The sequence below is a fragment of the Haliotis rufescens genome, unplaced genomic scaffold, assembly GCF_023055435.1.
Source record: "Haliotis rufescens isolate VD_foot unplaced genomic scaffold, xgHalRufe1.0.p SCAF_13, whole genome shotgun sequence".
In the NCBI taxonomy this organism is placed as follows: Eukaryota; Metazoa; Mollusca; class Gastropoda; order Lepetellida; family Haliotidae; genus Haliotis; species Haliotis rufescens.
In genome coordinates this window covers 31,900,747-32,036,807 of record NW_025963813.1, presented here as the reverse complement: position 1 = coordinate 32,036,807, position 136,061 = coordinate 31,900,747, and the positions used below count along the sequence as shown (strand labels likewise).

Genomic DNA, 136,061 nt, shown 5'->3' with positions numbered 1-136,061 from the left:
CGCCTCGCGTCAATCACTGGATTGTGTGGTCCAGACTCGATTCATTTGCAGTCCGCCGTCATATAGCTGGAATATTGCTGAGTGTGGCGTTAAACGACAAACAAACAAACACATGTGTGAAACCCATCCTTGGTTTTCCCGTCGTAATGCGGCGGAAATGTAATTATAATTGTGTCGTTGGTTAAGTTGAAAACACCAACGACATAGGTGTAAGAACATAAATGACCCTTTTAACCATAATGACCAGCTCCGCTATGACAGGTGTAATAACATCAATACATGTTTTCTTTGTGAAACCTGCAAATTGTTGGTTTACTGTCAATAAAACTTTAGTATTAATTGCAATAAAAACTAGTTTTAGCTACGCCGATTCTCCCTTAACTCAGATAAAACAACAGGAGTAGTATTCAAACATAAAAACATGAAACCTGCCTACCCAAACTTCAGCTAAACAACCAAACAATCAAATTCCAAAAACAAACCAAATTCTTAGGACTTATTTTCGATCAACACCTCACCTGGGTGGCTCACGTCCAAAACCTAAAAACTAGATGCAGCAAAGACCTTAACACATTAAGATGTCTCACCGGCTCTAACTTGGGAGCCTCCAAAGATACCCTCCTCTCACTATATACAACACTAATTAGATCAAAACTAGACTACGGCTGCGCCATATACAATACCCTAAACAACTCTCTATCTAAAAAACTTGACTCAATACAATACCAAGCCCTTAAACTAATTACACGCACCCAACATGGCACCTCCTACACCTCACTTCAGCCCCTTACGGGAGAAATGCCACTAAATCTACGCAGGGATCATCTAAGCCGCGTCCCAAACAAACCCTCTCATCCAAAACCAATTAACCAAAACATTAGCCCAAGAAACCAAGATCTAGCTCGCAAACACCCCTTACTCACCCCAATATCCCAAAGAATAACTAACTACCTCAATGAACACCAAACTCAAAATCTCAAAAACTCAAATATCTTCACCCCTTAACTCAAAATACCCCAAATAGACACAACGCTAGCTAACCAAATAAATAAACAAACCGACCCAAACATAGCTAAAACCTCAGCCCTGCATAACCAACAATCTAAAAACAAAAACAAAATCCTAATTCTCACCGACTCCCTTAGTGGACTACAAGCCCTCCAAAACAAAAATACCAAAAAACGACATGAACTAATAAACCAAATACTTAAAATCTCCAACGACCTAACAAAAGCAGGCAAACAAATTACCTTCTTGTGGATCCCCGCCCACGTAGGAATTTATGGCAACGAAAGCGCCGATAAAGCAGCTAAATTATCTCTCAAAATACCAGAAATAAGCCTAAACCTACCGATCTCAAAATCAAAAATTAAAATTGTAAACAAACAAAAAATAACCAAAAAATGGCATATTCAATATCAAAACTCAAATAGCCAAATCAAAAAAGTGCTCAGAAAACCACTAGCCAAACCTAAAATCCTACACCCCTCTAAAAAAATTGACAGATTAATTACAAAACTCCAAACAGGACACACGAACCTAAATAACCACTTAAAACAACTTAAAAGACACACCACAGGCAACTGCCCCCACTGCAAACAACCCGAAACCACAGAACACGCACTCATCCACTGCACCCACTACCAAACACAGAGAACCACACTACAAACCAACCTCAATCTAAATAAGGTTCCTACTCTAGATGAAATACTAAACCCTCAAAATAAACTAGAAAACTTCAAAGCCCTAGGCGTATTCCTAATCAAAACAGACCTAATTAAGCGCATCTAAAAACTAATTAATCTACCAATCCAAAATCCAATAAACATACAAACACCCACCTCACCCGGCTCCCTTAGTTCCCTCCTCCACCCACCTGGGCATTTATTCCAAATTTAAAAATTTCAAAAAATCAATATAAGCAGCCCCTAAAAAAACCCTCTTGGGTTGCACACACCACTTTCACCCTTCTCGGAATACACTAAATGGTCCGACCAGGCCTGTGTGCGAAATATGCTGCAGTCGGAAAGCGCACGTTAAATCTTCTATATCAGTCAGTCAGACGCCGATTCAGCAGTCTTATTCCGAGGGGGGTAGTCGTTTGGTCCGCCGTAAGCAGCCGCAAATTTTGTACCAGTGTCAAAATAGGTTAGGTGTCACGTTTTCCATCGGCATTATATTTTTTATATAGGTGAGACTTTGCTAAACCCTTTCAACCATTGGCCGACATCTAGATACATACAAGGATTTTAGAAACCGAATTTAGATTCAATATAATGATATAATTTTATATATTTATGTTTTGATATAATAATATGATTTTGAGTTTGGTCTTTTGACGCCCCCTCCCTCCTCTGAGCTACAAAAATGTATGTTTTTGGTGAGCACCATACCCGTCCTCGGTAGGTTTCGCCAAAGTGATGCAAGTCTGATACTGCATCGCTTCGGGCTTTCCTCCCACATTAAGCAGACTGGAATACTGTGTATGTTAACCCATTTGCTCGCTCACTCACTCACTCAACAATGCCTACTTAAAGTCATACACTCATCAGGGCTCCAGATAACCTTTTAAGCCATTGAGTATTTTCTCACGTGTTATAATTCATATTGGGTATTGAACGTTTTCCAATAGTTTAACTCCCTTGGACCCAGTCTTTTGGGTATTTTCAAACGAATGAGTAGGCTTACTTGGCAAAATAATTCTGCTTGAAATGGTGTTTCAGGTAACGTCTGTGTTTGGTCTGCTCATGTGCAGCCCCGCGTGTCACTTAAAATCTCAACAGCGATTCATGAATGGAAACAGGATTTTCCTTCAGCTACAGATGCAAAAGCAGCTATTTTAGGACAATTTAAAACTTTGAGGTTAAATTATCTTTTAAATTGTTGTGGCAGACAATTTCTTTTGTTCAACAGCCTTAAGACTAATTACATTTTTCAAGTCATTTCTGGGTCAAATTTGTTTTCGATAAAGTTAGGTTTAGAGACCAGCGCCGGTTGTAGCCATGTTTAGATGTGGGTCCCTCCCCATTGCAGAATAACACGGACGTTATATCAGACCACCAATTCTTTCAAATGATATACACTGGACAAAATATCATCCATTCCAAACAATCCAAAACTTGGAGATACCACCATTCCAAATGGAAATATGACCATTCCAAAATTTGTCAAGGTCATATTTCCAAGCTTGGATTTGTTTGGATTTTTTTGGATTTGTTTGGATATGATTGGATATGTTTGGATATGTTTGGCTACAACATGTCATAATCATATCTGTTAAACGTTGTACAACGTTTGACCTTATGTGAGATTAGTAATGACATGAAAGTAAATAATTTAGAGTATTTTGGCACTATTTACCACGAAAAGACCAAATCATGAGCAAATTTAACTAAATGAATTTCTGTCATTTAAAGTGGCTACTCTTAATATTTAATTTCTTATCTTCCTTGTCTATAATCATATGACATTGACTATGAACTTTGAACAATTAAACAAATATTTTGTTTTCCCATACCGACTTACGGTTGTCGTAGAACAAAGACCGTTTCGAGAATAAAGGTGAGTGAGTGAGTGAGTTGGGTTTAACGCCGCTTTTAACAGTATTCCAGTTATATCGCGGCGTGTCAGCTTAATGTGGGAGGAAATCCCGAAGTGATGCAGGTCTCAGACGTTAACCACTTCGGTGAAACCCACGAGCACTGGTATGGTGCTGACAAACCTAGAAACATAATCGGAGCGAACCGGGATTCGAACGCACAATCATAGGTTTCTGGCGTGCCCAAGGGACGCAACTCTGCACAGCGAATCGCGGCGCCCTAGACGACCCGTGCCCCCTCGAGAATAAAGGGCCTCATTATTATAATTTGAACTAATATAATATTTACATAATAGTACTAGGTATAAATGAATTTTGATAAGTGTTCGTACAAGAATATGAACTTCGAATTATCTCGGAATTATGCGCAACACATAGGGCGGGAAATTGTATAATTGGTCTGGAACTATCTGACGGTAATTCAAAACAGGGAACAAGATTTCGTCAAATGAATCATTGAGCCAGGAATGCAAAGATTTAAATGCTGACAAAATGAATAAATATATCTGGAACAGAGTAGACTGTTTATGCGGACAATTATATGCTACGTCTATTGCCAATGAAGTTTATCATCCCATGTTATAGCATTTGTTTCATATAAAAGATAGAAGCCAAATAAATGGGACAATTAGTTTTTATGAATTAGCTTTACCTCTGTGACGTATTACGCAACTAAGGTGAATATGTTTATCAAATAATCAATTACAGTAATTAACCTAGTGTCCTTATTTATACACAATTTAATTACGTATTGGGGTACAATAAATAATACACATATACACAGAATAATTTCTTATTTTGTCAATTTAATCATAACCCAAATCATACAAATCGAACATGTGAAAATAAAAGTAGTGACTAACTTCATGATCAAGGGTATAAATACTCAATTGTATCTTTTAATCCTAATAGTATAACAATAAATCCTGTGTATTTACTGAGCATAGTTAGATACATCCGGATCTACGACCGCAGTCATATAATCAATCAAGGAAAGTATATTAGATTGAATTAAAAATGTGCTATCACTAAAACAAAATTCACCGTTATCCACGTAAGCCTTAACCTGGGAGAAATAAAGTTCTGTTCTGTTCTGAAGATGCCGTCATGATTAGTTGGCGCCAGTCTAGATTGTCCAATCAACGTGAATATACAAACCGTGATGTTACTTGACCAGTTGATGACACCTGTCAACTCAAAGTGCCCCTGGTCCTCCACCCACCATGTGTAATACTTTAGCGCACCAGATTGTTTTATTTGCAGTTATATCACTGTTAGGCAATACAAACGTTCCTACCCAAACAGAAAACCTAGAACCAAAATTCAACTATAACCAAGCTAACTGGGACAAATTTCAGGATATCTGCAACCAAGCCAACCTAACCAAACTAGAAAATAAGGACCCAGAAATCTACTGCAAAAACCTAACAGACTACATAATTAACGCAGCCAAAGCATCAATACCTTATAAAACAAATAACGTAGGCAAACCCTCGGTACCATGGTGGAACGAGGAAATAGAACAAACTAGACGCAAACGTAAAACAGCCTTCAATAGAGCCAAACGCGACCATAACCATATAACGGTAGCTCACGAACTAAACCACAAGGTCCAAAAACTAGTCAAAATAGCTAAAACCAAAGATTGGAAATTATTTTGTGAAGGAGTAAATAATCGCACAGATGCCAGAACAGTCTGGCGAAAAATCCACGCCATTAGAGGCTTAAAACGTCACAAAAAAACACCCAACATAAACAATTCAACCAACCCTACCGAAAAGGCAAATAACCTAGCAAACCACTTCTCGGCCATAAGCAGCAACAATAACTTCAGCGAAAAATTCCAACAAAAACTTAAAGCAGAAGCCAAACCTACTAAAGAACCAAATAATGATAACCTCGAAATAAACCAACCTTACTCAATGGAAGAACTCCAGTACGTACTCCAAAATAGGAAAAAGGGAACTGCCCCAGGACTAGACCTAACATCCTACCAAATATTCCTACCCCCCCCCCCCCCCCAACCTACTCCAGGCACTACTTAAACTATATAACCTACTCTATCAAAACGGACAGGTACCAACTCCCTGGAAACAGGCACTAGTCATCCCTATCCCTAAACCCGATAAACCATCCAACCAGGCAAATTCTTATAGACCAATATCCCTAACCTCAAACCTATGTAAAGTAATGGAATCTATGGCCAAAAATAGACTACAACACTACTTAACTCAAAATAACATCATAAACACAGATCAAAGCGGTTTCACTCCTGGCCGCTCAACCTTAGATAATCTCGCCCGACTAGAACAGGACATCAAGACAGGACAACTCAACAAACAATACACACAGGCATCTTTCTGGATTTCTCAAAAGCATTCGACATGGTTTGGCACAACGGGCTAATACAAAAACTTAAAAAAATAGGACTAAAAGGACAAATAATAAACTACATTCAGGACTTTCTAAACGAACGTAAAATAACAGTGGGGATAGACCATACTCTATCGGACCAGTGTCCCCTAGAAAATGGCACTCCCCAGGGCAGTATCCTCAGCCCCACACTCTTTAATATAATGATAAACGATCTCTTCGAGGGCCTATCCCCTAAAATAAACACATCCAAATTCGCGGATGATGGAGCCCTCTGGATCCGCACAAAAAGCATTAATATGGCCCAAAATTTACTCCAAAAATCTCTTAATAAAATACAACAATGGGCTGACAAATGGGGCTTCTCCCTTAACTCAGAAAAAACAACAGGAATAGTATTCAAACTTAAAAACATGAACATGAAACCCGCCTCCCCAATCCTCCAGCTAAACAACCAAACAATCAAATTTCAAAAACAAACCAAATTCTTAGGACTTATTTTCGATGAACATCTCACCTGGGATGCTCACATCCAAAACCTAACAACTAAATGCAGTAAAGACCTAAACACCCTAAGATGCCTCACTGGCTCAAAATGGGGAGCCTCCAAAGATACCCTCCTCTCACTCTACATATCACTAATTAGATCAAAACTAGACTACGGCTGCGCCATATACAACACCCTAAACAACTCTTTATCTAAAAAACTTGACTCAATACAATATCAGGCTCTCAAACTAATTACACGCACCCAACATGGCACCTCCTACACTTCACTTCAGGCCTTAACAGGAGAAATGCCACTAAGTCTACGCAGGGAACAGCTAAGCTTAAATTTCTGGGCCGCATCCCAATCAAACCCTCTAATCCAAAACTTAATAAACCAAAATATCAGCCCCAAAAACCAAGCTCTAGCTCGTAAACACCCCTTACTTACCCCAATATCCCAAAGAATAACAAACTACCTAAATGAACACCAAATTAAAAATCTTAAACAAAACTGCAAACAATCAAATATCTTCACCCCTAAACTTAAAATACCCAAAATAGACACAACACTAGCTAGCCAAATAAATAAATAAACCGACCCAAACATAGCTAAAACCACCACACTAGCATACATACACGAAAATTGGCCAAATTGGTGTCACATTTACACGGACGGATCTTCAGATCCGACCTCCAAACACACAGGTTTCGGAGTCCATACCACACAACCAACTAAAACTACACAATCCTTCCGACTCCCAAACAATCAATCAATATTCACGGCAGAACTAATGGGCATGGCCTCAGCCCTCCATAGTCAAGAATCCAAAAACCACAATAACATCCTAATACTTACCGACTCCCTAAGTGGACTGCAAGCCCTCCAAAACAAAAATACCAAAAACCGACCTAAATTAATAAATCTAATACTTAAAAGCTCCAACGACCTAACTAACGCAGGCAAACAAATAACCTATTTGTGGATACCCGCCCACGTAGGAATATACGGTAATGAAAACGCCGATAAGGCAGCTAAACTATCCCTCAAAATCCCAGAAATAAGCTTAAACTTACCCATCTCAAAATCAGAAATTAAAAGTGTAAATAAGCAAAAAATCACCAAAAAATGGCATAACCTATATCTAAACTCAAATAGCCAAATCAAAAAAGTACTCAGCAAACCACTAACCAAACCAAAAATTCACCATCCGTCAAAAAAAATCGACAGAGTAATCACTAAACTCCAAACAGGACACACCAACCTAAATAACCACCTAAAAAAAATTAAAAAAACATACTACAGGTAACTGCCCACACTGCAAACAACTAGAAACCCCAGAACACGCACTCATCTACTGCACACACTACCTAACACATCGAACCGCATTACAAACCACCCTCAATCTAAACAAGGCTCTCACTCTAGAAGCAATACTAAACCCGCAAAATAAACTAGAAAACTTCAAGGCCTTAGGCGTATTCTTAATCAAAACGGAACTAATAAAACGCAAAATAAAAACACTATAATCCACCAAATCAAAATTACACACACAACATCCACCATACCGAGCTCCCTTAGTTCTCCTCCCCTACCCCATTGGCATCTATTCCAAATCTCAAAATTCCCAAATTCTATATAAGCAACCCCTAAAGCCCCCTCTTGGGTTGCACACACCACTTTCGCCCCTTTCGGAAACACATTAAATGGCCTGGCCGGGCCCGTGTGCGAAATACGTATCAGTCGGAAAGCGCACGTTAAATCTCCAAAGTAAGTAAGTAAGTGTTAGGCTGAGTGATGAGAGAATACATTTTGTTGTTTTTGTTAACGATCGTTTCCATTTTCAACGTGGTAACCTTATAAGTGACTAACTTTTTTATCATGATGAAATGAAACATATTAAAATAATCAGAGGGACTGACGATCGCATTTTTCGCATAAATGTCATGCTTGCATTAATTTCATGATTTACTGAAGATAGATTTGAACATTTCTGAGCAACGATCATGTTTGGGTAAGGGAAGTAATCTTGTCTCCGCTTGTAATTGGATTCAATCGGGCGAGCAGTACCGAGATCGCAGTTTGACTGTTCGATACGGCCGAAAGGCGGCATCCATGTTGCTCACGCTCCGCTGATCACGGGGCCTCTGTCTGTATTGTGCTTATGAGCCGGGATGCGCATGAAACACGGGTGTCAAAACCAATATAGTTAGCAATTATATGTACGGTCAATTAGCCAGTTGAAGAGACAATACCCTGGTTCTACCACCTTTAGGTGTAATTACGTCGCATGCCCCTGGTTCACGGTTCGTCTGATCTCCCGTCATAAAACCACGATGTTTATTTACCTCGGACAGCGCCGACTTCCTGTGTACATGTACGTACATGGCAATAAATGGTTTGACAGTTGTTTGACGATATCAGTCAATAATTATTGACACAGTGATGTAATTAAAATCACTATTCACAACTCCTATTTTGATTTTTCTATTGTTCAGCTGTATTTTCGATCAGTTTCGATCAGTTTTATATGTATAACAAATCTTCCCTAGTATTTATAAACCAAACCTAAAAACATTATATAAGAACAATTGTGTTTTTAAAACGTAAGTTTTCTATTAAAACAACCATGCAAGTAAGATTTCAGCCGTACTATTACTTTAGTTACTCCACAGATTACACATCTTATATGCTGCAAACGCAGCGAATGTAATGCTACTACGTCACAGCTGCCTCGGTAATTAAGGGCTGGAATGTTTTTGTGAATGCAGTTAGAGCAGACGAATCTCCCCCCGCACCCCCCCCCCCCCCCCCCCCCCCTCGCTGTATAATGACGGTCGCTAACCATATATATGTATTTTTCGTGTTTTTGGCTTGATTTGATTGTCCTGGTAAATATTTATTAAATGCATGTCCTGATTTGTATATATGTATATATTATGATGTTAATATGAACAATGGTAAACACTACAGACAAGTAGTGAATGTTTGAGATAAGTTTGTTATTTATTATGTATAGTTTAAACTCAATAGATAATTCATAGTCTTTTTATTGTTCAAATTACTAATAAAACATATTTTAACTTGTTACTTCTAAACATACTTCCAAACAATTCCAAACAATTCCAAACCATTCCAAGTCATTCCAAACATTTCCTGCGTTGGAAATGTATTTGGAAATGTTGCCAATCCAATTTTGGATTTTCTGTCAAGATCGATCCTTCCAAGCTTTGGAAATGTTGGAATGAGCGATCTTTCCAAAGCAATCCAACGTTCATTCCAAATTGGAATGGACGCTCCTTGGTCTTGTGATAATTTGCACAAATGGTTTTAGTACATTTAATGTTCGCACTGTTGAAGATGAGATGCACTTTTTTTCTATTTCATTTCCTTTTTGTTCTGACTTAAGAGATAAACTTTTATCACATGCAAGTAGTATGGCACCGAAGTTGCCATAACGAACGAGCGTGAAAAGTTAATGTACATTATACAGAATGATAATTTAGTAAACAATTTATCAAGATCATTGCTCTTCATGCAGTCTGTATGAACATTATAAAATCATGACACGAAGCTATTAATAATGTTTTTCTGTATACAGTGATTGTACGGTTGTATTTATATAAAACCGTGGCACTATTTTATACATCACTATGAATTTATACCATGAATTTGTGCATATTATCTTATATAGGCGTGTATATATATCAATATATATATATATATATCTGTCTCCTTCAAAAGCAAAACAAAGTAAACAGACTAATACGAGCAGTACAAACAATGTGAAACATTAGTACTACGAATTATAGAATAGAGAGAGAGAGAGAGTATAAGATAAACTGTATCAGATAAGCTGGTATTAATATAATAGACCTATAAATAAAGAAAAAGTAGGTAAAACATTGTTGCTGTTGCAAAAAAACCACACGTTCGGCTGGGAGGCGGGGTAAGGCGGCTGGTGATTGTAGTGTTGTGGTTGTGTGGGCGTGGTGACCTACATAAGTTGGTTGTATAATCGATTTGGATAGATTCACAGATAGGTGAGGTAAATGGTGTTAAAACGTCGCGCGCGCGCGCTCGCGTGTACATGTGTGTGTGTGTGTGTGTGTGTGTGTGTGTGTGTGTGTGTGTCTACCTGCGTGTGTATACTTGTACCAATCCGGACTCATACCGATTTTATAGTGCTAGTCCATTGAAATACCATGTCGCAGTTTCACATGAATACCCTAATGTAATGCGCCAGGCAGGGTAAATTTGATAAATTAAGTACCATCTTTTAACGTCTTTTGGTATGATGCGGCCGGTGATCGAACCCCAGACCTTCCGTCCTACGGGCAAACGCTCTACCACTAGACCACGGGGGTCTGTCGATTCAAAGATAGAAGATATTCTTTATTTCTTCCATATGAACGAATATTACAACGTGTATTGATAATTTTGATCCCGATCCGAAAGGGAGAAATGTGGTTTGTTTGAAGTTTTCTTGAAGTCAAAGATTTATCTAAAATGTTTGCTGTTTATTTTGCTGAAATTTGAAATTGCCGAGAATACTGCCGATGCATTAAATGGTCTGAAGAGTAAACCTTGATTGTTTTTATATTTTGATGTAGAGCTCGAACAGAAGTTTGTTGGTGATCATGATATATAGATCAGTTGTAAAAGTCGTCGGATGTTTTGCAGTTTGTACATTGATCATTGTGTTGTTATGTTGCAGTGTTTAGATCTGAAATGGCTCTGTGAATTCCTGAACTTATCTTTTGTCTAAGTGGATCGGGTTGGAGAAATTGTGCCATTTAGCAAAACTGTTTGTGTAAAGGGATTTATGTCCATGTAGATTTACAGTTTGGAATAGAAATTTTGAAATGTTGAAATTTTAGGCTATTGGATAATAATCTCTGCGTGGCTGCATGGCCGCTTGGGGGATGTTCCCGTGTTTTTTCAGGTCAACAATTAACTTATTTGCCTTTACATCTGTTTGTGACGGGAGCTACTGGTGGTGAAGTATACGCCCACCTTTTCGCGAACACCTGGTATCGTTACCATTCTAGAGTGATTCATAAACACATATTCATATATAGTCGGAATCGCACCATCGACTCTGCTAAAATCTCTATTGCATATGGTAAGGGTATTGTCGCTTTTATTTGTTTGAAGAAGAATGGGAATATATTATAAATAGTAATTGCAGACAATATGTTGGTCTCTAATGTTTCAGCTCCAGTTGTGTTGCGCCACTTCATGAATGAGTTGGTCTCTAATGTTTCAGCTCCAGTTGTGATGCGTCACTTCATGCAATGAGTTGGTCTCTAATGTTTCAGCTCCACTGGTGACGCGCCACTTTATACAATATTGGTCTCTTATGTTTCAGCTCATGTTGTGACGCATCACTTCATACAATGTGTTGGTCTCTAATGTTTCAGCTCCACTTGTGACGCGCCACTTCATGCAATGAGTTGGTCTTTCATGTTTCAGCTCCAGTTGTGCTGCACTCACTTCATGGAATGATTTGGCTTTAATGTTTCAGATCCAGTTTAGATGCGCCAAATCCTATTTTTATGATGTTTTGGTCGTTTAATGTTTCAGCTCCAGTTGTGTTGCGCCACTTCATGAATGAGTTGGTCTCTAATGTTTCAGCTCCAGTTGTGATGCGTCACTTCATGCAATGAGTTGGTCTCTAATGTTTCAGCTCCACTGGTGACGCGCCACTTTATACAATATTGGTCTCTTATGTTTCAGCTCATGTTGTGACGCATCACTTCATACAATGTGTTGGTCTCTAATGTTTCAGCTCCACTTGTGATGCGCCACTTCATGCAATAAGTTGGTCTTTCATGTTTCAGCTCCAGTTGTGCTGCACCACTTCATGGAATGATTTGGCTTTAATGTTTCAGATCCAGTTTAGATGCGCCAAATCCTATTTTTATGATGTTTTGATCGTTTAATGTTTGAGGTCCAGTTGAGACGCGCAACTTCCTACTACATGATTCATATCCAGCTTGAGACGCATCATTCAGACGAAGCAGATTATTTTCCCTAACAGAATCATTTTTTTCAATATTATAGTTTAATCTCGGCGCTACTTTAATTCCGTATAGTTTCTATAGTCACGGTGACTGAATGTGAACATGTCCTTCTACAATTGTAGATTATACCCAGACGACCAAGGTGCCTGGACATGGGTTACACATTGCAACTGTCCGTGGTCACGTGGGCTCCATTCTGAGAAAGCCATGCTATGCTGGACTTTCTCTGTGAAGAATGTGGTCAGTAGATATAGGGGTGTATTTTGCTGGTCCGAATGTTCCGAGTAGTGGGGAAAGTATAACCTTCCGCATTCATGGTGAAGTGTAAGAATGAGTTGCGGGTGCTGTCCACACCCAATGATACCCCAGTTACCGTAGAAAGGCAGTTGTAGTGTCAGCTGAGGTCGTCTGGAAGTCTGATTACTTTGGCACTTATATTGATAGTTATTAAAAAGCTCTTATCTTTAGGTTTTAATGAAGATATACACTGCTCCACTTCATGCAATGCGTTGGTATTTAATGTTTCAGCTCCAGTTGTGATGCACCACTTTATGCAATAAGTTGGTCTCTTATGTTTCAGCTCCAGTTGTGATGCGCCACTTTATTCCATGAGTTGGTCTTTAATGTTTCAGCTCCAGTTGGGATGCGCCACTTCATGCAATGCGTTGGATTCTAATGTTTCAGCTCCACTTGTGACTTGTCACTTCATACAATGCGTCGGATTCTAATGTCTCAGCTCCAGTTGTGATGCGCCATTTTATGCAATAAGTTGGTCTCTTATGTTTCAGCTCCAGTTGTGACGCGCCACTTCAATGCAATGAGTTGGTCTCTGATGTTTCAGCTCCACTGGTGACGCGCCACTTCATGAATGAGTTGGTCTCTAATGTTTCAGCTCCAGTTGTGATCCATCACTTCATGCAATGAGTTGGTCTCTAATGTTTCAGCTCCACTGGTGACGCGCCACTTCATGCAATAAGTTGGTCTTTCATGTTTCAGCTCCAGTTGTGCTGCACCACTTCATGGATTGATTTGGCTTTAATGTTTCAGATCCAGTTTAGATGCGCCAAATCCTATTTTTATGATGTTTTGGTCGTTTAATGTTTGAGGTCCAGTTGAGACGCGCAACTTCCTACTACATGATTCATATCCAGCTTAAGACGCATCATTCAGACGAAACAGATTATTTTCCCTAACAGAATCATTTTTTTCAATATTATAGTTTAATCTCGGCGCTACTTTAATTCCGTATAGTTTCTATAGTCACGGTGACTGAATGTGAACATGTCCTTCTACAATTGTAGATTATACCCAGACGACCAAGGTGCCTGGACATGGGTTACACATTGCAACTGTCCGTGGTCACGTGGGCTCCATTCTGAGAAAGCCATGCTATGCTGGACTTTCTCTGTGAAGAATGTGGTCAGTAGATATAGGGGTGTATTTTGCTGGTCCGAATGTTCCGAGTAGTGGGGAAAGTATAACCTTCCGCATTCATGGTGAAGTGTAAGAATGAGTTGCGGGTGCTGTCCACACCCAATGATACCCCAGTTACCGTAGAAAGGCAGTTGTAGTGTCAGCTGAGGTCGTCTGGAAGTCTGATTACTTTGGCACTTATATTGATAGTGATTAAAAAGCTCTTATCTTTAGGTTATCATGAAGAGATACACTGCGCCACTTCATGCAATGCGTTGGTATTTAATGTTTCAGGTCCAGTTGTGATGCGTCACTTCATGCAATGAGTTGGTCTCTAATGTTTCAGCTCCATTGGTGACGCGCCACTTTATACAATATTGGTCTCTTATGTTTCAGCTCATGTTGTGACACATCACTTCATACAATGTGTTGGTCTCTAATGTTTCAGCTCCACTTGTGACGTGCCACTTCATGCAATAAGTTGGTCTTTCATGTTTCAGCTCCAGTTGTGCTGCACCACTTCATGGAATGATTTGGCTTTAATGTTTCAGATCCAGTTTAGATGCGCCAAATCCTATTTTTATGATGTTTTGGTCGTTTAATGTTTGAGGTCCAGTTGAGACGCGCGACTTCCTACTACATGATTCATATCCAGCTTAAGACGCATCATTCAGACGAAACAGATTATTTTCCCTAACAGAATCATTTTTTTCAATATTATAGTTTAATCTCGGCGCTACTTTAATTCCGTATAGTTTCTATAGTCACGGTGACTGAATGTGAACATGTCCTTCTACAATTGTAGATTATACCCAGACGACCAAGGTGCCTGGACATGGGTTACACATTGCAACTGTCCGTGGTCACGTGGGCTCCATTCTGAGAAAGCCATGCTATGCTGGACTTTCTCTGTGAAGAATGTGGTCAGTAGATATAGGGGTGTATTTTGCTGGTCCGAATGTTCCGAGTAGTGGGGAAAGTATAACCTTCCGCATTCATGGTGAAGTGTAAGAATGAGTTGCGGGTGCTGTCCACACCCAATGATACCCCAGTTACCGTAGAAAGGCAGTTGTAGTGTCAGCTGAGGTCGTCTGGAAGTCTGATTACTTTGGCACTTATATTGATAGTTATTAAAAAGCTCTTATCTTTAGGTTTTAATGAAGAGATACACTGCGCCACTCCATGCAATGCGTTGGTATTTAATGTTTCAGCTCCAGTTGTGATGCGCCACTTTATTCAATGAGTTGGTCTTTAATGTTTCAGCTCCAGTTGGGATGCGCCACTTCATGCAATGCGTTGGATTCTAATGTTTCAGCTCCAGTTGTGACTTGTCACTTCATACAATGCGTTGGATTCTAATGTCTCAGCTCCAGTTGTGATGCGCTATTTTATGCAATAAGTTGGTCTCTTATGTTTCAGCTCCAGTTGTGACGCGCCACTTCAATGCAATGAGTTGGTCTCTGATGTTTCAGCTCCAGTTGTGATGCGTCACTTCATGCAATGAGTTGGTCTCTGATGTTTCAGCTCCAGTTGTGTTGCGCCACTTCATGAATGAGTTGGTCTCTAATGTTTCAGCTCCAGTTGTGATGCGTCACTTCATGCAATGAGTTGGTCTCTAATGTTTCAGCTCCACTGGTGACGCGCCACTTTATACAATATTGGTCTCTTATGTTTCAGCTCATGTTGTGACGCATCACTTCATACAATGTGTTGGTCTCTAATGTTTCAGCTCCACTTGTGACGCGCCACTTCATGCAATGAGTTGGTCTTTCATGTTTCAGCTCCAGTTGTGCTGCACTCACTTCATGAAATGATTTGGCTTTAATGTTTCAGATCCAGTTTAGATGCGCCAAATCCTATTTTTATGATGTTTTGGTCGTTTAATGTTTCAGCTCTGGTTGTGTTGCGCCACTTCATGAATGAGTTGGTCTCTAATGTTTCAGCTCCAGTTGTGATGCGTCACTTCAAGCAATGAGTTGGTCCCTAATGTTTCAGCTCCACTGGTGACGCGCCACTTTATACAATATTGGTCTCTTATGATTCAGCTCATGTTGTGACGCATCACTTCATACAATGTGTTGGTCTCTAATGTTTCAGCTCCACTTGTGACGCGCCACTTCAATGCAATGATTTGGTCTCTGATGTTTCAGCTCCAGTAATGTTGCGCCACTTCATGAATGAGTTGGTCTCTAATGTTTCAGCTCCAGTTGTGATGCGTCACTTCATGCAATGAGTTGGTCTCTAATGTTTCAGCTCCACTGGCGACGCGCCGCTTTATACAATATTGGTCTCTAATGTTTCAGCTCCAGTTGTTTTGCGCCACTTCATGAATGAGTTGGTCTCTAATGTTTCAGCTCCACTTGTGACGCGCCACTTCATGCAATAAGTTGGTCTTTCATGTTTCAGCTCATGTTGTGCTGCACCACTTCATGGAATGATTTGGCTTTAATGTTTGAGGTCCAGTTTAGATGCGCCAAATCCTATTTTTATGATGTTTTGGTCGTTTAATGTTTGTGGTCCAGTTGAGACGCGCAACTTCCTACTACATGATTCATATCCAGCTTAAGACGCATCATTCAGAGGAAACAGATTATTTTCCCTAACAGAATCATTTTTTTCAATATTATAGTTTAATCTCGGCGCTACTTTAATTCCGTATAGTTTCTATAGTCACGGTGACTGAATGTGAACATGTCCTTCTACAATTGTAGATTATACCCAGACGACCAAGGTGCCTGGACATGGGTTACACATTGCAACTGTCCGTGGTCACGTGGGCTCCATTCTGAGAAAGCCATGCTATGCTGGACTTTCTCTGTGAAGAATGTGGTCAGTAGATATAGGGGTGTATTTTGCTGGTCCGAATGTTCCGAGTAGTGGGGAAAGTATAACCTTCCGCATTCATGGTGAAGTGTAAGAATGAGTTGCGGGTGCTGTCCACACCCAATGATACCCCAGTTACCGTAGAAAGGCAGTTGTAGTGTCAGCTGAGGTCGTCTGGAAGTCTGATTACTTTGGCACTTATATTGATAGTTATTAAAAAGCTCTTATCTTTAGGTTTTAATGAAGAGATACACTGCGCCACTCCATGCAATGCGTTGGTATTTAATGTTTCAGCTCCAGTTGTGATGCGCCACTTTATTCAATGAGTTGGTCTTTAATGTTTCAGCTCCAGTTGGGATGCGCCACTTCATGCAATGCGTTGGATTCTAATGTTTCAGCTCCAGTTGTGACTTGTCACTTCATACAATGCGTCGGATTCTAATGTCTCAGCTCCAGTTGTGATGCGCTATTTTATGCAATAAGTTGGTCTCTTATGTTTCAGCTCCAGTTGTGACGCGCCACTTCAATGCAATGAGTTGGTCTCTGATGTTTCAGCTCCAGTTGTGATGCGTCACTTCATGCAATGAGTTGGTCTCTAATGTTTCAGCTCCACTGGTGACGCGCCACTTTATACAATATTGGTCTCTTATGTTTCAGCTCATGTTGTGACGCATCACTTCATACAATGTGTTGGTCTCTAATGTTTCAGCTCCACTTGTGACGCGCCACTTCATGCAATAAGTTGGTCTCTTATGTTTCAGCTCCAGTTGTGATGCGCCACTTCATGCAATGAGTTGGTCTTTCATGTTTCAGCTCCAGTTGTACTGCACCACTTCATGGAATGATTTGGCTTTAATGTTTCAGATTCAGTTTAGATGCGCCAAATCCTATTTTTATGATGTTTTGGTCGTTTAATGTTTGAGGTCCAGTTGAGACGCGCAACTTCCTACTACATGATTCATATCCAGCTTGAGACGCATCATTCAGACGAAACAGATTATTTTCCCTAACAGAATCTTTTTTTCAATATTATAGTTTAATCTCGGCGCTACTTTAATTCCGTATAGTTTCTATAGTCACGATGACTGAATGTGAACATGTCCTTCTACAATTGTAGATTATACCCAGACGACCAAGGTGCCTGGACATGGGTTACACATTGTAACTGTCCGTGGTCACGTGGGCTCCATTCTGAGAAAGCCATGCTATGCTGGACTTTCTCTGTGAAGAATGTGGTCAGTAGATATAGGGGTGTATTTTGCTGGTCCGAATGTTCCGAGTAGTGGGGAAAGTATAACCTTCCGCATTCATGGTGAAGTGTAAGAATGAGTTGCGGGTGCTGTCCACACCCAATGATACCCCAGTTACCTTAGAAAGGCAGTTGTAGTGTCAGCTGAGGTCGTCTGGAAGTCTGATTACTTTGGCACTTATATTGATAGTGATTAAAAAGCTCTTATCTTTAGGTTATCATGAAGAGATACACTGCGCCACTTCATGCAATGCGTTGGTATTTAATGTTTCAGGTCCAGTTGTGATGCGCCACTTCATGCAATGAGTTGGTCTTTAATGTTTCAGCTCCAGTTGTGATGCGCCACTTCATGCAATGGAGTGCCACCTTCTATAATGATGATTTAGTATTGTTATGTTTCAGATCCAGTTCAGACGTTGAAAATCCTATTTTCATGAATTAGTCTTTCAAAGTTTCAGATCCATTTGAGACGCGCCACTTCCTATTTGGTTGCTCTGTTATAGTGTGGCTCCAGTTGAGACAAACCATCTCCTATTGTTATCAGTTGGTCTTTTAATGTTTCAGATCTCGTTGCGACGCGCCACGTCCTGTTATCAATGGCTCCCTTTTGTTACAGCTCAGCTGAGACGTACCACTTCCTATTGTAATGATCTATTTGGTGTATAGTGCTTTAGCTCCAATTGAGTCCAGCCAACTTTCATAAAGAGGTCGTCTTTTAGTGTCAGTTGAGACGCGCCATTTCCTACTCTGATAAGTTGATCTTTTAGCTCCAGTTGAGCCACGCCACTTTCTTTTCAGATGAATTGGTCTCTCTTATTAGCTCCAATTATATAGTCTCTTAATGTTTCAGTTCCAGTTGAGACGCGCCACTTCTCATCGTTATGGTCTTACCTCCAGTATTCATGGTCAAGTCAAAGAATGATATGCAGGTGTTCCAAATGATAGAGGGTGTTAACTCACCAGATCTAGATATCCTGTATTTGCCTTGGCATCCAATTCAAGAACTCTTGAACGTTATCAATATACACAGCTGGTACTAGTATTTGGTTGGTTGGTTTGTTGTTTAACGCCGCACTCAGCAATATTCATGCAGTATGACGGCGGTATGTAAATAATCGAGTCTGGACCAGACAATCCAGTGATTAATATCATGAGCATCGATCCACACAATTGAGATCGATGACATGCATCAACCAAGTCATCGAGCCTGACCTTCCGAACCCGTTAGTCGCCTCTTACGACAAGCATAGTCGTCTTTTACGGCAAGCATGGGTTGAAGACCCATGTGTTGAAGACCTATTCTACCCCGGATCTTCACGGGTGCTGGTACTTGTAAATCCGATTTTCATATACAATGCATTACCAAGCTAAGCTAAGGGCTATACATATTTATATATTTTGCTCACTCTTTGCATTAATAGCAATATTACGAAAATTAAATCTCAACATGGGCATACTGGCATCCGCGTACCAGGTAAACATTTCGTGGTATCCAGCTGACTGCACTGCGACATCAAGTGTTCCAAAAGGGGGGTTGGTACCCTCATGACACCCCAGTTACTGTACAAAGGCAGGTGTGGTGTCCGCTGCTGTCATCAGGAAGCATGATGTCGATCGTTTGTCGATCGAGTGGGTGAGTATGGTTTTACGCCGCTTTTAGTTATTTTCCCGCAATATCACGGCAGGGCACACCAGAAATGGGCTTCACACTTTGTACCCATGTCGGGAATCGAACCCGGGTCTTCGGCGTGACGAGCGAACGCTTTAACCACTAGGCTACCAGACCGCCCCTCGTGTGTTTAAAACAATTTTGGTACACCTACTAGAAGATTGCAATCAAACATTTTAAGAAATATGTCTTAGTAAATTTACAAAATTGTTTACCACAAGTATGCACGGGACGTGAATGTTCAGAATTTAGATCCAATATGTACCTTTATTTTATTGGGGGCGATTGGGTCTATAAACAATGGAATCAGGCAAACAAGTGATTGATATAATGAACAAGTTTAGAGCCCCGTTCCATGCCCTTAGTGTATGGCGACACGAAATCACCTGAGTCCACCATATTCGTTTGCTGCAATGTCGTATCGATGAAATGCGAAATAGATATAAATCCGAAAGGGACAATTCATCTTAAACTGTTTCAAAATTATTTCCTTGTCCTTACCAACTCGTCACCATAATTTCAGACATTGTGAGGGTAGAAAAGTTGTTTAACAAACTCTCATTGTTTGGTTTTAAGGCCTGTTGTTACAAGAGGCGGTCGGGTAGCCTAGTGGTTAAAGCGTTCGCTCGTCACGCAGAAGACCCGGGTTCGATTCCCTCGTCCCTCGTCGTGATATTGCTGGAATATTGCTAAAAGCGGCGTAAAACCATACTCACTCACTCACAATAAAGCATGTGACATTGATCTAATTTACAAAATTATCTCCCCTGTTTAGTAAAATGCGTATATATTTCTGTACCCTTTCAGCCCATAAATTATTGGTGAGAAATACTCTTTTAAGCTGGTATTGCCAAACACTGCCTAATTGTGAATAAAAATAACCTTTGTGTCGAGATAACCCATAAATGTCCCATTAATATAGAATTTTTACTTTGTCTCTTTCAAACTGGCAAATATTTGAAATTGGCATGTTTCGCCACCTAAAAACATTAAACAGAAAGTGTTTTAGATTTCCTGGGTGTATTTCAAAGTCTTAAGTAAATGAATCATTAAACTTAAGTGTAATTTTCTTTCATGTTGTGGTATTAAAGTGTTTTCGTCTATTTAAGGGGCTACTTCCCTTTATCGGCTGTGATAGACGGTATGGTTCACTGGTCAGTGTTTGAGATTGCTGGCCACTATCCACTTTCTGGTAAAGTTCATTACCTAGCCTCATATGTATGAGAAGGTTAAAGCTGCTTAATGTGTCCCTGGCCAATTTCTGGCCTGAATTCCATGCTTTCTGTCCAAATTTGAATAATGTTTCTGATTTCTTACCATGTGTACTTATGTCACCAGGTTATATCAGAGGTGCTTCTACTTTTGATTTTGGGAGTAAAAGAAAGCACAAACATTTGTGTTAGCCCTGTGTTGCTAGATGATTTACCAAATGTGGACAGTCATAGGGTGTTTGATAGTATAAACAATGCAGGGATGTAAATTCGAACAATCCCAATCACATCATGTTTTTACGGTCAAAACCATATTCCATGAATGTTGAAGACTCTGCTATGATCTGATGATATAAACACAGGAAGGCAAACAACTGACCATTAATGAATTTGAAGTTTCTATTTTTATTTATGTTGAGGTTTTAAGATTTGTTCATTTTTACCAGAATTTGGACTTAGTCTCAAAAGGGTGGGGGTAGGTGTCGTTTCTGTAGCACAACTTGAAAACTGTGAGAAAATTTTCATCCAAACTTGGTACATGTATTAACCAAGTGGTGCCTTTTGCTATTTAGGAATTTTAACAAAAGATAATTTTTCGTCTCCATGGCAACAAGTTTGACTTTGACTCCTCTGTTTATAGTTGTGTGTTTGTCTGGACTATATATCTAAAACTAATAGGTATTCTTTCTTGAAACTGTGCACACACAAAGACCAGGTTATCGACGGCGTGGGTCGTTGCTCATTATATCAATCACAGGATTTTCCGGTCCAGACTCCATTGTGTACCATTTATGTCCGAGCTACAACACAAAAAATCACCTGGAAACAAACACTCACAATAGACAATAATCCCTCTCCATAATAAGGCGGGGCTTCTAAAAGATATACAATGTACATTGATGTTTTTCGGCTTTTCAACTATGCCTAGAGTGAGTCGCAGTGAATACTAGAAAGACTGGATTATCAGTGTTGAAGGTATGTAATAACTCGGGTTCCTGAAACCAATGATTGAGAGTGTGAGCACCGCTTCAGGGTATGACGATACACATTCAGCCAGGTTATCCGTTTTCATTGATCCTCCGTGGTTCTTATTTCTAGGTTGTGGTATATGTTTTCTTTTTAGGTTTTCATTTTCAAAATATTCCAAACTGAACAATATCATATATTTCGGATAGTTTTTGATCATGTTGGTACACTATCTATTTTGACGACTTGTATTTGTAGATCTAATCCAGTCCAAACATAATGAACTGTCAAGGCAAGTCTTTTATTCGTATGAGTGAGTGAGTGAGTATGGTTTTACGCCGCTTTTAGCAATATTCCAGCAATATCACGGCGGGGGACACCAGAAATGAGCTTCACACATTGTACCCATATTCGTATGAAGGCCACTGGCCCCTATACAGATAAAGTGCATATATACATATTACAATGGTACATGAAATCATAGGTAACTAACATCAGAGTATTCTTGTGTTTGCAAAACTTTGCCTCGTTTCATAACTTTGACATAGATATTTACCTTTGCTGGAGAGGTGAAAAACACACTTTTCTCAAATATCAAACGATGTAAGTGCATTGCTCGTTGAAAAGCTCTCCAAATTCTCAGACGTGTGATACCAAATCCTCGTTAGGGAAATACAACCATTTGAAGGTGTTCAAATTGATGTAAAAGGCCTCTGTTAGGGTGCTACTGCACGCGCATGCGCGACACCATGGTGGTTATTTTAACATAGTTGCATAGCAAATGTAACCCTTTCAATGTTTCAAAAGATTTCAAAAGATTCGGTCACTGCACAGTGCTTCAAAAAAATACATGCACATTTACGCCAAAAACGAAAATTGGCACGTTTCTCAAACACAGACAGTCAGATTTATTTGTATAAGGCCATTTGACCCATTGTACAAAATACATTTACATTTGTGCAGCCCATACATCCCCCAAACCATTATGACTTAGCAAAAGTCTGATATGCGATGCCCAGTTAGGACGTTTTCTATCAGCAATGGATAATAACATTTTATAACACTGGTATGGGTATCTGTTTGGACTCATTTGCAAAATCTTAAACCAATATTTAATGCATTTTACATAATAAATAGTATGAAGTGGATACCTACCACATTCACCATAGGCTACTGCATTTGCAGTCCTGTAGCCCGTGTGAAGTAAAAATTTACAACATTTGCGGTGAACAATTTCAATCGTATTCCATTTTTGGTATCCCCAAATCTCGGCACCATACATTAATATCGGAACAATTCTTTTATCAAATATAAAGAATGCTTCCGTAACCGAAATGTCATACCGTCTTATTAACGATTTAACTGACCAAAGTGCTTTATTTACTTGCTCACATAAAGTTTTACAGGCCTTAGTCCAAATTAATTTGGGAGTGAAAACAAGTCCCAAATATTTATAGGCACTAACCGTATTCATACGTTCACCGTTATAATACCATTTCTCATTTCTTGACAAGGGTCCTCCCATTTTAAACACAATAATTTTACTCTTTTAAGTATTAATATCCATACCCCATTTATCAGAGTATAAATATAATTCATCAAGACGTTTATGTAATTTTAATACACTGTCTGCAACAAGTATTAAATCAAACAGCAGGTCAATTATATTTAACATTTCCTCTGAGATAAAAACACCATCCTGGAATTTACTTTCCAAACATATAACTAATTCGTTGATAAACAAAGAAAACAGTACTGGACTAAGAGTACAACCTTGTCTTACCCCACATAAACTATCAATATACTCAGTAATTTTCTTGCCATAATCGTATGTTACAGTTGCTTTAACATGATTATACATACTCTGGATAATACATAAAAACTTGCCATGAATCTCAAACACACAAGATATACCAATGTCTTTGCTGACTTGGATGTATTTTTGCTGGAGAAGTGAAAAAAACAACACTTTTCTCAAATATCAAGCGATTACAGTGCACGTTGGGTCGTTGGAAAGCTCTCCAAATTCTAACAATCCGACACACCTGTAACGGGTCGTTAGGGAAATACAACCGTTTGAAGGTGTACAAATTGAAATCAGAGGCCTCTGTGAGCCCGACACAATGGTGGTTATTTTAACATAGCTGTATAGCCAATGTACATGTAACTCTACATTGTATATATATCCAACAAAGCGACGGCAACAGATGGAAGGGAAATTAGAGTTATGTCCCTTAGTGTGTCGTCTGCTCGAATTGTAACATAATTTTACTCCTACTCTTATGCTATAGTTTTATAAATGAAGGAAGTCTATATTTAATTTAAATGTAGCTGCTTGTTTCGGTTCTCTTATTCGATAAAAATCATATATTTTCAGAGATTAGACGTTTGTATACCCAATAAACAGTAACATCAATTTATTTTCACTCTACGACTCTCAACACCGTGTGACGAGATATTTTATCCGAAATCAAAATATGTTTTAATAATGTATTTGATCCGCAATATTCTCCGGATACAAGAGCGAATATTTATGTGTATGTCTATATCTGTCACTGGGTTTTTCCATTTGGCAAAGCGCCAAGATCTTATTTTTACTTTCGTTTTAGTCAGATAACAGGGCCCGACAAGGAAGCTCTTGTCGGTTGTATTTCACGTTAATAATACAGTAATCCGTTAAGGGTTTCCCGATCACAACATCAAGATATTGATTGGAACCTTCAAGGTAAGCTAGAACGAATCTACAGTAGTGTTACCCCCCGGTGTTAGAATTGGTTCCAGCAGCTTATGTGTGTGTGTGAAGATGCGACTTTGAGTGGGTGGTCAAGCTCCGGGACATTGTTTCATTGCGTGACATCGTTCCCCGACAGAGCGTTGCGTTGCTCATAATGTAAGACTCTGATATGATCGTTATTAAACGTCTCCCTTGTGTACAGCGAAAATTGTAATAAACACAATATATTGAAATGAAAAAGAAAGCGTATACAATTAATCGATTAGCTACAATGTTTGTTGGCTACAGCTGACGTGCATGGGTATCTTTCTGCAGGCATGAATATGAGTTCTGGGCAGGCCACATTGCTATTAATAAAACAGCCATTTGTGAATGACCTTAACCTTGTTATCATTGCTTCGTTAAGTATGCAGTACCCACATTCATATGTTTCTTGTCATAACAGTTTTGTGATTTGTGTGACTAACGGCCCAGCCGACCGTGACCCGCCTTCGCAGTGTCAAACATGCTGAACAATATGCGTGACAATGTTGTCTAGCTAGCTGTACATTGCACTTAGCTGGAGCTCCTGTCAAAAGTAAGGTCATCTCAGTGTACAACGCGGGCGTCAAGTGACGCGCGTGTGTGTGTGTGTTTGTGCTAGCGTGTTTGTGTGCGTGTGTGTTAGTGTGCGCGTGTGTGTGTGTGTTTGTGTGCGTTAATATTTTCGTATGTATGTATGTATGTGCGTGTGTATGAGTGTGTGCATGTCTGTGTGTATGTATATATGCGCGTGTGTGTGCGTGCATGTGTGAGTGCGTGCGTGCGCATGTGTTCTTGTGTATGTGAGTGCGTGTGTGTGCGTACTTGTGTATGTGAGTGTGTGTGCGTGCCTGTGTGTGTGCTTGTGTATGTGAGTGTTTGTGTAATTCGTGCGTGGGTGTATGTATCTGTGCGTGTGATTTTGTGTGTATGTATGTCAGCGTGCGTGTGTTTGTATGTGTGTGCATGTATGTGTTCGTATGTGTCTGTGTACGTGTGTGTGCGTTAATGTGAATGTGCGTGCGTGTGTGTATATGTGCGCGCGTGTGCGTACGCGTGTGTGCGTGCGTATTTGCGTTTGTGTGCTTTTGTACGTACGTGTGTGTGCTTGTGCGTACGTGTGTGTATGTGTGTGCGTGTGTTTGTGTGCGCGTACGTGAGAGAGAGAGAGAGAGAGAGAGAGAGTCCGCATGGGAGATTGTACGTGAGAGAGAGAGAGAGAGAGAGAGAGAGAGAGTATGTGTGTGTGTGTGTGCGTGTTTGCGCGCGTGATATCATGTAGTCCCATTAAACAATAATGTTTTTATTGACACAATATACCGTTAAATCAATGGGCGAAAGGACTATCACGTTACAAATGAACGATACATATGAGCTCAGTTACTACTCAGCTCCTAAAGGGCACGCTGTTATAGTTTGTCCAGTAATCTAAACATATTACTTCTTGTAAAATATTTTTATGGAATGTTGATATTTTTTACAATGTTTCGTTACTCAAGATTTGAAAAGATATTGAGTACCTTCTTCATATATCTGTCGGCGCTATTAAAGGGGATTTGAGAGGGGTATCGGGGTATCAGATTAAGCCAGTTGATGCCTTTTTTCTTCAGTATTGTTTTCGTACACCGAACAGTACACATGTCAAGAAAAGTTTGGTAATTAAATTTCTTTACAAAAGATTCAAGGAGAAACATGCCTTTGTCGCCCAGTAAGTCATTCACATAACGGATGCCTTTTCTTTACCAATTTTCATAGAACACTCCTATTCCATTAATCTGAATGTTTTCGTTTAACCAAATATTTTCCGTAAGAAGGTCCATTTCTGACAGTTCTGTGGAATAAATAGATCAAATGCGAATCAACCAAGAAGTCAGGAGATCTCTGTTGAGGTCATCGTTTTGACGCTGCAAACAAGTACTTAAATATAAGCAAGATAGGAAAATTTAAAATTCTATTTCTGCCAAGGGGAGTTAGGTGTTGAAACTCGTGTTTCTCAATTTCTAAAACATCTATAATAATTCAAATCAATTATTATTTCTAACTAAAGACAATATGATATTCTAAGGAGGTCAAAAGGACATTGGTTCCAGTTTAGCTTCCACTGTGGACATCGCCTCATTCTTGATTTTTTTTTCTTTCTATCCAACTTAGACGTGTCTTATCAATGTTTACTTTCAATCAAGAGAAGAGTGCAAAACAACTTAACGTGAATAGACAGCGCTCAGACACATTTAATATACAGGCTGTCTGCAAACTGTTGTATGAGGAACTCGACATTCCCCAATTTTTTTTACTTTTATATCTGCATTATTTCTGATCATTATTCAAAGTATTTGGGCACACAAAATGAATACATAACAGCAATGATACGTAATGCAATATTTCCGTGGTAACTTCTGAAATATGCCCTCCGCATTGATCGGGGCGGTCATCTTGTCCTCGTCCACTTACGGTACAAGCATGGGAAGTACTGTTTGGGCTTAGTCACACATTCAGGACTTTTACTGCCGTCCTTAATAGGACAATTCCCGATTTTAAATTTGTGAAAAGTCTGATGAAGATCCGGTGATTCGTGGCGGGAAATTCACAAATTTGTAAAAAGTTTTATTTAATCGCGACAACAATCAGATATTGTTCAGGAAGCGTCCCGATTCAGCCGTTTCCAGCCGAATTCGTCCCGATTCTCCCGTTCTTAATCCGAATCTGATCCGATTTGTATCTTCCGCATGGTAAAAGACGACCGAATCTGTCCCGTCAGCGTCTCCCGAATGCGGTCCGACAGAGATCAGACAGTGACCAGACAGTGAACCGACAAGATCTGGACGCAATCTTGACAATTTCTCCAAATCGTGCCCGTTCATCACGACAGCGTCCCGATCCACAGGACACCGTCGAGACAACACAGGACATTGTAACGATTTTGATCCGATGCAGCAGTCACGACATAGTCACGATTGTAATCCGACTAGACAAAATCGGCTGAGTTTCCCGAATGTTACCGGACGCGCCGTACTGTCGGGAGTGCTTGGTAGACCTCTCTGGACCTTCCCGATCCGTATCCGACTTTTTCTCTTTTCGCGTCGTAGCGCTGTCTGATCTCAAACGGGAGCAATAATCGCACTGTGTGAACGTAGCCTTACTGCGACTGTCTCTCTGGGATAGTTGTAACAACCACTGCACCTCTACTGATCCTATTTTCTCTTATAACCTAACAACAAGGGATACTATCTACTTAAGGACATGGGCGTACGTACGCTCATGTCATCGCTTGTTTTGAGATCTGAACCATTATTTCTTGCGTTATACTTCCGACCGGTTTTTTGGCCTTTTTCCAGCGCTTCCAGCTAATGCTGATTTGTAACTCATTGTCTGTCATAGCCTTCATAGTGTCCACACACGATGCCCTCTACTTACCCATGTCCGGGCATCAGAGTGGTCAGAGGTCCTGATTGGGCGGGGAGAGACCAAGATGGCGGAGAAGGTCACGTGGGAACGGTTGTCAAGATAGAGACTTCTGATTGGGCAAAAGGAAAAGTGTCCGTTATCTGGGACAGTGGCCGTGAGTTCCAGTACCGGGCAGGGTTTGATGGCAAGTTCGAGCTGCTGGTGTTTGACTCAGGGCCTACAGGTAAGACATATTATTAGTTATGGTGTCTTTAGTTGCCGTATACGGTGTCGTATTAGGTTAGCAGAAAAATATTGGGCTAGGCGTCCTAACAAATTTATTATGCACTATTTGGTATCTTTGTCGCAGTTGTCATGTCAAAACTTAAAACTCAAAACTTAACACTTACAATCTAAGACGTTAAGGGTCAAAGGGAGACTACTCTTCAAACCTCAGATAATCAAACCTTGTTGATAATTTTAACTGTATATGATCTTATTAAAGTCACGAACGTGATCCAAAAAAACACATAAAAATTAATGATTTTAAAACAACAAACAGTGTCGAATAACGAATTTCTGTACCAGAATTTTCATGGGAAATATGTGAGGTGGGTGTTGAAAAATCCAAGATGGCTGTTACTGACGGAACACGGTCTCACATTAGGTCAGTAGTTCTGCTCTCTGATTGGTCAATCTCACTTTGAGGCGTGAGTATAATTTATGTGTATGGTCATGCAAAAAATAACTCAATTCCAAATAAGCAGAATGTCATTGTTCAAGTTAATTCGTTTTGAACAACAAGCAGCACTTGAAATAAATAAATCCATTTTCTTTGAATTTTAGAGCTAAAATATTGATCAGAACATCCAGCTCGCCAAGTGGAAGACATTCTCCTTTGTTATAAGTTATCAACACACACACCGCCGGCACTACGCCCCCCCCCCCCCCCCAACCACCACCTCCACCACAACAATAATAACAACATCAACAACAACAACAACAACAACAACATCCACACTCCACAATATCCAATTATCGCCCCAAGATGCTGCAGCACAATCTATTTTTTTGTTAAACAGGTGTAAAACAAAAAGGAATAATTTGTGACGGGTGCAGAGATGACGATTTTACAGGACTCCGATGGAAGTGCATGGAGTGCCGAGACTTCGACCTGTGTTCGGCATGCTACAACACTGACGTACATAACAAGGGCCACGCCTTCCTCCGATCTCTCACGAACAACTCACCACAGTGAGTAATCAATTAACCAAACTATTTGCGATGCAAAGCAAATAATACGATATCATACCACTAATAACGTTACTGAAGTAGGTATTGAAAGTGCATGATGGATCGACTCTATCCAGAGAACGGATCCAAGTTGCATTTGACCATACCTGATAGCTTTTATGGCCTTTGATGGCATTTGATGGCCTTTCTACATGCCAAACTGAAATACTGTGAAAGCGGCGATAAACACTTTCACTCACTCACTCACTCTATGAGGTATGCGTAGCCATCAGGCAGTTTCGATGATGCAGTTGAAACGATAAGGTATTTTTGAAATATTCTGTGAATACTAGTCCTATGTATAAAGGATGTAAAAAGCAGAAACACAATATGTAACATTTTCGAAACATTCTAAATTTTAAATTCTAATCCAGTAAGTCCTATTACAAAAACAAGCCGTTGGTCGATGTGGGTCTATTGCGATAGACGCGAGCACATTGTATTTTCAAAGAACGTAATTATAAGGAAAGTTTACAGTAATGATTCCTAGGAAGTCACGAACATTGAAAACTTCGAATTCTGTGCAAACACGTATCACTGATTTTGTTTGTAAAACCTTTAACTATATTTCCATATCTAACGATGTGTAAGCCTCGGATATGACGGAGATTCATATGATTATGGAAAACGGTTTTGTCGCTTTAATGTGATGGTTTGACGTTGTGTACATTATGCGTTGCTGGATTGCTGATCATAGTCTATAATAATAATAATAATAATAATAATAATAATAATAAAAATAAAAAAATAAAATAAAAATAATAACAACAACAGTAATAATAATAATAATAATAATAATAATAATAATAATTTTTATGTTTGCCGAATGTGGGATTAGGGTAATATTTGTGACATACATTAATAGATTAATAAAATATATGAGTCAAACAAATGTTATATCCACCATAATATCACAAACGATGTACTTGGCGTTTTTAGCTGATAGTACAGTAAACTACGTTTATAACGAACACGCTTTTAACGAACTGACGGATATAACGAACTTATATTTTAGTCCCGGCCTTTTGTTCTATATATGCTGTATAGCCTGCAACCTCGGGGTATCGCGGTACTTGTCATGTACGCTAAACGGAACAAAATGCACTCACTAACCTTTATGTTTATTCGTGTTCTCTGTATCAGATATCATTCATGTTATCAAACAATGCATATTTTACTGATAAAAGTTCATTATTTACATTAGTAGCTCCGAGTAAAAGCCGGGCCACGCGCTCTGTTTGACAAGGGAGAGAACTCCATCGTATCGCGGTACAGAGAAAAGTTGTGTATGGAGGTCCGAATTGGACAAAAAGAGGACATAATTCTACCAACCACTTGGTATGATCATGCCAGACATCAGTGATTTGTCCAGACAAGTGCAAAGACAGCACAAGTAAAATTCTAAATGTGTTATCAGCAAGAGGTATTCAATGCATATTTACCGAAAAGTAAGAGAAAAATATTTTTATAAGTCAACATCAAAATATCAGAAATGATATTTTTATAAAGATTGTTTAAAAAAAATTGGATGACAATAATTTGTCAAAAAATGGAAAAATGTTAAAAGTCAACAATAAATATATAAAAAGCACTCCTAGTATGCCCAAAGTATGTATTTATCTTTTGGTTACTAGTGAAGAACGTATTTCTAAGTTTGGCATTATGGCCCTTATGATCTCCCAATAGATTCTGGGCACAGAGCGGGAAAAAATGTGCGGACTACGAAACTTCCGTTACCTCATTAGTCGCCATGAATATGCAAGTGATCTAGTTCAGGTCGATAGAGAAAGTTTACTTGGGGAACTGCGGGTTATATCGTTGGCCATTGATAGATGGGGGTAAGGCAATATTACAACAGATGCCAGAAATATGTATCAACGGATTAATAACTCCTTACTTACAGCAGACGGAATATTCCGAGGAAATTGAAATTGTTTACGAAGTGAGCACTTCCTGGTTACTGATTTGCATTAATAGACAGCCGCTAAGAGGCTTGTCCCCGCGTGAACTACCGGAAATCACAAATGCCGCGATACGATGAATGCCGCGGTACCATGGGGTCTGAGTATACATACTTATAACGAACTACGGTTATTACGAACTAAAATTAGTGGTCCCTTTGACTTCGTTATATCCGTAGTTTACTGTATACGTATTCACGTTTCAGTGAGCGGGTTTCTCCTCGTTCTTCCACCCAAAGAATTCAGTCTATTGGCCTGTTCAAGGAGGCAAAGGTCAGGCGTGGACCTCACTGGACTCAACGAGTAGATGGAAATTCAGATGGTCAGTTTTCAGCTCAACCTGACATTGTCATTGAACGCCACAACCCATAGGCCATACGCCCGTATACTCGTTAAACGTCACATTCCTCGTACCTTTAAAGGGGCGGTCGGGTAGTCAAGTGGTTAAAGCGTTCGCTCGTCACGCCGAAGACCCAGGTTAGATTCCCGACATGGGTACAATGTGTGAAGCCCATTTCTGGTGTCCCCCGCCTTGATATTGCTGGATTATTGCTAAAGGCGGCGTAAAACCATACTCACTCACTCACTCACTCATACTTTCAAAAACGAAACAAAGGGCTTGATCTGAGAATGCTCTTTCCTTGAAATAAATCTAGCACCATACAAACAAATGTCTGGTGTCAAATTGTGATATCATTACATTTTTAAAGAATCACCTTCAACACGAACCATACATTATTGTCAGTGCTCGGGGCATTTTAATTTTTTTCGATAATGGTTACAAGGTGTGTGTACTATTAGACTAATAATCGAACAACACAGAGACACAAAGTAAATCAAACACCTGAACACTGTATAATTTAGATTTAATAAGTTTTAAATGGCATTTGGAAGCTGCAGTATCAATGATAAAGACGCAGCGCAGCGTTTCGGTACAGACGCTTGTCTTAAAGTCTTCATTAATTATTAATTAGAGTATGTTTGAAAGTACTCAAGTGATTTTCAGTGGTGCGTTTTAGAATGGAGTTGCATTTCATCAACGTGTCCAATACCCGTTTGTTTCAGTTTGTTACAATGCCATCAAACATGTCAGAATTGGTATGCGTCTGGGACTCCATCAGTCGTTCGAGGACCCTCTGGTCGTAGATGTGAGTGATTGAGTGAGTGAGTATGGTTTTAAAACCATTTCAGCAATATTCCAGCAACATCACGGCGGGGGACACCAGAAATGGGCTTCACACATTATACCCATGTCGGGAATCGAACCCGGGTCTTCGGCGTGACGAGCGAACGCTTTAACCACTAGGCTACCCGACCGCCCCTCGTAGAATCACAAATTCAAAGCCTGTCAACACTGTACCCGTACTTTTTCGGCTGTCATCTACGACCCGCGTCATGTTGAAAAACCCCGGGCTCTCATACCGAAACAAAAACTCAAGAAATGTTCAACGTTGCGTTAAATCCAAATTTTCAGGCACGTGATGTCTCATCTTTCCTCACAGGGGGAGAAGGGAACATTGGTGAAGTCGTCAAAGTGGGCACGTTGACGGGAGGTTATACTCGAGGCGCTGTCAGTGTGAGATGGTTCGCAGACCAGAGCAGTCTGAAGGGATACCGTGCTGGCGCTAATGGAAAGGTCGAGGTCATCACGGTGAAGGGGTCACAAGGCTGGAGGTACTACAAGGAGCACCTGCCTGTCCTCGGTGAGTTGTTATGGCAGACATCGAAGTCGAAGTCTTGATAATTGAAATTCAAGCACATTGCTGTGATGGTTAGCGAGCCGATAGGCGCTAACTTTATTTATTACTTGCCCGTGAAGAGATCACCCGTTTAATAAACATACAGCTTTACTACACATTGTGTAATACCAAAACGCGTGCTTATGTACTCTCGGAACACGTTTCACGAACAAATATTGAAAGCTCTCAACATCCCTTGGCGTATTCAGCGACATTGAGTGTGGAGATGATAGATCACTGGGAGGAGCTTATGCACACTCGATGACCCCAGCAACCTTGTTGCTAGGCTGACGTCACATGGCATTGTTTCGCCGATGGATCTTGCAACAAAATTCAACAAATTACTTCATCGGGTATTGTGACGTCATTGTAAACTTTGAGCTGCAAGGCCCCGTTCCACAAGGTGATCGTACTCTAGCGCAACGAGAGTCTTTAGTCTAAGTTAAATTATGTGAGTTGTGATAGCCTTAGCACTACGATAATTTTGTGGGACGAACGCCTGAATTCTAAACGTGGACCATTGTATGATATTAAATTCATACGTTTCAACTTTTGACGTGTTTGAAGTATCATTCTGTTAAACTCAATTGGATTATACCATGGATCGTGTATGTGTCAGCCTATTTACACTCAACAGTATAATTCTAAAAACATTATAAATGACAAGTAATAAATAAAATACTAAACTCGCTCTCGTGTTAAACCAATTTTATGAAACTCGTGAATAGTTGTGGTATCTGACTCACTTTCGCTCGTCAGATACCAGAACTATTCACTCGTTTCATAAAATTGGTATTACACCGGAGCTCGTTTAGTATTCTATATATATATTTGTACGTGGATGCACGTCGATATATAGTCGGTTGAACAGAGGGAGGCAATACTTCGGCCATGCTCTTTATTTTCTGATCCAAGGGAGGTAACTCCTTCACACATAATCACAATGTTAAAGTGCAATGTAAAACACAACCATTGCGTCATATTGTGATATCACATTCCGTGTTAAGACCGCCTCCGTGGTCCAGTGGTAGAGCGTCCACCAGGAGAGCCGATGGTCTGACGTTCGATCCCCGGTCGCGTCATACCAAAAGATGTTAAAATATGGTACTTGTTGTTACCCTGTCTGGCGCTCGGCATTAAGGGCTAAAACAAGGACTGGTCGGCTCGGAGTCAGTATACTGTGTCTGAGTGGGGTATTCCTGTTAAACTGCGGCATGGTATCTCAGTGTGCTAGCACTATAAATCGATATAAGTCCGGACTAGTACAAGCAGCCACACACAAACACGTGCATGCACGTCGCTATATAAGTGCAATAATCTTGGACGCGACGTTAACCCCATTTCACCTCACCTGTGTTACAATGTATGACAATTGACACTTCGAATTGTTGTTATATATATAACAAGTCATGAAGCTGCTTATGAACCAGTTAAAGTTTTCCTTCTGCAATAGGGGGGCACGGGTGGCCCAGTCGTTTAAGGCGCAGTGTACCTTGGACACGCCAGAAACCTATGATTGTGGGTTCGAATCCCGGTTTGCCCCGATTATGTTTCTAGGTTTGTCAGCACCATGCCCGTGGTAAACGTCTGAGACCTGCATCACTTCGGGCTTTCCTCCCACATTAAGCTGACACGCCGTGATATAACTGGAATACTTTTAAAAGCGGCGTTTAACACAACTCACTCACTCCTTCTACAATAGACTACATGGCCTTACTTGACAAACCCGCCCCCGTGGTCCAGTGGATAGAGCATCTACCCGGAGAGCGGAAGATCGGTGGTTGAATCCACTGGACGCGTCGGACCAGCATACTTTTAAAGATCGTCCTGTTGTTTTGGAGATTAATGAACAGATTAATGGAATAGCCATTGGGATATCAATGCGGGATGCACTCCTAAATGATATGGGACTTCACTAACATGTACCTCAACCAGGGCTCCTGTTGAAGGCTGTAATCTGTATTGGGGGAGAGCGTTGGAACATTGAGGACCCTCGGTTCTTTCTTCATTAATCGACCTAGCTGATGAACGCATACAGAAAGGGTGTGGACGCTTTGGTTTTTTCCACTCGGTATAAAAGGGATAAGCCAAGGACTGGTCGGCTCGGAGTCAGTATACTGTGTCTAATACTGTCTCAGTGGGCTAGCACTATATGGACATGATATCTCAGTGGCACTCTTGCACTATAAAACGGCATAAGCCTGGACGAGTACAAGCAGCCACGCACACAAGTGCATGCATGTATATAAGTGAAATAATATTGAAATTGGTCAAACCTCTTATCATCTCATCTCACTAGCTTGCATGAAGGCAGCTAATCGTTGTCACGTGTATACTATTATTTTCAAAGTCTGTGGTAAGAACTATAGTCATACCACTATTGTACTTGTTGATCTTGTCATGGATGTTAATAAATTATTGACAATGTAGAAACGTGGACATAGTATTGGATTCTAAGACTATCCATGGAAAAATATCCTCTATATGTTTGTTCTTTATGTCTGCAATTCCAGATGTTCTTCAGCCAAATGACGTTCGGTTTAAAGTTGGGGACAAACTGAAAGTAGAGGACGAGAAAATATTTAGACGCGTGCATTCAGATCATAAGTTCTTACACGAAGACGGCATGACACAGGTATCTGTATAATGGCGAGTTAAGGTTGTTTGTTCAAGGTTACAACATTCAAGGCCACAACGAATCTTTCAAAAAATGTATAATATACTTGTGGAAGACATTTCCAAATTTGACGTATCAGTGACGAAATGATGTCCAATGCAATTACCTATATTAACTTGTACCATATGTTCCCATGTTATTTGAGATGAGTGAGTGAGTGAGTGAGTGAGGTTTTACGCCGCTTTTAGCAATATTCCAGCAATATCACGGCGGGGGACACCAGAAATGGGCTTCACACATTGTACCCATGTCGGGAATCGAACCCGGGTCTTCGGCGTGACGAGCTAACGCTTTAACCACTAGGCTACCCGACCGCCCTATTTGAGATGAACAATTGACTTGTATTTGCATGTGTTTGTGACGGGTGCCACCAGTGAGGCGAAGACCTGGTATGATCACTGTTTGACAGCGATTCATACACACATGCCCATGATACTGTCGGAATCGTAAATCGGCCCCGCTTTTGACAGATATTTATTTTATGAATACGGAAAGGGTTTTGTCGCTTTATCTAGCATAATGCATGATACTAGACACACGCTAAGGTTTCGTGTCCACATGATATACCGTATTCGACGTAATAAGCGCCCACGGCGATATTTTCCAATATATTGGCTAGTGAACAATCCTAATTAGCACCCCTTCTTATTGATCCATGTACACGTGTGTATAATACGTGTGTTATATATGCATCCTTAATTATGGGCAATTAAATTCTGGAAAATATATCTGTCGTGTATCATTACAGGCTGTCTACATCAACCATGAAATTTACGATTTTTCAACTCTGTTTTTTTTCACATTTTATGCTAAACAGAGCCCCCTATTTCTAATTTTGAGAGCGCCCGGGGCGCTTATTACGTCGAATACGGTACGTGAAGCCGTGAAAGATGTGTGTCTCTTTTGCACTCACATGATAATTTTCAACCTGCTCGGTATCTGTTTCCGTTTCGATGTAAGTAGCAGGGTAGGGACATGTACGTCAAGTCTCAAATCAACAAGTGAGCGCGGATGGCCCAGTCGTCATAGGCGCCGAGAGTTGCGTTCTTTGGGCGTGAAAGAAACCCTTTAATTATGGATTCGAATCCCGGTACGACCAGATTACGTTTTAAGGTTTGTCAGCACTATACCCGCGCCCGTTTGTTCACCAAAGTGGTAAAAGTCTAAGAACCTGAATCACTTCGGGCTTTCCTTCTACATTAAGATGGCACACTATGAAATGACCGAATACGTATCAAAGCGGCGTTATGCCCAACACACTTACTCACAAATTAACGAACGAACGATGAATTGACCATGTTTCAGTGCCTGCAGGAGATTGGTACAGTGGTGATAGTAAGGCGAGATGAAGAGCGCATCATTCAAGCACAGTATCAGGATGCAGAAAAATACACCCTCATCAAGTCCACTTTAACGAGGGTAGGTCCACAAACAGCGAGCGGAATCTACTTCATATAGTGTAAAATATATTGTGTTTCCATCATTGGTCAACAGGCACAGTGACTATTTAAAGACATTTCCAATACACATATTATCGATACATTTTTCAGAAGAACACACTAGAGACAATTATATAATACCAAGAAGGTTATAAATAGTACAATATATTTACTATGGGAGTGAACCGATTTAAAACGATTGTTTGGTTAAAATATGAACACTGCAATAAATAATGACGACGCAGTAAACGCCACCGCCACAAGTTGAAATATCATCAATGAAACGATCCAATTTGTGTCCTAAGTAAGGATATGATTTGAGGATGAACAACTTCTTTAATACGATTAGGAGCGACGCTTCAGTGTAGGTTCTAACACCCTATCAAGCAAGTTTTTAAGCACTTGCTTGATAACGGTGTCAGAACCTTCACCGAAACGTCGCTCCTAATTGTAATAAAAAAGTTGTTCATCCATATATCATATCCTTATTTGTCCATTCATCCTGCTAAGACCAAATCGAAGTTCCACAGGAATAATCTAGATTCACTCTGCAGAGTTCCAAGATGTTTGTGAGAGAACAATGAGAATAATTCAATCTTAATATCGATCACAAATAGTTCTGGCATTATACTTGCTGTTCTCTTTCTAGAAAAAGAAACTGTTCAGTCTTATTAGGATCAGAATGAACACGTTTTTGCCGATCTTGCTGTCAATTCAAAATCAGTATTTAAAGATTTATTGATGAACTAGGGTCATGAGTAACGTCTGTGACCATGCCCTGTAGGCCTTGAACCTGATTCACAAGGCTGGTCGTAAATCCAGCGTCACACTGACTTTCACCGTGGTACATTTGCACACTCCATTACAGATGGTCTGCGTTATTCTGTAACAGGTGCAATTGCCTTGTGACACTATCTGGGCCCACTTGCTCAAAGCGATCTTAGCGTTAAGATGATCTTAACTCCCATACTCTAACATAGGCTTACAATAGTGACCCGTGAAGATCCGGGGTAGAATTGGTCTTCAGCAACCCATGCTTGCCGTAAAAGGCGACTATGCTTGTCGTGAAAGGCGAATAACGGGATCGGGTGGTCAGGCTCGCTGACTTGGTTGATGCATGTCATCGATCCCAATTGCATGGATCGATGTTCATGATGTCAATCACTGGATTGTCTGGTCCAGACTCGATTATTTACAGACCGCCGTCATATAGCTGGAATATTGCTGGGTGCGGCGTTAAACAACAAACAAACAAACAAACAAAAAGCTTACAATAGTCTTAGCGCTTTGATCGTTTTGTGCAAGTGGTCCCTGGTTGTTGTAGCTACACACGTTTGCTGTTGGAGACACTGTGAGGATCATTAGCAACTACAACGCTGCCGTGGAGCTCCAGAATGGACACGGCGGGTGGAACGATAAAATGGAAGACGTAAGTGTTGAATTATCTCCCGGTCAAATTTGTGTATCAGATTTTGTGTGACACAAACTTTGAGATACGTCCACGAATCTAAATTGATAAAACTAATAAATTCAGGATAAACATCTGTATTTCACCAGGATCCTGTTTCATTAGGTTATCTACGCCTGCCGTGACTCCGTCAGTTTAACATGGACTTACGACAGTCGTAGCACCAGTCGCTTTGTGAAACTGGCCCCAGGGCAACTAAGGTACAATTGAGCTTATGGTACAAAGCGTTGTCTGCCGTTGGGTGAAAGGGCAGAAGTCAAACAGATTATTTAACAAGTTATCTTACCTTGCATTACGAAACTCGTTTCTGACTGGTGACGGAATGGCATTGTTTCCCCGCTGACATGTGCCCCGCTGATAAATAAGGTACATATAGTATATACCTCGCCGGGAAATGCCGAACTTCTCACAAATGCGACTACCATGACATGATGACATTATCTCGAAACTGAACACCTTGAAATGCAGCTCAGCCAACGTAACAGTAAATATCCATACTGATGAAGACACCTAAAAAAAAACGGGCGAACGTTATGCCAGTAAGATAAATTCGTAGTCAACAATCTTTATTTCTACAATCTGTCATGTCGATTTCCATACAATGGTCGAGGAAACAGTGCAAGATTGCAAAATGCTGCGATGACATTGTGTGTGTGTGTGTGTGTGTGTGTGTGTGTGTGTGTGAGTGTGTGTGTGTGTATATGAAAAGTTATATCAGCAATTAATTTGAGTAACATGTGGCCCACCATTTAAAAGGGACCTTATGGGTGCTACGATACAACTGCCATAAAAGTCATGAAGTCGTTTGACATAAACTTACTTCAGTGAAGATCGAATTATGTATTGTTTTGTTTCTCTGGAGCTTTAACAAATAATGTCAAGTCAATATGTAATTTTTCACCCATTAGGTCACATGGTCGCCATGGTAGAATGGGCACATACAGCCTGTGTTTTGAAATTTGAGGTAAAAAATTCAAATTGTGAAAGAACACAAGCTTAAACTTCCCATGGATGCTCCCATGGATGTGGTTTCCCAAAGGAAGTGAGAATGAATTTTAACTCTCACTCATCCATTAACAGATTTTTTGAAATGTAGGAGGGTATGAATGTGTGTTGTGCTGAGTTGACACTTAGATATAGCCAGTCGCAGTAAAATAATAAAATTGTGAAAATATTTTACAAATACTTGGTACCAAATGTAATCTGTAACTTCCACTGCGATTGGTTATCTCTATTTTCAGTATCTTGGAATGACAGGCCAGGTGGTTGAGATCGACAAGGACGGGGACTTGAGGGTCGCCTTTGGCCAAGTCAAGTGGTTTTTCAGCCCCGTCAGCTGTGATCCTCAGGACAGAGAAACCTTGTCTGGGTCCGGCCTCTCCGTCGGGTCTAACAGAAGCACCAGTTCAGATTCATCTGACGTCGACAGTGAGTAGGCCTCGGGACAAAATATGTATTTATCATTCATTAATAATAAAGTGAGTTTAAATACTAGTACTCGCCCCGAGAGCGGATGGTCCGGGGTTCGATCCCGGCCACGTCATACCAAAAGACGTTAAAAGATGGTACTTGTTGTTACCCTGTCTGGCAATCGGCATAAAGGGGCTAAAACAAGGACTGGTCGGCTCGGAGTCAGTATACTGTGTCTGAGTGGGGTATTCATGTTAAACTGCGTCATAGTATCTCAGTGGGCTAGCACTATAAATCGGCATCAGACCGGACTAGTACAAGCAGCCCCCCCCCCCCCCCCCCCCACACACACACACACACACGTGCATGCACGTCGCTATATAAGTGCAATAATCTTGGACGCGACGTTAAACCCCATTTCACAACACCTAAATACTATAACTTAGTCCAACGAAGTTATGTAAGCTGAAGTGAATGAATGACTGACAACTACCACCTGCGAGCTTCAGGTCGTGCCAGACTAATATGCGCCCTGATTATGTTACTGAATTTGTTAACTCCATTCCCTTGTGTTTTACCAAAGTTGTGAAAAGTCAAGGATCTTCACGTTGATAGTTCGTCCCCCATCAAGCTGACCTGCCTGGGATTTAACTGAAATGCCCTGTGTGGCGTCTTTGGAACAACTTATTTACGAACATTCACATTTACAATGTGACACGGTATGGTGGCTTTAGTTGTGAGGAGGAGTCGCCTCCCTTGTTTCTTTATATTTTACAGCAGCTTAGTCCAGTGGCTTGTTCTCATTCACCGGGATCGGTGGTTGGTTGTTTAGTTGGTTTGTTTGTTTATTGTCAGCAATATTCCAGCTATATGACGGCGGTCTGTAAATAATCGATTCTGGACCAAACAATCCAGTGATATACGTCATGAGCATCGATCCACGCACTTGAGATCAATGACATGTATCAACCAAGTCAGCGAGCCTGACCACCCGATCCCGTTAGTCGCCTCTTACGACAAGCATAGTCGCCTCTTACGACAAGCATAGTCACCTTTTACGGCAAGCATGGGCCATTGGCTATTTGGTACGTTAACGAAAAGGAAAACCGTCAACATATTACCTTTTATTGCTGCATATGTATTGAATTTTCTTTTCTGTAAGACAACTCCATCCCATGCATTGTGATGCAAAATATCAATTTGCTTTTATTTATTCCAAAATATGTTGTTGTTTTCATTTTATTCTATTAATATATATTGAACATCATGATATGTTTTTTTCTCAGACATTGCAGAGGGTGTGGCCCAGGTCCTTTTCGGTCTCCTGAAACCAGGCGAGAGTGCTATGTATAAGCCAACGACGTCTGTCACAGCCAGGGACCTCGTCATCGCCGTCAGCAACGGGGACACAGAAGCAGTACCAGGCATTATCAAGTCTATTGGTGACAAGGCAAGTTTACAATCTTAATTAGGAGATAACGTTATGCGTTTTTGGATTTAGTTAGTATCTAAAGGCCGGAAATCTCATTTGGAACAGAAGGCGTAAGCTGTGATACATACATTGTAGATGACGTCGTCCGGTAATACTCTGATGTCATGAGACAATAGATGACGTTATATGTTGCTATGACAACTGAATAAGTCTTGTTGCACGACGATAAATACACTGTATAGTGGATTTTGTATTCTAGTGGCCATGCTTAGTACCATGTTCACAAAGTATTTATCCTGTTATTATCGTTGATGTTGTTGTTGTTATTATATTTATTTAGAGATTGAAATAAGAAAAATGCAGCAAGGGTTTGGGTGATCGTGGCACAGTCAGGCTGGTCATTCCCATCATCGGCTCAGGGCCATTGCCCCCCCCCCCCCCTACACGCAGCCTAGACACCGAATGGGACTTCTCCCAGGAAGCGATGCCTAGTCAAACCCACCCAGATCTTTTCGGAGAATGTGAAGACTCCCCAACACTGCAGCCTTCTGCATTACCCAGATTGTCAGATGGGCTCTATTCCTGGTAGCAAACCCGGGTACTCTCCCAATGTCAGTCACCAGATTGGGAGGTACCAAACCTGAGGCACCGAGAACAATGGGGGGTCGGACAACTTGGTACTTAGGATGCAAGCGTGACATTTCGAAAGCGCTGTCCGCATATTTGCCATTTTCTTCCTGAATCTTGTCATTCACATTAGTGTCAAAAGGGGCAGAAAAGTCAATGATATAAATGATTTCATCGGATGTTTGAAAAAAGACAAGAACGGATTTGTTGGCCTGGATAGGTCAGAGGCTGTATACGGACCTATTCCAATGGATTTTGTGATTATCATCATACCATGACGCCCACTACATATTCTCGGTCGTACCATGGATGGACCTTTGTGTCAAACCCACAAGCATGGCAAAGAGACGGTAATAAAATGATCGAGCCCCTCCACTATGCCACTTAAGATTGTCATTGTTATTATTGTTGTCATCATTACCGAATACAATTCATGTACCTGTTAAACTTTTTCAGTTGACCTTTTTCCTCGTCAATGGTTCTTTGTCTGACAAGGTATCAAATGTTTGTGCAAAACATATTGTATATATTGTGTGAAGTTTTGCTGCAATGTTTTAGTAAAGGTCTTGTGCCTGTTTTTATGCCCACTGTGTTCACATACTTAACGTGTACGAGGGGATATCAAAAAGGTTTGAGCCTCACACAGAAAAAGAAAAAGAATTGGATTGTTACTACTTTATTTTTCAACATAGTCCCCTCCCAACTCCACACACTTGTTCGACCTAGTTTGCCAGTCACTGATGCCCGATCGGTAGAAGTCAACATTCTGGTCCCCTAACCAACCTTCCACAGCAGCAGTTAGCTCATCGTCATCTTCAAATCCCCGGCCCCGGAGGTATTTTTTTCAGCCTTGGAAAGAGGTGGAAGTCACTAGGGGCTAGGTCTGGAGAATAGGGTGGGTGAGGGAGGAGTTCGTAGCCACATTCTTGCAAAGCTGTCATTGCAACATGGCTCGTGTGGACTGGTGCGTTGTCCTGGTGAAGCAGAATCCCACGACGGATTTTTCCACGGCGTTTCACCTTGATGGATTGGCGCACCTGCTTCAATAATTTGGCGTAAAACTCCCCATTCATCGTGGTGCCATGGGGCAGGTAGTTGATGTGAATCACTCCTTTGCTGTCCCAGTAGATGGTCATCATAACCTTCTTGGTGGATCTGGTGGCTTTGAACTTCTTTGTCTTTGGAGAAGTGGCGTGTTTCCATTCCATCGACTCCTGTTTGCTCTCCGGATCATAATGATTAACCCAGGTTTCATCACTGGTTACAATCCTAAAATGAAAATCATCTGGGTTGGCGTTGTACCGAGTTAGCAAGGCTCCACTGATGGTGACATGTCATCTGTAAGCATTCTCGGGGCCCATCTGGCACACACTTTGGACATGTGGAGTTTGCCATGAATTATATTATGTATGGATCCATATGATAGGCCTGTTGTTTCTTCTATCTTATGGAGAGTAATACGGCGGTTTTCCATCACTAGTTTGTGTACAGTGTCAATGATTTCAGGGCTGGTACTGGCTGATGGCCGCCCGGACCGGGCATCATCTTCTCAGCTCTCTCTGAAATTCCTTCACCAACCGTTTGATAGTTGCAGACGATGGGGAAGACTCTGCATAAACTGCAGTCAATCGCTCTTCCACCTGTTTGGCAGATTGACCCTCTAGGACAAGGAACTTTATCACCGCTCTGTACTCAGATTTGTCCATTTTGCCAATTCACTAGGGGTAGGTCTCTTCCGCGAAGTGTTGTGACAAAATAATTGCAGCCAGCAATATGTTTCTACATAGCATCAGAAGCTAAGACATTCATGTACATCAGGTGTAGCGCATTGTACCATTCGACCAGGAATACTGTGTGAGGCTCAAAACTTTTTGATATCCCCTCGTACATGCCTTTACGTCTGCCTTCACCTCCTTCAGGTAAACGAATCAGTGGATGGCCTCACGGCACTGCAGACAGCGTGTTACAAAGGTCATGCTGACATTGCCAAGCTTCTGATCAGCGCTAAGGCTGATCTAAACAAGGCAGACAACGAAGGCGACACACCTCTACACTATGCCGTATCAGGGTCAGTATACACTTTTAAAACAAGGCAAAGCTGTTATAATTCAGATAGAAGCATAAGAAACACAATTCTCAATTATGTTTTTATCCAAAGACCGTAACATGTGTCCATAACAGCAGAAGTGACGGAGTAGGACATATCTGGACATACTAAGTATATACGAAGTACGGAACACAACACAAATCACGTCTACTAAATTTCCAATTCTTAAAGACCAGGGTGCCGTTGTACAAAACAACCTCGGCGCTAAGGTTACCTTATATCCTTAAGTTTTAACCTTAGGCAGGGTATGAAACTCCCCAAAATTTCAGCCAGACCACAGGACTAGCTGAAATACTTGCCAGCCCTGACCAAAACATGCCTGCCCACTATAATCATATGTTTCTCAGGATAAGCTAACGGGGTTTCTTTTTGGTTACATTTTATCATTCATCTTTACATGTGAATTAATGCTTATCATCGGGAAATATTTAGAATATTTTCACATATGAAATATAACCCGACCGTCGGGCAGGGGGATTTGAAAATCTGGCAGCCCGAGTTGAAATCAACCCGTCTCGGACGGTCGGGCAGGCAGGTATTTCGAACACTGCCTTAGGCCTTAACTGAGGTTGACCCCCTGTTGCATGAAACTGCTTTACGCTAAGGTAGCCTTAGTTTGAAAATTTAAGGTTGGTCAGACCCAACCTTAGCGTGGCTTAGGTTGATACTTCATTGAGTTTCAACATGGCTACCTTCTTGTTGATGTGTGAGGAAATTGAGAGAAATTTGAGGATGAACAAACGTTGTTGGTCGGCTGATTGCGGATTTCACACAAGATCGTCATTACGATCAGTCCATCCTTCCGATACATTTATGTTGCTATAAAATTAAAAAGCTTACCCTTTTCGCGAACACCTGGTGTCATCACTGTTTTGAGTTATCAATTCATATAAATTTCCCTGCTATTTTGCATTTTTACATGTACAACTTATGCAATTCGGCATATAATCGAGACAGAATATTTTCTGTCGTTCTCGTTTCATAATTGAGTGATGGTGATAAATCAAACAGTTAAAATAATTTGGTTGTTGTTTAACGCCGCTCACGTCAATATTCCAGCTAAATATTACCGCGGCGTTTGTAAATAATCAAGTCTGGGTCAGACAAACCAGTGGTTGATACAATGAGCAGCACCTCACGCCTTCGAGTTACGATGTCAAGCAACCTACCAAGTCACCAAATCTGACCTCAGATTCATTGGATAGAAAAGGATGCTGGGGACACATTCTATCCTGGAACAGGAACAAGAACTAACAAAAGTAATACCAGAACGTGGAAATGTTGAAAGACTCTTCATATGCTTGACCTCATGTTTTGCCATGTTTACAGAGAGCAGCCCACCCTAGTAGGGATACTGCTGGACGCCACGGCACGGGGCGACACGAAGAACAACAAGGGACTGACACCAATACATCTGGCAGTGGCCAAGAAGAACCCCAGTGTCGAGTGCTTGAAGAGACTCATACGGTCCAAGTGTGACCCGAACACACAGGTGAGCGTAGTGTCCTATCTTGAACCCACAATCCTTTACCCTAACCTTTCACAAATAAACATCCACTCCATTTAGTAATTAATATTGTACTTGTTTAACGTTTCATCAGACGGATCATATTGTCCGCATTGTCCTTATTTTCGTTGAGATTTCAACCCTTTTCACTTTGCTTAAACCGCCAAGGACGAGGACGGAGATACGCCCCTTCACGATGCCATCAGAACCCAGAACCAGCATCTTCTTGACCCCTTCCTGGCGTGTGACCTGCTCAACCTCAGACTCGCCAACTCTGATGGTTGCAACCCTTTCCATGAAGCATGTACGTCCCTCGCTGGGGCAACAGAGTAAGTTTACCGCCTTAAGCTGTCTGTACCAATGCAACCCTTAACACAAAGTACGTCCCTCGCTGGGGCATCAGGGTAAGTTTACCGCCTGGAGGTGTCTGTACCAATGCAACCCTTAACACAAAGAACGTCCCCACGCTGGGACATCAGAGTGAATTCCCCAACTGAAGCAGTCTACTGACATGTCATCGATCCCATTAGCGAAGATCGATGCTCATGATGTCAATCACTGGATTGTCTGGTCCAGACTTGATTATTTACAGACCGCCGTCATATGGCTGGAATATTGCTGAGTGCGGCATTAAACAACCAACAAGCAAACAAAACTTCAGGAGATAAAGTTCAGGAGATACATCACATGACGAATCGTAAGCTTCCGCACATGCTGTGAATGTCTTCATCATACTATTCAGGTTTCCACAAGCACTGATAAAGAAAGACCCGAAGATCGTCAACGTTCCCATGAACAACGCCCTCACCCCAATACACATAGCAGCTTTCAGGAGCTTTGTGGCACTGGCAGGTGTCCTGGTTAAGGTAAATTTTATTACAGGATGAGGTAAAATGGGGTTTAAAGTCGCGTTAAGATTGTTGCACTGTTATGGCGAGTGCGTCTGTCTGTCTGCCTGTCTCTCATCTGCCTGCTTGTACTAGTCCGGACTTATGCCACTTGTATGGTGCTAGCCCAGTGAGGTATGTAGTCGCTTAACGTGGATACCCCACTGAGACATGGTATACTCCCAGCCGAGAAGTCCTTGTTTTAGCCCCTCAATGCTTGCTTAGCGCCAGGCAGGTTACGACAAGTACATTACCATCTCTTAACGTCCGTTGGTGTGACGCGGCCAGGGACAGATCCTCTATTAACTACAAACGTCAAAGGAAGTCCCTATGTATGTGTACTACTCACAAAATAGTTAACGAATACCCGATTCTTTCATATTACTTTAGTCAATCTGTCATGCCACGACAATTTAACTGTAGAAGTTTAATTTATTTATTATAATGCCTTGACAGATAAATGAAAGAATGGCTTCTTTTGAGTAGCATATTTAGGTGAACACTCCGTCTCGTATTCCCCGTGGAACATTGTTCATAATATCGATCACTGGTTTATCTGGTTCAGGCAATCATACAGCTGGACAATTGTAACGGGTTTTAACGTGGTCACAAACCTTTCTAGGATGACATTATAAAGGTTGTCACGACGTGAGTGAACCATGGAGTAAGTGCCTGTTTGTTAAAGCGTTCGTCCTGTAACACCGAAGACCCGGGTTTAATGAGAAATGGGTCCATCCCGCCGTATTGCTGGAACATTGTTAAATACATTGGCGTAAACATTCGTCACCACTCGCCCCTTTCCGTAACCTGCAAGAAGACTCGTCACCCTATCGATAATTGTTCATTCGTGACCAACTCGTGTTATTCCGGGACAAGCCGAATAGCGACTCGTGCCCTTCTCATTACAATCTTTGCGACCGGGTTCCGTCTTAGCGCAAACGGGCATACCTAAAACAATTGTCAACTCGTTGCGTAATGGTTCACATATATTTCCCCATATATTATATATATACTTCAGATGCAATTTAAGGCACCTCGGGACGTGCGGAATTATACAGTATGATTGAACACGTTTAACTGTATCTTGGGTATATACGCGCATTTTCATTGGTTTGTCGTATTTTCGCGCATAACATAACGGAAAGAGGCGAGTGGTGACGAATGGATGAACGTAATGTGCGAAAATACGACAAACCAATCAGAATGCGCGTAGGAAAGGTCAAACAATCCCTCAGGATTAATGTTTGACTTTACATATGTCTTGCATTTAAAAATATACCCAAGATATATATAATGTGTCAAATCATAGTGTATAATACTGTAAGTCCCGATTTGTCCCCAATAGCATTTGGAACGTATATTTTGTATGAGGCAAATAAACGGGAATCATGAGGCAACGAGTTGACAATTCTTTAAGTTATGCCCGTGTGCGCTTAGACGGAACCCAGTCGCAAAAATGGCCACGAGTCGCTATTCGGCTTGTCCCGGAATAACACGAGTTGGTCACGAATGGTCTTATTCTTTCACTAGCTCCTGAGGCCACACTAATTATAAGTATAGTCATCCGATCAATGTATGAGAGTTCTCTCAGCGCACACACGAATCAACCTGAATAGGGAATCTCACCAGCTCTAGGAATTGTAACGTTAACTGTGTACTGAACTTGTCTACATAATCCTATAATTTTGTTATATCTAAGGTTGTATGCCGTGGGTTATTAGACCAAATAGAAATGGTTTTGCATTAACTGAAAATTTGTTTTCCTAAAAGTTTTTATACATATGATTGAATAACTCTTTTATGACAATTTCAATCGGATGATTCGTGAATAGGCTGGGTGTAACGTCAATGCACGAGACGACAATGGCAAGACAGCTCTTCATCTGGCTGTGCAAGGATGTAACCTACAGATGGTCCAACTGCTCCTCGAGTCTGGTGAGTAGAGAATGATGGGATCTGCATGTGATTCATCTCCCCGAGCCTGGTCACTGGCCGACCATTTGATATTCGGTGGAGGAAGGAGAGGGGCGTCGGGATCTGTGACAAAAAAATGCATGAAAACAATATCAATGCTCCAGAATGTTAAAAAAAGAAGAAATTGTCTGCTACAAAAATTGTTTCAAGGTGGTCTTTTTTCAAAAACAGGCTTATAGTTTTAATATACAAAAAATAACTGGTTTTAACTGAAAAATATCTAATCTAAAAAAAACAGTTCCAGATCCCCCATATCAAATAGATCCCTTAGTACAGATAGGCTAACTGCTCCTTCGGTCTAGTGAGTTGTGAATGATATGCCCTGCAGATGATTCATCACCCCCAGGAGGATAGAACGGTGTAGCTTACGGAAGATCCCCGAAGGTAGCATGCACACAGTGCACCGGCCAAATATGTTCATGCAGATTGTCTGCTCGTCGAGTATGACACACTCAGTAGATGACCTATGCTCTACCCACTGTACAGTAAACTATACAGTTGACAGAGTCTTCTATAACTATGACACATTTTACCTAATATGATCTACAGGAGCGGAAATTAACGTACAAGACCAAGATGGCAATTCTCCTCTCCACGCCGCCCACATGGACAGCACCCTGCCAGGAGCTGTGAGTACTACCGTCATACTATTCACGTGGTCCCACTTACAGCCCCCTGTCAGGAGCTGTGAGTACTACCGTCATACTGTTAACGTGGTCCCAATTACAGCACCCTGCCAGGAGCTTTGACCACTACTGTCATACTTTTAACGTGGTCCCAATGTGGTTTGATTGTGTTTGCAATGCTGCAGCAGGTAAGGAGGCATTGAGCTTTGCCAGGTGCGTGTTATATCGCGCATTTGCCAGTGTGAAGTGTGTTTCATGCTTGTCCAAATTAAGGCACACTGTATGTTGGAGGAGTGAAGCTGTGATTGTTTATGACAATGTTTTCACTATCTGCAGGAGGGTTCCAAGGACGAAGACATGGCACTGGAGATCCGCTGCCATCTCGCTGAACGTGGAGGAGACATCGGGCTGAAAAACAAGGCCGGGAAGACGCCCCTTGAGTTCGTGAAAAACAAAGAAGTCCGAGCAATGCTGGTTAGGTAGGACTGATGACGTCACGAATTAGAAATAACCAGAAAAACACATGTTTATGATCGAGTAGTCTGTGTGCCTATTTAAGTGCTTTTCTACTGTTAACGCTATACTCAGCAATATTATATCTATATGGTGGCTGACTGTAACTAATAAAGCCTGGGCCAGACAATCCAGTGTTTGATATTATGAGTATTGATCGGGTTACGATGAAATAATACCCAGACAACTGTATCACTCGGAGGGTCATGTAAGAGAGGTAGGACTGGTTTGATAACAAGTAGCAAAGAGACAATTGCAATCAGATGGTTTGAACTATAATAAGATTATGACTTTGAATAAATAATAAATCAATAATAACAGGCAATTGCAACCGAAAGAAAGGCATGATAGACTAAGTGCAATGCGGTTAATTTGAAAAGAAGTAACAAACAGACTATTGCAAATAGATGGAACTTTCAGCTGATTATGATAGATCGTCAGGAATGAATAGATAATAAATAATATCAGTCGATTGCGCTAGGATGTTTGAGTCATTGGGGGTTAATATAGAACCGTATTGATAGCCAAATAGGTGCCCTTTGTACAGAGGGAGTTGATTTCTCGACACTCAGTGTTGAAGTAAGACAGCCCAAAGTGATGTGTGGGTAAGGTGTTTGCCACTTTCACAAAGAAATAAGGAACAAATGAGATGCAGGCCGAGTGCGGATCAGGGTGAAACAATAACCAGGGTGATTCTGGGATTTGAACCAAAGATCAGCTGTTCCTGGTACTACTAGGGGAGGCAACTTGCTTCACTTTCTGCCTTCCGTTAATATGATTGACTGAGAATGGTTTGCCCCGCTTTTAGCAACATTCCAATCATATGACATTGTAATCGAAGCCGGGTCTTCTTGGGACCAGCCTTCTCTTTAACCCCAATACCGCCCCACTGCCCCATCTGATGACATTATATTTGTTTGTTTATTTGTTGTTGGTTGTTTAATGCCGCACTCACCAATATTCCAGCTATATGCTGGCGGTCTGTAAATAATCGAGTCTGGACCAGACAATCCAGTGATTTACATCATGAGCACCAATCCACGTAATTGGGATACGATGACCTGCATGAACCAAGTCAGCGAACCTCACCACCCGATCCCGTTAGTCGCCTCAGCGACAAGCATAGTCGCCTTTTACGGCAAGAATGGGTTGCTGAAGACCTATTCTACCCCGGATCTTCACGGGTTTGATGACATCATACCATTATGATGTATAAAACAATGATGGTACTGATAATTTAAAACCTGTTCATTGGTGGTAATTCTTTCGGAATTTACATGATACGAAAATATATCTTGATTTTCAGAATTGCAAAGCGGCCTTTGTCCTCGACAATGAGCCAGTCAAAGCGTCTTCCGGCACACTGGGAAAGCATGGGACGAGACGGCTTTATGAAGGTGGAGTTGAGTGAGTCCAACCCGTTGACGGCCTTTGAGTACCGGCACGTCGAGTCCAGGGTGGAGGAAACGCTGTCCAATAAGAGCATCCAGTCCATCTACCGCATCCAGAACGTGGCATTGTGGGAACAGTATAGCGTGTAAGTGTAGAGAATGTAACATCTGCCGAATCTGACACATGTTAGGCTTTGTCGACAGATTACAAACAATCAACTTTAGTCAATACTTTTACAAACACATTAGGGCCATTTTATATAAATACAGGGATGATATTTGGCTTCTCATGTCATGTACTTGTATCTCATCGTGTGCCCTGAAAAGGTTTGAGATGTTCATTGGAGAGAATTTGTTAACGTTTTCAAGTAAAACATGTTATTGGGCAAGAAAATATAAAACTTCAACGCCAGAGAATAACCAGTCTCGATTATCCAACGAAACAAATTTCATTGGGTGTAAAAGGCAAATAGCGGTGAAATTATGGATCATTTAAAATCAGTTTTGACACCAGACAACTAATTTATTTATTATATTTCTTTCAAAATCATACGTTTGTCATTGATCTTACTTTGGATTGAAATGACGATTTAATATTTAAAATACAAATATAATATTTAATTTCTTAATAGATGATAAATCAAGATAACTGAAAAATGTACACGTGCTCAGTTAAATACAATAGGACGGCTGTCACTCATATGACGACAGAGTTCTATTACTTTTGCAAGCCTATTGTAGGCTTCAACCAGGGAACAGTCATTTTGTTATAATTTGTTAATTTGTTGATACAATAAAAACGACCAAAAACCTTTTGATATTCATAAGAAAGCTCTGCCAAAAACAGAGTCGATTGTTCGATTCCGACCATATCATGAGTATGAATCACTATCAAATAGCGATGATACCAGGTGTTCGCGAAAAGGTGAGCGTATCCTGCCCCAACGGTGGCCCCTGTCACAAACACATGCAAACACAAAGGCAAGTCAATTGTTCTCCTGAAAAGAGCACAACAACAATAGTTCACAAAAGTACAACAACAAACAGTTCACCAGCAACAGCACATTGCTAGACACTGTTCTTATCACTTATGTCTTGCGGTTGCTATATACATGTATATGTACATATTAAAGTGCTTTCTAAAATCACAGTGCCACTCACTTAAAAACTATTCTCTTCTGCGTCTTGTCCGTGTAGCCTCACACATATATTTCTGTTACTTCAAGGGCCAAGGGCAACATGGAACGTGAGTACGGCCGTGGTCTTGCCAATGAAAAGCAACTCTTTCACGGAACCACACCAGACTCGGCCGATATCATCCCGCACCAAAACATCGACTTCCGGTTAGCTGGAAGTAGAGTGGGCGCCATCTATGGCCAAGGGGCGTACTTTGCTGTGGACGCCAAGTATTCGGATGGCTACGCTAAAGAAGATGCCCGTCGTCACAGGTTCATGTTCTTGGCTAAAGTTCTTGTGGGGAAGTCGAAGCAAGGAAACCGAGAGTTGAAACGTCCCCCAGTGTTGGATTCCAGCAACAAAACTAAACTCGCTGACTCAGCATGTGATAACGAAACAAGCCCGAGAATCTACGTGATTTTCAGCGAAAGTCAAATATACCCAGAGTATCTGATTGAATATAACTGATTGTCATTATGTCCGCCCTGTGTTTGTATTGGCTCTAGAATAGTTTTCTTATTATTATGTTTACAAATTTGATAGTGATTTATAAACAAAATGCTCCTGATATAGTCGGAATCGTACCACCGATTCTGCTTTCAGCAGATATCTTATGGATGTGAAAAGGGCTCTGTCGCTTCTATTTAACTGAAGGGATCTTAGAGAAAGAAATTCATTCACTTATATGACAACTGACCGGGATCAAAGTATTCAAATGTAACTCATGCGAGTCAAGAAAGGTGTAGTGCAATCTGTCCCAGATTTAACCAAATTTCAAATGTCTACGAAACTCTTTGACAGAAAATACCTGTATTTTGAAGATTTTGAGGCACATTTACTCTGTAACAACTCTTTATGATAGAGTTTCTGTAATGATCACGAAGTTTGTAATTTACATTCATACTGAATAAATATCAAATTGATATGTACAATATGATCCATTAATGCATATGCGTAAGGTCGACTAACGAGATCGGGTGGTCAGGCTCGCTGACTTGGTTGATGCAGGTCATCGTATCCCAATTGCGCAGATCGATGCTCATTATGTCAATCACTGGATTGTCCGGTCTAGTCTCGATTATTTACAGACCGCCGTCATATTATAGTTGGAATATTGGATAGCGGCGTTAAACAACAAACAAAGCATATGGGCAAGGAGTTTTACAATACTGCCGAAGACAGAATAACTTATGTTATGGTCAACCATATTTTGACATGGCTGTTGGGCGGAGAGGTATGTGTGGCTAGTCGATCAATGCATTACACCGCTAGGGTGTGTAGTGTCCATTGTTTCGGCATGTGCTTTTCGTTATAACTATTTGTATGTATTTACAAGTGTCGAGGTTGAACGAAATGATGTGGACGAGAGGGGCGTAAATCCTGGGTCAGGGTTTTACATTATTGTGTAAAGTGCATCGTGTTCGTCGTTTACGTGGTGTAGATAGGTTCCCCCTCCCCCCATCCCTCTGAGGATGATATGGATTCAACGTTCGAGGAAGACATATCGCCCTCAATGCCCTGGGTCGCTAACGTATACATTGTTGATTATTCTCAATACCTGTACTCGGTTACAATGATGCGTGCCACGTGTAACTCCCTGTTGTTTGTCTTCCATAATTCAATCATTTGTATGATAATATATTTACTGCATGCTATAATACAATACATGTAATTGTGCCTATTTAACTCTCAACACTTTTTCTTCGGTCAGGAGCTTTTCAAACTTGTCCATTGTTGGAAGTTCATAAAAAAGGGTTTAATATAGTTCTTACGAAGAACATAAATGTTTGTCCTCAATTGCAGTAGTATTTCCCTCAGGCAGAATACACTTAGTCTTTATAATTATTATTGACCAGTTTCAATTAGCAGATTAAAATTGTTGCGTCGGAATTTCGCTATTAAAGTCCGAAATATGAAGTGGTAAGTCCAGTGTTAGATATAGTTCGACATCAAGAAGAGATTTGATGCATTATATGTACATGCATATGAACATTTTCGGTTCGAATAAAGTGATGATTGGCAGTCCTGAACAAGATTATCTTTAAGTCTTTGTTTGAATTCTGATAAGAAGTCGGTGTTCCCCAATGTTTCAATACTGTTCCAAAATCAGGTTTAAGCAAAATATTTTGTATCTTTGTTGCCGAGTTTTGTCGTCAAGCATCTCGGGTAAATTTCAACATTCTGTAAGGTTGATGTGGTAGTTTAGATGTATCCATGTGAGTGATTGTGCACCAATAATTGTTCTCTTTTTTTGTACATACAAGTCGCAGACATATGCATTCTCCTGACACCATTGCAAATCATATACTATAATTATGGTTATATTACTTTCAGACTTCAATTTGAAAGCATTATAATAAATATAGAAAAACTCATATGTGTTTGTTTGTTTATCAATCCTTTTTTTTCATTTATGTTGACATAAACCATGTTGATGTATTTTAGTGATTTGTTGCAGAGACTGCTTTGTTGAAATGGTGGAAACAAACATCTGTTGTATTTATTATTGGGTAGAGAACTTAAGTTTTGATTTTTTTTATCAAGATGATTAACATAATGGTAACAATGATAATAGGACAAATTTGACCAAAGGAATAAAGAAAGACAACTGAAATAATTGACGATAAAAATTGTAATAAAGGTACAAAATAAGTTGTTAGGAGATACAATTTACAATACGTAAAAAGATAAACAAATAGATAAATGAATACATAAATAAATAAATAAACATGTTTCCACTTTAATGGTATATGTATTTTTTCATGCTTCATTATCTTTTCTTGGTTCGAAAGTATTTATCAAACGTTCACATTTAAACGAAATATTCAATGGAGTAAGATTTCATAAGTGTATTTAACGCTTCTTTTTACAGTATTTCAGTTAAATCAGTTAAACTTAAGATGAAACAAGTCAACATACAGTGCATTGTGCTGACAAATCAGGTGCCATTACCGGGCTGAATCGGGGATTCGAACCAACAATCAGGGGATTCTGGAAGCAAAGGGACGCAACTGCGAACAGGAACATCGGTCTTCGTATTCTGTGATCTATACCAGATAAGCATGCCCATATTGACGAATCCAGCCTTTCACCTGCAACTGAGCGACCAGATAGGTCAGAAACAGGTATACGATTATATCTGAGCTTTTAATTTACTATTTTATATAAACACGACCGCCTCCGTGGTCCAGTGGATAGGGTGGCTGTTCGGAGAGCGAAAGATCAGTGGTTAAATCCCCTAACCGCGTCATACCGACAGACGATAAAAGATAGTATTTGTTGTTACCGCGCCTGGCACTCGGCATCAAGGTGGAACAACAAGGATTGTTTAGTGTGTGTCTGAGTGGGATATGCATGTTCACAAATGCTGCTTGGTTTCTTGGTGGACTAGAACTAAAAAAAGCGGTATAAGTTGGGTATATTTCAAGCAACCACACACACACACGCGCATGCATGTTCGTTGCTAGTTAAGGGCAATGAACTTTAAAGTTGATATATATTGTAGCAACTCTATTTCTATCAATGCATTTATCACACGGGTCGACACTTACTAGCACCTACACAGGTTGGTCTCCAAAGACCGCCACCTCCCTCCCCGGATCTCCTCATCCCCCTCCCGCCCAGGATGCCTCTCCCCAAATAGACGCCAACCGGAACCGAATCTGAATTTCAAATCCTCCCAAGACTCCCGCCGTATTTAATTCGATGCAGACTCCTTTCGTCCAATCACGCGATAACATTGTTCAGATTTACAAAGCAATCGAGGAGACCCATTTATAGCAACACCTTTTGAGCAACCGCCACATGTATAACCCATTGAGCAACCGCACACAGGTGGCATTTAAACCCACTAGACTGTGCCGACGTCAGTAACGATATCTAAAACCCATCAATATGCGCTGTGTGCTTAAACGGCCTCTGAGTGTTTGTCCCGAGACAGATATGCCTGTCTCGCATTTATAGTTATTTCTGTCGCTGGGTTTTCCAGCTGGCATAAAGCCAAGTTTGTGTTTCTACTTTCGGTTTAGTTGGATCGTACTGTTCACAAGGAAGTCCGTCTCTTTCCTGTTGAGTTTGTGTGTATCACATTTGTGATATCTAGGTAAGTCTGATTTTCATAATAACACTATCATAATCATAATAAGCCTCTAGGTTATACATTAGACACTCAGAATACGTTGTGTTATTGTGGGAATATGGGAACTGAGCGTGTTCGATCTTGTCATGTCGACATCGTCTACAGCACAACATGTCACGGCAGTGCTATCTATTAGCCCAAACGGAATGCGTGTTCCTCAACTGAAACATATACGTTAAAAATGATATGATATTATTTGTATTAAGTGTGGATGTTTAATTGGGCTGACTTGGAAATATAAATAGATGACCTGATTATTGACGTGTCCTCGGCCTGGTGGGTTAGACTGGAGTCAGTCGCTGTTTAACTTTAAACAGTTAAAGTATGTCTTTTCCCTGGTGTTGTTTCCCTGTAGTCAGTTGATTGATTCATCGTTTCGGGTCATGTTGTCAGTTGACTGATTTACTGTTGCAGGTCAAGGTGTCAGTTGATTGATTTACTGTTTGGGGCCATGTTGTCAGTTGACTGATTTACTGTTGCAGGTCATGTTGGCAGTTGATTGATTCACTGTATGGGGCTATATTGACAGTTGATTGATTCACTGTTTCGTGCCATGTTGTCAGTTGATTGATTCACTGTCTCAGGTCATGTTTTCAGTTGACTGATTCACTGTTTGGGGCCATGTTGTCAGTTGATTGATTCACTGTTTGGGGCCATGTTGTCAGTTGATTGATTCACTGTCTCAGGTCATGTTTTCAGTTGATTGATTCACTGTTTGGGGCCATGTTGTCAGTTGATTGATTCACTGTTTCGTGCCATGTTGCCGATGGTTTTATTCACTGTTTCAGGACATGTTGTCGAATGATAGATTCACTTTTTCAGGTCCTGTTGTCAGTTGAATGATTCACTGTTTCATGCCATGTTTTCAGTTTATTGATTCACTGTTTGGGGCCATGTTGTTAGTTGATTCATTCACTGTTTCGTGCCATGTTGTCAGTTGATTGATTCACTGTTTCGTGCCATGTTGTCAGTTGATTGATTTACTGTTGTAAGCCATGTTGTCGATTGATTGATTCACTGTTGCAGGCCATGGTGTCAGTTGATTGATTCACTGTTTCAGGTCATGTTGGCAGTTGATTGATTCACTGTTTCAGGTCATGTTGGCAGTTGATTGATTCACTGTTTCGTGACATGTTGTCAGTTGATTGATTCACTGTTTCAGGCCATGTTGTCGATTGATAGATTCAGTGTTGCAGGCCATGGTGTCAGTTGATTGATTCACTGTTTCAGGTCATGTTGGCAGTTGATTGATTCACTGTTTCGTGTCATGTTGTCAGGTGATTGATTCACTGTTTCAGGTTATGTTGTCAGTTGATTGATTCTTTGTTTTGGGCCATGTTGTCAGTTGATTAATACACAGTTTCGGCCATGTTGTCAGTTGATTGATTCACTGTTTCAGGCCATGTTGTCAGTTGACTGATTCCGCGTTTCGTGCCATGTTGTCAGTTGATTGATTCACTGTTTCATGTCATGTTTTCAGTTGATTGATTCACTGTTTCATGCCTGTTGTCAGTTGATTGATTCACTGTTTGGGGCCATGTTGTCAGTTGATTGATTTACTGTTTGGGGCCATGTTTTCAGTTCATTGATTCACTGTTTGGGGCCATGTTGTCAGTTGATTGATTCACTGTTTCGTGCCATGTTGCCGATTGATTGATTCACTGTTTCAGGTCATGTTGGCAGTTGATTGATTCACTGTTTCAGGTCATGTTGGCAGTTGATTGATTCACTGTTTCGTGACATGTTGTCAGTTGATTGATTCACCGTTTCAGGCCATGTTGTCGATTGATAGATTCAGTGTTGCAGGCCATGGTGTCAGTTGATTGATTCACTGTTTCAGGTCATGTTGGCAGTTGATTGATTCACTGTTTCGTGAGATGTTGTCAGTTGATTGATTCACCGTTTCGTGACATGTTGTCGATTGATAGATTCACTGTTGCAGGCCATGGTGTCAGTTGATTGATTCACTGTTTCAGGTCATGTTGGCAGTTGATTGATTCACTGTTTCGTGTCATGTTGTCAGTTGATTGATTCACTGTTTCAGGTTATGTTGTCAGTTGATTGATTCATTGTTTTGGGCCATGTTGTCAGTTGATTAATACACTGTTTCGGCCATGTTGTCAGTTGATTGATTCACCGTTCCAGGTCATGTTGTCAGTTGATTGATTCACTGTTTCAGGTCATGTTGTCAGTTGATTGATTCACTGTTTCAGGCCATGTTGTCAGTTGACTGATTCCGCGTTTCGTGCCATGTTGTAAGTTGATTGATTCACTGTTTCAGGTCATGTTTTCAGTTGATTGATTCACTGTTTCATGCCATGTTGTCAGTTGATTGATTCACTGTTTGGGGCCATGTTGTCAGTTGATTGATTTACTGTTTGGGGCCATGTTTTCAGTTCATTGATTCACTGTTTGGGGCCATGTTGTCAGTTGATTGATTCACTGTTTCGTGCCATGTTGCCGATTGATTGATTCACTGTTTCAGGTCATGTTGGCAGTTGATTGATTCACTGTTTCAGGTCATGTTGGCAGTTGATTGATTCACTGTTTCGTGACATGTTGTCAGTTGATTGATTCACTGTTTCAGGCCATGTTGTCGATTGATAGATTCAGTGTTGCAGGCCATGGTGTCAGTTGATTGATTCACTGTTTCAGGTCATGTTGGCAGTTGATTGATTCACTGTTTCGTGTCATGTTGTCAGGTGATTGATTCACTGTTTCGTGCCATGTTGTCAGTTGATTGATTCACCGTTTCAGGCCATGTTGTCGGTTGATTGATTTACTGATGCAGGCCATGTTGTCGATTGATTGATTCACTGTTTCAGGTCAAGGTGTCAGTTGATTGATATTCTATTGTAGGCCATGTTGTCAGTTGACTGATTTACTGTTGCAGGTCATGTTGTCAGTTGATTGATTGACTGTTTGGGGCCATAATGTCAGATGATTGATTCAATGTTTCTGGTCATGTTGTCAGTTGATTAATCCACTGTTTCAGGTCATGTTGTCGATTGATTTATTCACTTTTTCAGGTCCTGTTGTCAGTTGATTGATTCACTGTTTCAGGTCATGTTGTCAGTTGATTAATTCACTGTTTGGGGCCATGTAGTCATTTGATTGATTCACTGTTTCATGCCATGTTGTCAGTTGATTGATTCACTGTTTGGGGCCATGTTGTTAGTTGATTTATTCAATGTTTCGTCCCATGTTGTCAGTTGATTGATTTACTGTTGCAGGCCATGTTGTGGATTGATTGATTCACTGTTGCAGGTCATGGTGTCAGTTGATTGATTTACTGTTGCAGGTAATGTTGTCGATTGATTGATTTACTGTTGCAGGTCAAGGTGTCAGTTGATTGATTTAATGTTGCAGGCCATGTTGTCAGTTGACTGATTCACTATTGCAGGTCATGTTGGTAGTTGATTGATCACTGTTTGGGGCCATGTTGTCAGTTGATTGATTCACTGTTTCATGCCATGTTGCCGATTGATTGATTCACTGTTTCAGCTCATGTTATCAGTTGATTGATTCACTGTTTTATGCCATGTTGTCAGTTGACTGATTTACTGTTGCAGGTCATGTTGGCAGTTGATTGATTCACTGTATGGGGCCATGTTTACAGTTGATTGATTCACTGCTTCAGGTCATGTTGTCAGTTGATTGATTCACTGTTTCAGGTCATGTTGTCAGTTGATTGATGCAATGTTTCGTGTCATGTTGTCAGTTGATTGATTCACTGTTTCAGGTTATGTTGTCAGTTGATTGATTCATTGTTTTGGGCCATGTTGTCAGTTGATTAATACACTGTTTCGGCCATGTTGTCAGTTGATTGATTCACCGTTCCAGGTCATGTTGTCAGTTGATTGATTCACTGTTTCAGGTCATGTTGTCAGTTGATTGATTCACTGTTTCAGGCCATGTTGTCAGTTGACTGATTCCGCGTTTCGTGCCATGTTGTAAGTTGATTGATTCACTGTTTCAGGTCATGTTTTCAGTTGATTGATTCACTGTTTCATGCCATGTTGTCAGTTGATTGATTCACTGTTTGGGGCCATGTTGTCAGTTGATTGATTTACTGTTTGGGGCCATGTTTTCAGTTCATTGATTCACTGTTTGGGGCCATGTTGTCAGTTGATTGATTCACTGTTTCGTGCCATGTTGCCGATTGATTGATTCACTGTTTCAGGTCATGTTGGCAGTTGATTGATTCACTGTTTCAGGTCATGTTGGCAGTTGATTGATTCACTGTTTCGTGACATGTTGTCAGTTGATTGATTCACTGTTTCAGGCCATGTTGTCGATTGATAGATTCAGTGTTGCAGGCCATGGTGTCAGTTGATTGATTCACTGTTTCAGGTCATGTTGGCAGTTGATTGATTCATTGTTTTGGGCCATGTTGTCAGTTGATTAATACACTGTTTCGGCCATGTTGTCAGTTGATTGATTCACCGTTCCAGGTCATGTTGTCAGTTGATTGATTCACTGTTTCAGGTCATGTTGTCAGTTGATTGATTCACTGTTTCAGGCCATGTTGTCAGTTGACTGATTCCGCGTTTCGTGCCATGTTGTAAGTTGATTGATTCACTGTTTCAGGTCATGTTTTCAGTTGATTGATTCACTGTTTCATGCCATGTTGTCAGTTGATTGATTCACTGTTTGGGGCCATGTTGTCAGTTGATTGATTTACTGTTTGGGGCCATGTTTTCAGTTCATTGATTCACTGTTTGGGGCCATGTTGTCAGTTGATTGATTCACTGTTTCGTGCCATGTTGCCGATTGATTGATTCACTGTTTCAGGTCATGTTGGCAGTTGATTGATTCACTGTTTCAGGTCATGTTGGCAGTTGATTGATTCACTGTTTCGTGACATGTTGTCAGTTGATTGATTCACTGTTTCAGGCCATGTTGTCGATTGATAGATTCAGTGTTGCAGGCCATGGTGTCAGTTGATTGATTCACTGTTTCAGGTCATGTTGGCAGTTGATTGATTCACTGTTTCGTGTCATGTTGTCAGGTGATTGATTCACTGTTTCGTGCCATGTTGTCAGTTGATTGATTCACCGTTTCAGGCCATGTTGTCGGTTGATTGATTTACTGATGCAGGCCATGTTGTCGATTGATTGATTCACTGTTTCAGGTCAAGGTGTCAGTTGATTGATATTCTATTGTAGGCCATGTTGTCAGTTGACTGATTTACTGTTGCAGGTCATGTTGTCAGTTGATTGATTGACTGTTTGGGGCCATAATGTCAGATGATTGATTCAATGTTTCTGGTCATGTTGTCAGTTGATTAATCCACTGTTTCAGGTCATGTTGTCGATTGATTTATTCACTTTTTCAGGTCCTGTTGTCAGTTGATTGATTCACTGTTTCAGGTCATGTTGTCAGTTGATTAATTCACTGTTTGGGGCCATGTAGTCATTTGATTGATTCACTGTTTCATGCCATGTTGTCAGTTGATTGATTCACTGTTTGGGGCCATGTTGTTAGTTGATTTATTCAATGTTTCGTCCCATGTTGTCAGTTGATTGATTTACTGTTGCAGGCCATGTTGTGGATTGATTGATTCACTGTTGCAGGTCATGGTGTCAGTTGATTGATTTACTGTTGCAGGTAATGTTGTCGATTGATTGATTTACTGTTGCAGGTCAAGGTGTCAGTTGATTGATTTAATGTTGCAGGCCATGTTGTCAGTTGACTGATTCACTATTGCAGGTCATGTTGGTAGTTGATTGATCACTGTTTGGGGCCATGTTGTCAGTTGATTGATTCACTGTTTCATGCCATGTTGCCGATTGATTGATTCACTGTTTCAGCTCATGTTATCAGTTGATTGATTCACTGTTTTATGCCATGTTGTCAGTTGACTGATTTACTGTTGCAGGTCATGTTGGCAGTTGATTGATTCACTGTATGGGGCCATGTTTACAGTTGATTGATTCACTGCTTCAGGTCATGTTGTCAGTTGATTGATTCACTGTTTCGGGCCATGTTGTCAGTTGATTGATGCAATGTTTGGGGCCATGTTGTCAGTTGATTGATTGACTATTTCAGGTCATGTTGTCAGTTGATTGACTCACCGTTTCGCGCCATTTTGTCAGTTGATTGATTCACTGTTTCAGGCCATGTTGTCAGTTGATTAATTCAGTGTTTGGTGTAAAGTTGTCATTTGATCGTTGTTTTTCTGGTTTTGTTGTTACATGTTTTCTTTCTGTTTTTGGTCTTGTCAGCTGATTGTTTTGCTGTCACAGGTCTTGTCCTTATTTGTGTCAAGTCTTGTTTCTTGGTAAGCATTTCACAGTTTGTGATCACGTCATCGTATTGTTTTGTTGTCATATTCATTGTTTATTAACTACTTTTGAGACGCCCAAGAGAACGGTTATGGCACCGACAAACCTCGACACTTCATCATGGTGAATCTGGGATTCGAACCCGGGATGATAGGCTTCTCGGTTTCAGGCAACTTAGAATTAGATGACTTGATCAGTTGTGCTCCCGATTACCACCTGGTGGCCTAGCCTCCAACTAGTAGCAACAACACTCATTTTTCTGATATGACCGACATGGCAAAGGAAATGTAAATAGGGAGATTGCAACTGTGATTTACAAAACATCGGTCTATTATAAGCTGTGATTGCGGCTTTGTTTTCAATAAATTGAGTTTCATTTCTATTTGCTATGAGTTCTATTTCCGTTTATTATGATGACTTGCAGATGCCAGAGCCGGTTTCGCGGCGTAGCCATCACCAATTGCACGATGTTCAAATGCATAAACCATGGTTTACTTTCATTTGTTTTTTCAATAGCACGTGTCTACATATGACTCCACTGCCCAAAACGATGACAGCTACTTATCCCTGTCCGACCAGTGAAGATCGGGGTAGAATAGGTCTTCAGCAACCCATACTTGCTGTGAAAGGCGACTATGCTTGTCGTAAGTGGCGGCTAACGGGATCGGGTGGTCAGGCTCTCTGACTTGGTTCAAGAATGTCATCGTATCCCAATTGCGTGGATCGATGCTCATGATGTCAATAACTGGATTATCTGGTCCAGATTCGATTTACAGACCGCCGTCAGACAGCTGGAATATTGCTGAGTGCGGCGTTAAACAACAAACAAACGTACCCCTGCCCAGGCGTCAGGCGTTCAGTTGCTGAACTTTTACCAGCGTATCCAGCTATTTTTGATTTTGTAACTCATTGTCTGTCATAGCCTCCATAGTGTCCACACACGATGACCGCTACTTACCCATGTCCGGGCATCAGGGTGGTCAGAGGTCCTGATTGGGCGGGGAGAGACCAAGATGGCGGTGAAGGTCACGTGGGAACGGTTGTCAAGATAGAGGCTTCTGATTGGGCAAAAGGAAAAGTGTCCGTTATCTGGGACAGTGGCCGTGAGTTCCAGTACCGGGCAGGGTTTGATGGCAAGTTCGAGCTGCTGGTGTTTGACTCAGGGCCTACAGGTAAACATTCATATATGAAGGTTATCTGACGTCTTGTATAAGAAAAGAAAACTTTACGGCTCCATTCAGAGAAAATATGCATATCATCAGTGACTGAAAAAAAATATCATGTCTCTTAATAAAATACTTTCTTTACAGTGTGTAAATTATTAATAATTATTGTTGTGATATTAATAATGAAGTAAAGTTATATTTCTCATTTGAACAGTACTTATATAGTACAACCGACACGATTTTTTATTGAAATGGTTTTGTCACGTTTGTTCAATTGTATAGTGTTGTGTCAGATTCAAAGTAGTCATCAAATTCCATCACAAATGACATACATGGCTTAAATGGAAGATTGAGTTCAATAAAAGCACGGATCAATGTGAACTCACTGAATTAATTGTTTTGTGAGATACAAAATAGCGAGTTTCATTTTGAATTGTTTAGACCAGGTGTCATTTTAGCTCTTCAAGCCTTAGGTGTGACTTGATGAGCTTCCTTACATTTAGCAGAAACACGGTATTTCAAGTTTCCATTTTCGATCAGTCTGTTCTGTTTACCCTTCAAAAATAATTTTGTGTAAAAGATGGTAACTTACAGAATATGCTCCCATCTCTGTAATGGGCCTTTGTTTATTGTAAAGGAGTTCAACAAAAAGGCTTCACATGTGACGGGTGTGGGGAGGATAACATCGCAGGAATGAGATGGAAGTGTTCGCAATGTACGGACTTCGACTTGTGTACCCTGTGCTACAACACAGAACGCCATGCGACGGACCACGCCTTCCTCCGGTGTCTCACCAATAACTCACCACTGTGAGTATGCGGCTCAGTATCACACCTGTTCATCGTCACAGGGTCGAAGTAAACAAATTAGAAACCATCTATGAAATGCAAATCAAATTCGGGATTGTCAGTAAAATATTCGTTGGGTGTAGGTGGGTAGATGGGGTGTTGGGGGTTCTTAGATAGAATAGTGTCACTGTTTCCAGACATTCTTTATCGTCTGGGTGGAGAAACGTTTTCTTTTTCCCATAAATTACTCTCGGGCCGCCAAACCTGAGGCAAACTTATTTTGTGAGTCTGTTCTACATCAATTATTTAGATCCCTTGGAGATCTAGTTAGGAACCATTTGGTGGTTTGGTTTGTGTTGGAATTCTGGGCAGTTTGATAGGCACTAAATGGTTGATCGGGAACAGAGAGCATGTTGTGATGGGGACACCGGGTATCCGTGTTTCTCCGAAGGACATATCAACCAATTAAATGGTATCCTCGATGTCTAACACAGTGAGTGAGTGAGTTGGGTTTAACGCCGCTTTTAACAGTATTCCAGTTATATCACGGCGTGTCAGCTTAATGTGGGAGGAAAGCCCGAAGTAATGCAGGTCTCAGACGTTTACCACTTCGGTGAAACCCAGGAGCACGGGTATGGTACTGACAAACCTAGAAACATAATTGGGGCGAACCGGGATTCGAACCCACAATCATAGGTTTCTGGCGTGCCCAAGGGACGCAACTCTGCACAGCGAACAGCGGCGCCTTAGACGACTGGGCCACCCGTGCCCCCTTTAACACAGAAGATATTGTACATTTTATGCTTGGGTCCAACTAAATTATGCTTGTAATACACTGGAATTCGCATTTTGCTGTCAGGATCCCGGAAGTGACTCGAATAGTGCATTTCGAGATGCGTATTTCCGAAATAGATTGTTTTATCATAATCTCGGCGGCATATGTATACAAGGTGATAGTATATTCAATAACAGAATTGATGAATCGTAATTCAACTGCATAACATGAAACGCGTGCCTGTATTTTGCTAATTTTGCTCAGTCAACGCGTGGCTTGGCGATCTCGAGATCGTCATGTTTATTTCACGAGTTGTAGTGGTGTTTGCAGCACCACGCACTGTCGTCTTGCCATGTCCAGTAGTCATAATGCACTCTTTCTGTTATACGTTTCATCCAGACATATTACGATGTGAATAAAAAAAGTTTACAAAGTAACTCGTGTGTCAGGGGCGAAAACTCTATTCAGTTTGTACAGTGACAGATAAAATCTTACATTTCCTTCAAACATCCCCTAATTAACTGAATAAAATAGAATATAGGTAAGAATATGTGGAATATTAAAGATAAGTTAAAATTAAAAAATATAATTATTTTTCCAAAACCTGACAATATATTCAATGAATAACTATAATTGTAATTTGGACTGCTTATAAACCCAATAATAAAATTCTATTCCTGTAACCCAATCAGGTAAATAAAAGTTTTGTAGGTTCAAATTAAATGATTCTGATCAAACTTAATGTTGGATATTAGTGCGTGTCTGTTAGCAGCTCTCTAAAATCATTCGGATTTCCCATACAGTAAACTACGGTTATTACGAACACGCTTATAACCAACTGACTTTTTTGGTCCCGACTACTTGCTATAGTTATGATGCACATATGCTTATAACGAACTACGGTTATAACGAACTAAAATAAGAAGTCCCTTTGCGTTCGTTATAACCGTTGTTTACTGTATTTAACAATCCGGATTTCGCATATTTTTGACAAAGCAAAACAAAACAAGATTGTCATGTCTTTGTGTCTCACAATATGAGCATGTTCATCAACTTCAGTTATTTAGACTTTTTAAAACTGAACATGGCATGACCGTGGCCAAGGCGTCTTTAACAGTCAAAACTACCTAAAATAATTCCCGGAGAAAAGAATTTTCTTGCTTGTAAGCAAATGTTAACATGTCTTTTTTAAGAATAGTTTCAATCATAAATCATAAGTCGGATAAGTGAGAGAATATGATTTTTCACTTCTAGTCCTATGTCAGTGAAATACGACAGGAGACACAGAGTTCCCAGGGTGTCACTACCAGCAGAATGCTCCTCCAGAACTCAACCACGTGGGGTGTTTTCAGTTTTCACAGCATATATCTTCTCCATGAAGAAGGGGGCACGGGTGGCCCAGTCGTCTAAGGCGCCGCGATTCGCTGTACAGAGTTGCGTCCCTTGGGCACGCCAGAACCCTATGATTGTGGGTTCGAATCCCGGTTCGTTCCGATTATGTTTCTAGGTTTGTCAGCACTATACCCGTGCTCGTGGGTTTCACGTGGGTTTCACGAGCACGAACGTCTGAAACCTGCATCATTTCGGACTTTCCTCCCACACTAAGCTGACACGCCGCGATATAACTTGATTACTGTTAAAAGCGGCGTTAAACCAAACTCACTCACTCTCCAGGAAGAAAGGGAATCAACAGAGGGAACACTGTAGGCTGTGTAGATGTTCACTGTGTTGTGTTGTCTCTCTGGACTCAAAGTCTGAAATATATATTTCAATATTGTAAAAATAGTTCTACTTCTATGATATTTTTATATACAATGCATATTCATCTTTTCTCAAAATATTTCTTATTCAGCAAAATATTTTCACTATTTTTTCTGAACAGAGAAGTTTTGGGAAAATTAATCAAAGTGAATAACATAACATGCTACTTTAGAACAATCTTGAATCAATTCATTTGATATGTCTAAAACCCAAACAGTATAGAGTTCGTAAACACAACAGATGCATCACTCTAATGACACAGAGTGTACTACAGTTCTTAATACAATGTCACATGCAAAGCCACTCTTGTTTATGTGATCAGGGCGCCGTTGTACAAAACAACCTTAGCGCTACGAGTGTCGTAAGTCTATGTTCAGGTATGGGAGTTACGATCACCTCAGCGCTAAGATCGCTTTGTACAACGGCACACGGGTTTTTTTTGTTGACATGTGTTGATATTTGCTTTGTGTATGTTATCATGAAATACCTTGTTCAGTATGAACATGCTGAAAACATAATTCCGCTGGCGTGATATAACGTCAGTGTGCCACATTGACACAATGGTTTTCAGGGTAGGGTCACAAAGAAAATATAATATGAATAAAACTTGTATTTTTAGTCAAATAAAATGTTTATCTCATCTTGTGGTTTACTTAAAGTGAAAATATCAACTCTCACAAGATGAGATAAATACATAGTATTATGATTATTTGACAAAGAAAACACATTTCCTCAATGTAATTTTTTTATTTCTTGTCCTGATTGAATTTTCAAATTATCATAATGATCACATTACTTGACATGATTTAAAAAAAAGTTATAAAGATTGTTTACCTTTACAAATAAATATTACATCATAATAATATAATTATTGCACACTGACACTGTAAGCACAACTATCACCTAACATATCCATGATTAATAATCAGTAATGTTTTATTTTCTTCTAAAGGTACATAAAACCAGATAGATTTCATAGTTAATAATGGAATAAATGAGTTATGATTGTCATAGCCATGGGAATTACACAACACTCATAATTTTTTACTGTTTACAGTAAACTCCGTCTTTGTTTCAAAATTTGAAATATCTCTGTTCAAGACGTATCTGTTTCCGTACATTACATAACGATAACATGGATTCACATGTAGATTGAACATGTACTGCCCATTAATTAGTTGGGTGATTGTTCATTTAATGACATGATTATATTTGTACAGAGAAGTAAATATAATTTTAATTTAAAACTGTTTTATATTTTATATACGTCAACACCCCCTTTGTAATATTTCAGTAGAAATAATACACCTCATACCAACTAATAATTGACAATTAAGATAACTACTGTTCACGGTCAGAGCAGCACCAGTAGATCTAGAGGTCAAATATTTTATTAGAATGTATTTGAGTGCATTACATTTTACATCAAATCAAAACTGATGCAAATTCTGTTTTGGTACGATCGTAAATTCTTAATAGGTTACGATAAGATAAACAAAATAAACATATCAATTTAGTTAATTTCTGACATCTATCTGGACATGGTCAAAGGTCAATATTTTCTATTCGCCAAAGACCCAGCTGACTTCAAGTACAACTCGCAACGTTGTTCAAACTCACACGTTGGCTAAAACAAATGAATCTATAACTTCTAGTGAATGGTGCGTAAAAAGTGAAATATTCATTACACAATTCCAGTAGGATTTGTATTAAGTCGTTGTTCAGCTATTGTGTACGGCACTCGGTGTTGGTTACCAGGTGGTCATGGATATATGAAATTGAAATCACAGCAGAAAGTCTAGACTCACTTACTTCAGTGAGGAGACCAGATGACAATACAATTCTTTGTCAGTGATAAGAATGTGAGCTGTTCAATACTTACCATAACTGTTGCCGTGGTCAAATTGTCACAGTTTGTCCCGGTTGTTTTGTTGGCATCGCCATATGTATCATGTGCTATCCAGGAGTCACCCTTTGCTCCCCAAGCCTTGCTTTCAAACCGGAAGTAGCGAAGTGTGAAAAAGGTCATTAGCTATAGAAACTATGAAAATTATTATAATGCTTTTAAGCATGAAATCTCATTTCCTAAAGCTATTAAAGAGTGAGTGAGTATGGTTTTACGCCGCTTTTGGCAATCAATCATCAAGCGATGTCGCGGCGGGGTACACCAGACGGGCTTCACACATTGTACCCTAGAGGGGAGTCGAACCCGGATCTTTGACCTGACGAGCGAACGCTTTAACCACTAGGCTACCCCACCGTCCGCTATTAAAGAAGTGTGTAGGGTTTCCATTTAGCAATCATTTCGTGACACTCTTTACAACTACTTTCTTGATGGCGATTATCTTCTTTACCGCATGGTCGATATCACGTGACACTGACGATAAGGTTTTACCACAAAAGAAAATTTGATTAATTTTAATTGAATGAAATAAAGGATTGAGTTGATATAAATATAACAACCTGTCTAACCTCATCGTTTCAGTGTACGAGTGTCGCCTCGTTCCGGCACACAAAGAATCCGTGCCATCGGTCTGTTCAAGGACTCAAAGGTGATGCGTGGTCCTCACTGGAAATATGGAAGTCAAGACGGTCAGTTGTCAAATATGATTCTGTCTGCTATTCCATGAATAAGAGGGATCTACTTTCAGAATCTGTAAACTAACACTAATCACCTTCATTTTTCGATCCCTGTCCACGTCATACCAAAAAGACGTTAACAGATGGTACTTGTTGTTACCCAGTCTGGCGCTCGGCATTAAGGGGCTAAAACAAGGACTGGTCGGCTCGGAGTCAGTTTTCTGTGTCTGAGTGGGGTATTCATATTAAACTGCGACATGGTATCTCAGTGAGCTAGCACTATAAATCGGCATCAGTCCGGTCTAGTACAAGCAGCCACACACACACACACACATACACACGTGCATGCACGTCGCTATATAAGTGCAATAATCTTGAACGCGACGTAAAACCCGATTTCACCTCACCTCATTTTTGTCAATTAAGTATGAAGAAACATACATAAAATATTTATTTGATAAATTTCACTGTTATTTGGTTCCTCGTGAATATCAATATTGGTATTAATATCCGTTGGTTGTTTTGTCAGTCTCATAAGCCAAGGGCCTGTATCAATACCATTATTATGCCTCCAAGTGAGATTGACCAATCAGAGAGCAGAACTACTGACCCCACATGTATACCGTCAGTAAAAATCCAAGATGGTTGATACTCTGCCGAAACAGATTCCACTTGGCGTAAAGGGTAAATAGCTGTGACAAATTATATGAAGTGACCACTGAAGAGGGTAAGCATGTCCTGTCGTACCGGTAGCACCCACCATTCATACATGTGCATAAAAAAGAACGCCATATACTCAAGCATTACATCTTTGACCACTGCGTCTGTAGGTGGAGAAGGCAACACCGGGGACGTCGTGAAGCTCGGGTCATGGACGGGAGGGTACAGTCGGGGAGCTGTCAATGTGAGGTGGGAGGGGGGGCAGGACAGTCTGAAGGGCTACCGCTTGGGTGCTCAGGGCAAGGTGGAACTCGTCACGGTGGACGAGAAACAAGGCTGGAGGTATTACAAGGCTCATCTCCCGGTCCTCGGTGAGTTGATAGTAACGCCATTCCGGACATTGAGGCGAAATTGTATAATTACTTCGTCCAGTATTTTTTCTGGAGAATTTTTGTATTATTTTCTCCATCGTTGTGTGTATCAAATTGTTAATATTTTTCAATAAATTTCAAAAAATACTCTTTTGACGCAATCATGCTGTTTGATTACAACAGGTGTCTGTAGTTTAATTAAGACGAGATAAGGTACTATCCTAGCAACTAGTTGTACAAATAACTACCACAATATCCACATGGCTACGAGGGTTACGTTATATTGGACAGCGTGGGTTATGAATTTGTACCCCTAAGGAAAGGGACAACTATTTTCACTGAAAAGTGTTAGGCTAAATCGTATTGATTATTTGATTTAAATTGTTGCCTTTAGCTTTTCTGAGTCTCATTATTAATTTTGTGTAGTTTCTTTTGTTGTTTGTGGTTATGGTAGTGTAATCACAGCTAGGTGCTAATTATCTACTTAGGCGTGGATATGCGTCAGAGATATATATTTCTTTAATTACTCCTAGCTAAATTTAGACCAGTCTCATCTACACGTTTGATATCAATATTTCAAACGATGTAGGAATATATCTTTAAGCTTGGATAAATGTTTGAAAGCTTTATTTTAGCAATATCATTTACATCATAACATTGACATTAATCAGGTGAGGACACGTCCCAAATTTGGAAGCAGACGAATATTTTGAAAATGTGTTCACAATTGCAGTTTGGTTGTTGTAGATGTTTTGAATCCAAATGACGTTCGCCTGAAAGTTGGGGACAAAGTGAAAGTGGAGGTTGACAAGGATATATTTGAACGCATGCATAAGGACATAACAGGTCTTCGTGAAGGCATGTCACAGGTACGGAGCAGTCGTCTCTCCCATGTTGATTGTTCCATTGTTATAAGCGTCACTGCGTGGTTATCCGTTGTTGGTGAAGTCACAGATGATGTATGCGACGTCATAATCGCATCTGTGGTCAATGACATTGGTGACGAATTCCTCTATCTTTTCAAAATTGTTTTATATATATATACATATTTATTTCGACATCTGACCTAAATTCTGAAGGAAAACGTGTTTATAAGGAATTAAGAACGAGGTCTTTTTATTTCCAGTGTTTGGGAGAGGTTGGTACCGTCGTTACTCTTCCCCCAAAAGACGAGCGCGTCATTATCGCACAGTACCAGGATGCAGAGAAGTATGGTCTGGTTAAGTCCACTTTAACAAGGGTAGGTCGTGCTTTGGCAATATCAAGTAGTCGAGATATCGCATTAACATAACGGTATTATGTCAGGTCTGGTCCTCTAAATCTATTCGAGTTTTTTATCTAACAAAACTGCACTGATCTGGTTCAGTTTGAGATCCAGAGAGAACGCATTACCTTTACGTCTATATAGACCTGTCTTCGCCCATAAGAGTGAGTGAGTGAGTGAGTTGGGTTTAACGCCGCTTTTAACAGTATTCCAATTATATCACGGCGTGTCAGCTTAATGTGGGAGGAAAGCCCGAAGTTATGCAGGTCTCAGACGTTTACCACTTCGGTGAAACCCACCAGCACGGGTATGGTGCTGACAAACCTAGAAACATAATCGGGGCGAACCGGGATTCGAATCCACAATCATAGGGTTCTGGAGTGCCCAAGGGACACAACTCCGCACAGCGAATCGCGGTTCCTTAGTCGACTGGGCCACCCGTGCCCCCTCGCCAATAAGAGCGTCCACTGACCTTAACCTTGAATGTCCGACAAAATGTACAAAAGTACATTCAAACTTACGACGTCACTGTACTTTTGAACAGCATTCACTCACTCGCCAACTCTTCTTTATTAAAGTAGAAGTTTGAAGATGTCGCGTTCATCTCGTTGTTGTAGCTGCACACCTTTGCCGTCGGAGACACGGTGAAGCTCATCACCAACTACAACGCTGCCGTGGAGCTCCAGAACGGACATGGCGGATGGAATGACAAAATGGAAGATGTAAGTGAGTGAGTGTGTGAGTGAGTTTGGTTTTACGCCGCTTTTAGCAATATTCCAGCAATATCACGGCGGGGGGACACTAGAAATGGGCTTCACACATTGTACCCATGTCGGGAATCGAACCCGGGTCTTCGACGTGACGAGCGAACGCTTTAACCACTAGGCTACCCGACCGCCCCTGGAAGATGTAAGTAGTTTGGTGTGACACTAAATCCTGTAAATAAAGGACTGTACCCTACACAGTAACACTGTTCAGCTAATCAAATGCCGGACTGACGAATTGTGAGAATCGTGTGACTTTGCTAGAACAGTGTGATTGTCGGTGTTATTGGTATCTGTATAGCACATCATAAACGCCCACACGCTGTTTTCATAATAATATTCTTACCCATCCATTGCTGGAGGGACCTGAGACGATTTCGAGTGTTCGACACATCCGTGAACAAATTCACACCACGAGAATAATAGTTATTATAAGCTGTAACGTGTTTTTGATATTGACAAAAGAATAATAAAAGAAAGAAATTGGACTAATTTAATTAATTATGAATTGAATAACATAGCTGTCCCTTTACAACAAACAACTTGTCTGCACGTACATACGTTCAGTTTTAACTTTTCGCTTTACAAGAGTTTATTTTGTTTGTTTGTTGTTTAACGCCGCACTCAGCAATATTCCAGCTATATGACGGCGGTTTGTAAGCAATCAAGTCTGGACCAGACAATCCAGTGATTGACATCATGAGCATCGATCACGCAATTGGGATCGATGTCATGCATCAACCAAGTCAGCGAGCCTTACCACCCGACCCCGTCAGTCCCCTCTTACGACAAGCATAGTCACCTTGGATTGCCGAAGGCCTATTCTACCCTGGATCTTCACGGGCTGCTATTTTTGTACTTGCATGTTGTAATTTAAAAATACCGAAAAAATTTGGAACACAAGAAACTTTGACACTCAACATTCGGCCAATCTGTTCGACATTTAAGAATTCGACAAGTAAGAGTTCGACACAAGGGTGTTCGACTGTATCATTACCATTCCTGCTACATTTGAACTGGCCTTTCTTTAGTCGTTTGTCACTGGCATTGGGATTCCCTCCTCGTTGTATTTGTAATAGTAGACGGACGATGGGGTAGCTAGCCCAGTGGTTATAACGTCGCCTCGCCTTAACCCTTGTTCAGATCCCCACATGGGTACAACGCCCATTGTGTAAAGCCTATTCCTAGAGTGCTGAACCCTGAATGAGGAAATAGTCACAAACCCGGCGTCACAATACGCCACTCACTGTATATAGCCTCCAGCATTTTATACAAGTAAATTATTTCAATGTCATTGCCACCATTATTGCAATCCTTCTTCGTCCACAGTGTCTAGGAATGACAGGCCAGGTGGTTGAGATCGACAAGGACGGGGATCTGAGGGTCGCCTTTGGGCCAGTAAAATGGTTCTTCAGCCCCGTCAGCTGTGATCCTCAGGACAGGGAAACCTTGTCTGGCTCCGGCCTCTCCGTCGGATCCAATAAAAGCACCAGCTCAGAATCTTCTACATCCGATGTGGATGGTAATTATACATCACCTAGACGATACAATATTTTAGCAATAAACCTAACGTATAAGCATTGGTTCATGGATCAAACCACTTGGCCAGAATAGATAACATGGATCGGAATCAGTACCAGCCGCAGTATTATAACGTCCCCTTTGGTGCTATACCTGGATACTGTCCAAAGTGGCTGACATATAAAAGTATTTACCCTTATCTTAGATAAAGAAACTTTAATATTATTTTAACCTGTGCGATATATTTTACAACAGTCCAGTTCAGAGTGTCGACACGGAAGTTGAAACCCTAGTACCTATAGGAATTACAGCCATGCCTCAGTGGCTCATCTGTATTCAGATTTTCTCGATCAACATGATCAGCATTTCGGGGGCACAGATTGTCCAGGGGTCTAAGGCGGTGCAACCAGATAAGCAATGGAACGTTCCTTGTAATCAGGATCAGCTGGGGGAGGGTCGATTATTGGCCTGTCAGCACCGCGCCTGTAGTGGTGGGTTAATCAAAATGGTAAACGTTTAGGACCCTTGAAACTTCATACATGATGAAGACAGACATGATGGCTTTAACGTATTTACACCTCAAAGCGACTTAAAATACCTTTCTCATTCACTGTATCCTTGTTTCCCAGACATAGCCGAAGGTGTGGCTAAGGTCCTGTTCGGCCTTCTGAAACCAGGAGACAGTGTTCTGTATAAGCCGAATACGTCATCTGCCCGAGACCTCGTCATCGCCGTCAGCAACGGCGACACAGAAACAGTGAAAAACATTGTCAAGTCTATTGGTGACAAGGTACATGTTTCGGCTTAATGAGATTAACATCTATGCGTTTCTTTTCTTCCGATACTGAAATAGGTGACTGCACTTATCGTGACAGGATTCGCTGATCGTGGGTTCGAATCCCGGATTCGCCCCGATTAAGATTCTAGGATCTTGGAACGTCTACGCCCTGCGTCATAAGATGGCGCTCAGTGTAATAACTGAATAGGGTCATGGCGGCGTTAGGCTCAAGTCACACACTGACACTTACACTTGTCAGTAGGGTGTAGTTGCATCAAAATAACACAGTTAAAGTTTAACCGGGTATCAATCCCGTTTAATTTCATAACTGGATACCCGGGTATATCCTAGTATCCTAGTTCTGTTTTGTCCCTTACTCTGGGGGAAAACATCACCATTTCAAAATTTACACGATTATTAATGTGCGTAAATGTAATGTACATATAGAAATAATTTATGTTAATGCATGTTTAAGCTCACACAATTGTTTCGCCTTGTAAAGGTGATCATTTAGAAGCATCTACATGTCATCTTCCCAAGGCAAGGGAGTTAACTGACTATAAAAGTCCAATTTAGTTGGTGCCACTAAGAAAATTCTAGCGTAGTTCGGCAAGGGTGGAAACTGGACTTTTGAAGTCAGTTAACACCCTGGCTTCGGGAAGATGATACGAGTAAGTAAAAGCATACATTTCTTCGAGTGTTAGCAGGGGGTACGGGAGGCCCAGTCTAAGGGGCAGCGATTCGCTGCGCAGAGTTGCGTCCCTTGGGCACACCAGAAACCTATGGTTGTGGGTTCGAATCCCGGTTCGCCCCGATTATGTTTCTAGGTTTGTCAGCACCCATGCTCAAGGGTTCCACCGAAGTGGTAAACATCTGAGACCTGCATCACTTCGGGCTTTCCTCCCACATAAAACTGGCACGCCGTGATATAACTGGAATATTGTTCAAAGCTCACTCACTCACTCACACGAGTGTTAGCTTTATGAAAACAGGTGAGGTGATGTGAAATGGGGTTTAACGTCGCGTTCAATATTTTTGCGCTTATATACCGACGTGCATGCACGTGTGTTTGTGGCTGCTTGTACTAGTCCGGACTGATGCCGATTTATAGTGCTAGCACACTGAGATAGTCAGACACAGTATACTGACTCCGAGCCGACCAGTCCTTGTTTTAGCCCCTTAATGCCGAGCGCCAGACAGGGTAACAACAAGTACCATCTGTTAACATCTTTTGGTATGACGTGGCCTTATTACTTTGAAGGCGACGTTTCGGTATAGATCCTTTTTGGATAATGAGACAATGATAATGTCTCATTGGCTTCCATCAATGTGTTCTCTGTCCATCATGTTGTGACAGCATTGTCCTTCTGTTATCATCACCTGCTCATGTTATCCCACTCATGTATGCAATTGTTGTTACTGTTTGGGTGAGTGAGTGAGTGAGTTGGGTTTAACGCCGCTTTTAATAGTATTCCAGTTATATCACGGCGTGTCAGCTTAATGTGGGGAAAACCCGAAGTGATGCAGGTCTTCGACGTTTACCACTTCGGTGAAACCCACGAGCATGGGTATGGTGCTGACAAACCTAGAAACATAATCGGGGCGAACCGGGATTCGAACCGACAATCATAGGTTTCTGGCGTGCCCAAGGGGCGCAACTCTGCACAGCGAATCGCGGCGCCTTAGACGACTGGGCCACCCGTGCCCCCTCGTTACTGTTAATCCTCCACCTACTATATATATTCTGTACAATGCCCCTCATTCAGTCTTGCTTGACAACGGTATCAGTATCTATACCGAAACGTCGCCTTTACACTGTATTAAAGAAGTTGTTATCCATACATTGTATCTACTTTGTCATCCGTCAACTTCTAAGTAATGCCTATCAACCAATGTATCAAACTGATATGCTCTGCGGAATAAAATGCATTCACTTTAGTCTGGAATCGGATCCTTTCAGACTACTTATAGGAACGTCCACGTGATTTAATAAGCATTACCCAATACAAATAATTTGTTAATCAAAACAAATAGTGTTAATCCGGACAACACCGTCACCAGGAAAATTGTCCGGATTAGCAAGTGTCCGTATTAACAAATCATTGGTACATTTATATGTCTATAAATCTATGTTATCTACATATCTATGGGTTTTACTATATCTAACGATCTTTGAATGTAGTCTTTGCAGTCATTTACCGCCATATTGTCTAACATTAATCCTTCACCAAGATGTGAGGGGGTTGAAATGAGGTTCAACGACTCGTTCTAGATTTGTGCACTTATATAGCGACGTCACTGCAATCTTCAGAAACGTTTACTGACGTAATTCGTTGCAGATATGACTATCTCTATGTTCTTACAGTGTGATCATCATAACCTAAAAAGTATTTCTTTATATATTTTTGTTATGAATTTATTCATCAGGTAAACGAATCAGTGGATGGCCTCACGGCACTGCAGGCGGCGTGTTACAAAGGTCATGCTGACATTGCCACGCTTCTGATCAGCGCTAAGGCGGATCTAAACAAACCTGATGACGATGGTGATACCCCTCTACACTATGCTGTGTCAGGGTGAGCTGCAACTGTGCTTAACTCTGGCACTCTCAAATTGCCACAATGCAACTCTTGGCTACCCAGAGTGAGTGGGTGAGTTTGGTTTAACGCCGCTTTTAACAGTATTCCAGTTATATCACGGCGTGTCAGCTTAATGTGGGAGGAAAGCCCGAAGTGATGCAGGTCTCAGACGTTTACCACTTCGGTGAAACCCACCAGCACGGGTATGGTGCTGACAAACCTAGAAACATAATCGGGGCGAACCGGGATTCGAACCCACAATCATAGGTTTCTGGCGTGCCCAAGGGACGCAACTTTGCACAGCGAACAGCGGCGCCTTAGACAACTGGGCCACCCGTGCCCCTAGTCTACCCAGAACCCTGAGCTATCAATTACTACGGTTATAACGAACTCATAATGACCAATAATTTTAGTTCGTAATAACCGTAGTTCGTTATAAGCATATATACAGTACATATACCACAAATGGTCGGGTGTTAAAACACGTTCGTTATATCGGTCCGTTCGTCATAAGCGTTTTCGTTATAAACGTAGTTTACTGTATACTACAGCTGTTCGCAATGAAAGCGACACAACCCTTTCCGTAATCGTTAGAAATCTTTGCTCAACAAAGAGTCCATTGCAAGTATGTGGCTACGAGTCACTCTCATATAGGGATGATAATAGGGGTTCACGCAGAGATGAGTGTATCCTTCTCCAGCACCAGTTACAAACACATGCAAAGACAAGTCAATCATGAGTGACATAGGATTGAAATATGAATTTGACAGGGTAATATTTTCATGGTTACCAAAATACAAATTAATATCTTCAAACAACAATTTCAGTTTATTTACAATTTATAAATTATAAACACAGGTAAATACTAAATATATTAAAAAAAGAATATGTAAATTGTTCCATAATAATTGACACCCATGTGGGACAATAGAACATGGCAGAGGTATGACAATATATCGTTACATTACTTATGTTTAAATAAGCACATTCTAGCCCAGTCATGTGAGGCTGTTCGCTGTTGCGTCCAATGAGCAAGCCATATTGTGGGTTCAAATCCCTGTTCGCCCGGATTATGTATCTAGGTTTGTCAGCACCATACCCATGCTCGTGGATTTCACCAAAGTGGTAAACGTCTGAGATCTGCATAGCTTCGGGTTTCCCTCTCATGTCAAGCTGACACGCCGTGATATAACTGGAATATTGTTCAAAGCGGCGTTAAACCAACCTCATTCAATCCTGTCTTAGGTGTAGAAGTAAAGGATCCGGATGCACTGATAAATGTGGTGTAAATACACCATTGCTGTGCTCAGCGTCAACATCTATGTGGCTTTATGTATATAACACAATCTTTATCTTCGACCTATTTTAAAATGAGCCTCTTTAGTTAAGATCGTACACAATTGCGTTCTATTGATGACTGCATTTGTTGTTTAAATCATTAGTAATTATGGACTATGCTTTCCACCTGCACCAACATTCACCCGTATGTACCAACCTGGCTTATCAGTATCAACGCTCGAAGTTTGGATATCCACATCCTTTTGATGTCATGAGTGAGTGAGTTTGACATTACGCCGTTTTTAGCAATATTCCAGCACTGTCACGGCGGTGGTGCTATGAAGGAATGTAGAGACCAGAGGGCTTAAACAATATGCCAGGTTCACATTTAGACCAAGTATCTCTGGCCATATTTTACAGAGAGCAGCCCACCCTAGTAGGGATACTGCTGGACGCCAAGGCACGGGGCGACACGAAGAACAACAAGGGACTGACACCAATACATCTGGCAGTGGCCAAGAAGAACCCCAGTGTCGAGTGTTTGAAAAGACTCATACGGTCCAAGTGTGACCCGAACACACAGGTAGACGCAGCACAATGGTTTAGTCAGTCAGTAGGAATATGCAAGTTACCAAGACAAAATATGAGACTAAATAACTTAATTACAATATATATATATTTATCTTTATATATATATATATATCTTTAAACCATCAGCATATTGTAAAATTCCAATCGATGAGGATTATGTACTTCTATTTGTTTCATTTTCAGAAAACTAACAATTTTCTGAATCCTTAAATTCTAAACCACTTTCTTTGAAATTTATTTAAGGATGAGGACGGAGATACGCCCCTCCACGATGCCATCAGAACCCAGAACCAGCATCTTCTTGACCCCTTCCTGGAATGTGCTCAGCTCAGCATGAGACTCGCTAACTCATCAGGCTGCAACCCTTTCCATGAAGCGTGTACGTCACTGTCTGGGGCCACAGAGTGAGTTCAACTGAAGATCCCTGAATATTGAAGCATGCTTTGTTATCGTATATTCATTGATCATTGAATTTTTGAGAATGTGCTGAAGCATACTTTACTGGTATCGTATTGATACATAATTGAATCACTGAAAAGTGTGTTGAAGTGATTTGGGGACGCAACTCTGGACCCCTAGAGCACGTGTACTTGATTGTTGAGAACAGCCATCATGCTTTTGTTGTTCAGTAGTTTGTTTAACAGGTAAAGAGTCTACATGACAGGAGATCCATGCCAGGGAATTCCACCAACTCCAATTACTGTGATCTTCGTTTATGATGCCCCTTCTTTTTTTAAAAGGTTTCCACAAGCTCTAATACAAAGAGACCCGAAGATTGTCAACGTTCCAATGAACAACGCCCTCACCCCAATACACATAGCAGCTTTCAGGAGCTTTGTGGCACTAGCAGGTGTCCTGGTTAAGGTAAGCCTCTTGTGAATCTAAAGGTTTAAAAGACTAATTAGCTCCTGCGCTTTTCCAAAATTTGCCGATACTGAGAAGTACCAGCATTTATCGGTAATAGTTAAAACATGCCATCAGCTGTGTCAATGTCAATTTTGTTATATCACAACTAGGCTGGCTGCAACGTCAATGCACGAGACGACAACGGCAAAACAGCGCTTCATCTGGCTGTGCAAGGATGTAATCTGCAGATTGTCCAACTGCTCCTGGAATCTGGTGAGTATAGCTTACATGCAGTGTGCTATACAAATCTGTAACCTGCAGAATGTCCAACTGGTCGGCGTGTCTGGCGAGTATAGTTTACATGCAGTGTACCATACAAATCTGTAATCTGCTGAATGTCCAACTGTTTCGCGTGTCTGGCGAGTATAGCTTACATGCAGTATGCCATTCAAATCTGTAACCTGCAGAATGTCCAACTTGTCGGCGTGACTGGCGAGTATAGTTTACATGCAGTGTGCCATACAAATCTGTACTCTGCTGAATGTCCAACTTGTCGGCGTGTGTGGCGAGTATGGTTTACATGCAGTGTGCCATTCAAATCTGTAATCTGCTGAATGTCCAACTGGTCGGCGTGTCTGGCGAGTATAGTTTACATGTAGTGTGCCATACAAATCTGTAATCTGCTGAATATCCAACTGGTCGGCGTGTCTGGCGAGTATAGGTTACATGCAGTGTGTCATACAAATCTGTAATCTGCTGAATGTCCAACAGGCTGGCGTGTCTGCCGAGTATGGACAGTCAAGCAATTAAGACTGAATGCTTTTAAGACAGTTGTATTTCGTCGCGTACATATACCTGATATATTTTTGTAGCATATGGACCTCATTTTTGCGTCCTGGCGTGACAGTGTAATACACTCTACACACTGTCCGGCAAATAAATAATATATACCTTCCTTATGTATATGCCAGTTATGAGATCCGTCTCTTCCTATATCATCATTTACTGATCTGCAGGGGCGGAGATCAACGTACAGGACAAAGACGGCAATTCCCCTCTACACGCCGCTCACATGGACAGCACCCTGCCAGGAGCTGTGAGTACAAGGATTAGTGGATTAATGAACTGTCTGCAATATCTATAGGAGGAGTTGCGTTATGTTAAATGTTGATTTTTGTGAAATGTTGATGATGGAACAGTCTTTTCTGTATATAAAGGAGGTAAACTGTGTTGGATGTTGATGATAGCACTGTCTACACTGTCTGCAGAATGAGTTAATGCATGTTGAATGTTGATGATGGAACAGTCTTTCCTGTATTTAGAGGAGGTATACTGTGTTGAATGTTGATGATGGAACTGTCTACACTGTCTGCAGAATGAGTTAATGCATGTTGAATGTTGATGATGGAACAGTCTTTCCTGTATTTAGAGGAGGTAAACTGTGTTGAATGTTGATGATAGCACTGTCTACACTGTCTGCAGAATGAGTTAATGCATGTTGAATGTTGATGATGGAACAGTCTTTCCTGTATTTAGAGGAGGTAAACTGTGTTGAATATTGATGATGGAACTGTCTACACTGTCTGCAGAAGGAGTTGATGTATGTTAAATATTGATGACAGAACTGTCTACACTGTCTGCAGAAGGAGTTATTTTATGTTGAATATTGATGATGGAACTGTCTACACTGTCTGCAGAGGGAGTTAATGTATGATGAATGTTGATTATGGAACAGTCTACACTGTCTGCAGAGGGAGTTAATGCATGATGAATCTTGATGATGGAACTGTCTACACTGTCTGCAGAGGGAGTTAATGTATGATGAATGTTGATGATGAAACTGTCTACACTGTCTGCAGAGGGAGTTAATGTATGATGAATGTTGATGATGAAACTGTCTACACTGTCTGCAGAGGGAGTTAATGTATGATGAATGTTGATGATGGAACTGTCTTTCTTGACAGTGTATAAAGGAGGAAGTACACTGTGTTGAATGTTAATGATAGAACCGTCTTCAGTGTCTGTTGGAGGAGGCACACTGTTTTGAATGTTGATGATGGAACTGTCTTTCTTGACAGTGTATAAAGGAGGAAGTACACTGTGTTGAATGTTAATGATAGAACCGTCTTCAGTGTCTGTTGGAGGAGGTACACTGTTTTGAATGTTAATTATAGAACCCTCTTCACTGTCTGTTGGAGAGGTAAACTGTGATGAATATTTTTGAGTGGGCTGTCTTTACTATCTATAGGAACAGTTAAACTATTGTTGAATGTTTTTGCTAGAACTGTATTCACTATCTGCAGGAGGGTTCCAAGGACGAGGATTTGGCACTGGAGATACGCTGCCATCTCGCTGAACGTGGAGGAGACATCAGGCTGAAAAACAAGGCTGGGAAGACGCCCCTTGATTTCGTGAAAAACAAAGAAGTCCGCGTTATGTTAGAGAGGTAAGACTGATCATTAATAAGCAGATATGCTCCAACTTTAGGATGTAAACGGTAGGTCAGTAGCACTGAGTTACTTACAAATAATGAATGTAATGCACGAAAGCCGTGTTGAAAAATATCTTTATGGCCATTATTAGACCATTTTTCAAAATGTTTTAGGAAAATAAGATTCTGTGTAGTTAATAGTGGGGCTTAACAGAGACAGACCATAATGTGCTTTTATCTAATGTTTGTTCTGTGAAAGGAAGAGCAGAACTCGTTGTTCAGGATTGTTCTTCAGAACACCCAAGCTCTGAACAGTTTGTAGCTTGATGTACTTATGCAAAACATGAATTCCTGTTACAAATTAAAATGTAATCAAAGACATACATTACATGATCAATTATTACAACACTAAACAGTACATATACCTTTACAACTACATCAGCACAAGACTATTTATTTAACACTCTTACTCAAGATGTGTATGTTGATTTTCAGAATTGCAAAGCGGCCTTTGTCCTCGACAATGAGCCAGTCAAAGCGTCTTCCGGCACACTGGGAAAGCATGGGACGGGACGGCTTTATGAAGGTGGAGTTGAGTGAGTCCAACCCGTTGACGGCCTTTGAGTACCGACACGTCGAGTCCAGGATGGAGGACACACTGTCCAATAAGAGTATCCAGTCCATCTACCGCATCCAGAACGTGGCATTGTGGGAACAGTATAGCGTGTAAGTATATATGATGAATGTAGTTGCACTCGTGCACAAACTGGGGGGCACGGGTGGCCCAGTCGTCTAAGGCGCCGCGATTCGCTGTGCAGTTTCGTCCCTTGGGCACGCCAGAAACCTATGATTGTGGGTTCGAATCCCGGTTCGCCCCGATTATGTTTCTAGGTTTGTCAGCACCATACCGTGCTCGTGGGTTTCACGGAAGTGGTAAACGTCTGAGACCTGCATCACTTCGGGCTTTCCTCCCACATTAAGCTGACACACCGTGATATAACTGGAATACTGTTAAAAGCGACGTTAAACCCAACTCATCACTCACTCACTCGTGCAAAAACCATCGGGCGCACAATTATGATGATACTACAAATGCGTAATATCATCGTCATCAGCACAAGGGTAATGAACCACATATCACACACACAATTGACACTCGTATCCTTTGACAGGCAAGTATAACCAGATATTTTCCACTATATCCGCACAACAATTACAACCAGACAATTGGCATCAATGTTATTCAAGCAAATGTCAACCAGACAGTCAAGTCTTTGAAAAGCATTTAGAAGTGATACACACATAATAAAGAAGTTGACTTCCGTAAATTATATCTTCCTTCACCAGACAGTTGCCACCATAGATTTTGGATCACACCTCTGAGACTGATAGACCGCCTCCGTGGTCTAGTGGTAGAGCGTCCACCCGGAGAGCAAAAGGTCCGGGGTTCGATCCCCGGTCGCGTATTACCAAAAGACGTTTAAATATGGTACTTGTTGTTACCCTGTCTGGCGCTCGACATTAAGGGGCTAAAACAAGGACTGGTCGGCTCGGAGTCAGTATACCGTGTCTGAGTGGGGTATTCATGATAAACTGCTGCATGGTATCTCAGTGGGCTAGCAATATAAATCGGCATCACTCCGGACTAGTACAATCAGCCACACACACACACACGTGCATGCACGTCACTTTATAAATGCAATTATATTGGACCCGACGTAAAACCAATTTCACCTCACCTCTGAGACTGATAAATGAGATTTTCGTTTCGATGTTTTCCCACAGTAAAGAGAGATACGCGTTGATATCGTTTCCCTATGCGCTTGACATCTATATACCGTCCCTTCATGCTAGTTGCTGTCTAGATGTCTGTTGGCATGGCTCAGTTGTGTCTTCAGACCCCAAAAGACTTTATTCGTGTTGTTACTTCCAGGGCCAAGGGCAACATGGAACGTGAGTACGGCCGTGGTCTTGCCAATGAAAAGCAACTCTTTCACGGAACCACACCAGACTCGGCCGATATCATCCCGCACCAAAACATCGACTTCCGGTTAGCCGGAAGTAGAGTGGGCGCCCTCTATGGCCAAGGGGCGTACTTTGCTGTGGACGCCAAGTATTCGGATGGCTACGCTAAAGAAGATGCCAGGCGTCACAGGTTCATGTTCTTGGCTAAAGTTCTTGTGGGGAAGTCGAAGCAAGGAAACCGAGAGTTGAAACGTCCCCCAGTGTTGGATTCCAGCAACAAAACTAAACTCGCTGACTCAGCATGTGATAACGAAACAAGCCCGAGAATCTACGTGATTTTCAGCGAAAGTCAAATATACCCAGAGTATCTGATTGAATATTGTTGATTTTGCAATTTATGTAAGTGTTTTTAGCCAGCAGATTGTGTCTTTGCTGCAATCTTCAAAATGTTCGCTGACAACACTCGTGTCTACAGGACTCATTATGTTTTTAATCGGATTCCTTATCAGTTGACATGCAAAATAATTACTAATTATTATATAAACTTTTAATCCTGAACGCACTGGCACCACTCGTGTTCACAGGGCTCCTAGTATTTTTAATCGGATTCCTTTTCAGTTGACATGCAAAAAGATTACTATAAACCTTTAATCCTGAACGCATTGTATTATCAAATGCTCTTCCGACCTACCATAAAGGGAAATACTGATTTTACATGAAGATGGTACATGTATCTGTAGATTACGAGGGCGGTCGGGTAGCCTAGTGGTTAAAGCGTTCGCTCGTCACGCCGAAGACCCGGGTTTGATTCCCGACATGGGTACAATGCCGTGATATTGCTGGAATATTGCTAAAAGCGGCGTAAAACCATACTGACTCACTCATGTAGATTACGTCATAGGTGAGTGAGGGTTACGTTACAGGGTGACGTAATGGGACATCATGGTGTGTTGTCATGACGACCCAACGGTAGTCCGCAGGCACACGTTCGTCAAAATGTAATTCATATTAAGTTGGGTGTTTTTAGTGTTAAAATGCACATCAAATCAGACATGGTATATTGTGAGAGTCCCAGCAGTAACGTTTGAAACGTGAACATTACTGATTGACGTCGCACATTGACGCTGCGGTTTATACAATCTTTTAACATGTTAAATATATGGATGACTTGTCAAGTTTCCATGGTAACATGCCCATCCATTAGCATTCTTGTACACCTGACATACGTCATAGACATGTGTCTACGAAAAAACTATTATATCCTTTTTCGTGGAAAGCATCAGAAAAGCATCTTACACGAGGCCATGATCAGTATAATACACAATGAATTGGTATTGAGATATAGTTTACTGGTGACTTGAGTTGTTACGTATGGATTTGTGTTTCATGTTAGCAGACACTAGATTGTCACGATGCAACATGTTCGGGTGAAAATGTATTTATCTATATTTGTAGTTGCATGTATACATGAATATTGTGATCACGCATGGCACTTTTTTCTGTTTGTTTGTTGTGTAACGCCGCATTCAGCATTTTCCAGCTATATGACGGCGGTCTGTAAATAATCGAGCATCGATCCACGCAACTGGAATACGATGACATGTATCAACCAAGTCAGCGAGCCTGACCACCGATCCCGTTAGTCGCCTCTTACGACAAGCATAGTCGCCTTCCACGCGGGATCTTCACGGGTCTTTTACCCAAAGTAACATTCATATATGCTAATCCCGCGTTCATACTGTATTAGTACTTTAGACAGTATAACGTTTAAGGTCGAAGATGTTAACAAGATCGGCTAAGCCTACGGGCACGGACGAGTTGCTGACAAACCAAGGATTATAATCTAGAGTTGGCGGTTCGTGTAGGAATTCGACCAAGTACTGGAACATTCTAATGAAACTTGTATGATGAAATTAAAACAGTGAAAATTCCATGACGTTTAATGTTTAGTATACTGTCAGAAGAGGGGTACTGTTTTATCCTTTCACCATTCTCATTGCCACCTGTATTTCTGTTTAACACGAAAGGAAATGTTATGCATAACTCCGTAACGTGTTCAAGATTGCAAATGTAGTAGAAACTAGTTTGTTTTCATTAAGAAGACATCAATATGTGTAGTGTGTTACTTTTCATTTCCAATTAACTCCTATATCAGAATGTGACAGTCAGGATAACACACATATACGTGTACACCCCTTCCAGTTTTAAACCAGGTGTTGTCATATGTAACGGTCTTTGAGGATTGAAGGCCTGTGTTGTAAGTCGCCCGTGTGCTCGTTTCAGTTTCAGGCTAATTCTATCAAGTAGATCATTTATATCAATGCTACCATAAAAGGTGTTGTATATTATTGTAATAAAATGCTCAAATAAAATATATATATGTGCACTATTTTACTCGTGGGAGTTACACAAATTGTACATAAGAATATGTGACTTCCGTGATATGAACAGTAAAATATGTCTGAAGATGCACACTTCCTGTTACATTTCATAAAACAGTAATTACAGCACATCGCCTGGCAATTTATTTTTGTGGCTGTTTTTTTAATTATTATTATTTGTGTGTGTGTGTGTGTGATTGTGTGTGTGATTGTGTGTGTGTGTGATTGTGTGTGAGTGTGTGTGAGTGTGTGTGTGATTGTGTGTGTGTGTGTGAGTGTGTGTGTGATTGTGTGATTGTGTGTGTGTGTGTGTGTGTGTGTGTGTGTGTGTGTGTGTGTGTGTGTGTGTGTGTGTGTGTGTGTGTGTGTGTGTGTGTGTGTGTGTGTGGTAGTTGGGGGGCACACGCACACCCACGTAACCAACGACATACGTCGCCAATGAAATTAACAATATGATTATACAGAAACATACCTTTTAGCCTATGAGGGTGGGGGCCGGTAGGCTCGTCACGCCGAAAGCCCGGGTTCGATTCCCGACATGGGTACACTGTGTGAAGCCCATTTCTGGTGTCCCCCGCCGTGATATTCTGGAATATTTCTAAAAGCGGCGTGAAATTTAACTCGATCACTCTAATATTTAAACATTGAGGTGAGGTGAGGTGAGGTGAAATTGGGCTTAACGTAGTGTCCAAGATTATTACACTTATATAGCGACGTGCATGCACGTGCGTGCGTGTGTGTGTGTGTGTGTGTGTGTGTGTGTGTGCGTGCGTGTGTGTGCGTGCGTGCGTGTGTGAGCGTGTGTGCGTGCGTGTGTGTGTGTGTGTGTGCGTGTGTGTGTGTGTGTGCGTGCGTGCGTGCGTGCGTGCGTGCGTGTGTGTGTGCGTGCGTGCGTGCGTGCGTGTGTGAGCGTGTGTGCGTGCGTGTGTGTGTGTGTGTGTGCGTGTGTGTGTGTGTGTGCGTGCGTGCGTGCGTGCGTGCGTGTGTGTGTGCGTGCGTGCGTGCGTGCGTGCGTGCGTGTGTGTGTGTGTGTGTGTGTGTGGTGGCTGCTAGTACTAGTCCGGATTGTTACTATAGTGCTAGCCCACTGAGATACCATGATTGACAGTGATTGTACACACGGGGTTAGAACAACCGAGGGGGATTGTAGCAGATACCACAAACAAGCAGGTCACTCCGTACAGCCATTACTCAATGGGAAGATGAGATAGCCTTGTCGTTCAAACGTTCGCTCGTCACGTCTTAATGTTGGGTACGAATCCCCACATGGGTACAATGTGTGACGACCATTTCTGGTGTCCCTTGCGTGATATTGCTGTAATATTGCTAAAGGCGGCGTAACATGATACTCACTTACCCACTCACTTATACAGCTGTCAAAAACAAGCCCATTACACACAGATAAGTTTAAACAGATGTTTTAACTGTTCCGGAAGGCATCTCTCGATGTTCAACAAAGCATATCTGGTGTTGCAATACAGATGCCAAGGTAATTCAATACATATCTCAAACTAATTTTGGGCACATAGCATTCATGTAATGTAAAAAGCAATACCATCTAGTTTACTGGTTCCATGCCAGGCAATGTCCGCTGAATCCAATGCTTGTCGTTTCCAGCTGACTGACATTATGATTATTAATAATGATGCATTAAGTACATTGAGTGAATCGTGGTTCGATTGCCGGGATCACTCTGATTATGATCCTTGGTCAGCCATACCCGTGGTCGTGGGTTTCACCAAGTGGAAAACACCTAAGACCTGTATCACTTCCGGCTTTCCTTTCGGCTTAACAGCATACAATGCCTCAGTAAAGCTTTCAAAAAGTTTTATGGTAGACATGTGGAGGACATTTCCAAATTTGACGCATCAGTGACAAAAATGATGTCCGATGCAATTCACTATTTTGGCTTGTACCATATGTTCCCATGTTTTTTTAGGTGAAATATTGACTTGCCTTTGCATGTGTTTGTGACGCTGCCACCGGTGTGGCAGGATACGCTCACCCTTTCGCGAACACCTGGTATCACTATTTAATAGTGATTCATAAACACGTGCTCATGATATGGTCGGAATTGTACTTTGTGCATAGATTTCTATTTGATTTGTCGCTTTATGGTTTTCACTTCAAGCTGACACACTAAGATATAACTGATCATGACATAATGTTAAAAGCGGTGTTAACTCACCTACAGTGTGAGCCTCCTGGGTGATATGTCTTTGTATTTCGATGGAATGGATAGGTACTTATACCATCAGTTAATGGTCCACGGAATCGACTAGTTGTAGGCTATCGTGATGTGGCCGCAATATTACTGACTGACATAAAAATATAAGTTGTAAAACAATTTCCATAATAAAAAGAAATCAGTTGTACTATTCCGATATCACACTTTAAGTATATATTTATGAATCGCCATCAAATAGTAATGATACGGTAATAGTCATGTTCGGGAAACTTTCCTGTCCCACCGGTGGCACCGTCAATCATTCGCTTACTAAAAGTTTGTTTACAGAGGTCATCAAATAGTAATGATACGGTAATAGTCATGTTCGGGACACTCTCCTGTCCCACCGGTGGCACCGTCAATCATTCGCTTACTAAAAGTTTGTTTACAGAGGTCATCAAATAGTAATGATACGGTAATAGTCATGTTCGGGAAACTCTCCTGTCCCACCGGTGGCACCGTCAATCATTCGTTTACTAAAAGTTTGTTCACAGAGGTCATCAAATAGTAATGATACGGTAATAGTCATGTTCGGGAAACTTTCCTGTCCCACCGGTGGCACCGTCAATCATTCGCTTACTAAAAGTTTGTTTACAGAGGTCATCAAATAGTAATGATACGGTAATAGTCATGTTCGGGACACTCTCCTGTCCCACCGGTGGCACCGTCAATCATTCGCTTACTAAAAGTTTGTTTACAGAGGTCATCAAATAGTAATGATACGGTAATAGTCATGTTCGGGAAACTCTCCTGTCCCACCGGTGGCACCGTCAATCATTCGTTTACTAAAAGTTTGTTCACAGAGGTCATCAAATAGTAATGATACGGTAATAGTCATGTTCGGGAAACTCTCCTGTCCCATCCATGGCACCGTCAATCATTCGCTTACTAAAAGTTTGTTCACAGAGGTCATCAAATAGTAATGATACGGTAATAGTCATGTTCGGGAAACTCTCCTGTCCCATCCATGGCACCGTCAATCATTCGCTTACTAAAAGTTTGTTCACAGAGGTCATCAAATAGTAATGATACGGTAATAGTCATGTTCGGGAAACTCTCCTGTCCCATCCATGGCACCGTCAATCATTCGCTTACTAAAAGTTTGTTCACAGAGGTCATCAAATAGTAATGATACGGTAATAGTCATGTTCGGGAAACTCTCCTGTCCCATCCATGGCACCGTCAATCATTCGCTTACTAAAAGTTTGTTCACAGAGGTCATCAAATAGTAATGATACGGTAATAGTCATGTTCGGGAAACTCTCCTGTCCCATCCATGGCACCGTCAATCATTCGCTTACTAAAAGTTTGTTCACAGAGGTCATCAAATAGTAATGATACGGTAATAGTCATGTTCGGGAAACTCTCCTGTCCCATCCATGGCACCGTCAATCATTCGCTTACTAAAAGTTTGTTCACAGAGGTCATCAAATAGTAATGATACGGTAATAGTCATGTTCGGGAAACTCTCCTGTCCCATCCATGGCACCGTCAATCATTCGCTTACTAAAAGTTTGTTCACAGAGGTCATCAAATAGTATTGATACGGTAATAGTCATGTTCGGGAAACTCTCCTGTCCCATCCATGGCACCGTCAATCATTCGCTTACTAAAAGTTTGTTCACAGAGGTCATCAAATAGTAATGATACGGTAATAGTCATGTTCGGGAAACTCTCCTGTCCCATCCATGGCACCGTCAATCATTCGCTTACTAAACGTTTGTTCACAAAGGTTATATGGATATATATGGATTATATTCAATATTCTTAAGAAGGTGTTAGGCTCAAAAGTCTGTTGTTCTTTGTTTGTTTGTTGTTTAATGCCGCACTCAGCAATATTCCAGCTATATGACGTGGGGCTCTGACTGTACATGCTATAGTCACAGCATGGCTGCTGCAGCAGCTGTGGTCATCAGTCATGCTGCAACAACATTGTGACAGGCTGCAGCTCCTGCATCAAGTCAAGTCAAGGTGCCAGTTTCCCATACAGACATCCTCTTAAAACATTCAGTTTTGTTGGTTTGTTGTTTAATGCCGCACTCAGCAATAGTCCAGCTATATGACGGCGGTCTGTAAATAATCAAGTCCGGACCAGACAATCCAGTGACTGACACCATGAGCATCGATCTACGCAATTGGGATACGATGACATGCATCAACCAAGTCAGCAGCCTGACCCCCCGATCCCGTTAGTCGCCTCTTACGACAAGCATAGTCGCTTCTGACGGGAAGCATGGGTTGCTGAAGATCTATTTATCCCGGGTCTTCACGGGTCGACCTGTTGTCCATTTCCAGAGCCAAATTATAGGCAATGTAAAGTGTGTCTGTGTAAATTGAAACAATATCTATTGTTAGATTGACCTAAGAAATTAAAATATGATTTTAAAAACAAATAAATATTTTCCAAACTTGTGGTGGCAATTGTTTCACATTTATGTTCGTACACAGTTAGACAAATACTGCATTGTTTCACAGGGATTCCGGAACCGGAAGTGGTCGTTCTTGTGACGGATGTTGGCGACGCTGGAGAAGCAGGTTCCATCTATATGTTCAACGTCTCTCAAAAGAACCTCACAAAACTAGAAGTCCCAAATATTAACAAGCCATTCGCCATAGACTATGATGTAACTACAGGCCATGTCTACTGGACTGACGTTAAGTTGCATTATATATAAGAAGGGCGAGTCTTGACGGCGTGGATGATGTGGTGGTTGCCTCCTTCAACTCTTGTAAGTATGTGAAGGTGGTTGAGTGGGTTGGGTTAACGCCGTTTGGTGGGACATTTTTTTAGTTATATCAATTACGACGTGTCGGCTTGCTGTTGGTCTTAGACGTTTACCACGTTTACCACGGCATAGATGGCAAACCCAGAACCACAAACAGGGTAATCTGGGATTCGAAAACCACGATCATACATGTAGGATTCTGGCACGACCCAGAGACGGACGGAGTTTGGCTTCACTTGGCCACAATCCTCCCAATCTCTTTTAAATCAGACCTTAGTTCTCGCTACCGCTGAACAAAGATCTGAGGACATTCCAGTAGAAGTCACGTCAGAACGACCTTTCATCCGACCAATCAGAGCGTCGCTTACCAGATCATGAAAAGCGACAGTTGGAATGTGATTTCTGATCATGCATCCTCGAAAACTTTAACACGGGGTATTCCGAAAGATAATAACGGGTTTAAGGAATGAACCCATACAATCTAGACCATCTATTAGCGATTCCAGAATGTTCTTTTGTTCAGGTTTCAAATTTTTAATCGAGAATTTGTCAAAATATGTTTCGAGGCGTTGTCGCCAATTTGAAAATAGTGCCGTAAAGCACGAGAAAGCTGCCTTCTGATAGGTCATTCCATTGGTCTGTCAAAGTTCGCGCAAGGTCGGTCTGACGTGACCCGTAATGGGATGTCCTCAGATCTTTGTTTAGCGATAGCGAGAACTAAGATCTGATTTTAATGAGATTGCATTTCCTTGTGTCAAGAGGTTATTTTAGCAGAAATTGCTTACAACTATGGAAAGGTTTTATTTCCCGCTGATGTTCCCATTATTGGTAGGACAAAGTGTCTGCAATGCACTACTATTTGCGTCAAGAGGTTATTACGTACAATAAGTACATTCCTCATTCAGAATAGACATTTAGTGTTCTGTCAGGTCAGATTAGTTCTGTGATGTATTCCTCCATGTATTGAAATTTCTGAATAATTTAGTTTGAGTGATCGTTCTGAATGCAGTTAGAACGCACTAATGTATCACTGTAGAGGTAATTAACCAGAACCTGGGGCTCTGCATTCAATAAAGGGGGACTCTACCACACGATCTTGTACCATCTCAGTCATGGCCTGGACATTGTAATTAGTGACTGGGACAGTCTGACACACTGTCCGTGGGTAATTAAGGTCTTTATCAACTGCACGTTATAACATATAAGTGACAGGCACACTGCCCACTGTCCCCAAAACAATTATCATCACTGTTCAGGACAATGAACAAGAACAATAGGAAGTGGATGGTTGTGTGTAGGCTGTATGTACAGGTAGGGTTATGTCTGTCAGGTAGATGTGTGTGACAGGTAGGGTTGCGTGTGACAGGTAAGGTTTGTGTGTTGCTGGATTGTGTGTAACAAGGAGGGTTATGTGTGGCAGGTGGGGTTGTGTGTGGCAGTCAGGGTTGTGTGTGACAGGTAGGGTTGTGTGTGGCAGGTAGGGTTGTGTGTGACAGGTAGGGTTGTGTGTGGCAGGTAGGGTTGTGTGTGACAGGTAGGGTTGTGTGTCCCAGGTAGGGTTGTGTGTGACAGGTAGGGTTGTGTGTGGCAGGTAGGGTTGTGTGTGGCAGGTAGGGTTGTGTGTAACAAGGAGGGTTATGTGTGACAGGTAGGGTTGCGTGTGGCAGGTAGGGTTGTGTGTGACAGGTAGGATTGTGTGTGGGAGGAAGGGTTGTGTGTGGGAGGTAGGATAGTGTGTGGCAGGTAGGGGTGTGTGTGATAGGTAGGATTGTGTGTGGCAGAAAGGGTTGTGTGTGGGAGGTAGGGTAGTGTGTGGCAGGTAGGGTTGTGTGTGACAGGTAGAGTTGTGTGTGATTTGTATGGCTGTGTGTGTCAGGGCGGGTTGTGTGGCAGGTAGGGTTGTGTGTGACAGGTAGGGTTGTGTGGCAGGTAGGGTTGTGTGTGGCAGGTAGGGTTGTGTGTGACAGGTAGGGTAGTGTGTGGCAGGTAGGGTTGTGTGTGGCAGGTAGGATTTTGTGTGGCAGGTAGGGTTGTGTGTGACAGGTAGGGTTGTGTGTGGAAGGTAGGATTGTGTGTGGCAGGTAGGGTTGTGTGTGACAGGTAGGGTTGTGTGTGGCAATTAGGATTGTGTGTGGCAGGTAGGGTTGTGTGCGGCAGGTAGGGTTGTGTGTGACAGGTAGGGTTGTGTGTGGAAGGTATGGTAGTGTGACAAGTAGGGTTGTGTGTGGAAGGTATGGTATTGTGACAGGTAGGGTTGTGTGCGGCAGGTAGGGTTGTGTGTGACAGGTAGAGTTGTGTGTGGAAGGTATGGTAGTGTGACAGGTAGGGTTGTGTGTGTGACAGGTAGGGTTGTGTATGGCAGGTAGGGTTGTGTGTGACAGGTAGGATTGTGTGTGGCAGGTAGGGTTGTGTGTGGAAGGTAGGGTAGTGTGGCTGGTATGGTTGTGTGTGGCAGGTAGGTTGTGTGTGACAGGTAGGGTTGTGTGTGACAGGTAGGGTTGTGTGTGACAGGTAGGGTTGTGTGTGGCAGGTAGGGTTGTGTGTGGCAGGTATGGTTGTGTGTGACAGGTAGGGTTGTGTGTGGCAGGTAGGGTTGTGTGTGAACAGGTAGGGTTGTGTGTGGCAGGTAGGGTTGTGTGTGACAGATAGGGTTGTGTGTGACAGGTAGGGTTGTGTATGGCAGGTAGGGATGTGTGTGGGAGGTAGGGTAATGTGTGGGAGGTAGGGTAGTGTGGCTGGTAGGGTTGTGTGTGAAAGGTACATGTAGGGTTGTGTGTGACAGGTAGAGTTGTGTGTGTCTGGTTGGGTTGTTTATGACAGGCATTTGTGTGTGTGACAGGTAAGTGTGTGTATGACAGCTGTAGTTGTGTGTGATAGGTAAGTGTGACAGTTCGGGTTGTCTGTGACAGGACTGTGTGACAGGTAGGGTTGTGTGTGTGACAGGTAGGGTTGTGTGTGACAGGTAGTTGTGTGTGTGACAGGTGGAAGGTAGGGTAGTGTGTCTGGTAGGGTTGTGTGGTAGGTTGGGTTGTGTGTGGCAGGTAGGGTTGTGTGTGACAGGTAGGGTTGTGTGTGGGAGGTAGGGTAGTGTGTGGGAGGTAGGGTTGTGTGTGACAGGGCGGGTTGTGTGGCTGGTAGGGTTGTGTGTGACAGGTAGGGTTGTGTCTGACAGGTAGGGTTGTGTGTGACAGGTATGGTTGTGTGAGACAGGTATGGTTGTGTGAGACAGGTAGTGTTGTGTGTGGCAGGTAGGGTTGTGTGTGACAGGGCGGGTTGTGCGTTAAAGGTAGAAGTGTGTGACCGGTAGGTGTGTGTGTGACAGATATGGTTGTGTGTGACAGGTATGGCTTTTGTGTGACAGGTATTTATGTGTACACAGGTTGTGTTGTGTGTGACAGGTATGGTTGTGTGTACCTGGTAGGGATGTGTGTGGCAGGTACGGTTGTGTGTGAAAGGTAGGGTTGTGTGTGACAGGTAGAGTTGTGTGTGTCTGGTTGGGTTGTTTATGACAGGCATTTGTGTGTGTGACACGTAAGTGTGTGTATGACAGCTGGGGTTGTGTATGATAGGTAACTGTGACAGTTTGGGTTGTCTGGGACAGGATTTTGTGACAGGTAGGGTTGTGTGTGTGACAGGTAGGGTTGTGTGTGACAGGTAGGGTTGTGTGTGGCTGGTAAGTTGTTTTTGACATATTCCAAATAATCAGTTTATATCCATGTTTGAATCACTTCAACATAAATTGATCCAAGTTCTCTAAGAACCATTAAGGCTTTAATTATGTGAGAGGGGCCCTTGTCACAATCGGCTCCTGTTGCTTCTGTTGTTCCCAAAGATAATTCAGAGGCCTCGACGCTGAGTGGCTGACAGTCAACGTGACCACCCATGGAGCTTGTTTGTCTGATATCGACGTTGAGCTGTATTGCCTCTGCACAAAGAGTGTTATGGGGTGATAAAAAGTATATAGTAATCGATCAGCGACACACATTCAATGAGGCTAAAGCCTTGCATGCTTTGTAATAGCATGGTACTTACAATTTGTAGACCTAATAACATAAGGGCAACTTACTGTGTGGAAGGGGCGTTGTAATAAGTTGATTACTGCAGTGAGAGCAGTGGTTTGTCTGACTGGGCCGATGTTACTTCTGGTTGAATGAAGTCCCCGAGTTTTTATCATAAACTGATATGCTGAACCAACTGCACACAACATCTTTGGGCCTTGACAAGAAAACTGACGTTTAAAAATGAACATATTTCTGAAGTGTTTTTCTTTCCTTCTCAGCAGCAGAATTTCTACACTTGTACACAGCAGTAGTAATACAAAGTTAACGTGTCGTTTTTAGTTTCAACAAAATCAGTAGACCCGCTATCGTGTCACTGGATTGTCCGGTCCAGGCTCTGGCGTTTGCAGGCTGTCGTCGTATGGCGGGAGTGTAACTGGGGACGATGTTAGTGAACATACACGCACGAACTTTTTTGTGCAAGGTGTGTGGGTGCGGGTGCTACCGGTGGAGCAGGAAATGCTAACCCCTCTTAAGAGCAACTGCGTCATCGATTAATTTCAGTAGTCTATTCATATGGCCAGAGCTCCAGATAAGCTGCGTATCTGCGTGAAATACGCATAAAAAATGCAGAAATACGCAGTAAAATAAAATCCAAGCGTATCAAAAACGCAACGAACATTACAGATACGCTTCAAAAATAAAACGTGTGCGTATCATCAAAATAGTGTTAAGTAACCCTGCGTATTCGATTAGCAAATCAGCAACTTATTTTGAAATTATAAACGGGCATTCCGTCAACCTTGCCAAACTCCACGATGACAGTTACATCATGATCATTTGCCATCACACATTCTTGTGGAAGTATCGTGGTATTTTTGAGTCCTATAAAGCTCTCGAACCCACACGACACCAGTTTGCAGGGACTAGATGAATAGTGTTTTTAAATATTTAACTTAAATACCCACATGTGTAAAAACTAGTGGGTAACAGAAATTTGAATACCCAGATAGAATTACTGATACCCAATGATTTTAAAATGCATGGGTAAAATACCCACAACACCAAAAGCTTATCTTGAGCTCTGTATGGTTTTCATCGCTGATTTGTGTTTGGCTTTCGGCAGATAATCGAGACTTGTTGTTCTTTTGGCATTAACATTTCTTAAACGTACTTGCGTAATGAAAACAACGAACTTATGTCGAGACAATATACGATTATCAGCAAGTAATTTCAAGTTCAGCTCTGTGGATACATCCGTTCCAGTCTACAGGATCATATTTATGTAATTAAATGATTGTGTTACTGAGAACTAAGGGTTCATCAGGGCAGTGGCGTTCGCAGTCACCCAGTTTCTTTTGCTCTAATCCTAGTGCTGAAAACAACTGAACACAGTATGAACATATGTGTATTTAATATCCATGTTAAATTCAGACCTATCAGAACGGTTTTCATATTTCCTGGATGGTCAGATGTGATTTTGGAACGTCGTTGAAAGAGAAAACTTATTGTTATTGGTTGAACTTGCTGAACAGTTCCCTTGAATAACCACTGGCTATATACAAATAGCGTTGTGGCGCAACTCACTACAGATAGATGCAAAGGTTTTGCCTTGGTTGATATATATATAGAGATTAGAGCACCTTGACACCCTTAGCACCATTTCACAGCTTAGATACCGGGTCGACGCACTGATATCGACTTATAATGCACATGTGCCACTGTTGTAAATTCTTCATATGTTTGGTCCTGATATCCTTATCAATAAGGATTGGTCACCTGCGTATGGCTTCTGCAATATGTACAGTATAAGCAAGTTATATATATCCATAATATATTTCCTGCTGTAACACGGAGTAATAGTGTAAATATCCCTTAATAAACACCAATGTTATAAACGTTATGTTACTGAAACCAACCAATCAGAATGGACAATGTTCCAAATTTGGTTTATGTGGCCTATCCAACAGAAATTCAGACCTATCAGCATCCGAACGGCTGTGATATTTCTTGCGTGGTCGGATGTGATTTTGGAAAGTAGTTGAAAGGAAACAAATATTGATATTTATTGAATCTTCTGAACTGTTCCCTCGAGTTACCACCGACTAATTACAAATAGCGCACAAACTCACAACACAGCAGACAGGTGCTAAAGTACGGTCATTGTTTGATTAGGATTGGAACACCAGCACCCATCCACACTATTTCAACGTTGAGACACCGGCCTTCACCGATATACCTTCAGTTGAACTACTTTCCTGAGACTGCCATATCAGACATCACCAGAATGTTCGGAAATCAATAACAATATAATGAACAAAGCTGTATCGTTCGCAAATGATTTCTTCGGACCGACGCACTATGCAACCTATATTGTTACGAGGTGCTTTTTCAAATTACGTGACACACGAAGGTCAATAAAGAAACTGGGACATACAGCACTAAAGTGTGAAATCAGTAAAGAACCACACAAGATCAATAGAAAATTAACAAATATTGAATCACTAAAGATTGATTTAGATTCACTAAAGGCAATACAGTTGGACAAATATGTGAGGTGAGGTGAAATGGGGTTTAACGTCGCGTCCAAGATTATTGCACTTATATAGCGACGTGCATGTACGTGTGTGTGTTTGTGTGGCTGCTTGTTCTAGTCCGGACTGATGCCGATTTATAGTGCTAGCTCACTGAGATACCATGCCGCAGTTTAACATGAATACCCCACTCAGACACAGTGTACTGACTCCGAGCCGACCAGTCCTTGTTTTAGCCCCTTAATGCCGAGCGCCAGACAGGGTAACAACAAGTACCATCTTTCAACGTCTTTTGGTATGACGCGGCCGGGCATCGAACCCCTGACCTTCCGCTCTCCGGGCGGACGCTCTACCACTAGACCACGGAGGCGGTCGGACAAATATGTGACAGCAGCAAAGAATAACAGGCCTTATTACACAAGTCAGTGCAGTCACGAATGTCCAGAATGTGTCAGAGTCGGAGGTCGTATGTGAGGAAACTGATCCGTTCTTGAATCCAGGAATCAGTGTTGGTAGCAGGTAGAAAGTCGATGTTTCCGATAGGTATCCCGTCCGTACTGGTAGATCACGGAGGAGGTCAGAAATCCCTGACCTACCGCTCTCCTGGTCGACGCTCTTCCACTAGACCACGGAGGAGGTCAAGAATCCCCGAACTACCCCTCTCCTGGCAGACGCTCTACCACTAGATGACGGAGGAGGTCAAGAATCCCGGCCCTACCACTCTCCTGGCAGACGCTCTACCACTAGACCACAGAGGAGGTCAGGAATCCCTGCTCTACCACTCTCCTGGCAGACGGTCTACCACTAGACCACGGAGGAGGTCAAGAATCCCCGCCCTACCACTCTCCTGGCAGACGCTCTACCACTAGATCACGGAGGAGGTCAATAATCCCTGAACTACTCCTCTCCAGACAGACGCTCTACCACTAGACGACGGAGGAGGTCAAGAATCCCCGCCCTACCACTCTCCTGGCAGACGCTCTACCACTAGACAACGGAGGAGGTCAAGAATCACGGACCTACCCCTCTCCTGGCAGACGCTCTACCACTAGACCACGGAGGAGGTCAAGAATCCCCGACCTACCCCTCTCCTAACAGACGCTCTACCACTAGATGACGGAGGAGGTCAAGAATATCCGAACTACCGCTCTCTAGGCAGACGCTCTATCACTAGACCACGGAGGAGGTCAAGAATCCCCACCCTACCCCTCTCCTGGCAGACGCTCTACCACTAGACCACGGAGGAGGTCAAGAATCCCCGAACTACCGCTCTCTAGGCAGACGCTCTACCACTAGACCACGGAGGAGGTCAAGAATCCCCGCCCTACCTCTCTCCTAACAGACGCTCTTCCACTAGACGACGGAGGAGGTCAAGAATCCCCGACCTACCGTTCTCCTGACAGACGCACTACCACTAGACCACGGAGGAGGTCAAGAATCCCCGAACTACTCCTCTCCTGACAGACGCTCTACCACTAGTTGACGGAGAAGGTCAAGAATCCCCGGACTACTCCTCTCCTGGCAGACGCTCTTCCACTAGATGACGGAGGAGGTCAAGAATCCCCGACCTACCGCTCTCTAGCAAGACGCTCTACCACTAGACGACGGAGGATGTCAAGAATCCCGGCCCTACCACTCTCCTGGCAGACGCTCTACCACTAGACCACAGAGGAGGTCAGGAATCCCTGCTCTACCACTCTCCTGGCAGACGCTCTACCACTAGACCACGGAGGAGGTCAAGAATCCCCGAACTACCGCTCTCTAGGCAGACGCTCTACCACTAGACCACGGAGGAGGTCAAGAATCCCCGCCCTACCTCTCTCCTAACAGACGCTCTTCCACTAGACGACGGAGGAGGTCAAGAATCCCCGACCTACCGTTCTCCTGACAGACGCACTACCACTAGACCACGGAGGAGGTCAAGAATCCCCGAACTACTCCTCTCCTGACAGACGCTCTACCACTAGTTGACGGAGGAGGTCAAGAATCCCCGGACTACTCCTCTCCTGGCAGACGCTCTTCCACTAGATGACGGAGGAGGTCAAGAATCCCCGACCTACCACTCTCTGAGCAGACGCTTTACCACTAGACCACGGAGGAGGTCAAGAATCCCCACCCTACCACTCTCCTGGCAGACGCTCTACCACTAGACCACGGAGGAGGTCAAGAATCCCCGAACTACCCCTCTCCTGGCAGACGCTCTACTAGATGACGGAGGAGGTCAAGAATCCCCGACCTACCACTCTCTGAGCAGACGCTTTACCACTAGACCACGGAGGAGGTCAAGAATCCCGGCCCTACCACTCTCCTGACAGACGCTCTACCACTAGACCACGGAGGAGGTCAAGAATCCCCGAACTACTCCTCTCCTGACAGACGCTCTACCACTAGATCACGGAGGAGGTCAAGAATCCCCGAACTACTCCTCTCCTGACAGACGCTCTACCACTAGATCACGGAGGAGGTCAAGAATCCCCGAACTACTCCTCTCCTGACAGACGCTCTACCACTAGATGACGGAGGAGGTCAAGAATCCCCGAACTACCCCTCTCCTGGCAGACGCTCTTCCACTAGACCACGGAGGAGGTCAAGAATCCCCGAACTACCCCTCTCCTGACAGACGCTCTTCCACTAGATGACGGAGGAGGTCAAGAATCCCGGCCCTTCCACTCTCCTGGCAGACGGTCTACAACTAGACCACGGAGGAGGTCAGGAATCCCCGACCTTTCACTCTCCTGGCAGACGCTCTACAACTAGACCACGGAGGAGGTCAGGAATCCCCGACCTTCCACTCTCATGGCAGACGCTCTACCACTAGACCTCGGAGGAGTTCAAGAATCCCCGACCTACCCGTCTCCTTACATACGCTCTAACACTTGACCACGGAGGAGGTCAAGAATCCACGACCGACATGATGCGCAACAACATTTATTCAAATATAACAAACAACATCAATACATAAAACACTACGATATTCCTATCCAGCTTTGTTTGCAGCAATTGTATTGATAAATTAAAAACAACACCTGTCAACATCTTAATTCTTTTCCACATCTCATTTTTCAGACCTCAATCTAATAGGAATGTTGTAAGGTAACATTTATTTTCGTCCACTAGGGACCAGGGAAGAGAATGGAAACATCACAAAAAAAACGTGAGTGCAAATTTATGACCCCTCGAAACCGGGGACAGAGGTACATACTTTCATATACTTTCAGAATTACATTTAATACAACAAGATAACACAACGATCAAGACTACGTCATGATTACTAACGTGACGGTCCGGAAACAGAATAGATCTTCAACTTGGTTGATGCATGTCATCGTATCCCAATTGCATGGATCAATGCTTATGATATCAATCACTGGATTGTCTGGGCCAGACTCGATTATTTACCGACCGCCGTCATATAGCTGGAATATTGCTGAGTGCGGCGTTAAACAACAAACAAAACAAATAGGTCTTCAGCAACCCATGCTTGTCGTGAGAGACGACTATGCCTATCATATGAGGCAGCTACCGGGATCGGGTGGTCAGGCTCGCTGACGTGGTTGATGCATGTCATCGTATAACAATTGCGTGGATCGATGCTCATGATACCAATATATGGATTGTCTGGTCCAGACTCGATTATTTACAGACCGTCGTCATATAGCTGGAATATTGCGGAGTGCACCGTTAAACAACAAACAAACAAACAAACATCATGATCACAAAATATTAACCATATTCGGCTAATACATATGTTGCATAAATATAGTATACAGACTTCACAAGGGAAGGTGACTGAAAGTTTAACTGTCATCTCCAAACTATTTTCCAAACAATATTTGGTATCGTGAGAGTATCCTCATGCAGATTTACATGCGACCAGCCAATTGTATATTTAGAATTCGGGCACTGGGGTGGTTGTCCATTGTGATTCTGACTGCGTTTGTTGGAAAGGGCAGCATCTGGAAATAAAACACGGCGTCATTACAAGACTGTTGAATTGTTATTGATGCTAAGTGATGTAATGTCACGCAAGGCTATTTTACAGGTCGATGCGGGGGCACGGGTGGCCCAGTCGTCTAGGGCGCCGCGATTCGCTGTGCAGGGTTGCGTCCCTTGGGCACGCCAGAAACCTATGATTGTGAGTTCGAATCCCGGTTCGCCCCGATTATGTTTCTAGGTTTGTCAGCACCATACCCGTGCTCGTGGGTTTTTCACCGAAGTGGTAAACGTCTGAGACCTGCATCACTACGGGCTTTCCTCCTACATTAAGCTGACACGCTGATATAACTGGAATACTGTTAAAAGCGGCGTTAAACCCAACTCACTCACTCACTATAGGTTGATGCATAGCGATGGAACTGTTTCTGTCACTTCTTTCGTCACTGTTATATTGTCATGGTCCCAATGGGCCACATCCAGTTTTCACCCAGGCAACACTATGTGTGTAATAACAAGGTAACGCTGATTTAATCCATCTACGCGCCACTTCAAAACATATATTTTATGCCGCACCATTGTGCATTTAAACCTCAAAGCCATTGATGAATAAATCAATTCCAAGTGATTCCATGATATTTGAATGGCTGACACGCTTAAAAGCTTTGACACATTAGGATACGCCCACTGGCTGACCACTGTTTCCTGATTGGCTGATGACAGAGTTGGCAGGATGTTGATGTGTTACTGATTACATAAGCAGTCTGTGAAGTACTTATTGTTGACTTCTTTATCTATGACAATTTACTTTAATATTATTTTGCGTGGATTAACACAGCGGCCACACCGAATTTTACCATGAGCGAACAAAAATAGTTGTAATATTCGGTATAAATTTGATTTTACCTGATTTGAGCAGATGGCAGATACATTAAATGTTGCATTTTATTGACTCGTATCCATGGTAATTCCATGTGTACCCACATGTGTGTATGATGTTCTACTCATTCACGCCAATTAATGAAAAATATGTCAACACAAAAGTGTGAGTGAGTATGGTATTACGCCGTTTTTAGCAATATTCCATCAATATCACACATTGATACCCATGTGGGGAGTCGAACCCAGTCTTTGGCGTGACGAGCGAACGTTTTAACCTCAGGGCTACCCCACCGCGTTAAAACTGGGATCAATTTAACCTGTACGATATATAAAACCAACCAAACAATGTGGAATGAACAAATTGCCCGTCAGGGATTCCTTGTCGTTTCTCGTCCATGTTATTCTCCAGGTTCCGTTGGCGTCCCGAAACCAGATGTTCTTCGTGATAGCAGCAATGTTGGGGGCGATTTTCATATCAGTAACGTAAAGCAAAACATCTACCCCAACCTGTTGAAGAGGCAATCGTTTTATTATTGTATTTGTGAGCAAACCACCTCCAAATATGCTTTTGCATTGTTAACATTGCGGGCAATCATGATGAATTGTTTTGTTTGTTGTTTAACGCCCCACACCAGCCAATATTCCAGCTATATGATGGTTATCTCAGCCTGGACCAGACAATCCAGTGATTGACATCGATCTCAGCATTGTGATACGATCACATGCATCAAGCAAGTCATGGAGCCAGACTCCCCGGCCACGTTAGTCGCCTCTTACGGCAAGCATGAGCTGCTGAAGACCAATTCCTTTCAAACACGACCCTTCGCGGGTCGCAATCATCAGTGATATAACAAATAGGAACCTTATCATAATAGAAGGCAATATGTGGTAACATTAAGGGATGCTAAATAGACATCACGCCACAGTACATCATTAGGGAGCGCCAAACTGTATTTTTAAGTTATGTTTTGAATTTAACAATATATTGCCACATTTATTATAAATAGTCTACTACTCGAAACATTGTCTTTTTACAACATTTACTAATTAAATCAGGTTTTGAAAGTGCTGTGTTGTCAAAGAAATATATTCCTCTGCTTTAATGCGGTTAATAAGAAAATCGAGAACACTGGCGGGCCAATCAAATAAAAGGAGTCCAAAATGTCATGGTAGAATTTGTATTATTTTTATTTTCAAATTATTCATTTTTATCTGTATATTCTGCATATATTCAAATTACATGTTTACGAGTGCAGATAACGGCTACCTTGGTTGTGAAAACAATAAGTTGATCAACATTGTGCTGTAAACAATATGCTGTGACCAGTAGTAATAGGGAAATTAATACAGAGAGTTACAAGGCGGAAGAGTTAAGCGACAGGCGGAAATGACCTGACTATGTATGTGCACACCGTTGCATAGGAGTGGTGGCTTAAACGTTTGATTGAGTCGGTTGCTAGTTATTTTTCAACATAATCACCTCCGATTATACACTCCCCATATACTTCTGCCAACGGCACTGGGTGCCTGAAGGCAATGTTTCTGGTGGTATGAAACGTCCTCCACACCAGAAATGTCAGACAACTCTTTCTCCAAACTTGGCGTAGCCAAATTTGGCGAATGTGCAGGATGTTCGATGTGTCAAAGCGACAGTTATTCATTGCAGTTGTAGTGACCACAAACTTGTGCACAGGGTGACACCTTCTGCGTTGATGTTTCATTCAGTAGCCAAAGCAGATTACCATTGGTCATTAAGTGTCTAACGTTTCATGATGTTTTGTTTGGGTTTGGTTTGCTGTTTTACGCCGCACTTAGCAATATTCCAGCTATATGACGGCGGTCTGCAAATACTCGAGTCTGGACCAGACAATCCAGTGTTTGATATCATGAGCATCGATCCACGGAATTGGGATCGATGACATGCTTCAACCAAGTCAGCGAGTCTGACCACCCGATCCCTATGGTCGCCTCCTACGACAAGCATAGTCGCCTTTTACGGCAAGCATGGGTTGCTAAAGACCTATTCTTTCCCGGATTTTCACGGGTCCTTTCATGTGGTAGTTCACTTGTAGGATTCAACTGCAATCCCTGAAAACCAAAGCCATCACAGTGCCTGCTAATGAAGCACATCGTACAATCGATGGGTTTTGTCGCTTTATTGACCTCTTCTAGGGAGGATACGTTAGATGTTTCCACTGCATTGGGTGTTGTTTAGACCTTGGCGAGAAGTAGTATACCCAAGGCTCATCCATGGATACAATTCGCTGAACAGAATCAGCTGGTCTGCTTCAAAACGACACGACATCCTACGAGAGAATCTTGGGCGTTGTGTGCCCCAGCATGCCGAAACATTTGTCATGCCAAGATCATTTGCCAATTTTGTCCATTTTTCATCAACAGAAAATACCTAGTCTCTCAGATGAGGACAGAAATTCTGCCTGGTCGTATATTTGGTCACAATGCACCAGTCAGCAAAATTAGTGATGTACTTACTACATGCATCCTGTTAGCATGGTTAATGTTGTACTTATAACGTGCATCCAGTTAGCATGGTTAATGTTGTACTTATAACGTGCATCCAGTTAGCATGGTTAATGTTGTACTTATAACGTGCATCCAGTTAGCATGGTTAATGTTGTACTTAAAACGTGCATCCTGTAAGCATGGTTAGTGTTGTACTTAATACATGCATCCTGTAAGCATGGTTAGTGTTGTACTTTATACATGCATCCTGTTAGCATGGCTAGTGTTGTAATTAATACATGCATCCTGTAAGCATGGTTAGTGTTGTACTTAATACATGGATCCTGTTAGCATGGTTGGTGTTTTTCTTAATACATGGATCCTGTTAGCATGGTTAATGTTGTACTTACTACATGCATCCTGTTAGCATGGCTAGTGTTTTTCTTAATACATGGATCCTGTTAGCATGGTTAGTGTTGTACTTACTACATGCAAACTGTTAGCATGGCTAGTGTTTTTCTTAATACATGCATCCTGTTAGCATGGTTAGTGTTGTACTTAATACATGCAAACTGTTAGCATGGTTAGTGTTGTACTTAATACATGGATCCTGTTAGCATGGTTAGTGTTGTACTTAATACATGCATCCTGTAAGCATGGTTAGTGTTGTACTTAATACATGCATCCTGTTAGCATGGTTAGTGTTGTACTTAATACATGCATCCTGTAAGCATGGTTAGTGTCGTACTTACTACATGCAAACTGTTAGCATGGTTAGTTTTGTTCCTTAATACATGGATCCTGTTAGCATGGTTAGTGTTGTACTTACTACATTCATCCTGTAAGAATGGTTAGTGTTGTACTTAATACATATATCCTGTAAGCATGGCTAGTGTTGTACTTAATACATGCATCCTGTAAGCATGGTTAGTGTTGTACTTAATACATGCATCCTGTAAGCATGGATAGTGTTGTACTTAATACATGCATCCTGTAAGCATGGTTAGTGTTGTACTTAATACATGCATCCTGTAAGCATAGTTAGTGTTGTACTTAATACATGCAAATTAGGGTGTACCATGGCTTCTCGCAGTTAGGCTCAAAACCTTTCAGCCACCACTCGGAAAGTGAGTTACGTAGTTGTGAAAAAAAGTAGAGGAGGTTTTTGTCTGCAGCTGCTACACTTCGACAACATGAAGCAATATTCACCTCAACCCACGGAGCTTTATCGTCTAGCGTTGGCATCCAGCCAGTAAAACGTCCTCCACTTGTAAAGCTTAAAAAGATAAAACTAAAAAAAGTGCATGTCACATACATTGATATTTACCATGTCAATTATTCATGGATGAATAAAATGTAACAGTATATGTCATAACTACAATGTTCATGGTATTGTTAGAAAAGGTACATCACCTGAATGAATTAGTTTACCTGCATTTCGCATTTCCGAATGTTACTTGACAGTTCCTCAGAATCTGAGCATCCTCATTTCTGATAAAGGATAACTGTTCTTTTCCTAAAGTGACAGTGCACAACTCAAATTTATTGGTGAAATAATACCTGTTATCGTGACAATAGCCCTACGTTCTTGGGCCAGACGTGGCGTTAACCCAACCATCATGTGGGCTGCACGTGACATTAATTCCACGTGACTGGGTCGCAAGTACCAATAGCTCCGAATAGCTGGGCAGCACGTAACATTACCTCAACGCCATTGGGCTGCACGTGAAAGTAACCCTACCTCACTGGGCCGCAGAAAATTAAAACAGTATAAATTGTTTATTTTTCTAAAGCAGTTATACGGTTTGTATAATATTATATTCAGCGAAATAACGCATGCTAACTTGAAAAAAGCTTATTGAAGTGAACACTATAACAATAAATGTAATCTATAAAATTCAGTGAGCTCCTTCTGTGCAAACTGGAATGTAGGTGGAAAGTTATTGTCTCTAAAGTTGAAAATATGTTTCGTCTAAGCCAAATAATAATGAGGTTTAATTTTTTTATATTTTTCGATAAATAACCAAAAAGAACATTTTCTTTCGAAATGGCCAGGGTTTGTTTTTTGTGCGATATCATAGTTTCCATATCTCACCAGATGGAGCTCACTTTGATGCATTCCCAAAATATGAATGTACAAAATCTGTTTCATTTGAACAGTAGCTGCAACTTGTCCTGTCTACGTATCTCATTTTATTAACAAGACAGTTTATTGGCGATATATGATGTAAACTATGGTACTGGAACCATTGGAGTTCAGTCACGTGCGAGCAACTAAACGGGATAGCATCTCTACTCTTCCTGTCTTGTTCTTCAGTATCGTGCCCAAGTTCGTAGTCCCATTTAGCACATGTTTTATCTTTGCTCAGGTAATATATATGAAATGTTTAAAAAGGAGATTGTAGGATAATGGCAAATGTTGGTAATAGTTGGCTTCTACACAGGGTGAGGAACACCAGAAATAATATATATATATATATACAAAAATGAGGTAAATGTTCACTCGGTGTACATGTAATATATAATAAAATAATACAGTCCACGTGAGTCCATCATCTTCTTTATATCAGTTTCAAACATAGTACTTTCGCTGTCGCTGTCTCCTGTCATGAGACAGCGATATGTATACCTTATTTCTGTGGCGATTATTCAATATTAGTCTAACTGTCGTCAGGGTTTAAGGACTACATACCCAGGTTCTGCCGATGAAGCATTGATCGCCAGCCACATATACTTTTGAACATAACCTGGAGAAAAACAGGAACAAAACAGGTTACAACCGATTGTATCTAAGAGGCGGAGCTTGGCCAGCATGTTTTTAGAAAATATTGATATATCAATATATATATAATCCACAGGGTTAAAAATCAGCGAGTTAATGAAACTGGGCGGCAAAAGAAAGTATAGGTCGAGTTCCATGATCGATAAAAAAATAACAAGAAGAGGTTTTGATGTGAATTATAATATAATCTAGGGAGGGGTAACAAATGATTGATAAACCACAGGTTGAATGAAATTGTGCAATCATAGGTAATGTAAGCTCAAGGTAAACAATGGTGGGGTAGGAAATTTCAATTTCAAAAGTTGTCTGAAATGTCACCAAACAATTGTCAGACACACTACAAGTTCATTGTCGACACAGTTGCCTTCAATAGCGTGTATGGCCTCCAGCTGCCTCAATGCATGCTGCGATACGCCGCCTCATCGATGACGTCAGTCTTCTGATGACGTGGACTGGAATCCGTTGCCACTAGTCTCTCAGGGTCTGCTGCAATTCTTGTCTGTTGACGGGAGGCTGATGGCGTGCTCTAATCTGACTGTCAAGATGGTCCCACAGATGTTCAATAGGATTCATTTCGGGTGAGTGGGCAGGCCAGGGCAAACCGTCAACGTTCTGCTGGTTTAGAAAGTTCCGAGTCAGTCTTGTAGTATGGGGCCTGGCATTGTCGTGTTGAAACAATGTCCCCTGCTGTTGGTTGTGTAAGAACGGAAGCACAACTGGCTGCAACACCTGGTCTCTGTGCTGCACAGCGTTCAGGTTTCCCTGTATAATCACCAAATCAGTCTTCTGATCTCCACAAATACCGCCCCACACCATGACACCTCCCCCGCTGAATGGATGGACCTCTCGAATACACGCCGGAGCTAAACGTTCCCCTCTGCGTCGATAAACTCGTTCTCTGCCGTCATTTCGAAACAAGTTAAACCGACTTTCATCAGTAAGCAGCACTCGACGCCAATTTCTCACTTGCCAGCGTCGAACCTGCCTCGCCCATCGCAGTCTCAGGCGCCGATGTTGAGCAGTCAGTACCATTCCTCGGAAAGGACGATACGCTCGGATTCCAGCAGCACGAAGTCGCCGTAGTACTGTACGTTTGCTAATGGGATGTCCCAACGCTGTTGTTGCCGTCGCCGTTACGAATCTTACCGTCTTCCAGTGGTGTTGTCACTCGGGGTCGTCCGGTTTTAGGCCTGTCCTGTGTCCTCCCTGTCTGCCTGTACCGTTGAATCAGCCTGGCTACTGTCAATGGTGTACAACCAAACCTTCTGGCAATTTGGACCTGTGTTGCCCCCATTTCGGCCATACCGATGGCTCTCTCTCTCTCTGCTCCTGTGACAGTCGTGGCATTTCTTTTGTGTGCTTTCATCACGTGTGGTTATACCCTGCAGACGAACGCATTTATACAGCTAACATGCACGTGCAGTTGATGCCATAGGCAGGAAACCTGTTTCACCATTTTTTTGTCACCGCACGAGCGCCGTCAAAGGTGGCGCGTTCGGGTGAGGTGTTTTTCGGTACCCGTTCCTGGGCAGTCACATTCCCAATACCCACTTTCCACTAGTTATCGCTGTTTTTAGGAAAATTACAAATTGCCAACCTGTATTTTCTTTTGCCGCTTAGTTTACGTACAGTGCGTTCATGTACTAAATACGTTTTAATTTCCAGTGTGTCTACGGGGACCTTTATAAATAATCACTAACTGGCGCGTAAACCAGCAATGACACTTTTGGCGGCCTTTCATGTGCCTGGGAAGATGGCGTTTCATCAGATGCACTGTGTTCACCGTACGTATTCTTAACAGTCTCTAGCACGCTCATTTCGACCAGCTTGACGAGATATTTGGTTGGCCCCAGTTCCACGTTGCTTGGATGCATCATGTTGTGTGTATACATGTAACATGCATTTAGGTTGGTTGTGGGTATTTCGGCCGAATAAAACCTAAACGTAAGTTGACACACGTACATGTAAATCTGGATCTATCATGTGGTAATGTACATTTCATCTGACATGCGTCTATCGTGTGTTGATGTACATATCATCTGACCCGCGTCTATCGTGTGTTGATGTACATATCATCTGACCCGCGTCTGTCTAGTGTTAATGTACATATCATCTGACCCGCGTCTATCGTGTGTTGATGTACATATCATCTGACCCGCGTCTATCGTGTGTTAATGTACATTTCATCTGACCTGCGTCTGTCGTGTGTTAATGTACATATCATCTGACCCGCGTCTGTCGTGTGTTGATGTACATATCATCTGACCCGCGTCTATCGTGTGTTGATGTACATATCATCTGACCCGCGTCTGTCTAGTGTTGATGTACATATCATCTGACCCGCGTCTGTCTAGTGTTAATGTACATATCATCTGACCCGCGTCTATCGTGTGTTGATGTACATATCATCTGACCCCGCGTCTGTCTAGTGTTAATGTACATATCATCTGACATGCGTCTATCGTGTGTTGATGTACATATCATCTGACCCGCGTCTATCGTGTGTTGATGTACATATCATCTGACCCGCGTCTGTCTAGTGTTAATATACATATCATCTGACCCGCGTCTATCGTGTGTTGATGTACATATCATCTGACCCGCGTCTGTCTAGTGTTAATGTACATATCACCTGACATGCGTCTATCGTGTGTTGATGTACATATCATCTGACCCGCGTCTATCGTGTGTTGATGTACATATCATCTGACATGCGTCTATCGTGTGTTGATGTACATATCATCTGACATGCGTCTATCGTGTGTTGATGTACATATCATCTGACCCGCGTCTATCGTGTGTTGATGTACATATCATCTGACATGCGTCTATCGTGTGTTGATGTACAAATCATCTGACCCGCGTCTATCGTGTGTTGATGTACATATCATCTGACATGCGTCTATCGTGTGTTGATGTACATATCATCTGACCCGCGTCTATCGTGTGTTGATGTACATATCATCTGACCCGCGTCTGTCTAGTGTTAATGTACATATCATCTGACATGCGTCTATCGTGTGTTGATGTACATATCATCTGACCCGCGTCTGTCTAGTGTTAATGTACATATCATCTGACATGTGTCTATCGTGTGTTGATGTACATATCATCTGACATGCGTCTATCGTGTGTTGATGTACATATCATCTGACCCGCGTCTGTCGTGTGTTGATGTACATATCATCTGACCCGCGTCTGTCTAGTGTTAATGTACATATCATCTGACATGCGTCTATCGTGTGTTGATGTACATATCATCTGACCCGCGTCTATCGTGTGTTGATGTACATATCATCTGACTCGCGTCTGTCGTGTGTTAATGTACATATCATCTGACATGCGTCTATCGTGTGTTGATGTACATATCATCTGACCCGCGTCTGTCTAGTGTTAATGTACATATCATCTGACTCGCGTCTGTCGTGTGTTAATGTACATATCATCTGACATGCGTCTATCGTGTGTTGATGTACATATCATCTGACCCGCGTCTATCGTGTGTTGATGTACATATCATCTGACATGCGTCTATCGTGTGTTGATGTACATATCATCTGACCCGCGTCTGTCTAGTGTTAATGTACATATCATCTGACATGCGTCTATCGTGTGTTGATGTACATATCATCTGACCCGCGTCTATCGTGTGTTGATGTACATATCATCTGACATGCGTCTATCGTGTGTTGATGTACATATCATCTGACCCGCGTCTATCGTGTGTTGATGTACATATCATCTGACATGCGTCTATCGTGTGTTGATGTACATATCATCTGACCCGCGTCTGTCTAGTGTTAATGTACATATCATCTGACATGCGTCTATCGTGTGTTGATGTACATATCATCTGACATACGTCTATCGTGTGTTGATGTACATATCATCTGACCCGCGTCTATCGTGTGTTGATGTACATATCATCTGACATGCGTCTGTCTAGTGTTAATGTACATATCATCTGACATGCGTCTATCGTGTGTTGATGTACATATCATCTGACATGCGTCTATCGTGTGTTGATGTACATATCATCTGACCCGCGTCTATCGTGTGTTGATGTACATATCATCTGACCCGCGTCTATCATCTATTAATGTACGTATCATCTGACCCGCGTCTGTCATATGTTAATGTACGTATCATCTGACCCGCGTCTATCATCTATTAATGTACGTATCATCTGACCCGCGTCTATCATCTATTAATGTACGTATCATCTGACCCGCGTCTATCATCTATTAATGTACGTATCATCTGACCCGCGTCTGTCATCTGTTAATGTACGTATCATCTGACCCGCGTCTATCATATGATAATGTACATATCATCTGACCTGCCTCTATAGTGTGTTGATGTACATATCATCTGACCTGCGTCTATCGTGTGTGTCATGTTTAATGTATTTTACTATATTGACGTACATTGTACCAAATTAAATCTCCCCGTTGTTTCGGGTGCTTAATTGGCTTGCCTTGCATGTGTTTATGACGGGTGCCACCGTTGGGACAGGACACACTCACGTTTTTACAAACACGTGGTATTAGCATGTGTTTTATGTAGAAATATAGCCTCTTTCTAACATATTTATATTTGTATATTTCAGTACCTCACAAGCGTTTGTTATATGTACAACAAGAGCATTGTGTATGTGTATACATCTGTGGATGTCTCTGACAATCTTTGGACATAAACATCGTGAACTGTACACTAGGTGCTACTGATACTATAAACAATAAACAATACATACTGTGTATGATTACAATATCTGTGACACAAGTTCTGATGGTCATCATGCATATTTTCCTATGTGGTACTATTCATTGTTCTATCCTTAGAGGGGCGGTCGGGTAGCCTAGTGGTTAAAGCGTTCGCTCGTCACGCTGAAGACCCGGGTTCGACATGGGCACAATGTGTGAAGCACATTTCTGGTGTCTCCCGTCGTGATATTGCTGGAATATTGCTAAAAACGGCGTAAACCCATACTCACTCAATTCTATCCTTAGATTTGTTCAGCATTAAACGTTTATCAACATAAACCAATACAAGGCAGTTCATGAAACCAGAGAATGAAACAGGCTGTCAAAGTTGATATTTATAAGTTACGATCTTTTAATGGTCCAAAACTCAAAACTAAAACAATGCACTGCAAAGTCAACGATATACCAAGACAGGCTCAATTATGAACTGATATGTATTCTTTCATAAAAAATATACCCTTACACCACAGGGCCTAGATTTATGAATTATCTGTGCACTGACCCCAGTTTGACATGCCGACTCTGTTATTGTTATGTATTGTGTAATTACCCGTATCACAGATTCGAGTTTTCTTTACACAAAGTTACGACGTTTTGGATTTTCTGAGAATTTAAGATATACTCACGCAGTTTGTACTAACGAATACTTATCAGGATAAACCCCGGTTTATTATACATCCCTCATGATTCATCTAACGGTAAAATATAAAATTCAATTTAACATTAAAACGAAAAATCCCAGAATCATACCGATTCAAGATATTTCCATAAGTACTGAATAACTTAATGTCACATGTTGATAAGTACTGAATAACTTAATGTCACGTGTTAATAAGTACTGAAAAACTTAATGTCACATGTTGATGATAAGTACTGAATAACTTAATGTATCATGTTGATGATAAGTACTGAATAACTTAATGTCACATATTGATGATAAGTACTGAATAACTTAATGTCACATGTTGATGATAAGTACTGAATAACTTAATGTCACATGTTGATGATAAGTACTGAATAACTTAATGTCAAATGTTGATGATAAGTACTGAATAACTTAATGTCAAATGTCGATGATAAGTACTGAATAACTTAATGGCACATGTTGATGATAATTACTGATACTTAATGACACATGTTGATGATCAGTACTGAATAACCTAATGTCACATGTTGATGATAAGTACTGAATAACCTAATGTCACATGTTAATGATAAGTTCTGAATAACATGTTGATGATCAGTACTGAATAACTTAATGTATCATGTTGATGGCAAGTACTGAATAACTTAATGTCACATGTTGATAATAATTACTGATAACTTAATGACACATGTTGATGATTAGTACTGAATAACTTAATGACACATATTGATGATAAGTACTGAATAACATAATGTCACATATTGATGATAAGTACTGAATAACTTAATGTCACATATTGATGATAAGTACTGAATAACTTAATGTCACATGTTGATGATAAGTACTGAATAACTTAATGTCACATGTTGATAATAGGTACTGAATAACTTAATGACACATATTGAATAACTTGATGACACATGTTGAATAACTCAATGACACATGTTGAATAGCGTAATGTCACATGTTGATAATAAGTACAGAATAACTTAATGTCACATGTTGATAATAAGTACTGAATAACCTAATGGCACATGTTGATAAGTACTGAATAACTTAACGTCACATGTTGATAAGTATTGAATAACTTAATGGCACATGTTAATAAGTACTGAATAATTTAATGTCACATGTTGATAAGTACAGAATAACTTAATGTCACTTGTTAATAAGTAGTGAATAACTTAATGTCACATGTTGATGATAAGTCCTGAATAGCTTAATGTCACATGTTGATAATAGGTACTGAATAACTCAATGACACATGTTGAATAGCGTAATGTCACATGTTGATAATAAGTACAGAATAACTTAATGTCACATAATGATGATAAGTACTGAATAATTTAATGTCACATGTTGATAATAAGTACTGAATAACCTAATGGCACATGTTGATAAGTAGTGAATAACTTAATGTCACTTGCTAATAAGTAGTGAATAACTAATGTCACATGTTGATGATAAGTACTGAAAAACTTAATGTCACATAATGATGATAAGTACTGAATAACCTGATGGCAAATGTTAATGATCAGTACTGAATAACCTGATGGCAAATGTTGATGATAAGTACTGAATAACCGAATGTCACATGTTGATGATAAGTACTGAATAACCTGATGTCACATGTTGATGATAAGTTCTGAATAACATGTCGATGATCAGTACTGAATAACTTAATGTATCATGTTGATGATAAGTACAGAATAACCTAATGTCACATGTTGATGATAAGTTCTGAATAACATGTCGATGATCAGTACTGAATAACTTAATGTATCATGTTGATGATAAGTACTGAATAACCTAATGTCACATGTTGATGATAAGTACTAAATAACCTAATGTCACATGTTGATAATAAGTACAGAATAACTTAATGTCACATGTTGATAATAAGTACATAATAACTTAACGACACATATTGAATAACTTAATTACACATGTTGAAGAACTTAATGACACATGTTGAATAGCGTAATGTCACATATTTGTAATAAGTATTGAATAACTTAAAATTACTTGTTGGTAATAAGTGCTGAACAACATAATGTCACATGTTGATAATAAGTACTGAATAACGTAATGTCACATGTTGATAATAAGTGCTGAATAACTTAATGACACATGTTGATAATAAGTCATGAATAATGCAATGCCATATGTTGATTAATAAGTACAGAATAACATAATGACACATGTTGATAATAAGTAATAAATAACTTTATGCCACTTGTTGACAATAAGTACTGAATAACTTAATGTCACATGTTTGTAATAAGTACTCAATAACTTGAAATCACTTGTTGGTAATAAGTGCTGAACAACATAATGTCACACATTGATGATAAGTACTGAATAACTCAATGTCACTTGTTAATAATAAGTACTGAATAACTTCATGTCACTCGTTGACAATAAGTACTGAATAACTTTATGTCACGTGTTGATGATAAGTACTGAATAACTTAATGGCACATGTTGATAATGGTATTCATTACACATAGCCCCGGGGGCACTCGGGTTAGAAGTGGTCCCCAGCAATCTATACGACGAAATGGATGGGGTGGTCAGGCTTGGTGAATTGGCCGATGGCGTGTCATCTTACCCACACAGCGTGGATCGCTGTTCACAATCTGAATCACTAGATTATCTGTTCAAGTCTTGATAACTTTAAAACCGCCGTCATATAGCTGGACTATTGCTGAGTGTAACGTTAAATTGACCTGTGACGTGTAATGATATGGAACTCTCACCTGGTGCAGTGTAATGATCGTAGCCCGGTGCGTCGACCAGGAACACACTCCCAGGGTAAGCCATCGCACAAATACAGTCCTGGGTGGCCTGGTTGTAGAAGAAGTTACTGACAATTAATCGGTTACAGGACAACAAACACTCCATCAGACCAGTCGCATTGCCACGTCGTCTTATGGCTTGTTCGATCTTCTTATCCTTATAGTAGCCAGGGGAAGGGTTGAAACCATACGTATTATCACAGGTTGCCTCAGTTATCCCCTGACCACTCGAGGACAAACAGATGTACAAAGCAGCTGTCCACACTACCCAGTATCGGACTAGCATGTCTGTGGGTAGATCCAGGTGGAAGGTCGACAGAAATTAGTCCTGCTTCATGCAAAGTTCTCTCCAAGTCCTGTGAATCATGGACATCAAGTATCGATATACTTGGATGATCTGATTGGCGTTGTTAGCGTGGACACACCCAAGCTGTTTTGCCAGCAGGGTAGGAATGGTTACCTGATTGGCATTTTTAACCGATTGACAGTTGAGCACTTTTACATTGATAGCGTGATTGTCTGATTGGCTGGAACTTCTGATTGACGTTAACCTATACTGTCCCCCGTTGTGTATTCACGGTCTGAGCACAGTTCAGGCAATTTACGCAACCTTTCATCCTACATCAACACATGTAACTTTAAGCTTGAATGTTGGTCAGGTCGATGCATGAGAATGTAAGATTATTTTTTTCTTATCTTATGGTACAACTCATTTGAGGCAACACCATTTACGACCATCAATTAACAGTAGCAGTAGCAGTAGCAGTAGCAGTAGCAGTAGCAGTAGTAGTAGTAGTAGTAGTAGCATCAGTAATAGTAGCAGTAGCAGTAGCAGCAGCAGTAGCAGTAGTAGCTCAAAGCTCATCTTAATACTCAGTCTTCAACACTAAGCAGATGTAGCAGTTGTATATTTTTCTATTTTAGCTTTTTTGAAAGTATTTTCTATTTCAGCTTTTGTTTCCGTTGAATTATATTTGTTGGCATTTCAGGGTGGCAATATATGTTGTTGTCAAACAAGTAATTGTTATCCCAACATTCTATGACCAGCCCTCTAGTGACCAATCACGTCCCAAGCTATCCTACATTCCATGTCCAGGGGTAGTATAGATGATGGGGGTCCTGTCACAACCACCCCTGGGCCAGGCCAGAGCCCTATCGATGCTTCTATTGAGTTTTTTTTAAAGTGAAATAAGCGATGCGATACAAAGATCGTCACTCTAAAAGACACGATTGTAAACTTTTAATGACGTTGAAAAATATGATTATATATTGTAAATGATATATCAAGGATCAAGTAGAAGATATATTGACAGTAGCCCTGGGAGTTTATTCAACGGACCAGTGAAGACAACACTGCTTTATCTCTTTTAAATGACGCAATCGAAGCTCAGGGTTGACCCCATTCGTCACCACTCGCCCCTTTCCGTAACCTGCAAGAAGACCCGTCCCCCTATCGATGAATGTTATGTGCGAAAATACGACAAACCAATCAGAATGCGCGTATGATTTCAACTTCTTCGTCAAAGAATCCCTCAGAAATAATTTTTGATTTTACATGTGTCTTGCATCTAAAAATATACCCAAGACACAGTTAAATGTGTTCAATCATACTGTATAATTCCGCAAGTCCATCTGTGCTTTAAATTGCATCTGGAATATATGTATAATATATGGGGAAATATATATGTGAATCATGACGCAACGAGTTGACAATTGTTTTAGGTATGCCCGTTTGCGCTAAGACGGAACCCGGTCGCAAAAATGGCCATGAGAGGGGCACGAGTCGCTATTCGGCTTGTACCGGAATATCACGAGTTGGTCACGAATGGGTTTACCCCTCCGGGCGGCTGTTATGTAATCACTATCTTGTGCACAATCCCGGTTGTACGATGATTAGTAAAAGTATAGCTAATTAGTAAATGTATATGTTACTAGTAAAAACCTCTCCTTCAAGAGTATCTTCCATGATATAGCCTACTCTCATTAATCATATGTTTCTCTTTCCCAGCGTCACGGCTATGGAGCTGAGACAAAGAGACCCAACCATCATAAGGTAATCATCGTCAAATAAAAACAACGCTCCGCCGAACCTCAAATAGATAATCCCTGAAAGTCGTACTACAGATGTTTTGTGTCAAAAGCATTTCAATGGCAATAACATTTTCCAGGATCATGTATTCTTCTTAAGACAATCGCACTAAATCACGTAGAAGCCAGAGCTCTATAAATAACATGGATCTCATTGATCACAATGCTCATATTTCTCACACGGGTGAAACACGTACGGCAGACGGGTCCCACACGAGTGACTTGGAATAGTAGCACTCTAAGTTGAAAATGTTGGTTCCTGACCACCCTAACATCTAAGTTTGTAAGTTTGTAGACATCATTAAGAAGAAATTAACAGTCTCATGCTGAGACCTTTCTCTAAATTCAGGCCGATGACAGGCTGCCGACAAAGATAAGAAAATATCGCAACCCCGACACAAGTATCTCAGTTAAACAATGAACATACGCCCGGCAGAAAAAAACCCTCTAGTTGAGTATGCGGATGCTGTATATGTTGGCCTGTAAACTTGTTTGAAGATGTAGGTCTCTCCATTTACCATAGCTGACTGCACCTTTACCCTTTTAACAGTGGACACCGATTACAGTATACATGTAGGCTTTTTGGTCAAACAGAAATATGCAGGAAATTATATGTAACAATTCTCTGTGTACTAATAACATGTTTGATGTTATCAGTTCTACGTTCTTAGATACAGTGATTTAAGTATCTTCTACAATTAACAATACATGTATATAATAAAATACAATATAAATTCTCTGCCGGAATGTTTCATGGGAAACATTGGATCAAGTAAACATCACTGTGTGACAGGACGAAACAACTATTTATACCCGATAAAAGAAACTGCCTTAATTTAGTAACAGTGCCATTTTATGACAACTGAATTTTCTAATTAGCAGATACATTAGAGAAAGTGACTACATGTATGTAATCCGTATCATTCAAAAGTGTCAAAAAATGAAAATCATATCTATCGGGGACACACCAAATTACAAAGTTATTCATTATTATATATGTGTTACAGTCTAAATACTTTAGTGATACATTTTTCAGAGGAGAGAGCATACACACAAGAATTATATTGCTTCCGTGTGCGAATGCAGGTTAAATTGGCATCTCAGTTCTCAGCTTCTTACCGTTGGTATGTCGGAATTTGTATATGGAACCATGCGTATAGCATGACAATTACTTGCTCTTCGTCAGTCTACATCACACAAAATATTGTTAAACAATGTTGGGCACCGCTTGTGCACAGGCAAGTTGTTAAGTACAATAATATTTTATTAAAATCTATTTCAATTTATTTTCACCTTCTCCCCTATACCGGGCGGTCGGGTAGCCTAGTGGTTAAATCGTTCGCTCGTCACGCCGAAGACCCGGGTTCGATTCCCGACATGGGTACAATGTGTGAAGCCCATTTCTGGTGTCCCCCGCCGTGATATTGCTGGAATATTGATAAAAGCGGCGTAAAACCATACTCACTCACTCACTCACTCTCCCCTATACCACATTATGCATATTTATGTTGCTTTATATTATTGCTCATGTTCCCAAGTATTATAAAACACTTTAATGTTTCTCCTTGCTAATCTAACGTTATAACATTTCAGAACATTACCATCATCTAATACACAAGAGTGAGTTAATGAGTGAGTTGGGTTTAACGCCGCTTTTAATAGTATTCCAGTTATATCGCGGCGTGTCAGCTTAATGTGGGAGGAAAGCCCGAAGTGATGCAGGTCTCAGATGTGTACTACTTCGGTGAAACCCACGAGCACGGGTATGGTGCTGACAAACCTAGAAACATAATCGGGGCGAACTGGGATTCGAACCTACAATCATAGGTTTCTGGCGTGCCCAGGGGACGCAACTCTGCACAGCGAATCGCGGCGCCTCAAACGACTGGGCCACCCGTGCCCCCTAATACACAAGAGACGAAACCAAGACATATTTTATTCGATTTTATTGTCTATGCGGTCTAAGATTGATTTTATAAATATTTAAATCTTATGTCTAGTGCATATTTTCACAAATAGGGCCGTTAGTTGATATAAGGAATGTAACATCCGGTTGATTTTTCACTTAACTTACTGTTGTTTTATCATCAAACAAGAGGACTGTTTTCGACATACGTCAGTCTGTTTACGAAGTTTTTACAATTAATATTTTGAAAAAGCCAGTTAAACGCAACACCTACATAACTGTTTATTACCGCGGGGTGTGGCAGATTGTAATTGAACGAGGTCAGGTATTGTAGACTCACATGTAAATAAGGCCGACCCTATAAGTATATACAACGTACTAGTGAGAATATGGGAATTATCATTAGAAGGCTGTTTTGTATCTGGACTGTTCCCATTTTTCATATTACAAAATGTGGCACTGCATTTGAAAATTGCTTTAGTGTCACAATATTCGCTCAAGTTTTCCTCAGTCGGCGTCAAACATAATTCCCATTGGTCAGTTCGACACCTCATATAATAAAATGATTATTTCGAGATTTCGTTAGAATGTGAGATATTCAGCCAGACGTTACGCGAAATATTTTAATAATGCCAAAAATAAGTGGAATTAAGTTAAAATGAGCAAAGGAAAATATTCTCGCCCATGGGTGACATAGTTTAAATTTTGAGTTTTCGAATGATTTTTTTTACATTTTGTCTTCCTTTTTATGTACCCGTGAGAACAGCATGTTCAATTTTGTAAATATCTTTGACAGAGACTGGTCACAGCATGGAGAGTTCCTGGGCAAATGTGGTGGGTTTCCAGAATTAAAATGGGACGTATTATATCATTTTATTCACTAAAGTTTGTTTGGGACACAAATTCGTTCATCTTTTTTTTCACTATTCCTACAACCTGTCACCCCTACAATGGTAGATGTCATGTTGATTTCAAAGATATAACTTGGTCGAGGCAAAGCAGTGTAATTGCCATGATTTTTTTTTTGATTTTTTTTTAGGGTTTTGTCACCAATTTTTTTAGAAAAACCTATGTATATCGGAGCCATTATTTTGAATTAGTCAGGAATATAAATAATTAATCAACTTGAACTTTATTACTATCGCTTACTTTTATCACTACCCGCGACCCCTTTTCGGAACGTTCTAAGATCGCTTATGTATGTACCCAGGTGAAGCCGTACTTGTTGTCATGGTAGAATGACGATAAACCTACTGTGTTGAATTATCCATGATATTTTATTGTGAGCCACGGCATTGTTGACGCATTGTGGACACCGCTTATGACGTGATAAATACATACGTTCTATTTTCGTGACGTGATACATTCTTATGTTTTATTTTTTGAGACGTGAAGCATACATATTTGTATGGGACTCAACCCAATGAGGTACGAGAATCTGTACTTATAAATAAAAAATATATAAGCAGTGTAATTGCCATATAAATATATATTCAAATATGTATGAACATACAATGTCATTTAGAAAGCGGTCAAATGTAACACTTTTTAAGTAAAGTATATATATATATATATATATATATAAATACTCACACGCAAAAGAAACGCAAGTTGTTTTAAGCAAATAGGTAACAAACACGGAACCATAAATTGATACGAGTTTTAGCATGAAGTGAAGCCTAATTGTGTTATCATTATTTTTGGTTGCATTTTGGAAGCCTCGAGTAAAAAAGCAACATAAAAAACGAATCGCCAGAATGCACCATTTCAATGAATATGTGGGTATCATGCACCCATTTATCGCGAATCGAAAATGCACGAACTGTCACGAACTGTAGTGGGTATAAAACTGTTGCCGGTTCTTGGACCTACCACTCCTTGGTCAACAATGCCACGCCTAGCTCAAATTCAGAGAAACCAGGCTATCGGACGTTTGAAAGCTGGAGAGTCTGTCCAAGATGTTGCCGGTCATTTTAACGTTAACATAACCACAATTTACCGTCTCCTGCATCGATGCAATGCTACACAGACCACAGATGACCTTCCTCGAAGCGGTCGTCCTAGGGTCACCACACCTCGACAAGATCGGCAGATTACCCGTCAACACCAGCGACATCCGTTCCTAACTGAAAGTGAAAGTGCTCGACAGACCATAGGAACACATAATCGACACAATAGCCGGGACACTGTGATCCGACATCTCCGTTCCAACAACCTCAGCTATCGCCGACCAGCACGTCGTCCTGTTCTCCAACCTCGGCATCGACAAGCACGACTTCAGTGGGCACATGGCCATCGCAATTGGCGTCATCGTGAGTGGAGGCGTGTCCTCTTCTCTGATGAAAGTCGCTTTTGTGTCTCCCATGCATACGGAAGAGTCAGAATTTGGCGGCGTCGAGGTGATCGTTTCGCTGACAAAAACGTTGTGGAAAGGGATCCATGGGGTGGACCTAGCGTCATGATATGGGCAGGGATTGGAATTAATGCGAGACTTTGACCCATTTGCTTTCTGAATGTTAGTCAAGGTCGGGGACACGGCGTCACTACTCAGCGGTATATCGACCAAGTGATCAGACCCCACGTTGTTCCATTTTTTGCAGAACATCAACAACATATTTTCCAGCAGGACAACGCTCGTCCTAATGTTGCCAGAGCTACCGTGGCCTTTCTGCAACAACACAACATCCGTGTTCTACCGTGGCCAGCCCTCAGCCCTGATCTGAACCCCATCGAACACTTGTGGGATGAGGTTCAAAGGCGTCTGCACAATGTGCGCCCAGTCCCTACAACTGCCGATGAACTACACACAGCTGCTCTGGATGTGTGCAGGAGGATCCCTAGGGCCTTCACAAATCGTCTGATCCACTCAATTTACAGGAGATGTGTGGCAGTGATCAATGCTAATGGTGGTCACACCAGGTATTGACTGACATTTTGGGTATTGACCCGAAACTGTGTAAGCCCTTAACATCTGAAAAAACAATTATGTCATCTGCCTTTTAATCCATTAAACTGTTTTCAGTCAGATTTTTGTCAATCTTGCCCTATTAGTATTTCTTGTCTTTACTGTTGAAAATAAATAACATGTATACTGCATACTCGACTTGCGTTTCTTTTGCGTGTGAGTATATATTGGGTTTAGCCAATGTGGTAACCGTCTAAGACTTGCATCACTTCGAGTTTTCCTCACACATGAAACTGTGACATATTCGTGATATAACTGACATACCACTCGTCACTCCCTAGACCAGCCAAGGTCACGTCACAACATTCGTCATACAATACATGCAGTTTCCCAACTCGGGCACTGACACATGTGTATATCATTTTGGAAGACGTACAAGACACCGCATAAGTTTAGCCACGAAAGACTCGGCGATACATACGATAGGAGTCCTCACAGTTCCTATGTACAACATTGACATCCTGCACCACATAACCTAACCCGGGTAACTGTGTAGAAACATAGAAGTACAAATATAGCAGCTCACTGTTTAGTTTCAAGGGTCGTCCCGAACAATGCAAACTCTCTTTGGCGTTATACAGAGTATGTGATTGGCCTTACACAGAGTAAATTATTTGCGTTATACAGTGTATATGATTGGCGTTATACAGAGTACATGATTTGCGTTACACAGAGTACATGATTGGCGTTATACAGAGTAAATTATTTGCGTTATACAGAGTACATGATTGGCGTTATACAGAGTATGTGATTGGCGTTATACAGAGTATGTGATTGGTGTTATACAGAGTAAATTATTTGCGTTATACACTGTATATTATTGGCGTTATACAGAGCATATGTTCGGCGTTATACAGAGTATATAATTGGCGTTATACAGAGTACATGATTAGCGTTATATAGTGTACATGATTGTCGTTTTCCGAGTGCATAATAGGCGTTATGTAGAGTACACAACAGGCGTTATACAGAGTATGTGACTGGCGTTATGCAGAGTACATGACTTGCGTTATGCAGAGAATGTGAGTGGCGTTATGCAGAGTACACAACAGGCGTTATACAGAGCATGTGACTGGCGTCATGCAGCGTACATGACAGGCTCTATTCAGAGAACATGACAAACGTTGTACAGAGTATATGACTGGCGTTATACAGAATATATGGTAGATGTTATACACAGTATATGATAGTCGTTAAATTTACTCAAAAGTAATTTCAGGGAATATGTCTAAAAAACTTGATGTTAAATCATGGAGCATGTATAATACCTGAAAAGATTAGGGATTATGTATATTCCCTGAGTGAATCAGACAATAAATATATTCCCTGACAATTTCAGGGAATACACATATTCCCTGATTATACATATTTCCTGTAACATATATACAGACAGACAGACAGACCTCGCGCAGTGAAACGATTCCAACAAGACATACTAGATTTAATGGTGTGGATACTTGCCGGATCCGAAGTTATCAGCCTCGCCGCTCGGAAATCAGTCGGATCCGAAGTTATCCTAGAATCCGCAAACATGTCGCCATCATCTTACGAAATCCGAAAATCCGTACACAACGCGGAACGTTTTAAGTTGAAATCGGATTCTGATACACCTTACACGACAGACTGCCTAGTGTGGATTTATTGAATCGTGTACACACGTTGGCGCGTTTTAGACCGTGATCGTTAATAATTTCGACGGGCGTGGTGTGAGGAATAAAGGTAATAAAATACATAAACAGGTAGGAAGTGATCGATCTTTAAACACAAAAATACACAATGGCGGAAAAAAACAGGCGAGCTCTCCACCGAAGGAAGAAACGTTTTAAAGTTCTCTGGTCTTATACGGTAATCTGCAAATCTACGGGCTTGTTTGTGTTTATTCTACAAAAATAATGAGAAAATTATATTCGTTTCTTTATAATGTACTAAGTAAGAATTTATAGTGAGTTAGCATTCAGAGATACTACACGACTAGGTTTGTTCATGTGATAAATATATAGAGGTTATCACGCGAGTGTGTTTGGGGATGGTAAATATCCTGCATTAGGAATAAACATTGTATTTAGCGAGCCTTGGCGAGCTAAATACATAGTGTTTATTCCTAATACAGGATATTTACCATCCCCAAACACACAAGCGTGATAACCTCTTTATCATTTAATGTCATTCTTTAATTCTGTGCTTCAAAATCGCTTCCCCTCTCTCACAAACATTAGCGAAACATTGCGAGTTTTCCTGGAATGCGCGCATTAATATTTAGTCCGTCACAGGGTGAGTGATGTGTCAGTCGGACAGTGACAGTAGCCAATATAGTTCCAACTAAAAACTGTTTCTTATACTGTGGCGAAGCAACTTATACGCAAAACAACAGTTGTTTTTAATTGCCTTTCGCGGCAATCCATCGGTCTGTCCGCTAGAGTAACTGCCCTTTGTCAAAGGGAAGCTACTCTAACCCTAGTCTATGAGACGTCACGGCCACGGTCAGACGTTGTTGACAGTCGGTCTGTCCTGTCATTACGTTAAGAAGTGTAGTCAGATGTACGTACACACAGCGACAAAACGAAACAAGGTAACAATTCAAACATATTTCGGCCCAATCCAACTATTTTAATATGTGGAGAAGGTTTTAAGCTGCAGAGGTCAACAGGCACAGGTATGGCTACTGATCCCGCTTGGCTAGGCCTCGTGCCCTCGCAAAATTGTTTCAAAATTTATATCTCCAAAGTTGCCAAAACTTATAAAATGCCTTAGCTACGTCACAGTTAGACACTGATTCTCAGTATATTAGACTGTTCTTTTGTAAATTATAGCAATTATCCCTGTAGTTTATCCAGATTCCCGATGGTTAATTCTGACTCGATCGCCGAATGACGAGGGCGACGCCATGTTTGTTTATAAACAGTGAAAGTAGTCCTACTTGACCTTTGATATTTGCATCTCTATCCGCATATGACCCCAACGGATATCGTTTTTATCCGTTGGCTTTATCCTGCCGAGAAACCTACCCATTATATGATAAATACATATATCGAAAACAAGTCTGTTTGGTTTGTTATTTAAAAATAAAACCCATTTCAGTACACCTTGTAGACTAATGTTTTGTATCGTATTCAAAAGGTGAAACGTGTTAATGTTGTCGCGATTTGTTTCACCAGTAAGTCGAATTTAGACAAGGACACCATGTAGACTGAAAACGCTCGTATTTTGATGGCCCGGTGATGGCTACTTGTCGTTTCAGTACCAGTCCAGCTACATACACTATGCGTCTATCAATGTCTCTGTCTCCTGAAAATTTCAGGGAATACACATATTCCCTGATTATACATATTTCCTGTAACATATATACAGACAGACAGACAGACAGACAGACAGTCCTCGCGCAGTGAAACGATTCCCACAAGACATACTAGATTTAATGGTGTGAATACTTGCCCGATCCGAAGTTATCAGCCTCGCCGCTCTGAAATCAGTCGGATCCGAAGTTATCCTAGAATCCGCAAACATGTCGCCATCATCTTACGAAATCCGAAAATCCGTACGCAATACGGAATGTTTTAAGTTGAAATCGGATTCTGATACACCTTACACGACAGACTGCCTAGTGTGGATTTATTGAATCGTGTACACACGTTGGCGCGTTTTAGACCGTGATCGTTAATAATTTCGACGGGCGTAGTGTGAGGAATAAAGGTAATAATATACATAAACAGGTAGGAAGTGATGGATCTTTAAACACAAAAAATACACAATGGCGGAAAAAAACAGGCGAGCTCTCCACCGAAGGAAGAAACGTTTTAAAGGTCTCTGGTCTTATACGGTAATCTGCAAATCTACGGGCTTGTTTGTGTTTATTCTACAAAAATAATGAGAAAATTATATTCGTTTCTTTATAATGTACTAAGAATGTATAGTGAGTTAGCATTCAGAGATACTACACGACTAGGTTTGTTCATGTGATAAATATATACATATATCGAAAAAAAGTCTGTTTGGTTTGTTATTTAAAAATAAAACCCATTTCAGTACACCTTGTAGATCGTATTCAATAGGTGAAACGTGTTAATGTTGTCGCGATTTGTTTCACCAGTAAGTCGAATTTGGACAAGGACACCATGTAGACTGAAAACGCTCGTATTTTGATGGCCCGGTGATGGCTACTTGTCGTTTCAGTACCAGTCCAGCTACATACACTATGCGTCTATCAATGTCTCTGTCTCCTGAAAATTTCAGGGAATACACATATTCCCTGATTATACATATTTCCTGTAACATATATACAGATAGATAGACAGACAGACAGATAGTCCTCGCGCAGTGAAACGATTCCCACAAGACATACTAGATTTAATGTTGTGGATACTTGCCCGATCCGAAGTTATTAGCCTCGCCGCTCTGAAATCAGTCGGATCCGAAGTTATCCTAGAATCCGCAAACATGTCGCCATCATCTTACGAAATCCGAAAATCCGTACGCAATGCGGAATGTTTTAAGTTGAAATCGGATTCTGATACACCTTACACGACAGACTGCCTAGTGTGGATTTATTGAATCGTGTACACACGTTGGCGCGTTTTAGACCGTGATCGTTAATAATTTCGACGGGCGTAGTGTGAGGAATAAAGGTAATAAAATACATAAACAGGTAGGAAGTGATGGATCTTTAAACACAAAAAATACACAATTGTAGACTAATGTTTTGTATCGTATTCAAAAGGTGAAACGTGTTAATGTTGTCGCGATTTGTTTCACCAGTAAGTCGAATTTAGACAAGGACACCATGTAGACTGAAAACGCTCGTGTTTTGATGGCCGCAGTGATGGCTACTTGTCGTTTCAGTACGAGTTCTGCTACATACACTATGCGTCTATCAATGTCTCTGTCTCCTAGATCCGCCCCCGCGAGAGAACATCAATTAAGTGGTGATGATGAGGAAGCAAAACATGGAGCAAGGAAAGGAAATCAAATTAATTGAAAAACATAAGAAAAATGACCAAACATTTCAAACCTTATGTCTCGGGGGGCTTTTAACATTAATATTACACGATATTAAATAAATGTTACTGTCACTCCAGTTTTACCGCCTTTAAGTTATATGTGGACAAATCAGAGATGAGAGGAGAAATATTGATATTTAATCCGTGACTTACCAAGCAGTTTCTTGTGCGTTTATGTTTCCACAAACCGCAAAAATAGTCCACGCCCATTAACCGACTATTTTTTCCTGGTTGGTTGAAATAGAATGGGCGAGTTTGCGTTGCATTATTGCGCTGAACGATTAACTAGTTTTTTGTGTTGATGTATGGAGTATAATTCATTGTTAAAACAATGTTGTTACAAAGAAAACTTACAACTCTACGGACAACTTCTGGTTTGTTGCCTATAGCGACGTTTCCAGTGTAGATTCTTACACCGTTATCACCGTTATAAGAGTGACCACAACTAAGTGATGAGAGGTCTATTATGCATTATTACATGTTGTGTTAAGCAGCAGATTAACATGTCATCAAGTCATATTCAAATTACTACAGGACCCACGATCCATAAAAGAAGTCACAAAAATGACAACAAAAATATATTAACACTCCGTCACAAAAACAATTCGGTATGAGTTAACATGAATCGTTCCTTCTCTAGAGGGGCTTGATGTCGGATCTGTGTTACCTACTGGACGTTAAAGCTTGTCACAAGGTTCCCAGAAGTGACGTCACAAACGTTGTGAAGAGTTGCGTCCCTTAGGCGTGTCAGGAACCTGTGATCGTGGATTCGCTCTTACTAGGTTTCTGGGTTTGTCAGCACATACCCGTGTTCATGTGTTTCTCCAAAGTGGTAAAGGCCATTCCACGAGATCTTCACTCGCTTCAAGTTGACATGCTGTAATACACCTGACATACTGTTCAAAGTGGCATATTTAAACTCACTTACTCGTTGCGTTGAATATTCTTTCACTTGAATTGAGATGTGCATGCACCTGTGTGTGCTTGATTGTACCTTATCGGTTCTAAAAGTAGCTTGCGCACTCCGATACTATGTCACAGTTTAACACTGACACCCAACTCAGATAAAATAGAATCTTGTGTTATCCAATAAATGCCGTGCGCCAGGCACGGAAAGAGTGAACGAAGCAGCTAGACCAGCGTATCTGATCTCGAAACTGTTCCGAATATAGATGATTTTTTTTCTTGAAAGTTTATACATCCTGTCGTTTCTGAGCACCATGGTTTCCTACACACCAAAGCTTGTACTATCGTGGCTATATTTGTGTTGTGTGGCGGTTCTCCTTTGCTAAAATCGTGAAAGAGGTGGTCAAGAAATGAAGCCGAATCATGTTCGTCAGATCTAAATGCAGAGAATGTCGTATCGGAATAAAGGGTCTGATATTAATGAGATTGCGGGAAGCTTCGAGTCAGTTGAGATAAATGCGAGGTAGAAGGAATTTGTGTTGCGATGTACATGGGACAGCAGTGTAGTCGTGCGAGGTGGCAGCACTTTGGGATCGCTGGCTGGTGATGCAGTCGCTACAAGACCAAACACGACACGTGATACAGTCAAACCCGTTCGTAAATGTCTCTCTACTTTAATCCAGTCACAACTACAATCATAAAGTATTACTACATTATAGATAGATTACAACTACATTACACATGGGAAACAATTACGAGGAAGCGTCAGAAAATCATCCTTCCCTGCTAATTTCACAATTAGTAAAGCTGCCGTCATATCGCCGGAATATTGTTGGATGGAGCGATCGATGGGAACAAACAAACAGATAAATGTGTAAGGTTAAATTCGAGGTAGGCAGCTGGGAAGCTTTGTGGTAAAAGCCTTTTAGCGATATTGCTTCAATGGTGAAGCCGCGACAATTCCACTCACTAACTCACTCACTCATCCCGAGGTGTGGTGCCCTAGTGGTTACCTCATTCAACCGTTGCGCCGGAGCCCCATGTGTGAATGTCCCTCGCCGTGACCCTACTGAATATTGCAAACGGCGTAAAAATCCGTTCACTTACTCATTACAATGATCTACGTCAGGGTGACTTTGTCTCTGGAATATAGGCGACCGAACAACGAGGCTGTGATAAGCGGTTTGGAAAATCCATTTCCTCCATGAAGAACCCTGTCTTTAAAAGACCACTCTCCTTGCACAAGCCCGATATACTGTCCATCAGCAACAAGCACTTCAGGAAAAATAAACGGAGTTGATAAATTACCACTAATTTCCATGAAGCTAAATGCTGATCGTGATTGTTTCACGGGGTCCCCGCAACTGGACATATCATTATCCGGACACATCAATACGGAACAGATCTGAGTAAAACGCCCGTCATCAAAACCATTAAATACTGCCAGAACAAACAAATCCTCAAGGGCGGAAAGGTTCTCCCTGGTGTAGACCACCGTGCAGCACACATCATCTCTACAAGCACGTTGCGTCCCAGTTTGGTGCTCTAGGGCAACAAACGTATAGTTTTCTCGTGGAAGGGATGTCCATCTGGTGAGCTTTAACGTGTCAAAAAGTGGGTCAGTTTTGTCAAATGAACGTTCAACAGGTACAAAAGATGACAACATATCCCCTGAAGACACTTTTGTATCTTGCTTCATATTAATGACAATCCAGTTTTCCCTCTTCATCTGCAAATACACAAACGGATCTTGGATACCCGTCTCCACAATAGAATCTACATCAGCTACCAACAACTTACCCTCACTGAGGGCACCGTCGTTGTAGTAGTATGTCGCCGACCCCGTCGGGGTGTAGATGCCGCTGCCCTGGAATTTAAACACCGGGTAGTGTATATTGGCCGCGAGCACGTTGACCCCAAGGCCCTTGGCGAAGGCGGAGTGATACTCAATGGCTGCGAGATACGGAAGACGGTCCATCCACGCCGTCGGGAAGACCATGTTCCGTATCCCCTCCTTATTGATCAACTCGACGCCAGGGTTGTAGAACAGGATATCGAAACAAGTGAATAAACCGAACTTTCCGAACGGTGTCTCAAACGTGGCCAGTTCTAATGGCGGCGTATCAAACTGATCTTCCTGGAACAGATGGCGCTTGTGATACCTGGCGACCAGAACTCCTTCCGGGTTAAAGGTCACATCCGTGTTGTACTGATACTGGTCGTCGTCGGGGCACTTTGGGTCGTTGCTATGGTTACATGGTTTTCTGTCACCCATGTTTGCAATAACATACATGGCATTTTCCCTCGCCATACAGCTTAGTTCCCGTTGTATCGTGGTATCGGTGTCGGTGTCGGTGTCGGTATCGGTGTCGCTACCGGAAGTCAAGCAGGGATTCCACTCGGTGATACGGGGATCAGGGATTTCTTCCAAGAATGGTTTGATGGTGTTTCGGTTGAATATCATGCCATATATCCCATCTTCAGGAAATACTATGATATCAGCACCCTGAAGGACAATTAACAACGTTTTAACAACATCAGTATGACAAAAGCTACTATGGAAACATGACAACGTTTTAACAACATCGTTATGATATCAGCTCCCTGAAGGACAAATAACAACGTTTTTAAAACATCTTTATGATATCAGCTCCCCGAAATACATATAACAACGTTTAAACAACATCGTTATGATATCAGAAACCTGAAGGACAAATAACAACGTTTTAACAACATCGTTATAATACAGCTCCCCGAAGGACAAATAACAACGTTTTAACAACAACGTTATAATACAGCTCCCCGAAGGACAAATAACAACGTTTAAACAACATGGTTATGATATCAGAAACCTGAAGGACATATAACAACGTTTTAACAACATCGTTATAATACAGCTCCCCGAAGGACAAATAACAACGTTTTAACAAGATCGTTATGATATCAGCTCCCAAGAGAAAAACAACAACGTTTTAAAATCGTTATACTCAAAAGCAAGAATAACTGTTAGTGATCTTATCTATCACATTGTGGTGATATATAAACAGATATTTCCAACTCATCTATAATTCTTTGAACATTTAAAGAGTATTGTTGCCAAGCCGGGAGTAGATGGCTTCAAAATTTCAATTTTCAAATCGGAAGTGTGCCTTGCCAACTTCATAATATTACTCAAGGTATTGTTTCACATATCCATTCGAGAGTTAAAAAGGGAAATGTAAGGTGTTCGGCTTTCGTTGATATCTCAATATACATTAAGCGGCATCGTGTTTCTCTGGTTTGTGTGTTTGTAAAAGGGAGATTGGTAAGTTCGTAAAGCCAATAATCCATATTATTATTATTATTATTATTAATATTCATATATCAATAGATTCATTTACATTTTCTAATAGGTATATCTACATGCATCATCGATAAAACGGCGTATTATGTCTCCATTCTATTATGATAAATAGCCTGGATCCATCGACACTACAGACTGATCCGTTGGGGTTGCCGTGCAACCAAAATAAACTTGTCAGCGAGACAATTCCAGTGTTAAGTTAATCAGACATGGAAATGGCGACCCCACTTTCCCCACGAAACTACGGTGGCGAATGTGTCCAGGGTATTTATTACAATAGAATTGATAAATTGTTCCCTGGATAACCGAGGATGATCTACAATAGATGTCCAACATGCATCACTAGTACTTTATGACGCGGACAGCTCAAGTGGAAAATAAATACAATCATAGATTTCACAGCAGATTGTTTAACACAACGCGGCAACACTCCACAATGCCAAAGAAAAAAAACAATATTGGCTGATTTTAGTAATTGCTTTTTTAGTTGGGCACGAATGTTTATTGCATACATATGTCATGACTTAGATAATATCAATGTGCCATTTTTCGCATTATTCTCTCAATACATGACTACAATATACGTTGCTTGAATATATATGTAAACATTTAGATTTATAAAATAGCCAGTAAAGGTATTAATACAATAACCAGAGACAATAATGGTCTCTGCAATAACTAAATCACGGACTGTTAAGCGAGGCGATCCAGCTCCAGGAAATACTACCACGTCTGTGTAATGGCGGAGTTGAGTGTGAGTGAGGGAGTTAAAACGTAGCGTCACAACGGCATTATTTCAGCCATAAAGCGACGATAACAATTGATATATATCTATCTATATCTATCTATCTATCTATCTATCTATCTATCTATCTATATATACAATTGATTCCTGAATAGAAAGATTCTAAAAACAAATTTGTGAAACATATTTTATCACAACAATACGGAACTGTGAAGGGTCAGTCAGGATTCAGATTCAGTCGTCTAACACGCCACAATTTGCTGTGCAGAGTTGCGTCCCTTGGGCACGTCAGAAACCTATGACTGTGGCTTTGAATCCCGGTTCGCCCCGATTATGTTTCTAGGTTTGTCAGCACCATACCCGTGCTCGTGGGTTTCACCGAAGTGGTAAACGTCTGAGACCTGCTTCACTTCGGGCTTTCCTTCCATATTAAGCTGACAAGCCGCGATATAACTGGAATACTTTTCAAATCAGCGTTAAACCCAATTCACAAACCATATCTGTATTCTTTCTTTTGAATACATCGGTATTGCATCACGATCTGTTAAATACTTTCCGAATTAGTAGCGCTTAATGACGACACCAGTTAGGTAAACAAAATGATGACAAAGAATAGAAGAAACACAGTTGCGAATTCGTAGCTTTTGACAACATACATAAGTATTAGCGACAAGGAGATGCCACTAAGCCGTGCAGTACAAAGCAACAACCATGGACACAACGGACAAGCTATAGGGAAATATGAGAGTGAGTGAGTTGGGTTTTAACGCCGCTTTTAACAGTATTCCAGTTATATCACGGCGTGTCAGCTTAATGTGGGAGGAAAGCCCGAAGTGATGCAGGTCTCAGACGTTTACCACTTCAGTGAAACCCACGAGCACGGGTATGGTGCTGACAAACCTAGAAACATAATCGGGGCGAACCGGGATTCGAAACGACAATCATAGGTTTATGGCGTGTCCATGGGACGCAACTCTGCACAGCGAATCGCGGCGCTTTAGACGACTGGGCCACCCGTCCCCCGGAAATATGAGAGGTTGGGTGGTTGTTTTGGGGTTAAACGCCACTTTCAACAGTACCTAGTTCTATCATGATGTCGGGTTAATGCTGGAGGAAAGCGCAACGTGGCCCATGTTGCTAACATGATTTTATCAACGTTTCGGCGCTTTATGGCCGATGAACTTTACCTCACGCACTCAACACGCTGATGAATGAGTGCAGTTTTACGCCGCTGTTTGCATTATTCAACAAAATCCCCGCGACGGACACAAGCACTGATGAGAGAACGCCTTATAACCACCGCACCCAAAACTTGGATGAAGCCAAGTGAGTATGGTTCAGGCCGCTCATAGCAGTATTCCAGATATTAATATTACGGCGAACCAGAAAGGGCCTTCATACATTGTACCCATGTGGGGATTCGAACCGGGGTCTTCGGCGTGAAGAGCGAACGTTTTAACCACTAAGCTACCCCGCCTCCCGTTGAAGCCAAGAGACACGAATATAATTATATCAACTATCATAATAGAGGTGACCATGAGATTCGAATATAGGAATATATACATATTCTGTTATGCACCAGAATGAGAGCTTATAATGTGAATATGTAAATAGCGATAACAATATCAGTATTCCTAGCATGAGCCGAGTAGTATAGTATATTTATAAAGACAAGCCATGCAGGACTGTATTTTAAGATATTTTACTTCAACAATAACACTTTGATTGATACACTCACAAACTGACAAGATATTAAATCCCTAATATGAATCAACGTTTAAAAAATATACCCCTTGTTGCGACTGTACGAGTAATCGTTTACTTCAATTCAAAACATCAGACCACACGCACCCCATATGGAGCCTCACCAGCTCACGTCTTATGCGTTGTGTTCTATACATGGATGGGCATACCTCTCTAGAAGCTGCAGCAGCCTGCGTCTTGTAGACCTGTATATTCTTCATCATCTGTCTCACAGCCTCTCCCCTCGACACGGGCACCAGCAGACAGCCCCAGGGTATGTGGACCGCGTGCTCATACACTGCCGCCTTGTACCCGCCCCGGCCCGGGGGGTAAGTTAGCGGGGTAGCCTGGGCCATGCACACCCATCCCGCCATTAGCGTCACGAGGCAGCAGCCGAGCTCCCGGTCCATGTTCACGATGTTGGTGCTGTGGATGTTGTAAGGTACTGTTCAGGTTGAAGCCTGAGGAATGAGTGACAGCTGGGTAATCGAGGTGACGGTTCATCAAGCGTCTC

General features: G+C 41.3%; 3 protein-coding genes across 3 annotated transcripts in view; 2 read left to right on the top strand and 1 right to left on the bottom strand.

The window, feature by feature from the left end:
• Positions 1 to 24,402: 24,402 nt before the first annotated feature.
• Positions 24,403 to 54,554, top strand: LOC124152858 (E3 ubiquitin-protein ligase mind-bomb-like). Its single transcript, XM_046525909.2, has 19 exons — positions 24,403 to 24,540; positions 27,949 to 28,198; positions 29,037 to 29,208; positions 31,415 to 31,530; positions 32,711 to 32,911; positions 35,461 to 35,582; positions 36,930 to 37,043; positions 38,388 to 38,492; positions 39,773 to 39,959; positions 41,228 to 41,391; positions 43,920 to 44,068; positions 45,437 to 45,599; positions 45,783 to 45,943; positions 46,357 to 46,480; positions 48,334 to 48,436; positions 49,025 to 49,104; positions 49,438 to 49,580; positions 50,921 to 51,151; positions 52,232 to 54,554. The coding sequence occupies exons 2-19, from the start codon at positions 27,970 to 27,972 to the stop codon at positions 52,647 to 52,649; spliced, it is 2,982 nt and encodes a 993-aa protein (XP_046381865.2). The 5' UTR covers positions 24,403 to 24,540; positions 27,949 to 27,969; the 3' UTR covers positions 52,650 to 54,554.
• Positions 54,555 to 56,169: 1,615 nt separating this feature from the next.
• Positions 56,170 to 87,098, top strand: LOC124152857 (E3 ubiquitin-protein ligase mind-bomb-like). The gene is made up of 19 exons (XM_046525908.2): positions 56,170 to 56,283; positions 63,529 to 63,778; positions 64,410 to 64,581; positions 69,582 to 69,688; positions 70,507 to 70,707; positions 71,455 to 71,576; positions 71,834 to 71,947; positions 72,589 to 72,693; positions 74,065 to 74,257; positions 74,886 to 75,046; positions 77,462 to 77,610; positions 79,312 to 79,474; positions 79,726 to 79,886; positions 80,223 to 80,346; positions 80,499 to 80,601; positions 81,345 to 81,424; positions 82,632 to 82,774; positions 83,255 to 83,485; positions 84,693 to 87,098. Exons 2-19 carry the CDS (start codon positions 63,550 to 63,552, stop codon positions 85,108 to 85,110), a joined length of 2,976 nt encoding a protein of 991 aa, XP_046381864.2. The 5' UTR covers positions 56,170 to 56,283; positions 63,529 to 63,549; the 3' UTR covers positions 85,111 to 87,098.
• Positions 87,099 to 129,404: 42,306 nt separating this feature from the next.
• The window catches only part of LOC124152859 (pantetheinase-like), a 6,664-nt gene continuing 7 nt past the window's right edge, over positions 129,405 to 136,061 (bottom strand). Inside the window, exons 1-2 of the mRNA XM_046525911.2 lie at positions 135,718 to 136,061; positions 129,405 to 132,222 (exon numbers count right to left, since the gene is read on the bottom strand). The exon at positions 135,718 to 136,061 is cut by the window's right edge and continues 7 nt beyond it. Of these exons, the coding sequence (XP_046381867.2) occupies positions 130,837 to 132,222; positions 135,718 to 135,957 (1,626 nt within the window). The 5' untranslated portion in view covers positions 135,958 to 136,061 and the 3' untranslated portion in view covers positions 129,405 to 130,836. The remainder of the gene's footprint in view (positions 132,223 to 135,717) is intronic.

Excerpts from the sequence above, each read along its gene's own strand:
- LOC124152858 (XM_046525909.2), top strand. The coding sequence starts at position 27,970 with ATGCCCTCTACTTACCCATGTCCGGGCATCAGAGTGGTCAGAGGTCCT. Across the intron at positions 37,044-38,387 it reads TCAAGTCCACTTTAACGAGG|CTACACACGTTTGCTGTTGG; the intron begins GTAGGTCCACAA and ends TGGTTGTTGTAG. Across the intron at positions 48,437-49,024 it reads CCAACTGCTCCTCGAGTCTG|GAGCGGAAATTAACGTACAA; the intron begins GTGAGTAGAGAA and ends TATGATCTACAG.
- LOC124152857 (XM_046525908.2), top strand. The coding sequence starts at position 63,550 with ATGACCGCTACTTACCCATGTCCGGGCATCAGGGTGGTCAGAGGTCCT. Across the intron at positions 72,694-74,064 it reads GGAATGACAAAATGGAAGAT|TGTCTAGGAATGACAGGCCA; the intron begins GTAAGTGAGTGA and ends CTTCGTCCACAG. Across the intron at positions 80,602-81,344 it reads CCAACTGCTCCTGGAATCTG|GGGCGGAGATCAACGTACAG; the intron begins GTGAGTATAGCT and ends ACTGATCTGCAG.